General features: G+C 43.5%; 3 protein-coding genes across 3 annotated transcripts; all 3 read right to left on the bottom strand.

The window, feature by feature from the left end:
- Positions 1–37790: 37790 nt before the first annotated feature.
- LOC122941989 (olfactory receptor 11L1-like) lies at positions 37791–38678 on the bottom strand (the record flags this gene model as incomplete). The annotated part of the gene is made up of 1 exon (XM_044299486.1): positions 37791–38678. A coding segment is annotated over one exon (888 nt), but the record flags the coding sequence as incomplete, so codon positions are not given.
- A 22406-nt stretch (positions 38679–61084) lies between these two features.
- LOC122941988 (olfactory receptor 6-like) lies at positions 61085–62008 on the bottom strand. Its single transcript, XM_044299484.1, has one exon. The coding sequence runs from the start codon at positions 62006–62008 to the stop codon at positions 61085–61087; it is 924 nt and encodes a 307-aa protein (XP_044155419.1).
- Positions 62009–62241: 233 nt separating this feature from the next.
- Positions 62242–134705, bottom strand: LOC122941987 (olfactory receptor 11L1-like). The gene is made up of 2 exons (XM_044299483.1): positions 133790–134705; positions 62242–62258 (listed from the first exon to the last, which is right to left on the bottom strand). Exons 1-2 carry the CDS (start codon positions 134703–134705, stop codon positions 62242–62244), a joined length of 933 nt encoding a protein of 310 aa, XP_044155418.1.
- Positions 134706–144179: the final 9474 nt, after the last annotated feature.

Here is a 144179-nt window from a genome sequence, read left to right as displayed (position 1 = left end):
AAAATGGATGCTGTCCAGAATGTGGGAGGGTCTGGGAGGGAGGGTCTGCTGCTGATTGGCTGGAATGTGTCTGCTGACTGTGAGGTACAGGGTCAAAGTTTACTCAATGATGATGTATAGGGGGCGGACCGAACATCGCATATGTTCGCCCGCAGCGGCGAACGCGAACAAGCTATGTTCGCCGGGAACTATTCGCCGGCGAATAGTTCGGGACATCACTATTTCTCATGTGTTTTTTAGTCAAGTTGCGTTTTTTGTGTCAAGGCTGCCTAAATTGAATATACAACATAGTGGATAAAAAATTAATTTTAAATAAGTTTTAAAAAATATATAAATTTTATAAAAACATTCAAAACATCATTTTTCAATATAGGTACTAATAAATTCCCTGATAGATGTCCTCTCTGAAATGTTTACACAAGGGGATAGGAGACATATTCACAGGAACCCAAATAATTCCCAATCTGCATTTAACCCATTGGGTGCCAGTGAACCAAAATCGAATATCAATTTCGATTCCAGTCTAGACATCTTTTTTACCAGATCTCCTCCACTCCAATCTGTTTCTACTTTGGCTAATGCTGTATATATCAAGCCAGTTGGATCTTTATTGTGGCATATTTTAAAATGTCTAGACACGGTGTGGTTCTCATAGCCTCGACGTATGTTCGCTACATGTTCAGAGATCCTTTTTTTTAGGAGTCTCTTAGTGCGGCCAACATATTATTACAAAGACATGTTAACAAATAGATGACACTTCTACTGTTGCAAGTCAAAAAAGTTTTTATCTCGTGTGAGTAGCCATTATTGTTAGAAATGGCCTTCACCGTTTTTTTAGGAAAATTTGTTATCTTGCAATTAGGGCAGGAGTTACATCTAAAAAAAAACTTAAAGCAAAGCCAATGTTTGTTTTCCGTTTGGTAAAATTTTTTAACCGTAGGAGCTATTTTTACACCAAAATTCTCAGCACGTGTGTATTCTATTTCAGGTTTAGGTGGTAACACAGGTTCTATAGTCTTATCTTTTAACAAGAAGGGCCAATGTTTAATAATACTGACTTCCACCTTCCTGTATTAGGGTGTTGAAGGGTAATACTATTTGAAGTCCTTCATGTGGCATCAGACTAGTTTGGGATTCTATCCTTTTCTCCACAAAAAACTTTTTACGGTCTAGGTTTTTAACCTTATTAAGGGCTTCTTCAATGCATTGATTTGGGTCATTTTTATCCATGAACTGCTTTTTCAATGTCTCAGCTTCTTTTATAATTGTGTCATCCACTGTACAATTCTCTTGAGGCGTCTGAATTGACTAATTGGGACATTCAGCAGCCACCTAGGAAGGTGGCAGCTAGAATGTAATTTAAAATTATTTTTTGCTGTTGGCTTATAGTATGTGCTGCAAATCAACTTATTCATAGTGATATCAATGTTTACATCTAGAAATTCAATATGAGTTCAACTAATATTTGATGTAAAATGGAGGTTCAAATTATTAAAATTAATCTCAAATATAAAGAGCCTTACAACTGACTGGAAAAAAAAAATACATCTATACACATGACAGCTGCCCAAACACACCTAGCACTGCTATATCTGTATATGACAGCTGTCCCTGCACACTCAGCTCTGCTATATCTCTATATATGACAGCTGCCCCAGCAAACCCAGCTCTACTACATCTATACACATGACAGCTGCCAAAACACAGCCAGCTCTGCTACATCTATACACATGACAGCTGCCAAAACACAGCCAGCTCTGCTACATCTATACACATGACAGCTGCCAAAACACAGCCAGCTCTGCTACATCTATACACATGACAGCTGCCAAAACACAGCCAGCTCTGCTACATCTATACACATGACAGCTGCCAAAACACAGCCAGCTCTGCTACATCTATACACATGACAGCTGCCAAAACACAGCCAGCTCTGCTACATCTATACACATGACAGCTGCCCCCAACACACCAGGCACTGCTATATCTCTATATGACAGCTGTCCCAGCACACTCAGCTCTGCTATATCTCTATATATGACAGCTGCCCCAGCAAACCCAGCTCTACTACATCTATACACATGACAGATGCCTAAACACACCCAGCTCTGCTACATCTATACACATGACAGCTGCACCAGCACACTCAGCTCTGCTATATCTCTATATATGACAGCTGCCCCAGCAAACCCAGCTCTACTACATCTATACATGACAGATGCCCAAACACACCCAGCTCTGCTACATCTATACACATGACAGCTGCACCAGCACACTCAGCTCTACTATATCTCTATATATGACAACAGCCCCAGCAAACCCAGCTCTACTACATCTATACACATGACAGCTGCCGAAACACAGCCACCTCTGCTACATCTATACACATGACAGCTGCCCCAGCACACTCAGCTCTGCTATATCTCTATATATCTATCTACTGTATAGCGATACTTAGAGATATATAGATGTAGCAGGGCTGGTTGTGCTGGAGCAGCTATCATATATAGAGATATAGCAGGGCTGAGTGTGCTGGGGCAGCTGTCATATAGAGATATAGCAGTGCTGGGTGTGTTTGGGCAGCTGTCATGTGTATAGATGTAGCAGAGCTGGGTTTGCTGGGGCAGCTGTCATATATAGAGATATAGCAGGGCTGAGTGTGCTGGGACAGCTGTCATATAGAGATATAGCAGTGCTGGGTGTGTTTGGGCAGCTGTCATATGCATAGATGTAGCAGAGCTGGGTTTACTGGGGCAGCTATCATATATAGATATATAGCAGAGCTGAGTGTGCTGGAACAACTGTCATATAGAGATATATCTGAGATACTGCTATATCTGTATATGACAGCTGTCTCAGCACATTCAGCTCTGCTACATCTCTATATATGAGCAGCTGCCATTTGTATAGATGTACACTTAGCCAGCTATAACAGTAGAAGTCTCATATTTTTTCAGTCAGCATCAAGGCAGCTCATATGGTCTAGTGGTTAGCTGCTCTGCCTCTGAAGCAGAAGGTCGTGGGTTCGAATCCCAGCAGACTCTTTTCTGAAATACAAGCACTGAGTCCATATAAGGACATACAGGAAGAGGCTGCATCGCATCGCTGACATGGTGGTAAGTAGAAGTGTTTATTATTATTTTTTTTATACCCGACTGTTACTGCCATGGGGGAGCGGAAGGCACCTGATACTGGCACATGGGGGGAGGGGGGTTGGCACCTAAAACTGGCACCTGGGGGGGGGGAGGGGGGTTGGCACCTGATACTGGCACATGGGGGGGGGAAGAGGCACCTGATACTGGCACATGGGGGGGAGTGGGGTTGGCACCTGATACTGGCATGGGGGGGGGAGGGAGAGAGGCACCTGATACTGGCATTGGGGGGGGGAGGGAGAGAGGCACTTGATACTGGCACTTTTTTTGTGGTGGTGGGGGGGGGGGAGATGGCACTATGATACTGGGACATAGGGGGAGAGAGGCACCTGATACTGGCACCTGGAGGGGAGAGGGGGGGTTGGCACTTGATACTGGCACATGGGGGGGGGCACCTGATACTGGCACATGGGGAGGGGGGAGGGAGAGAGGCACTTGATATTGGCACTTTTTAGTGGGGGGGGGGAGATGGCACTATGATACTGGGACATGGGGGGAGGAGAGAGGCACTTGATACTGGCATGTGGGGGGGGGGTTGGCACTATGATACTGGCACATGGGGGGGAGAGGCACTTAATACTGGCACTTTTTTGCGGGGGAGATGGCACTATGATACTGGCACATGGGGGGAAGAGAGAGGCACTTGATACTGGCACATGGGGGGTGGGAAGGAGAGAGGCACTTGATACTGGCACATGGGGGGAGATGGCACTATGATACTGGGACATGTGGGGGGGGGGAGAGGCACTTGATACTGGCACATGATGGGGGGCACTTACTGGCACATTATTGGGGGGCATTATGGGGGACACTAGGCCGGCAGCCTATCAGAGGCCGGACACTGAGGGGCATCTACTGGGGCACTATATATGGGGCATTTTATACTGGTACATTTTGGGGGGCACTAGCAGGAAGGAGGGAGAGGAGCACTATGGGGGAATTTACTGGGGGCACTATAGAGGGGTATTTTATACTGGCACATTATGGGGGCACTATGGGGACATTAGCTCAACTGGGGGCATTACAAGGGGGTATTTTTTGCACTGTCACATTATAAGGAGAATTATTACTACGGCGGGGGGGGGGCATTATGGTGGGTTTTATTACTGCCCCATGGTATGACCCCCTAGTAGCAGCACCAGCCTCTCCCTGCTCTGCTATCCCTCTGCCCCTTCTCCAAATCCTTATTATAAAATCTTTCTCATTAGGATAAAACACAACATCAGCTCCGCCGAGCCCCCGGCCAAAGTCTGGAAGTGGCGTCCGAGATCCCCAAGGGCCAAGTAACTGTAAGTGTTCATGTGGAGTATGTTTATGTTATGCACATATAGCCTACACTGTGCCCCACAATATACAGTATACCGCTACACTGTGCCCCGCAATATACAGTATACCTCTATACTGTGCCTCACAATGTACAGTATACCTCTATACTGTGCCCCACAATGTACAGTATACCTCTATACTGTGCCCCACAATGTACAGTATACCTCTATACTGTGCCCCACAATGTACAGTATAATGCTACACTGTGCCCCACAATATACAGTATACCTCTACACTGTGCCTCACAATATACAGTATACTGCTACTGTGCCACACAATATACAGTATACCGCTACACTGTGCCCCACAATATACAGTACACCTCTACACTGTGCCCCACAATATACAGTATACCTCTACACTGTGCCTCACAATATACAGTGTACTGCTACTGTGCCACACAATATACAGTATACCTCTACACTGTGCCCCACAATATACAGTATACCGCTACACTGTGCCACACAATATACAGTATGCCTCTACACTGTGCCTCACAATATACCGCTACACTGTGCCACACAATATACAGTATACCGCTACACTGTGCCTCACAATATACCTCAACACTGTGCCACACAATATACAGTATACCGCTACACTGTGCCTCACAATATACCTCTACACTGTGCCACACAATATACAGTATACCGCTACACTGTGCCACACAATATACAGTATACCTCTATACTGTGCCACACAATATACAGTATACCGCTACACTGTGCCAAAGGAGTGGGGTTTACACAGGAGGAGGGAGGTGCGAAGCGCGCTGAGGGGGGCCCTTACAAATATTTGCTGTGGGGCCCAGTCACTTCTAGTTACGCCCCTGGTTCCCTTCCTTCTGTGCCCTGCCGTTTGGCCATACAGCAGTTCACGACCACATATAGGGTGTTTCTGTAAACTACAGAATTGGCTGTTAACCCTTGCTTTGTTACTGGAAAAATTGATTAAAATCGTTTTAGTTTTTTTTTTAAAAGCTGTTTTGGGAAGTTTTTTTATTTTTTGTTATTTACATTGTTGATCTGACAGGTTAGATCGTGTGATATCTCTATAGAGCAGGTTGTTATGGATGGGACAATACCAAATATGACTACTGTTTTAGGGGTTTTATTTCAGTTTTACATAATAAAGCATTTTTGAGAATTTTTTTTTTTAGTGTCTCCACATTCTGAAAGCCATATTTTTATTTAATTTTTTGGGTGACTGTCTTATGTAGGGGCTTATTTTTTGCAGGATGAGATGTTGGTATGATTGGCGCTATCTTGGGGTGCATATGACATTTTGGTCGCTTGCTATTACAATTTGTGATGTAAGGTGCCAAAAATGGCTTTTGACACCGTATTTATATTATTTTTAGGGGTTAGCTCATGTGTTATTTTTATAGACCAGGTTTTTACAGACGTGGCAATACCTAATATGTATACTTTCTTTTATTTATTTAAGTTTTACACAATAATATCATTTTTGAAACAAAAAAAAATCATGTTATAATGTCTCCATAGCCTGAGAGCCATATTTTTTTTATTTTTTTGGGCGATTGTCCTATGTAGGGGCTCATTTTTTGTGGGATGAGATGGCTATTTGACTGATACTATTTTGGAAGGCATATAACTTTTTTATCGCGTGCTATCACACGTTTTGTGATGTGAGGTGACAAAAATGGCTTTTTTGACACTGTTTTTATTTTTTACGGTATTTACCTCAGGGGTTAGGTCATGTGATATTTTTATAGAGAAGGTTCTTACGGACGCGGCGATACCTAATATGTATAGTTTTTTTATATTTATTTTACTTTTACACAATAACAGCATTTTAGAAAAATAAATAAATCATGTTTTAGTGTCTCCATAGTCTGAGAGCCATATTTTTTTTACTTTTTGGGCGATTGTCTCATGTAGGGCTCATTTTTTGCGGGATGAGGCGCCGATTTGATTGCTACCATTTTGGCGTACATATGAATTTTTAAATCACTTTTATTAACTTTTTGAGGAAGTAAGGTGGGCAAAATTTAAATTTCATCATAGTTTTATTTATTAATTTTTTGTGGCGTTCACCGTGCGGGGAAAGTAACATGACCGTTTCATAGATCAGGTCATTATGGACACGGCGATATCAAACATGTGTAGTGCATTTAATTTTTTCATTTTTAATCAGTGCTAAATGTTTTTTTATTATTTTTTTTTTACCCAGACCCACTTGGTTCTTGAATATCCAGTGGGTCTGATGTCTGTATAATACAATGCAGAACACTATATTTGCCTTTAGCAGAAGTCTGATCAGACTTAGCCTTACCATGGCAAGCTGGAAGACTGTGAAGGCGTCCGGTTGCCATGGTAACCATCACCCGCTGCCACAACAGAGCAGCGGGTGATGTGGAGGGAAGGGGGCCTCCTCCCTCTGTGATTCCGTCAAGAATCGGGGGCTGAAACGGCACAGCAGCCCCCGATGGCAGAGGGAGGAAGCTCCCTCCCTGTTAACCCCTTCCATACAGTGGTCCCTACGGGCCGCGGCATTGAAGGGCTTAAACGGCTGACATCTGTGCCAGCACAGATGTCAGTTGTTTCAAGCAGAGTGTCAGCAATGTGCTGATACTCTGCTAACTGCTCAGCCATCCTGGAAATCGCCAATACGGGGGCTCACAGGACACCCCTCGGCATTGTCACAGAGTACCTGCTGAATAATTTCAGCAGGCACTTCGTTCCGGCAGTGATTGAGAATACACAGGGCGTACCTGTACGCCCTGTGTCCCTAAGTACCAGGACATCAGGGTGTACCTGTACACCCTGTGTCCCCAAGAGGTTAACAATACTCTATACACAAACTTATGAGCCAACCTATCATATGCTTTTTCAAAATCCAAACTTAAGAAAAACACCTTCTTCTTCCTCTCCATACAGTCCCACAAACAATCTCTTAACATACACATATTTTCATGAATCCTGATATCGCACAACACTGTCCTTTCCCTATCACTCTATCAATCACTTTTTTCATTCAGTTTGCAAACATCTTCGCGGAAATCTTCTAATCGCAATTAGGTACCGCTATCGGTCGCCAATTCCTTAAATCCTTACAGTCGCCTTTTTTCAGAATCAAGGTAATCACTCCCGACTGCATACTATCAGCCAGTTTTCCATTCATCCACATAAACTTATACAATGCTACCACATCAGTTCCTACCACATCCAACATCTTTCTATACAATTCAACCGGAAGACCATCCTCCCCTGGCGTCTTATTTGCTGCCATACTACTAACCACCCTCCATATTTCATTACTTGTTATATCCCTCATAATTCCCACTCTTTCTTTCTTATATCACACTTAACACATCCCCTTCCAACCTTTCATCCCTCCATTTCTCAGCATACAATTCTTCATAAAATTTTGCAACTTCTTCCTTCACTTCTTCTCCACTCACCTCATTACCACTCTGATTATAACATACATTTATTCACTGCCTCTTTCCAAACACCTTTTTAAAAAACAACTGTGTGCATTTTTCATTCTTCTCCAAATTTTCTAATTTTGCCCTATAAATTATACTTCTTCCTTTTTCGATCAAAAATTCTTTAATTTCACTTTTCACTCCCACAATATCCTCACTTACATGAGCACCCCCCTCTCTTAATTTATACAAACACCTTAACCTAGCATTCAATCTCACATACTGCTCGATTTTTGCTGCCACGATTTAAAAAAAAAGACCTTGCTTTCATTTTCACCCAATCATACCACATAGACATATCACTAAACTAAATCTTTGCCCTACGCCAACTTTCATACAATCTTCTATATTCCATTTTAACATCCTCAATTGCCAACAAACTCACATTTAATTTCCCCAACCCACGTCCATACACTCCTCTTCATTCTATATCCAACTCACATATCACATATTCATGATCCGAAAAAACAACTTATTTCTGTTTCTAACTTAAAGGACACACATTTTGTGATACAAAACAAGTCTAACCTGCTAAGAAATCTGCCACTATCCGCATGAAAGGTCTTCAATTTAGGTTCAACTTTACATAAATTTTTCATATCAAATAATTTTAAATCCAAAAGTAAGTCTATTAACCCTTTTCCAGACTCATCAATATGACTCTTATCTAAATCACTAATAAAATATCCTGCAAGAATTACTGGCATTCTCCCAGGGATAAATAATCTCACCTTCTCAAACAAACATTTCCGTTCATTCTTATTTATAGGTGCGTAAATATTAATCACACAAAATGTCAAATTTGTATACTCTAAAATTGCTAATATACACCTCCCTTCTTCTATTACCATGTAACTTACTAAAGATACATCTCTCCCTTTAACTAACAAACCAACACCATCATTTTTATTTTAAACACTCCCAGACCACACAGACTTTACATACATCCACTCTTCTTCTTTTACTACTTCACACAGATCACATTCCTGTAAACAAAAAATTGCTGCATTTTCTTGTGCTAGAAATTCGAGAATCGCTGCTCTTGTAATCTTACTTTTAAATACTCTTACATTCTGTAAGGAGATCTTGAAACCTATATATATATATATATATATATATATATATTTATTTATTAACAGAAAAATAAAAATAAAAACATTTTAAATTTATCCATATTTTCCAGGTAGCTTATGCTCAAAGTCATACAGTTTCGCCACCTCCACCAGAAACAATGCTCTCCTCTTGCTGGCTCTCGTAGTGGTTGCTGATTTCTGGTCCACTCGTATAACCCCTTTTCTTTTTGACACTTTTACTCTTCCGTACGACTGAAGAGCTCTCTTCTTCTTCTGTGTTGGACTCCCCACCACCCTCCCTTTGAGTCTTTCCAGACCGCCCTCCTCCAGACGCCTCTCCAAACATAAATTCTTCAATATTTATTGGGTCAGACGCACTTGGAAGATCATCTATAACTTCCTCCAAGCTTCTTACAGGAAGTGGTTTAGGGAGGGTTGCACAATCAAGTCTTGTAGCAGGGCGCAACACAGTCTCTTCTCTTCTTTCCCTCCTCACGCCCTCACTCGCAACAGCTGCATAGGTTAGCCATCTCCTTTCCAGCTCCTCTTGAACTATCTTCTGCTGCCTCATGTTGTTGTCTCTTTGGGCTTTAGCACTTGGACAATTCCTATACATGTGATCTGTTTTCCCACACATATCACATGCTTTAGGAGTTAGGCACTCCCCAGCAGTATGTCCCTCCTGCTTACAGTTACTACAACATACACCTTTCTGACAACTCTCCTAAGTGTGTCCAAAAGAATAGCATTTTCTGCAATATGACGGCTGCCCACGGTACATTAAGTAGCCTCTATTCCTCGCCATCGAAAAATTAGCTGGCGGGTGACTAAAACCTCCCACACGCTGCGGGTCCTTTTTCAACTTAGCTTTGAAACGGTATTTACAATTAAAGATACCAAGATGATTCTTCTGAGGCACAGGTTTCCCCACATATTCACAATATTTCAACAAAAAGTCCATAATCAAATTAACTTCAGTAAAAGGATTATAAACATGTACTACATGTGAAATTTCACAAAGACCAAATAACGTAGTTATCTGCACTCCCATTAATTCAGGATCTTCTGAATTGTTTCTGAACCATTCATATGCCTCCAAACAAAGGTTCTCATTAAGAAAAATTACATCGTACACATCTGTTTTAGGGAAGTTTTGGACACTATAAATTAGATGTCTCCCAGTTTCCAGCCTTCTTTTCCAAGAGCTCAATCACAATAAACTCTAAAGTATTTTTTCTTGTATCCTTCGGGTCCACTTCCAAACGAATGGTGTGCAGGATTCCAGCCATCTTTAGGAACTGTCAGCCGAAGCCACAGAAAAAAAAGTCTCCCTTAAGAAAGGAAACCAGATCACTTCAAACCTCGCACGCTCCGACCACGTCCAGGCATGCATTGATCTTAATCAGAAGATCAAGATGAAGGAACCCGAGACTCATCTGACTCATCTGACTGTTCATGAGTTATGAACAACGCCATCTCTTGGTTTCATAGTCTTATGACAAGACTATATGCAGTAATATAAGTTTGCTAGGGTGTATCTGAGGACTATTGCCCTGCTTGTAGGTAAGGCACCCCACACTGGCACATTCATACACCTCTTAGCGATTGCTAAAGTCCTTGCTCTCTCACTCGAAGTGTATACTTGTGCCCAAATCTAGGTGCTAGCAGGCTACCTAACTATTCTGTTTCCTATACTTCCAAATCACGTCTTACTCAACTCGTTTCTATAGCTGGACACTGCCAGCAACTTCCTCAGGTGTGGACGCATAAAAGCAATTGTAACCAGGTAGCGAAATGTATTGAACATGAGAACGCTCTCCGCTACTGATAATGAGCTGTAGCATGTATACAACTGAGGTAGCGATGTGTAACAAGCATCAGAACGCTGACCACTACTGATGATGAGCTGCAGTGAATATACAATCAGGTCCATAATTGGGACATCGCCACAATTCTAACATTTTTGGTTCTATACACCACCACAATGAACTTGAAATAAAAAGAACAAGATGTGCTTTAACCGCAGACTGTCAGCTTTAATTTGAGGGTATTTGCATCCAAATCAGGTGAACGGTGTAGGAATTACAACAGTTTGCATATGTACCTCCCACTTGTTAAGGGACCAAAAGTATTGGGACAATTGGCTTCTCAGCTGTTCCATGGCCAGGTGTGTGTTATTCCCTCATTATCCCAATTACAATGAGCATATAAAAGGTCCAGAGTTAATTTCAAGTGTGCTATTTGCATTTGGAATCTGTTGCTGTCAACTGTCAAGATGAGATCCAAAGAGCTGTCACTATCAGTGAAGCAAGCCATCATTAGGCTTAAAAAGAAAACAAAGCAAACCCATCAGAGAGATAGCAAAAACATTAGGCGTGGCCAAAACAACTATTTGGAACATTCTTAAAAAGAAGGAAAGCATCGGTGAGCTCAGCAACACCAAAAGACCCTGAAGAGCATGGAAAACAATTGTGGTGGATGACCGAAGAATTCTTTCCCTGGTGAAAAAAACACCCTTCACAACAGTTGGCCAGATCAAGAACACTCTCCAGGAGGTAGATGTATGTGTGTCAAAGTAAACAATCAAGAGAAGACTTCATCAGAGTGAATACAAATGGTTCACCACAAGATGTAAACAATTGGTGAGCCTCAGAAACAGGAAGGCCAGATTAGAGTTTGCCAAATGACATCTAAAAAAGCCTTCACAGTTCTGGAGCAACATCCTATGGACTGATGAGGCCAAGATCAACTTGTACCAGAGTGATGGGAAGAGAAGAGTATGGAGAAGGAAAGGAACTGCTCATGGTCCTAAGCATACCACCTCATCAGTGAAGCATGGTGGTGGTAGTGTCATGGCGTGGGCATGTATGGCTGCCAATGGAACTGGTTCTCTTGTATTTATTGATGATGTGACTGCTGACAAAAGCAGCAGGATGAATTCTGAAGTGTTCGGGCAATATTATCTGCTCATATTCATATTCATACGCCCCCTGAAGAAGCAAGGCGAAACGCGCGTCGGGCTAGGAACCATCACTTCATCCTTTCCTGGTTAGTATAGGCCACTCCACTGTCAATTGTATTTTATATTGCTTGTTGCAGGCAGGTCAGCATCTGGTCACAGCTTGGTGATCACATGTCTTGCTGACCTCCCTGCAATATCATTGCAACCCATGTATATTTCTTGTGACATGTGGTGGCGTAACTGAGACTGTGTGTCTTTCTGTGTGGTTATTTATAGGCATTTATTACCATTTATCACATCAGTATAGACAACATTGTGTCTCATTTAACCCTATGCAGTTTTTGACTTACCAGTTCAGGATTATTGGTGGCTCGGTGTACTTGTCACTTTATCCTCCTGCATTTTTTACCACTAATTGTACCGCTGTATATGTATTACTCATGATTTGTGTCTTTCTATTAATAAAGATTTATCAATTATATATGTGTGAGACTTTCTAGGTTTTCTTCTGCTCATATTTAGCCAAATGCTTCAGAACTCATTGGATGGCACTTCACAGTGCAGATGGACAATGACCCAAAGCATACTGCAAAATCAACCAAAGAGTTTTTTAAGGGAAAGAAGGGAATGTTATGCAATGGCCAAGTCAATCACCTGAACTGAATCTGATTGAGCATGCATTTCACTTGCTGAAGACAAAACTGAAGGGAAAATGCCCCAAGAACAAGCAGGAACTGAAGACAGTTGCAGTAGAGGCCCGGCAGAGCATCACCAGGGATGAAACCCAGCGTCTGGTGATGTCTATGCGTTCCAGACTTCAGGTTGTAATTGACTACAAAGGATTTGCAACCAAGTATTAAAAAGTGAAAGTTTGATTTATAATTATTATTCTGTCCCATTACTTTTGGTCCCTTAACAAGTGGAAGGCACACATGCAAACTGTTGTAATTCCTACACTGTTCACCTGATTTGGATGTAAATACCCTCAAATTAAAGCTGACAGTCTGCAGTTAAAGCACATCTTGTTCATTTCACTTCAAATCCATTGTTGTGGTGTATAGAACCAAACATGTTAGAATTGTGGTGATGTCCCAATATTTATGGACCTGACTGTAGATGCAGAGTAACATGTTGTAACAAACATCAGTCCGCTGAATCAGTACAAGCAGGACAATAGTCCTCAGATACACTCTAGCAAGCTTATATTACCACAGATAAAGTGCTAGAAGATGTGTGAATGATAGCAGCAATCCGATATACACCTCAGTGTTAGCGCAGGCTATTGTAGGCTGAGTGCTACATGGTGTGTGGACTCTGTTAAGCAGGGTGCTCCACTTACTAGCACCCCAACAAGAGGAACACCGCCATCTATTGGTTCCATAGTCTTATGACTAGATTAATAGTCTTGTCATAAGACTATGAAACCAATAGATGGCGCTGTTCATGACTCATGTAATGGGAATCCAAGATACATCCAGAAATTCTCCCAATGCTGTTTCCAAACTATTTTGGTGGGGTTTCCATCAATTTTTTATTTATTTTTTTGTTTCTTCTGAGCAGGGGGTGCCTGGGGTTCTCCTATTGATTTCCATTGTGCTTGAGTGCTTGGTAAAGCACACGAGCACGATCAACACAAATTTTTAATAGTTATTTTGATTTAAGAAAAATACTATACTGTATATAAAGAAAAGTTGTGGACTGGTATATTTAGACATGAAAGGAACAATCCATTTTAGAGTTTCCAATTGTTGCTCCTGAGTGACCTCACTTATGGAGAGAAAGTTTAAAAGGACTTTACAGATTTACAGATGACTTTTCATGCCACTGATGAAGGAGCATGCAATCTCCGAAACGCGTATGTGAATGAATTAAATTCAATCTAGGAAGATCTTCTGAAAAATTTATACCAAGACATATAGCCACAGAAGTAATTAAAACAAAAGAGGAGACTGCTACACTAATGACAAAGGAAGGAAACATCGATAACACTCGATTGGAGTGAAATATCATTGACTTAAGAAACAGCAGCGACTAAGCAATCCAAAAGACAGGAGAAGCCAGCAACACATTGGATGCCACGTGGGACGCCAAGTACGGAGAAGAACCTTTCGTGGATACAGCGCTCGGTATCACTTATTTTATTTTTTTCTATTGTTTATCACAAACACAATTTTTTCTGGGTATGATAAATATATCTCTGGATTAATCACGTTAAATATGAACTTTTGCTCAGACAAAATCATGGAACAACAGAAAGGACATTAATTAGCAATTTAGGGAACTGAACTATCTCAGATTATACATGTTTATATTTCTTCCCTTTTATATATTTTATCAGTTTTTTTATATGAAATTATGTATTATATGCATTAGGATTGATGTAATCTTTGATAAATTATTAGGCGTGATGAATTATTCTATTAATAGTACCTATATTTTCTGGTTTTATTTGCTTTGAAGTTTACATTTAATTAAAAATGTTTAGTTTTTTTAATGCGGCTCCGAATTGTACAGCGCGTGTTAACTATTTACAAATTATAAACTACCATTATAATTGATTATGGAAGTTTTAAAGCAGCAAAAAAAGGTTTAATGATGCACTTACCGTGTAGAAAATGTTTTTACAGGCTTTCTGCTGATATCTAAAATACATTAATGAGATTGCTTTTTATAGACTTTCTGTACGGAGTGTAATATCAAGGGATTATTATTATGTGTGCCTGTGTGCTGTACAATTATCAAAAATTACCAGGACACTGGAGACTAGTAATTTCCTCTAATAATGCAAATATGATGGTTGTTTATGAAAAAATATTTTATTGGGAGCATACACTATATGGAATTCCCATTGAGCAAGACAAGATAATTTAACATACTATATCGGGGATGTAGATGCTACTGCTTGAAGCTCTTTAATAAGTACAGCTATCTATATAGGCTGGAGTTGAGAACATATAGTCACATAAATTCAGGGTCAAACTGGCCCACTAGAGTACCAGAGGATCCTCCTGTGGGCTCAGACTATGAAGCCATAATGGGCCCCAAAGGTCCAAGAGAAAATTTGCGTTTGGCGCTAATCAATGACCACTAGGGTCTATGCAGAGTTGGGACGATAGTACGCAATTGTAAGCGTACCCGTAAGGTTAGAGGGGGCCAAATCAGGGTCGCATCTGTGGCCTTTCATCCTCAAAGGCCTCATGCCGTTAGGCCTGAAGGCTTAGAACCAATAGAAAACCACAAAAGCGGTGCAGGATAGGTGATGCTTTCAGGACTGCCTGCGCTGGGATGCGGCAACTCAGGTTACAGTTCAGGTTTTTTCTTTTTTACTATTAAACATTGGCACTACTGGGGGCACCATGTAAGGATGAGGGAGTGAAGCTTTATATTCCTGGCATTACAGAGGGGGGCATTATACACCTGGCACTAGAGAGGGGGACATTAAATACCTGGCACTAGAGATGAGTGAATCGAAGCTGACGAAGTGGAATTCGATCCGAATTTCAGGAACAATTTGATTCTCAACGAATGCGAATTTCCTCACGCTTTGTGGTAACGAATCACAATTTTCCTAAAATGGCTGCTGCACGTGTGAGGACATGGAGAAAGGAAGTATGGGAAGGTGGGATCACGCAGACTGACATGCATGATGCAGCCAATCAACACCCAGCCCTGTGATGTCACAGCCCTATAAATACGGCGGCCATCTTAGAGTCAGACATTTTTCAGCGTTCTGAGTGCAGGGACAGACGTAAGAAGGCGCTAGGGGCAGCAATTGGAAAAACCTCAATGTCAAAAAAAAAAATAAAGAATTATAAGTGCAGGGAAAGGAGAGGGAGGAATCATTTCACAGCATCTTAGTGAGGGAGAGACGTCAGAAGGCACTAGGGACAGTGCTAGAAAAGTGATTTACAAGTGCAGGTAAAGATTAAATGGGGATCCAAATAGCCATTATACAGCTCTGTCATTCCAGCTATTTGTTCTTGTTTTCGGGGTGCAAGTGCTATGTTGAAAAGTCTTTAGTGGCCTATTTCAGTACAGAAAGAAAAATATATATGCACTTCACTGTTGCAGTTATTTGTGGTGAAAACGTTTAGTGGCCTATTTCAGTACAAAAAGAAAAACCTGTCTGTCCAAAAAATAAGTCACCACCTGGATTTAACTAAGCAAATAGTTATGAGCCTCCTATTAGATAATTACTACATGGGTGATTATCTTTCAGCTGGCAACAAGTTATTTAACCCCAACTGGTGCAATGAGTTGCTTCTTATTTCTTAAACAACCATGTCAAAAGACACATCTCATGGTTGTGGAAAAGATGTTAGTCTGTTTGAGAAGGGTCAAATCATTGGCATGCATGAAGCAGAGAAAACATCTAAGGAGATTGCAGAAACTACTAAAATTGGGTTAAGAACTATCCAATGCATTATTAAAAACTGGAAGGATAGTGGGAATCCATCATATTCGAGGAAGAAATGTGGCGGGAAAAAAATCCTGAATGATCGTGATCGGCGATCACTTAAACATTTGGTGAAATCAAATCGAAGAAAAACAACAGTAGAACTCAGGGCTATGTTTAATAGTGAAAATAAGAGCATTTCCCCACGCACAATGCGAAGGGAACTCAAGGGATTGGGACTGAACAGCTGTGTAGCCGTAAGAAAACCACTAATCAGTGAGGCAAACCAGAAAAAAGGCTTCAATTTGCTAGGGAGCATGAAGATTGGACTCTGGAGTAATGGAAGAAGGTCATGTGGTCTGATGAGTCCAGATTTACCCTGTTCCAGAGTGATTGACGCATCAGGGTAAGAAGAGAGACAGATGAAGTGATGCACCCATCATGCCTAGTGCCTACTGTACAAGCCTGTGGGGGCAGTGCTATGATCTGGGGATGCTGCAGTTGGTCAGGTCTAGGTTCAGCAACAGTATGTGCTGCAAGAAAGAGGTCAGCTTAACATACTGAATGACCAGGTTATTCCATCAATGGATTTTTTTCTTCCATGATGGCACGGGTATATTCCAAGATGACAATGCCAGGATTCATTGGGCTCAAATTGTGAAAGAGTGGTTCAGGGAGCATGAAACATAATTTTCATACATGGATTAAGTCCAGACCTTAACCCCATTGATAATCTTTGGGATGTGCTGGAGAAGGCTCAGACTCTACCATCAGACTCTACCATCATCAATCTTGGTGAAAAATTAATGCAACACTGGATGGAAATAAATCTTGTGACATTGCTTATCGAAACAATGCCACAGCAAATGCGTCCCGTAATCAAAGCTATAGGCGGTCCAAGGAAATATGTGTGTGTCCTTTTTTTTGTGGCAACTCTTTTTTTGGACAGGCAGTGTATATTCTCAGTTCACTTCTGCAGTTATATGTGTTGAAGGGGTTCAAAGACAAATATATACATAGTATATCTATATATATATATATATAGTACAGACCAAAAGTTTGGACACACCTTCTCATTCAAAGAGTTTTCTTTATTTTCATGACTATGAAAATTGTAGATTCACACTGAAGGCATCAAAACTATGAATTAACACATGTGGAATTATATACATAACAAACAAGTGTGAAACAACTGAAAATATGTCATATTCTAGGTTCTTCAAAGTAGCCACCTTTTGCTTTGATTACTGCTTTGCACACTCTTGGCATTCTCTTGATGAGCTTCAAGAGGTAGTCACCTGAAATGGTTTTTACTTCACAGGTGTGCCCTGTCCGGTTTAATAAGTGGGATTTCTTGCCTTATAAATGGGGTTGGGACCATCAGTTGCGTTGTGGAGAAGTCAGGTGCATACGCAGCTGATAGTCCTACTGAATAGACTGTTAGAATTTGTATTATGGCAAGAAAAAAGCAGCTAAGTAAAGAAAAATGAGTGGCCATTATTACTTTAAGAAATGAAGGTCAGTCAGCCGAAAAATTGGGAAAACTTTGAAAGTAAGGGCTATTTGACCATGAAGGAGAGTGATGGGGTGCTGCGCCAGATGACCTGGCCTCCACAGTCACCGGACCTGAACCCAATCGAGATGGTTTAGGGTGAGCTGGACCGCAGAGTGAAGGTAAAAGGGTCAACAAGTGCTAAGCATCTCTGGGAACTCCTTCAAGACTGTTGGAAGACCATTTCAGGTGACTACTAGAGTTGAGCGAACACCTGGATGTTCGGGTTCGAGAAGTTCGGCCGAACTTCCCGAAAATGTTCGGGTTCGGGATCCGAACCCGATCCGAACTTCGTCCCGAACCCGAACCCCATTGAAGTCAATGGGGACCCGAACTTTTCGGCACTAAAACGGCTGTAAAACAGCCCAGGAAAGGGCTAGAGGGCTGCAAAAGGCAGCAACATGTAGGTAAATCCCCTGCAAACAAATGTAGATAGGGAAATGAATAAAATAAAAATTAAATAAATAAAAATTAACCAAAATCAATTGGAGAGAGGTCCCATAGCAGAGAATCTGGCTTTCCGTCACCCACCACTGGAACAGTCCATTCTCAGATATTTAGACCCAGGCATAGGAGAGAGGTCCCGTAACAGACAATCTGGCTTCATGTCAGCAGAGAATCAGTCTTCATGTCATAGCAGAGAATCAGGCTTCACGTCACCCACCACTGCAACAGTCCATTTTCATAAATTTAGGCCCAGCACCCAGGCAGAGGAGAGAGGTCCCGTAACAGACAATCTGGCTTCATGTCAGCAGAGAATTAGTCTGCATGTCATAGCAGAGAATCAGGCTTCACGTCAGCCACCAATGCAACAGTCCATTGTCAGATATTTAGGCCCAGCACCCAGGCAGAGGAGAGAGGTACCGTAACAGAGGATCTGGCTTCATGTCAGCAGAGAATCAGTCTTCATATCATAGCAGAGAATCAGGCTTCACGTCACCCACCACTGCAACAGTCCATTTTCATAAATTTAGGCCCAGCACCCAGGCAGAGGAGAGAGGTCCCGTAACAGACAATCTGGCTTCATGTCAGCAGAGAATCAGTCTTCATGTCAAGGCAGAGAATCAGGCTTCATGTCACCCACCACTGCAACAGTCCATTTTCATAAATTTAGGCCCAGCACCCAGGCAGAGGAGAGAGGTCCCGTAACAGACAATCTGGCTTCATGTCAGCAGAGAATTAGTCTGCATGTCATAGCAGAGAATCAGGCTTCACGTCAGCCACCACTGCAACAGTCCATTGTCAGATATTTAGGCCCAGCACCCAGGCAGAGGAGAGAGGTCCCGTAACAGAGGATCTGGCTTCATGTCAGCAGAGAATCAGTCTTCATATCATAGCAGAGAATCAGGCTTCACGTCACCCACCACTGCAACAGTCCATTTTCATAAATTTAGGCCCAGCACCCAGGCAGAGGAGAGAGGTCCTGTAACAGAGGATCTGGCTACATGTCAGCAGAGAATCAGTCTGCATGTCATAGCAGAGAATCAGGCTTCACGTCAGCCACCACTGCAACAGTCCATTGTCATAAATTTAGGCCCAGCACCCAGGCAGAGGAGAGAGGTCCCGTAACAGACAATCTGGTTTCATGTCAGCAGAGAATCAGTCTTCATGTCATAGCAGAGAATCAGGCTTCACGTCACCCACCACTGCAACAGTCCATTTTCATAAATTTAGGCCCAGCACCCAGGCAGAGGAGAGAGGTCCCGTAACAGACAATCTGGCTTCATGTCAGCAGAGAATTAGTCTGCATGTCATAGCAGAGAATCAGGCTTCACGTCAGCCACCAATGCAACAGTCCATTGTGAGATATTTAGGCCCAGCACCCAGGCAGAGGAGAGAGGTCCCGTAACAGAGGATCTGGCTTCATGTCAGCAGAGAATCAGTCTTCATATCATAGCAGAGAATCAGGCTTCACGTCACCCACCACTGCAACAGTCCATTTTCATAAATTTAGGCCCAGCACCCAGGCAGAGGAGAGAGGTCCCGTAACAGAGGATCTGGCTACATGTCAGCAGAGAATCAGTCTGCATGTCATGGCAGAGAATCAGGCTTTACGTCAGCCACCACTGCAACAGTCCATTGTCATAAATTTAGGCCCAGCACCCAGGCAGAGGAGAGAGGTCCCGTAACAGACAATCTGGCTTCATGTCAGCAGAGAATCAGTCTTCATGTCATAGCAGAGAATCAGTCTTCATGTCATAGCAGAGAATCAGGCTTCACGTCACCCACCACTGTAAGAGTCTATTTTCATAAATTTAGGCCCAGCACCCAGGCAGAGGAGAGAGGTCCCGTAACAGACAATCTGGCTTTATGTCAGCAGAGAATCAGTCTTCATGTCATAGCAGAGAATCAGGCTTCACGTCACCCACCACTGTAAGAGTCCATTTTCATAAATTTAGGCCCAGCACCCAGGCAGGGGAGAGAGGTCCCGTAACAGACAATCTGGCTTCATGTCAGCAGAGAATTAGTCTGCATGTCATAGCAGAGAATCAGGCTTCACGTCACCCACCACTGCAACAGTCCATTTTCATAAATTTAGGCCCAGCACCCAGGCAGAGGAGAGAGGTCCCGTAACAGACAATCTGGCTTCATGTCAGCAGAGAATCAGTCTTCATGTCATAGCAGAGAATCAGGCTTCATGTCACCCACCACTGCAACAGTCCATTTTCATAAATTTAGGCCCAGCACCCAGGCAAAGGAGAGAGGTCCCGTAACAGAGGATCTGGCTTCATGTCAGCAGAGAATCAGTCTTCACATCATAGCAGAGAATCAGACTTCACGTCACCCACCACTGCAACAGTCCATTTTCATAAATTTAGGCCCAGCACCCAGGCAGAGGAGAGAGGTCCCGTAACAGACAATCTGGCTTCATGTCAGCAGAGAATCAGTCTTTATGTCATAGCAGAGAATCAGTCTTCATGTCATAGCAGAGAATCAGGCTTCACGTCACCCACCACTGTAAGAGTCCATTTTCATAAATTTAGGTCCAGCACCCAGGCAGAGGAGAGAGGTCCCGTAACAGACAATCTGGCTTCATGTCAGCAGAGAATTAGTCTGCATGTCATAGCAGAGAATGAGGCTTCACGTCAGCCACCACTGCAACAGTCCATTGGCATATATTTAGGCCTAGCACACAGGCAGAGGAGAGAGGTCCCGTAACAGAGGATCTGGCTTCATGTCAGCAGAGAATCAGTCTGCATGTCATAGCAGAAAATCAGGCTTCACGTCAGCCACCACTGCAACAGTCCATTGTCAGATATTTAGGCCCAGCACCCAGGCAGAGGAGAGAGGTCCCGTAACAGAGAATCTGTCTTCATGTCAGCAGAGAATTAGTCTGCATGTCATAGCAGAGAATCAGGCTTCACGTCAACCCACATTGGAACAGTCCATTGGCATATATTTAGGCCCCGGCACCCAGACAGAGGAGAGGTTCATTCAACTTTGGGTAGCCTCGCAATATAATGGTAAAATGAAAATAAAAATAGGATTGAATGAGGAAGTGCCCTGGAGTCCAAAAATATATGGTTAAGGGGAGGTAGTTAATGTCTAATCTGCACAAGGGATGGACAGGTCCTGTGGGATCCATGCCTGGTTCATTTTTATGAACGTCAGCTTGTCCACATTGGCTGTAGACAGGCGGCTGCGTTTGTCTGTAATGACGCCCCCTGCCGTGCTGAATACACGTTCAGACAAAACGCTGGCCGCCGGGCAGGCCAGCACCTCCAAGGCATAAAAGGCTAGCTCTGGCCACGTGGACAATTTAGAGACCCAGAAGTTGAATGGGGCCGAACCATCAGTCAGTACGTGGAGGGGTGTGCACACGTACTGTTCCACCATGTTAGTGAAATGTTGCCTCCTGCTAACACGTTGCGTATCAGGTGGTGGTGCAGTTAGCTGTGGCGTGTTGACAAAAGTTTTCCACATCTCTGCCATGCTAACCCTGCCCTCAGAGGAGCTGGCCGTGACACAGCTGCCTTGGCGACCTCTTGCTCCTCCTCTGCCTTGGCCTTGGGCTTCCACTTGTTCCCCTGTGACATTTGGGAATGCTCTCAGTAGCGCGTCTACCAAAGTGCGCTTGTACTCGCGCATCTTCCTATCACGCTCCAGTGCAGGAAGTAAGGTGGGCACATTGTCTTTGTAGCGTGGATCCAGCAGGGTGGCAACCCAGTAGTCCGCACAGGTTAAAATGTGGGCAACTCTGCTGTCGTTGCGCAGGCACTGCAGCATGTAGTCGCTCATGTGTGCCAGGCTGCCCAGGGGTAAGGACAAGCTGTCCTCTGTGGGAGGCGTATCGTCATTGTCCTGCCTTTCCCCCAGCCACGCACCAGTGATGGACCCGAGCTGGGTTGGGTGCCACCCCGCTGTGACCATGCTTCATCCTCATCCTCCTCCACCTCCTCCTCATCCTCGTCCTCCTCGTCCTCCAGTAGTGGGCTCTGTCTGGCCACATTTGTACCTGGCCTCTGCTGTTGCCAAAAACCTCCCTCTGAGTCACTTCGAAGAGACTGGCCTGAAAGTGCTAAAAATGACCCCTCTTCCTCCTCCTCCTCTTGCATCATCGCCCTAAGTATTTTCTCAAGGAGACATAGAAGTGGTATTGTAACGCTGATAACGGCGTCATCGCCACTGGCCATGTTGGTGGAGTACTCGAAACAGAGCAACAGGGCACACAGGTCTCGCATGGAGGCCCAGTCATTGGTGGTGAAGTGGTGCTGTTCTGTAGTGCGACTGACCCGTGCGTGCTGCAGCTGAAACTCCACTATGGCCTGCTGCTGCTCGCACCGTCTGTCCAGCATAGTGCAAGGTGGAGTTCCACCTGGTGGGCACGTCGCATATGAGGCGGTGAGCGGGAAGGCCGAAGTTACGCTGTAGCGCAGACAGGCGAGCAGCAGCAGGATGTGAACGCCGGAAGCGCGAACAGACGGCCCGCACTTTATGCAGCAGCTCTGACATGTCGGGGTAGTTGTGAATGAACTTCTGCACCACCAAATTCAGCACATGCGCCAAGCAAGGGATGTGCGTCAAATTGGCTAGTCCCAGAGCTGCAACGAGATTTCGCCCATTATCACACACCACCAGGCCGGGCTTGAGGCTCACCGGCAGCAACCACTCATCGGTCTGTTGTTCTATACCCTGCCACAACTCCTGTGCGGTGTGGGGCCTGTCCCCCAAACATATGAGTTTCAGAATGGCCTGCTGACGTTTACCCCGGGCTGTGCTGAAGTTGGTGGTGAAGGTGTGTGGCTGACTGGATGAGCAGGTGGAAGAAGAGGAGGAGGAAGCCGAGAAGGAGAAGGTGGCAACAGGAGGCAAAGAATGTTGCCCTGCGATCCTTGGCGGCGGAAGGACGTGCGCTAAACAGCTCTCCGCCTGGGGCCCAGCTGCCACTACATTTACCCAGTGTGCAGTTAGGGAGATATAGCGTCCCTGGCTGTGCTTACTGGTCCACGTATCTGTGGTTAGGTGGACCTTGCTACAGATGGCTTTGCGCAGTGCACACTTGATTTTATCGGATACTTGGTTGTGCAGGGAAGGCACGGCTCTCTTGGAGAAGTAGTGGCGGCTGGGAACAACATACTGTGGGACAGCAAGCGACATGAGCTGTTTGAAGCTGTCTGTGTCCACCAGCCTAAATGACAGCATTTCATAGGCCAGTAGTTTAGAAATGCTGGCATTCAGGGCCAGGGATCGAGGGTGGCTAGGTGGGAATTTACGCTTTCTCTCAAATGTTTGTGAGATGGAGAGCTGAACGCTGCCGTGTGACATGGTTGAGACGCTTGGTGACGGAGGTGGTGGTGGTGTTGGTGGTACATCCCCTGTTTGCTGGGCGGCAGGTGCCAACGTTCCTCCAGAGGCAGAGGAAGAGGCCGAGGCGGCAGCAGCAGAAGAGGTAGCAGGGGGAGCCTGAGTGACTTCCTTGGTTTTAAGGTGTTTACTCCACTGCAGTTCATGCTTTGCATGCAGGTGCCTGGTCATGCAGGTTGTGCTCAGGTTCAGAACGTTAATGCCTCGCTTCAGGCTCTGATGGCACAGCGTGCAAACCACTCGGGTCTTGTCGTCAGCACATTGTTTGAAGAAGTGCCATGCCAGGGAACTCCTTGAAGCTGCCTTTGGGGTGCTCGGTCCCAGATGGCGGCGGTCAGTAGCAGGCGGAGTCTCTTGGCGGCGGGTGTTCTGCTTTTGCCCACTGCTCCCTCTTTTGCTACGCTGTTGGCTCGGTCTCACCACTGCCTCTTCCTCCGAACTGTGAAAGTCAGTGGCACGACCTTCATTCCATGTGGGGTCTAGGACCTCATTGTCCCCTGCATCGTCTTCCACCCAGTCTTGATCCCTGACCTCCTGTTCAGTCTGCACACTGCAGAAAGACGCAGCAGTTGGCACCTGTGTTTCGTCATCATCAGAGACATGCTGAGGTGGTATTCCCATGTCCTCATCATCAGGAAACATAAGTGGTTGTGCGTCAGTGCATTCTATGTCTTTCACCGCTGGGGAAGGGCTAGGTGGATGCCCTTGGGAAACCCTGCCAGCGGAGTCTTCAAACAGCATAAGAGACTGCTGCATAACTTGAGGCTGAGACAGTTTCCCTGGTATGCATGGGGGTGATGTGACAGACTGATGGGGTTGGTTTTCAGGCGCAATCTGTGCGCTTTCTGCAGAAGACTGGGTGGGAGATAATGTGAACGTGCTGGATCCACTGTCGGCCACCCAATTGACTAATGCCTGTACCTGCTCAGGCCTTACCATCCTTAGAACGGCATTGGGCCCCACCATATATCGCTGTAAATTCTGGCGGCTACTGGGACCTGAGGTAGTTGGTACACTAGGACGTGTGGATGTGGCAGAACGGCCACGTCCTCTCCCAGCACCAGAGAGTCCACTAACACCACCACGACCATGTCCACGTCCGCGTCCCTTACTAGATGTTTTCCTCATTGTTATGGTTCACCACAACAACAAAAATATTATTTGGCCCAATGTATTGTATTCAAATTCAGCGGGATATAAATTTGAGGCCTAGTATTTAGGCGCTGGGTGACCGGTATGGATTTAGTGACAGAATTAGACTTGGAAATGCACAGTAGCGTGTGTGTGAAGTTATTCTGAATGACCCTATGTGCACCTTGAATATTATATACCCTTTTAGGGATAGATTTCAAATAGCTCTGATATAGCAGAAACCACTAAATTATGAAATTGCTAAATTGGGAATTGTATTTCAACCCAGAACAAAAATTGTGCTTTGACGGACACTAAATAACTTGCCCAGCCACAACAGTACAGCGGTAACGACAGATGTAGCGGGATATAAATTTGAGGCCTAGTATTTAGGCGCTGGGTGACCGGTATGGATTTACTAACAGAATTAGACTTGGAAATGCACAGTAGCGTGTGTGTGAAGTTATTCTGAATGACCCTATGTGCACCTTGAATATTATATACCCTTTTAGGGATAGATTTCAAATAGCTCTGATATAGCAGAAACTACTAAATTATGAAATTGCTAAATTGGGAATTGTATTTCAACCCAGAACAAAAAATGTGCTTTGGCGGACACTAAATAACTTGCCCATCCACAACAGGACAGCGGTAACGACAGATTTAGCGGGATATAAATTTGAGGCCTAGTATTTAGGCGCTGGGTGACCGGTATGGATTTACTAACAGAATTAGACTTGGAAATGCACAGTAGCTTGTGTGTGAAGTTATTCTGAATGACCCTATGTGCACCTTGAATATTATATACCCTTTTAGGGATAGATTTCAAATAGCTCTGATATAGCAGAAACCACTAAATTATGAAATTGCTAAATTGGGAATTGTATTTCAACCCTGAACAAAAAATGTGCTTTAACGGACACTAAATAACTTGCCCATCCACAACAGGACAGCGGTAACGACAGATTTAGCGGGATATAAATTTGAGGCCTAGTATTTAGGCGCTGGGTGACCGGTATGGATTTACTAACAGAATTAGACTTGGAAATGCACAGTAGCGTGTGTGTGAAGTTATTCTGAATGACCCTATGTGCACCTTGAATATTATATACCCTTTTAGGGATAGATTTCAAATAGCTCTGATATAGCAGAAACCACTAAATTATGAAATTGCTAAATTGGGAATTGTATTTCAACCCAGAACAAAAAATGTGCTTTGGCGGACACTAAATAACTTGCCCATCCACAACAGGACAGCGGTAACGACAGATTTAGCGGGATATAAATTTGAGGCCTAGTATTTAGGCGCTGGGTGACCGGTATGGATTTAGTGACAGAATTAGACTTGGAAATGCACAGTAGCGTGTGTGTGAAGTTATTCTGAATGACCCTATGTGCACCTTGAATATTATATACCCTTTTAGGGATAGATTTCAAATAGCTCTGATATAGCAGAAACCACTAAATTATTAAATTGCTAAATTGGGAATTGTATTTCAACCCAGAACAAAAAATGTGCTTTGACGGACACTAAATAACTTGCCCATCCACAACAGTACAGCGGTAACGAGAGATTTAGCGGGATATAAATTTGAGGCCTAGTATTTAGGCGCTGGGTGACCGGTATGGATTTACTAACAGAATTAGACTTGGAAATGCACAGTAGCGTGTGTGTGAAGTTATTCTGAATGACCCTATGTGCACCTTGAATATTACATACCCTTTTAGGGATAGATTTCAAATAGCTCTGATATAGCAGAAACTACTAAATTATGAAATTGCTAAATTGGGAATTGTATTTCAACCCAGAACAAAAAATGTGCTTTGACGGACACTAAATAACTTTCCCAGCCACAACAGTACAGCGGTAACGAGAGATTTAGTGGGATATAAATTTGAGGCCTAGTATTTAGGCGCTGGGTGACCGGTATGGATTTAGTGACAGAATTAGACTTGGAAATGCACAGTAGCGTGTGTGTGAAGTTATTCTGAATGACCCTATATGCACCTTGAATATTATATACCCTTTTAGGGATAGATTTCAAATAGCTCTGATATAGCAGAAACCACTAAATTATGAAATTGCTAAATTGGGAATTGTATTTCAACCCTGAACAAAAAATGTGCTTTGACGGACACTAAATAACTTTCCCAGCCACTACAGTACAGCGGTAACGAGAGATTTAGTGGGATATAAATTTGAGGCCTAGTATTTAGGCGCTGGGTGACCGGTATGGATTTAGTGACAGAATTAGACTTGGAAATGCACAGTAGCGTGTGTGTGAAGTTATTCTGAATGACCCTATGTGCACCTTGAATATTATATACCCTTTTAGGGATAGATTTCAAATAGCTCTGATATAGCAGAAACCACAAAATTATGAAATTGCTAAATTGGGAATTGTATTTCAACCCTGAACAAAAAATGTGCTTTGACGGACACTAAATACCTTTCCCAGCCACTACAGTACAGCGGTAACGAGAGATTTAGTGGGATATAAATTTGAGGCCTAGTATTTAGGTGCTGGGTGACCGGTATGGATTTACTAACAGAATTAGACTTGGAAATGCACAGTAGCGTGTGTGTGAAGTTATTCTGAATGACCCTATGTGCACCTTGAATATTATATACCCTTTTAGGGATAGATTTCAAATAGCTCTGATATAACAGAAACCACTAAATTATGAAATTGCTAAATTGGGAATTGTATTTCAACCCTGAACAAAAAATGTGCTTTGACGGACACTAAATACCTTTCCCAGCCACTACAGTACAGCGGTAACGAGAGATTTAGTGGGATATAAATTTGAGGCCTAGTATTTAGGCGCTGGGTGACCGGTATGGATTTAGTGACAGAATTAGACTTGGAAATGCACAGTAGCGTGTGTGTGAAGTTATTCTGAATGACCCTATGTGCACCTTGAATATTATATACCCTTTTAGGGATAGATTTCAAATAGCTCTGATATAGCAGAAACCACTAAATTATGAAATTGCTAAATTGGGAATTGTATTTCAACCCTGAACAAAAAATGTGCTTTGACGGACACTAAATAACTTTCCCAGCCACAACAGTACAGCGGTAACGAGAGATTTAGTGGGATATAAATTTGAGGCCTAGTATTTAGGCGCTGGGTGACCGGTATGGATTTAGTGACAGAATTAGACTTGGAAATGCACAGTAGCGTGTGTGTGAAGTTATTCTGAATGACCCTATGTGCACCTTGAATATTATATACCCTTTTAGGGATAGATTTCAAATAGCTCTGATATAGCAGAAACCACAAAATTATGAAATTGCTAAATTGGGAATTGTATTTCAACCCAGAACAAAAATTGTGCTTTGACGGACACTAAATAACTTGCCCAGCCACAACAGTACAGCGGTAACGACAGATGTAGCGGGATATAAATTTGAGGCCTAGTATTTAGGTGCTGGGTGACCGGTATGGATTTACTAACAGAATTAGACTTGGAAATGCACAGTAGCGTGTGTGTGAAGTTATTCTGAATGACCCTATGTGCACCTTGAATATTATATACCCTTTTAGGGATAGATTTCAAATAGCTCTGATATAGCAGAAACTACTAAATTATGAAATTGCTAAATTGGGAATTGTATTTCAACCCAGAACAAAAAATGTGCTTTGGCGGACACTAAATAACTTGCCCATTCCACAACAGGACAGCGGTAACGACAGATTTAGCGGGATATAAATTTGAGGCCTAGTATTTAGGCGCTGGGTGACCGGTATGGATTTACTAACAGAATTAGACTTGGAAATGCACAGTAGCGTGTGTGTGAAGTTATTCTGAATGACCCTATGTGCACCTTGAATATTATATACCCTTTTAGGGATAGATTTCAAATAGCTCTGATATAGCAGAAACTACTAAATTATGAAATTGCTAAATTGGGAATTGTATTTCAACCCAGAACAAAAAATGTGCTTTGACGGACACTAAATAACTTTCCCAGCCACAACAGTACAGCGGTAACGAGAGATTTAGTGGGATATAAATTTGAGGCCTAGTATTTAGGCGCTGGGTGACCAGTATGGATTTACTAACAGAATTAGACTTGGAAATGCACAGTAGCGTGTGTGTGAAGTTATTCTGAATGACCCTATGTGCACCTTGAATATTATATACCCTTTTAGGGATAGATTTCAAATAGCTCTGATATAGCAGAAACCACTAAATTATGAAATTGCTAAATTGGGAATTGTATTTCAACCCTGAACAAAAAATGTGCTTTGACGGACACTAAATAACTTTCCCAGCCACTACAGTACAGCGGTAACGAGAGATTTAGTGGGATATAAATTTGAGGCCTAGTATTTAGGCGCTGGGTGACCGGTATGGATTTAGTGACAGAATTAGACTTGGAAATGCACAGTAGCGTGTGTGTGAAGTTATTCTGAATGACCCTATGTGCACCTTGAATATTATATACCCTTTTAGGGATAGATTTCAAATTGCTCTGATATAGCAGAAACCACAAAATTATGAAATTGCTAAATTGGGAATTGTATTTCAACCCAGAACAAAAATTGTGCTTTGACGGACACTAAATAACTTGCCCAGCCACAACAGTACAGCGGTAACGACAGATGTAGCGGGATATAAATTTGAGGCCTAGTATTTAGGTGCTGGGTGACCGGTATGGATTTACTAACAGAATTAGACTTGGAAATGCACAGTAGCGTGTGTGTGAAGTTATTCTGAATGACCCTATGTGCACCTTGAATATTATATACCCTTTTAGGGATAGATTTCAAATAGCTCTGATATAGCAGAAACTACTAAATTATGAAATTGCTAAATTGGGAATTGTATTTCAACCCAGAACAAAAAATGTGCTTTGGCGGACACTAAATAACTTGCCCATCCACAACAGGACAGCGGTAACGACAGATTTAGCGGGATATAAATTTGAGGCCTAGTATTTAGGCGCTGGGTGACCGGTATGGATTTACTAACAGAATTAGACTTGGAAATGCACAGTAGCGTGTGTGTGAAGTTATTCTGAATGACCCTATGTGCACCTTGAATATTATATACCCTTTTAGGGATAGATTTCAAATAGCTCTGATATAGCAGAAACTACTAAATGATGAAATTGCTAAATTGGGAATTGTATTTCAACCCAGAACAAAAAATGTGCTTTGGCGGACACTAAATAACTTGCCCATCCACAACAGGACAGCGGTAACGACAGATTTAGCGGGATATAAATTTGAGGCCTAGTATTTAGGCGCTGGGTGACCGGTATGGATTTACTAACAGAATTAGACTTGGAAATGCACAGTAGCGTGTGTGTGAAGTTATTCTGAATGACCCTATGTGCACCTTGAATATTATATACCCTTTTAGGGATAGTTTTCAAATAGCTCTGATATAGCAGAAACCACTAAATTATGAAATTGCTAAATTGGGAATTGTATTTCAACCCTGAACAAAAAATGTGCTTTGGCGGACACTAAATAACTTGCCCATCCACAACAGGACAGCGGTAACGACAGATTTAGCGGGATATAAATTTGAGGCCTAGTATTTAGGCGCTGGGTGACCGGTATGGATTTAGTGACAGAATTAGACTTGGAAATGCACAGTAGCGTGTGTGTGAAGTTATTCTGAATGACCCTATGTGCACCTTGAATATTATATACCCTTTTAGGGATAGATTTCAAATAGCTCTGATATAGCAGAAACCACTAAATTATGAAATTGCTAAATTGGGAATTGTATTTCAACCCTGAACAAAAAATGTGCTTTAATGGACACTAAATAACTTGCCCAGCCACAACAGTACAGCGGTAACGACAGATGTAGCGGGATATAAATTTGAGGCCTAGTATTTAGGCGCTGGGTGACCGGTATGGATTTAGTGACAGAATTAGACTTGGAAATGCACAGTAGCGTGTGTGTGAAGTTATTCTGAATGACCCTATGTGCACCTTGAATATTATATACCCTTTTAGGGATAGATTTCAAATAGCTCTGATATAGCAGAAACCACTAAATTATGAAATTGCTAAATTGGGAATTGTATTTCAACCCAGAACAAAAAATGTGCTTTGACGGACACTAAATAACTTGCCCATCCAAAACAGTACAGCGGTAACGACAGATTTAGCGGGATATAAATTTGAGGCCTAGTATTTAGGCGCTGGGTGACCGGTATGGATTTAGTGACAGAATTAGACTTGGAAATGCACAGTAGCGTGTGTGTGAAGTTATTCTGAATGACCCTATGTGCACCTTGAATATTATATACCCTTTTAGGGATAGATTTCAAATAGCTCTGATATAGCAGAAACCACTAAATTATGAAATTGCTAAATTGGGAATTGTATTTTAACCCAGAACAAAAAATGTGCTTTGGCGGACACTAAATAACTTGCCCATCCACAACAGTACAGCGGTAACGACAGATTTAGCGGGATATAAATTTGAGGCCTAGTATTTAGGCGCTGGGTGACCGGTATGGATTTAGTGACAGAATTAGACTTGGAAATGCACAGTAGCGTGTGTGTGAAGTTATTCTGAATGACCCTATGTGCACCTTGAATATTATATACCCTTTTAGGGATAGATTTCAAATAGCTCTGATATAGCAGAAACCACTAAATTATGAAATTGCTAAATTGGGAATTGTATTTCAACCCAGAACAAAAAATGTGCTTTGACAGACACTAAATAACTTTCCCAGCCACAACAGGACAGCGGTAACGAGAGATTTAGTGGGATATAAATTTGAGGCCTAGTATTTAGGCGCTGGGTGACCGGTATGGATTTAGTGACAGAATTAGACTTGGAAATGCACAGTAGTGTGTGTGTGAAGTTATTCTGAATGACCCTATGTGCACCTTGAATATTATATACCCTTTTAGGGATAGATTTCAAATAGCTCTGATATAGCAGAAACCACTAAATTATGAAATTGCTAAATTGGGAATTGTATTTCAACCCTGAACAAAAAATGTGCTTTAACGGACACTAAATAACTTGCCCAGCCACAACAGTACAGCGGTAACGACAGATTTAGCGGGATATAAATTTGAGGCCTAGTATTTAGGCGCTGGGTGACCGGTATGGATTTAGTGACAGAATTAGACTGGGATATGGCCAAAAAATAACCACACTATTGCTGGTTAAATGCACTTGGTGTGACAGCTTGACCAACCACACTACTGAGGGTTAAATGCACTTGGTGACGGGAGCAGCTTGCCCCTGATGTAGTATATACAGGTCCTTCTAAAAAAATTAGCATATTGTGATAAAGTTCATTATTTTCTGTAATGTACTGATAAACATTAGACTTTCATATATTTTAGATTCATTACACACCAACTGAAGTAGTTTAAGCCTTTTATTGTTTTAATATTGATGATTTTGGCATACAGCTCATGAAAACCCAAAATTCCTATCTAAAAAAATTAGCATATCATGAAAAGGTTCTCTAAACGAGCTATTAACCTAATCATCTGAATCAACTAATTAACTCTAAACACCTGCAAAAGATTCCTGAGGCTTTTAAAAACTCCCAGCCTGGTTCATTACTCAAAACCGCAATCATGGGTAAGACTGCCGACCTGACTGCTGTCCAGAAGGCCATCATTGACACCCTCAAGCAAGAGGGTAAGACACAAAGAAATTTCTGAACGAATAGGCTGTTCCCAGAGTGCTGTATCAAGGCACCTCAGTGGGAAGTCTGTGGGAAGGAAAAAGTGTGGCAGAAAATGCTGCACAACGAGAAGAAGTGACCGGACCCTGAGGAAGATTGTGGAGAAGCACCGATTCCAGATCTTGGGGGACCTGCGGAAGCAGTGGACTGAGTCTGGAGTAGAAACATCCAGAGCCACCGTGTACAGGCGTGTGCAGGAAATGGGCTGCAGGTGCCGCATTCCCCAGGTCAAGCCACTTTTGAGCCAGAAACAGCGGCAGAAGCGCCTGACCTGGGCTACAGAGAAGCAGCACTGGACTGTTGCATGTCATTCGGAAATCAAGGTGCCAGAGTCTGGAGGAAGACTGGGGAGAAATGCCAAAATGCCTGAAGTCCAGTGTCAAGTACCCACAGTCAGTGATGGTCTGGGGTGCCATGTCAGCTGCTGGTGTTGGTCCACTGTGTTTTATCAAGGGCAGGGTGAATGCAGCTAGCTATCAGGAGATTTTGGAGCACTTCATGCTTCCATCTGCTGAAAAGCTTTATGGAGATGAAGATTTCATTTTTCAGCATGACCTGGCACCTGCTCACAGTGCCAAAACCACTGGTAAATGGTTTACTGACCATGGTATTACTGTGCTCAATTGGCCTGCCAACTCTCCTGACCTGAACCCCATAGAGAATCTGTGAGATATTGGGAAGAGAAAGTTGAGAGACGCAAGACCCAACACTCTGGATGAGCTTAAGGCCGCTATCGAAGCATCCTGGGCCTCCATAACACCTCAGCAGTGCCAGAGGCTGATGCCTCCATGCCACGCCGCATTGAAGCGGTCATTTCTGCAAAAGGATTCCCGACCAAGTATTGAGTGCATAACTGAACATAATTATTTGAAGGTTGACTTTTTTTGTATTAAAAACACTTTTCTTTTATTGGTCGGATGAAATATGCTAATTTTTTGAGATAGGAAATTTGGGTTTTCATGAGCTGTATGCCAAAATCATCAATATTAAAACAATAAAAGGCTTGAACTACTTCAGTTGGTGTGTAATGAATCTAAAATATATGAAAGTCTAATGTTTATCAGTACATTACAGAAAATAATGAACTTTATCACAATATGCTAATTTTTTTAGAAGGACCTGTATATGGCCAAAAAATGAACAGACAATTGCTGGTTAAATGCACTTGGTGTGACAGCTTCACCCTGATGTAGGCTTTAGCCAAAAAACAACCACACCATTGAGGGTTAAATGCACTTGGTGACAGACGCAGCTTGCCCCTGATGTAGTATATGGCCAAAAAATGAACAGACTATTGCTGGTTAAATGCACTTGGTGTGACAGCTTGACCAACCACACTACTGAGGGTTAAATGCACTTGGTGACGGGCGCAGCTTGCCCCTGATGTAGTATATGGCCAAAAAATGAACAGACTATTGCTGGTTAAATGCACTTGGTGTCACAGCTTGACCAACCACACTACTGAGGGTTAAATGCACTTGGTGACGGGCGCAGCTTGCCCCTGATGTAGTATATGGCCAAAAAATGAACAGACTATTGCTGGTTAAATGCACTTGGTGACGGGGGCAGCTTGCCCCTGATTTAGTATATGGCCAAAAAATGAACAGACTATTGCTGGTTAAATGCACTTGGTGTGATAGCTTGACCAACCACACTACTAAGGGTTAAATGCACTTGGTGACGGGCACAGCTTGCCCCTGATGTAGTATATGGCCAAAAAATAAACAGACTATTGCTGGTTAAATGCACTTGGTGTGACAGCTTCACCCTGATGTAGGCTTTAGCCAAAAAACAACCACACCATTGAGGGTTAAATGCACTTGGTGACAGGCGCAGCTTGCCCCTGATGTAGTATATGGCCAAAAAATAAACAGACTATTGCTGGTTAAATGCACTTGGTGTGACAGCTTCACCCTGATGTAGGCTTTAGCCAAAAAACAACCACACCATTGAGGGTTAAATGCACTTGGTCGCAGCTTGGATGCACTTGGTCGCAGCACCGCACAAGACACAAAATGGCCGCCGATCACCCCAGAAAAAAGTGACTGACAAACGGTCTGGGCAGCCTAAAAACAGTGAGCAATTGAGTATCAGCAGCTCAATGATCCACAGCTGCAGATCGATCAATTAATCAAGTGCTTTGGAGGAGTTAATCAGCCTTATCTCGCCCTACTGTCGCAGCCGCAACCTCTCCCTACGCTAATCAGAGCAGAGTGACGGGCGGCGCTATGTGACTCCAGCTTAAATAGAGGCTGGGTCACATGGTGCTCTGGCCAATCACAGCCATGCCAATAGTAGGCATGGCTGTGACGGCCTCTTGGGGCAAGTAGTATGACGCTTGTTGATTGGCTGCTTTGCAGCCTTTCAAAAAGCGCCAAGAAAGCGTCACAAAAGCGCCAAGAAAGCGACGAACACTGAACCTGAACCCGGACTTTTACAAAAATGTCCGGGTTCGGGTCCGTGTCACGGACACCCCAAAATTCGGTACGAACCCGAACTATACAGTTCGAGTTCGCTCATCCCTAGTGGTGATGTCTTCACGCTCGCCGCATCTCCTTTGATAGGTTTTCGTCAATCAAGACAGGAGTGGATGGCATTTCCATAATCAAGTGGATGAGTTGAGTATAATTTGTTTTATTTTCAGCCACCATTTTAGGACAAATTGATTAGTTACCATAAAGCCTAAGGAAATTCAAATTCATGGTGAATCAAATTTTTCCTAAACTTCTGATCAACATTAGTCTTTTTACACACTAGCATGGTTCTTGTTCCTGTTCCTGAGTGCTGTTTAATTTCTTTTGCTTTGACCTTGGCTTGTTTCCTGACCTTCCTTTGTCTCATGTTTTGGTACTGTGTAGCCGTCTAGTTCTAACCGATTTCGTACAGCTTTTGTGTTTGTCCGTATTGTGTGTTTTGTTTATCCTGTACTTATACTAGTATAGGGACTATCGTCCAGTTGCAGTCCTGCCATCTAGGGCTTATACTGTAAGTAGGTAGGGGAAGCGGGCTGGGTTCTAGTTCAGAGACTCACTTTCCTTGTCTGTCACTTCCTACAGCTGTTACAACCTGCTTAAGTTTTTTACCTTAAAGGGGTTCTCAGAGCTGAACCCGGACATATCCCCATTTTTACCCAGGCAAGCCCCCTGATATGAGCATCAAAGTATTTATATTTTTACACTGCTAGGCGGAGGCTTCCGCTTAGCAGTGTTACCGGTGAAATCACCTGCACTAATGGATAGGCTTTAGCGCTGCCCTAGCCGTTTTACAGGCTTTCTGAAGGCAGGCTATATAAACAGGCAGCTGCTGGCCTCAGTTGCCTGTGATTGGTATTTCTGCCTCACTATTTAACTTTGTGTTTATTACTCTGGATTGCTGACCTTTGGCCTGCTACTCTAACTTTGCCACTGTATTCTGTCTTTGCCTCTGATGTGACCTGATCTCCTGGTAATTAACTCTGATTGTTATTTGACCTGGCTTGGTAACTCACTTTTCCCTGCTGACTTTCTCTCTGATGTTATATCCTGGTTTCATTCTGCTATGTATTTGACTTAGCTTTTGAATTCTGATACAGTTCTGGCTTTGCCTGTCTGATTTTGACCTCTTTCTGACATACTACTCTTTCACTCCACTAGGTTTAGGCCCCTGCACTTAGTCAAGTCAGGAACCATTGCGAAGTTGTGGGCCACCATTCGGGATGGGCTGTGCAAGTAGGTAGGGGCAGTGGTGCTGGTGGAGTACAGGACTGCACTGTTCCCTACCATTCATGACAAACATGTCTGTGTTAAACTCTATAGAGATGAGATGTAGCTGAACAAATTAGTAACAACAAATTGGGAACTTAAGAAAACAATATCTATCTCCTTGGAGGGGTAACTGGATGTAATAGGTATTTAGTGCTGTATTCTCATGCATGTTTTGTAATTCTAAAAGACCAGGCAACATGCTGAGAAGGGCAAGTGTATAGAAATACTTGGCAGCCCGGTGTGGATTTTCTGCAGAGAAAAACCACAGCAAATTGTAAGGATTTGGCTGTGGATTTGGTTTGAAAATGCTGATGTGCAAAGGGTAAAATCTGTGGCATAAATCCCCAGCATCGCAATCTAAATTTAAAATCTGCACCTTATGTTAAGTTATTAACATATTTGATTAAGCAAATATTCTTCAGTGTGTATCTACAGCAATAGACCCACCTACTGAAAAGGCTCTGCATGATTACATTGTCCCCACTTAACAGTAATGTGACCTGACCTAATGGTTTTGGACCAAAAGTGTGCTGTCTTGTCCATGCTCACATGCACTGCTGTAGCCACTCACAGGCCTCAGTGGTGACCCTGAATGGCACATGACCACTGAACTTATGTAGTCACATGCTGCTTGGGGACTTGTCATCGCTGAAGCCATTGACTGGTTGCAGAGATTCATCTGGACAAAGACAGGGCATCACATTTCTAGTCCACAGGGGACCCTTAGCAGTGTAACAGGGCACCGGTGAACAGCTGAGTTGGTGTCCTTCTTTATTTTAGGTACATTCCGGACCTTCATTTATTTTTTTCTTGAGGTTTGAACCGCCACTTTAAAGGATTAAACAGGTTGTCTGCTTTTTTTATATTGATAATATTGATGATCAGGATAGGTCATCAATATCAGATCGGCGGGGGGCTGACTTCCAGCACCCCCAAAGCAGCACTATTGAAATGAATAGGAAGGAGCCATCCAATTGAAGTAAATGGGACGGCTCAGATGTAATTACAACTGCTCACCACTGTAGTTGTGACATCAGGTAAACAATCGGCAGGAGTTGGCCACCCCACCAATCTAATATTGATGACCTATCCTGAGGACTCAAGTGTTTGTAGAGAAGCACCCACGGACATAAATGGCCACATCGGTAATGCAACAGCCGAGCCACGACCGCAGATCCTCAGCAGTCGACCGTATAGCAAATAAAGAGAGGTAGCGGCAGCATTTCCGGTTAATCCTTTATTGGACGGACTTTACAGAAAGTGTGCCATAAAATCAAGCAGCAACGTTTCGGCTGTATCCCAGTCTTTGTCAAGCCTTGACAAAGGCTGGGATACACCCGAAACGTTGCTGCTTGATTTTATGGCACACTTTCTGTAAAGTCCGTCTAATAAAGGATTCACTGGAGATGCTGCTGCTATCTCTCTACATCTGCTATCCTGAGGAATGGTCATCAGTATAAAAAAAAAAAGCGGACAACCCTTTTAATGATGTACAGTATGAATTTTTTTTATTGACCAATCATATTTCTTAATGCTGCCTTTATGTCCTGGTTTCTGAGGCTATATATTACAGGGTTAAACAAGGGGGTAAATAAAGTATGTAATAGGGAAATAATTTCATTAATGAGTGAGGAATGTCCTACAGATGGGATCATGTATTTGGCTATTAGTGTCCCATAAAATGTGACCACAACAATAAGATGAGAACTGCAGGTAGAGAAGGTTTTTTGTTTGCCAGTTGTAGATGATATCTTGAGTATCGTGTGGAATATATACACATAGGTAACAATGATAAAGCCACAAGGAAATATAAATAGTGGCATAGAAAACAGAAAGGCTTCCAGTTCTACCAGAGAAGTGTCTGAACAAGAAAGCTTCTGAAGAGGAGAAATGTCACAGAAGAGATGGTCAATGATATTGTCATGACAAAAATTAAAATTTGATATAAGCAAGACTCCTTTAAGATTAAGAGTAAGACCCAACAACCATGGCCACATTGACAGACAGATCTGGAGCTTGAAGTCCATGATACTAGAGTATCGTAAGGGGTTGCAGATGGCCAAGTAACGATCATAGGACATTACAGAAAGAAGGAAACATTCTGTAAAGCTTGAACCGCTAAAGAAGTATAATTGGGTGATACAGGCGATGTAACTCATTTTTTCCCCTCCAAACAAAATGGCATCAAGCATGTTGGGAACAATGATGGATGAAATCAAGAGATCAGAAAAGGAAAGATGACAAAGCAAATAATACATGGGGGACTGGAGCTTGGTGTTGACTGAAAAAAGGACAATGAGCACAAGGTTTCCTATAACTGTAAAAATAAAAATGATCAAGAACAAAATAAATAACACAATATTAAAGCTGTGAAGGTTTCCGAAAGCTAAAAGAATGAATGAATTCCGTCACTCTTGTCTGGTTCATTGTAGACTTGATTTAGGACACTGATATGTCATGTATTCTAGGCAAAGGAAATGTTATGCAGTTCAGAGAAAACCAAAAAAGATGTTTGCAATTAGTAAAAAACTCCACACAATATATGGTTACTGAATAAGCATAATACAATCAATTAGCATAATACTATGGTAATAAAAATATAGGAGGACATTTATTAGGTGATTTACATCACAATATTGAAATAGTGGCATAATAAAACTGCAGATTTTTTCAATATGCCATTTGCAAATTTTCCCCATTCACGCCACTTTTCAGAAGTACCGATGGCTGAGAGGGGACGTCAGAGCACATGAATGTTTATTCACGACATTTGTTGCTCATCTCTAATTCAGACCATTTACTGAGCACTTTGTTGAAGCACCTTTGGCAATGATTACAGTCTCCAGTCTTTTTGGGTGAAATACTGCCTCACTGTGGCTATTTGGGGCTATAAAGTTAAATTATAATAAATAAGCCAGGGCTTATGGTCCCGCCCCCACCACCCCGTCCTTTCAGAAAAAGATGAGGACATTGTAGAAATGGCATTTGTACCCATATTTAGGCATAATGGTGTTTAAAATTTGCAAACTTGAGGTTTTATGCCCCATAATGTTGGGTTTAACCACTAATATGGAAAAAAATCGTGTTTATCATGATATAAAGCAGTGTTGCCCATCCAGAGGTTTGAGATCTACTTGACACTTGGTCTACCTGCATATGGACCTACAGCTTTCACTAGCTGTAGATAATGTAGTAGGAAGCGCACAACAGTATGGAGGTCATAGCATCGCTAGAACTTGGCATTAAGGTTAAAACTGTATCACTGGCAATTACTACTCGGGTAACAGTCTTATTAATTGCCCCCTAATTTATTATATATTATGAATATATTTAAACTTTAATAGTTAAAATAGTAGCCTAAGTAGCCTAATTCTGTTAAGGATGCATTAGTTTTTAATTGCATTTTTTTTACATTTTGGATAATGCAATATGCTTTTGCATTTAGAAAAGCGTCCTGGGTCAACTATGATAACTGCTTTGTAGATTATAGCTTAATAGCTTACAGCATAATTCTTTAAAAAGATATAATACAAAGTTTATTATAGTCACCTGTACTATTCATTTCGGAACGTGTTCATAACTGGAGGTAAACTTCAATAATTCTCAATTATATCTTAGGCTCCCATACACAATTTTTTTCATAAGACAGCTGCAGTCACAGTGAAGATTCTGGACCATCCCAGACCAGCCAAAGTGATCTCCAAGCATCTGGTCCCTGTGACCAGCAGAGGCGCACTCCATTAAAATAATTGAAGTGAGTGCAATTTCTGCTGGTTGTAAAGGTAGCTGTGATCCTGCTGTCTGTGTATTAACCCCTTCCTGTCCTGACTGTAAAAAAATTTAAATAAAAAAAATGAATAAAAAGTCAAAAAATAAAAAGTTATCGCTATTATACTATAGCGATAGAAATACTTTTTCCTTTTTTTCTCTCATAAAAATGTAAATAAAAAATATATCTTGATATTTTGGTATGTAAAATATACAAATGTGCACACATTTTCAAAAATTTTCTGTCACAATTTAAAAAAAAATATATAGTTATTCGTTTTAGCTAGATATAGTATCGTTTTTTTGCGCGGAAAATATCAAAAAAATTATGAAAAAACATTAATACCATTACCATATGTATGAACATACGGTAATGGGAGTAAAAATGCTTTGTCTTGAATACTTTTGTATAACAGAAATAAATGAAAATAAAGTAAACATACTTTTTTTGCAGTTTTTATTAATATTTTGATACTATTACATTTTTATATTATTTTTAATTATTATCTGTCATCTAATGGCACAAAAGAAAGGTAATATTTGTCCCGTGAAAAATAAATGCTCTGGTAATAAAGTAGTTAATACAAGTTATAGAAGATCTCAATTACAGAAAAATGTGGCCTTAGCTAAATAGTTGCCTGCAAAAACGGATTAAATGGAATAGGTAACTGCTCCTACACACAAAGGTTCACAGCACAGCACACATGTCTGACACTACGTCAGTAGCTGTCAAGACGCATTCACACACTGCACACATGCTGCTAAGCGCTCCACCTAGCTCAAAACCATTGCTATATTGAATGAAATGTTCTACACAAGGACTTCTAAGCTAATCAGCAACATTGGAGTGGACAACAATTGTTTAAAACAATCAACTGCCCCCCAACATGTTTCACCAGATCACTGGCTTCTTCAGGGGTTTGGGCAGAAAGGAAAACAATTGTTGTCCACTCCAATGTAGCACCTATTCCATTTAATCCGTTTTTGCAGGCAACTACAGGTAGTTTGCTTACATTAGTCTATCCACACATTGCCTCCCTATGTTCAAACTCTGCAGATATAGTTGTGGTGAATAGGAGATAGTGCACATCTCCCTCACCCTGGCAGCAACTAAGTCGTCAACTCTTTGGGGTCGAAACAAAGTGTTTTAATTGTTTATTATGGCGTTTTATCATTATGTTGAATTAAAAGTGAAGTTTGAATACACACTTTATACCTGGGTCAAGATAGGTCTAGGCCATTCTTGGCATTAAATTAAAAAATAATACTTTTCTTTTTGAACCATAGATGGCTCCCACAGGATTAGGTAATGGTTGTAAGAATATATGGAGTTTAGAAAACATTAGACATCTTCCTTTAAAAAAAAGTCACTCTACAGAGTTACTGTTATAAATGTAGACTGTTAATTAAAGGTGATGTTTCATTGTGAACTGAACTGAATTGGCTGTCAAATAACTGCAAGATAACATCAAGCTACTGCACCCATACAGGCAAATATAAAACCAACGTACAAAGCAATATAATTACTCAACGTGGACAGTGTGTTGCTGTACTTACATTACAGTCATGGTTTGGTTTTGGTAATGTTGGCATATGATGACTACAGGACATTCCTGTGATTGTATGTACTGTATTCTGCATTAATAAATACTGTGCTGAATATCTAGAGACCATTTATTAAAATTCCTTACTGAATGAAACATTTTAATGACAAATTTGATTAACCAATTAACAGTACACTGCAGACTACATTTTTGTCAGACTCCTCAAACATAGCAACTAAGAACACTAATGTGGCCATCTGATAATGACAGACATCTTATTAGTAGGGATGAGCGAACACCTGGAAGTTTGGGTTCGGCCGAACTTCGGCTCAAAGTTTGGGTTCAGGACCGGAACTTGACTCCGAACCCCATTGAAGTCAATAGGAACCCTAACTTTGGGACACTAAAATGCCTGTAAAATAGACATAGTAAGGGCTAGAGGGCTGCAAAAGGAAGCAAAATGGGGGTAAGAGCAGGACAATTGCCCTGCAAACAAATGTGGATAGGGAAATTACTTAAAATAACATAGAACAATTTTTTTTGAAATAATAAGAAATAGAAGGCGGAGGTCAAAGTGGAGTAGGAGGTTGAGGAGGCGGCGGATGTGGCAGTGTAGGTGGAATCGGCGGTGGAGGAGGAGGCAGTCAACACTTTTTTGTTTTTATTTTATTTTTTTATTTTTTTTATTTGGGAAGCCCCCAAAACATTGGGAAATAGAAAAGAGAATGCAAAGAGAAAGTGCACTGAAGTGCAAAAATCCCTGGGTGCGGCCAGTATACTTGTCTAATCAGCACAAGGTACGGACAAGTCTTGTGGGATCCATGCCTGGTTCTTTTTAATGAATGTGAGCTTGTCTACATTGGCTGTGGACAGGCGGCTGCACTTGTCTGTGATCACACTCCCTGCTGTGCTAAACAGACGTTCGGACTATACACTGGCCGCAGGGCAGGCCAGCAGCTCCAAGGCGTAAAGGGCAAGCTCAGGCAATGTGCCGAATTTGGAGACCCAGAAGTTGAATGGGGAAGACCCATCAGTACTGTTCCACCATGTTGCTGAAATGCTGCTATTCCGTATCAGCTGGTGGTGCTGGTTGTTGTGGCGTGCTGACAAAGCTTTTCCACATTTTGGCCATGCTAACCCTTCCTTCTGAGGTGCTGGTGGTGCCCCAGCTTCGTTGGCGACTTCTTCCTCCTCCTCTGCCTTCGCCTTGTGCTTCCACTGAGCCCCCGCTGTCAGGTGTAAATGCCATCAGCAGTGTGTTTGTCAGTGTGCACTTGTACTCGCGCATCTTCCTATCACGCTCCAGTGACGGAATTAAGGATGGAATGTTCTCCTTGTAGCGGTGATCCAGCAGGGTGGCCACCTAGTAATCAGCCCTGGTTAGAATGTGGGCAACTCGGCGGCCATTGCGCAGGCACTGCAGCATGTAGTCGCTCATGTGTGCAGGCTGCCCAGAGGCAACAACAAGCTATCCTCTGTGGGAGGCTGTGGGAGGTGTATCGTCTGTATATTCTGTATCCCCCCAGCCACGCTCCAGTGATGCCCATGAGCTGCCTTGGGTTCCACCCTGCAATGAACACGGTTCATCCTCATCCTTCTCCTCCTCCAGAACTGTGCCCTGGCTGGACAGATGTGTACCTGGCCTCTTTTGGTGCAGGAACCCACCCTCCGAGCCACTTGTGAAAGACTGGCCTGATAACTGTGTAAATGATCCCTCTTCCTCCTCCTCTTCCTCCTGTGCCACATCCTTTTACATCATCGCCAGAAGCAATTTTTCAAGGAGGCATAGAAGTGAGATAGTAACGCTAAAGACAGCGTCATCGGCACTGGCCATGTTGGTGGAATACTCGAAACAGCGCAACAAGGCACACACGTCCCGCATGGAAGCCCACTTGGTGGTGAAGTGTTGCTGTTCCGCAGAGCGACTCACCTGCACGTGCTGCAGCTGAAACTCCACAATTGCCTGCTGCTGCTCGCACGGTCTCTCCAGCATGTGCAAGGTGGAGGTCCACCTTGTGGGTACGTCGCATATGAGTCGTTGAGCAGAAAGGCCGCTGTTACGCTGCAGCGCAAACAGGCGAGCAGCAGCAGGATGAGAACGCCGAAAGCGCTCACAGATGGCCCGCATTTTCTGCAGCAGCTCTGACATATCAGGGTACTTTTTCAGGAACCTCTGCACCACCAAATTCAGCACATGCGCCAGGCAAGGGATGTGCGTCAAACCGGCTAGGCCCAGAGCTGCTACGAGATTTTGCCCGTTATCGCACCACACCAGGCCGGGCTTGAGGCTCATTGGCACCAACCACTCATTGGTCTGTTGTTCCATGCCCGTCCACAGCTCCGGCACGGTGTGGGTTTTTTCCCCCAAACAGATGAGTTTCAAAACAGCCTGCTGTTGTTTCCCCCAGGCTGTGCTGAAGTTGGTGGTGAAGATGTTACGCTGACCAGATGAGGAGGTGGTAGAGGAGGAAGCAGACTAGGAGGAGGAGGCAACAGGAGGCAAAGAGAAACGCCCTGCAATCCTCGGTGGCGGAAGGACATGTGCCAAACTGCTATCTGCCTCAGGCCCAGCCGACACTCCATTTACCCAGGGTGCAGTTAGGGAGATATATGGTCCCTGCCCGTGTTTACTGGTCCACGTATTGGTGGTTATGTGGACCCTGCCACAGATGGCGTTGCGCAGTGCACACCTAATTTTGTCCGTCACTTGGTTGTGCAGGGCAAGGATGGCTCGCCTGGAGCCAGGAGCCTGGAGCCTGGAGTGACGGCTGGGAACCACGTACTGTGGGACAGCCACCACCATAAGGTTTTTGAAAAGTCTCAATTTCCACCAGATGGAATGACAGCATTTCAAAGGCCAGGAATTTTGAAATGCTGGCATTCAGGGTCAGGGATCGTGGGTGGGTAGGGGGGTACTTCCTCTTTCTCTCCAGTGTTTGGGAGATGGACAGCTGAACACTTTCATGGGACAGTGTGGAGATGCTTGGTGATGGTGAAGGAGGTGGTGGCATTGCTGACACATCCTCTGTTTGCGGGGTGGCAGCAATGCCACTGTCACTCCAGAGGGGGAGGAAGAGGCCGAGACTGCAGCAGAAGAGGGAGCAGGAGGAGCCTGAGATCTTTTGTGGCTTTTGAGGTGTTTACTCCACTGCAGCTCGTGCTTTGCATTTAGATGCCTGGTCATGCAGGTGGTGCTCAGATTTAGAACATTTATGCCTCGATTCAGGCTCTGATTGCACAGCATGCAAACCACTCGCGTTTTGTTGTCAGCACCTTGTCTGAAGAACTGCCACGCCAGGGAACTCCTTGGAGCTGGCTTTGGTGTGCTCATTCCCTGGGTGCGGTGGACAGTAGAAGGCATACTGGCAGGAGATGGCCACTCTGCTTTTGAACCCTGCTCCCTCTTTTGCTGTGTGGCTGGCGCTGTGTGACCACCACCTCTTCCTCCGAACTGCACACGTCACTCGCATGACCTTGATTCCACGTGGGGTCTAGGATCTCATCATCCTCCACATCATCTTCACATCATCTTCCAGCCACTCTTCACCCCTGCCCACCTTGCCGGTCTGCACACTGCAGAAAGCCACAGCAGTTGGCATCCGTGTTTCGTCATCATCAGAGACATGCTGCGGTGGTCCTCCCATGTCCTCATCCTGAAACATAAGTTGTTAAGCATCGGTGCACTCAATCTCTTCCACTTTTGGGGCAGGGCTATGTGGACCGGGTGGGAGACAATGTAAAGGAACTGGAGGCACTGTCAGCCACCCAATCTACTAACGCCTCTACTTGTTCTGGCCTCATCATTCGCACCGGTATTCGGGCCTACAAAATAACGCTGAACGTTCTGTCGCCTCTGTGCACCTGAGGAACGCGTTTCATTTGGGCTTGTAGCTGGCACAGATCGACCACGTCCTCTCACTGTAACAGGAGCTCCACCAACACCAAAGGCAGCACGACCAGGGCCACGTCCCTTATTTGATGCGCTCCTCATTCTTTGAGGTCACCCACCGAACAAACCGACGGATTAACTATATTTATTTTCCTGTCAGGTATGCAGTGCAGTTGTACCTCACACAAAAATTATTTATATTTTTAACCCACCGAACTAACAGACGGATTCATTATATTTATTTCCCTGTCAGGTATGCAGTGCAGTTGTACCTCACAACAAGAATAGGAATATGTCACCCACCAATCTAACAGACGGATTAATTATATTAATTTCCCTGTCACATATGCAGTGCAGGTGTATCTCAGACACAAATTGGGTATATTTCACCCACCGAACTAAGGACCCTTTCACACTTGCGTTGTCCGGATCCGGCATAGAGTTCCGTCGTCGGGGCTCCTGATCAGGATTATCCTAATGCATTCTGAATGGAGAGAAATCCGTTCAGGATGCATCAGGATGTCTTCAGTTCCGGAACGGAAGGTTTTTTGGCCGGAGAAAATACCGCAGCATGCTGCGCTTTTTGCTCCGGCCAAAAATCCTGAAGACTTGCAGCAAGGCCGGTTTCGGAATTAATGCCCATTGAAAGGCATTGATCCGGATCCGGCCTTAAGCTAAACGTCGTTTCGGCGCATTGCCGGATCCGACGTTTAGCTTTTTTAGAGTGGTTACCATGGCTGCCGGGACGCTAAAGTCCTGGCAGCAATGGTAAAGTGTAGTGGGGAGCAGCATACTTACCGTTCGTGCGGCTCCCCGGGCGCTCCAGAGTGACGCTAGGGCGCCCCAAGCGCATGGATCACGTGATCACATGGAACACGTCATCCATGCTCACGGGGCGCTCTGACGTCATTCTGGAGCGCCCCGGGAGCCACACGGACTGTAAGTATACCGCTCCCCTGCTCCCCGCTCCTACTATGGCAACCAGGACATTAATAGTGTCCTGGGTGCCATAGTAACACTAAACGCATTTTGAAGACGGCTCCGTCTTCAAATGCTTTCAGTACACTTGCGTTTTTCCGGATCCGGCGTGTAATTCCGGCAAGTGGAGTACACGCCGGATCCGGACAACGCAAGTGTGAAAGGGCCCTAACAGACTGATTAATTATATTTATTTCCCCGTCAGGTATGTAGTGTAGGTGTACTTCACAACAAGAATGGGAATATGTCACACACCAATCTAAAAAACGGATTAACTATATTGACCTGTTGGGGACATATGACGTACCGGTATGGCATGATGTCCCGGTACTTAAGGACACATGACGTACCGGTACGTCATGTGTAGTTCTGATCACCGCCGCCCGGGCACCCTGGAACAATGCACGGGGGGTCCCGTGACCCCCCCGTGTCGGCGATCGCCGCAAACCGCAGGTCAATTCAGACCTGCGGTTTGAGGCTTTTAGGGGAGTTGCGGCGGGCGGGCGGCAGTGCCATCAGGTCCCCGTGCGGCTGTAATATCACATGACCTAACCCCTCAGGTGAACACCGTAAAAAAAAAAAAATGGTGTAAAAAAAGCAATTTTTTGTCACCTTACATCACAAAAATTGTAATAGCAAGCGATTAAAAAGTCATATGCACCCCAAACTAGTGCCATTGAAACCCTCATCCCGCAAAAAATGAGACCCTAACTAAGATAATCGCCCCAAAACTGAAAAAAAAAAAAAAAATGATATTATTGTGTAAAGCGATCAAAAAGTCATACGCACCCCAAAATAGTGCCAATCAACCCGTCATCTCATCCCGCAAAAATCAAACCCTACCCAAGATAATCGCCCAAAAACTGAAAAAACTATGGCAATGAAATCTGTGTAAAACTTACATAAATAAATAAAAAGTATACGCCGCCTCCGTGACAACCTGGTCTATAAAAATACCACAAGATCTAACCTGTCAGATGAATGTTGTAAATAACAAAAAATAAAAACGGTGCCAAAACAACTATTTCTTGTTACCTTGCCTCACAGAAAGTATAATATAGAGCAGCCAAAAATCATATGTACCCTAAACTAGTACCAACAAAACTGCCACCCTATCCCGTAGTTTCTAAAATGGGGTAACTTTTTTGGAGTTTCTACTAGGGGTGCATCGGGGGGCTTCAACTGGGACATGGTGTCAAAAAACCAGTCCAGCTAAATCTGCCTTCCAAAAACGGTTTTGGCATTCCTTTCCTTCTGCGCCCTTCCGTGTGCCCGTACAGCAGTTTACGACCACATATGGGGTGTTTCTGCAAACTCCAGAATCAGACCCATAAATATTGAGTTTTGTTAGGCTGTTAACCCTTGCTTTGTAACTGAAAAAAATGATTAAAATGGAAAATCTGCCAAAAATGTGAAATTTTGAAATTATATCTCTATTTTCCATGAATTCTTATGGAACACCTAAAGGGTTAACAAAGTTTGTAAAATCAGTTTTGAATACCTTGAGGGGTGTAGTTTCTAGAATGGGGTCACTTTTTTGGAGTTTCTACTCTAGGGGTGCATCAGGGGGGCTTCAAATGGGACATGGTGTCAAAAAACCAGTACAGCAAAATCTGCCTTCCAAAAACCGTATGGCATTCCTTTCCTTCTGCGCCCTGCCGTGTGCTCATACAGCGGTTTATGATCACATATGGGGTGTTTCTGTAAACTACATAATCAGAGCCATAAATATAGAGTTTTGTTTGGATGTTAACCCTTGCTTCGTAACTGGAAAAAAATTATTATAAATGGAAATCTGCCAAGAAAAGTGAAATTTTGAAATTGTATCTCTATTTTCCATTAATTCTTTTGGAACACCTAAAGGATTAACAAATTTAGCAAAATCAGTTTTGAATACCTTGAGGGGTGTAGTTTCTATAATGGGGTCATTTTTGGGTTTCTATTATGTAAGCCTCACAAAGTGACTTCAGACCTGAACTGGTCCTTAAAAAGTGGGTTTTGAAAGATTTGCTTCTAAACTTCTAAGCCTTGTAACGTCCCCAAAAAATAAAATGTCATTCCCAAAATGATCCAAACATGAAGTAAACATATGCTTAATGTAAATTAATATCTATTTTCGTAGGTATTCCTATGTATTATAGAAGTAAAGAAAGTGAAATTTATGGCAAATTTGGTATTTTTTTATAAATAAAAATGATTAGTTTTTTTACTCCATTTTACCAGTGTCATGAAGTACAATATGTGACAAAAAACAGTCTCAGAATGGCCTGGATAAGTCAAAGCGTTTTAAAGTTATCACCACATAAAGTGACACTGGTCAGATTTGCAAAAAATGGACTGGTCCTTAAGGTGAAAATGAGCCCGGTCCCTAAGAGGTTAATTTACCTGTCACATATCCAATGCAGGTGTACCTCACACAGAAAATGGGAATATGTCACCCTCCGAACTAATAGACAGATTAATTATTATAATTCTGTGTCAGGGTACAAAGATGGTGCATTGCACCCACAAAAAATCATTATTCTGTAGGTCACCTACAAAACAAATAGCCAGATTCCTGACACTCTCCCTCACTTCAGCTGCCTGCTTCCTGTCCCTGCAATACTCAGAGCTGATTGGCGGTGCTTCACGTGATCCTGCTTTTATAGAGACTGGGTCACATGATGCACCCGCCAAACACAGCCATGCCACTAGTAGGCCACTGATGGCTTCTAAGTGCCTACAGCTTAAAAGCTTGTTGCTTGTTGATTGTCTTGAACCCTTCAACAAGCTTTATTAAATGACCAAACTCGAAACACAAACTTTTCCGGGTACGCAAAATCGTAAAGTTCATTACTGACCCGAACTTTACAGTTCGGGTTCACTCAAGACTACTTATTAGAGGATATGGACTTCTTAGACCGGGTTCCTATTCTTCGAACCCTCGTCTATGAACCAGAACATAGAGCCCTGCACTGGTGGACTTGGCCGATTCATTTACTACATGGTTGGCCATTCATTTCAGTCTCCAGCATTTAATGTTACGTTTCTCCTGCAGTGAAGCCAGACTCACACCAATTAATTGATTACTGAGCTGGATCCCTATTTAATAAGGGCCTTGTTAGTTAACCCCTTAATGAGGACCAAGGGACGTATTTGTCCCATTTTTTTAATTGCCTGTATTGTCTGATTAAGAACTTAAATACTTTTTTTTTGTTTGAGTCAAAATAGTTGAACTTGAATAAAGTTCTTAACAAATGGATCTAGCTTTTTGCCAGTTATTTCATGAAATGGCTTAGTTACAGCAACTGAAGTGTACAAACTTCAGTTGCCGTAACAAAAAAATTTAGCTTCTTTTGGCCTTCCATTAAAAGTAACCTAAAATGTCACATTTGTCCCGTGTCATAACTCCTCCCCCAAAAATGACACAAGTGGGGAAATGGTTTTATTTATTGTTCAAATACATTCTTAAATGGAAAAAAATATATATTTTTTAATATTGATGACGGTAATCTTATGGTCCTCAAACGGTTAAGGCCTTGTTCACCTCACATGTAATTTTGTCCTTTGCTACATTTAATCTCTGAGGAAAGTGTAATGTAGTGACAAACAATGATTTTCATGATAAGTCAGTTATGAGTTTACGAGAAGTCGTTTTTGAGTACTTATGATGAGTACTTATGACTTAGGGTGCTGGATAATTTATTATCCAAGTCATGTCTCAAGGCTTATTTAAAGGGTCGAACATTGACTTATAGGATAGCTGCCTTACATCTGGTGGTATTAGAGACAGACCTTTCTAAGAACTTATTTGCATCCCTTTCTGCCCATATGACACGCACAAGTGTTATTTGTCACAAGAAAGAGTGGCTTGTTGGGACCAAGACACCAAAAACTATGCCTTAACGGAGACAGAATGCTCATCCATATTTCTACACGCACAAGTGATAATTGTCAGAAGAAAAACTGTCTCGTTCTGAACAAGCATTGCATAGAACATATAAGGCAGGAGATCAGCTGTTTATGAGTAGTTGTAGTAGTAGTAGTAGTAGAAGTGGCAGATGTGTAGTGTTAATAGTGGTGGTAGTAGAGGATTAGCAACGAGGAGTAGCAGCTGCGGCGGTGATGGCAGCAACATGGGACATGCTATGTGGTACATGTTGGCAGGCAGACAGCAGCAGTGTCATAATGTTGGCAGCGGCATAATGGCAGCAGCAGCCGTTCAGAACATGATGGTAGGAAGGCAAAGAGTGGCAAGATGGGGCACCATCAGAAATGTTAGATCTATTCATTAGCCTCAGTCTTAGGAGTGTGAAAATACTTCCAGATCCATGCCTGGTTCATTTTGACAAAAGTGCTGTTTTGGAAACTGGCAAAGGGCAGCTTGGTCTGTTTGGGTGTCACCACTCCCCCTGCCGCTCTGAAAACCCTCTCTGAGATGATACTGGAGGCTGGGCAAGAAAGAAGACACACTGGGCAAGCTCAATCCACTGTTCTAGTCTACCTGTCCCGGTGTCCATGGGGTCAGGGAACAGGGTATGCACTGGAGACGGGGCAGATTCCAGCTAGGACTAATCCAGGGCAGTAGGTCTCTGTTTGCTGATTTGCCTCAGCCTGGTTTGGCACGTGAAAAAACTTTTCCATTATATTGAGGACACTGAATCTGTTGCTGTAGCAGCAGAGAGGGTGGGTGATCCTGCAGAGAGGGGCCTCCCTTCCAGACACACTGGTGGCAGGTGTCTGCTTGCCAAAATCTGTAGCGGCAGAGAGGGTGGCTGACCCTGCAAGGCAGGGGCAGAGAGGGGCCTCTCTTTCAGACATGCTCGCAGCAGGTGTCTGCTTGCCAAAATCTGCAGTAAGCTGCGTACACACTGTTTCCTGGAAATAAAATAATTTGGTCTCCCTTGCGGCAGGTGGAAAACATTCCCTCATTTTGCTTTGATAGAGAGGGTCTAAAAGCATGGTTATCCAGTAATCATCATGTGAATGATACGCCTGTAAGTGTGTAAGCAAACAAACATACAGCTTTCCATTCTGGCCAGCGTGTCCGAGGAACCAGTTCCTTCTGGCTCTGACCCCTACTAAGACAATTGGGTATCATAGCTAGTGTCATCGCCATCATCATTCATTTCCTCCACCTCTGAATCCTCCTCAAGTGGCAACTCCTCATCCTCCTTCTCTTCCTTCATTTTGAGTTTCTACTTGTGGGTCCCCAACAGCTAAACGTCGGACTGCAAGATGTGTTAGCTTTTCTTCTTCTGCCTTTGTCTCCTGCTCCTTGACGGTCAGCATCTGTTCTAATATAAAAATGAGGGGGATCTACTGACAAATTTTATGGCCTCTACAAAGGGTTTCAGCATGTTTCTCTGAAGAGCTACCACTGCCTGGCCTCAAAAAAACTCATACTCCCTGCTGAGGTGGTCTGGCGCATGACAAAATCAATCACGGCTTTACGCTGCTCATACAGATACTCTCGCAAGCCAATGCAAAGTGGAATTGCTTTAAGTTGGAACATCGCATTAATGGTGTAATGGCAGACCATTTTGTCACTGCAAGTCCAGGTGAGCATTCCTTGCCACATAAGAATTACTGAAATGCTAGGACAGTCTCCTGGACATTGTCAGAAGCCAGTGTACAACCTGCAAGCCAGATTAATCTTGTGCATCATGCAGGGAGCATGTGTTATTTCCCACAGGTTCACCATGGCCACTATGTTGTGGCCATTGTTGCTGACAACCTTGCACAGTTGGAGTTGGTGTGGAGACAGCCAGCTGTATGTTTGTTGTTTAATGAACTTTAGCAACTGATCGACTGTGTGGCTACTTCCACCCATGCTCATTAGTGCCAACGTTGCATGGCAACGCTTGACTTGACACATGTGATAGGAGGGAGTAGGAGTAACTCTGTGCCCTGCTGCTGTTGGGGGACGGGAGGATGTCCATGGAGGAGGAGCCGAAGGAGGTGTAAAAGTGCCTGGTCCAAACATGGAGATGTCAAAAGTACCTGGCCTTGTTCCTTGGGTGCTGCTTCGCTGCTCCCGCAAAAAACATTGGCCCTGTGGGATGTGAAAGACTTGCACTGTCCCTACCTGTAACCACAGCTCCAGGTGTCCTCCATGACGTGCACCTTGCCAGACAGTTAAAATTGCAAGGAGTGGCCCACATTCTCCACCACATGAGAGTGCAAGACATGGATGGCTTTTTTTGGTTGTTGAGAAATAAGGCTGTATTGGTATGTGGCTGATGGCTGAGCACACACCATCAGCTCCTTGAATGCAGCAGACTACTAAATGGTATAGCAGCACCTTCACCTCCAGCAACTTGGCCAGGTGAGAATTAAGATTGCACACCATTGGATTGCTGGGCATGTAAAGTTGTTTCCTGGCCACACATTCCGTTATCTGTGGCTGACAATGGAATGGAGGAGGAGGAGAAGAAGAAGTCTAAACAGAAGAATTAGTAACTGATGATGACAATGACATGGACACCATACTGTATGTGGATGTGGCCTGGCTGCTGCAAAGGAGACAAGGAAAAGGAGGAAACTCATGTAGCACTTGCTGATTGCAATCTCTGTTTTCCCAATAGATCGAATGATTTAGTTTCATGTGGATCAGTCTAACAGCGGCTGCTGTACGCCGCTGTTCCCCTGCTTACCGCCGTGGACCTGGGCATCGTGCTCAGCAGTGATCCTTCCGTCCACCACTGCAGTCCTGGGCTCTGTCGCTATACGTGCTGTGGTGCTGAGGATTCCGCTCCACAGGTTCCACTTAGCCCTGGCCACAGCATGCTTGCTGCTTGTTTCTAGTTACATTGCCCTAGGGACGGTGCACATCATTCCCTGGACTGCATGAGTTGGGTCATGTGACCTCGCTAACCAACCTAGGCTCTCCTGCAGTTACTAAAGTGGCTCAGCCCTCTTTCCAGATGCCTCTTTGTCAAGGTCCCTGTGTTTGCTTAGTTCCTGATACCCATGTGTGCTCCTGATTTATACTTCGTTCATGGATTCTGCTACTTGTCTGATCCCTGCCGGTGTGCTTTGACTCTCCTGTTGCCGATCTGCCTCATCCTTCGGACCTGCACTGTTGCTCCTGGTAACGACCACGCCTGCCTGACTATGATTGTACTTCTGGTACCCACTCGGGTATCTCCTGGTCCGCGTGGACCAGCTGCCTCTTGTGCCTACCCTCCTCAAGAGGTAGCAATCTAGTGTTCCCCTCAGGAAAGTCTATCCCCACCATTAGGGGTACTGTAAAGAATCGTGGGGAACGCCCTCAATGCCCTTAGAGGAGGTGGGACACGTGGCACAGTGGGTTCACACCCGCTGGTTCGTGACAATCAGTACTGCTGCGGTGTGTATGTTTGTGTTTTACTGCCCACAGCTTATTTTATTCTTGCAGATCTTGCACAGGGCAATGCTGTTATTTTCCAGGAGCGTGGAGAAAAACTGCCGGATGAAAGATACTTGCACAGACCTTGGCATCCAAGCCTGGCTTAGCTCTGGCACGTTTTGGACCTGCTGCACCCACATTATCAGCGACATCACTTGTTCCCTAAGCATATCTGGCCCTGGCAATTTTTTGGGAGGTTCTGGTCCCCTATGCTCTTTATTGATGCCGTTGCGCTTGGCAGACACTCCCTCACTCAGCAGAGCAGGAGAATGCAGAGTTAAAGCAGCGCACAACAGGGAAGGGAGATCTGCCATCTGCTCAGTGTATAAATGAAAGCAACATGTGGTAAGAGGACCCCTTTGTGCTGCAGGAGATTAACCCTTTAGGGGGGAGGGCTCTGGTTACTGACACTTTTGGGGGGCTATTGTTACTGGCTAGTGAGGGCAGGCGGCATTAGCCTCAGGGTGAGGGCAGTGGCGGCCATCTTAACTGAATAGTGCAATTGCAGTTTTATGCAGACTGGTTGCTAAGGGCTGAATCTTATTAAATATGGGGTAAGTCAGTCTAATAGTAAATGATTCTGGAATATCATGGTATTAGTAACTACATATATGAAAATTGAAATTAGGGTCTAAATGTGACAGTTATCCTTTGACACAATACTCCCTGAATTGTAAAACACACCTTGCACACTAGCATTGCTATTTTTACACCCCACAACAACGCTTGAACTGTCTGGAGATGCCCTGTAAAAGAGTTAGGCCTACAGTTTGATGTGTGTTCACACAGAGATTTAAAACTGTACTCTCTGGATTGTATAACACATGTTGCACAAATATTGTGATTATCTCCTCTCACACACACCAGCACATTATCTGGAGATGATCTGTAATCTCTGAATTGTAAAACATGCATGGCGTTGTTGCTGTAAAATGCTTTTGCTGTAATACAACGCGTTTTCAGACAGTTATGATGTACTGTAAAAACAATTTACAATAATTGCTCTGCAGCAGAATTCTAGTGGGAGGTTGTACTGGCAATACACTGGCAAAAAGCCTATGCAGAAACGTCTGGTTTAAAAAAAAATAATAATATGTGTTTCAGTTCAAATGAGAAAAAAAAAAATGTTCTTGCAGGTGGCTGCTGTTGAGGTTCAGCAGCAGCTACAGCTGTATTATATGGCAGAAACTGCAGCTAGAAAGCACTAAAAGATTTCTCTGCTCAAATTTCCTATTATACACAATTCTTCTTTTTAGTCTTTCCCTTCACTGTACCTGACACTAGAATAGAAGCATGATTGTGACTGTGCACTGTCTCAAAGATCATTTTCTATCAGAGACTGCTACTCCCATGCATCCTCATTCACAGCCCAACACAGAATGACATTCCGCTAGTTTTGTTAGGGCACCTCCCTGCTTACTGTCCCACTAATTGGCTCATCCAGGCTGTCTGTCAGCCTGTGAGCCAATCAGTGCAAGCCCTCCCCCTACTTCCTTTCAGGTGTTGTTGAAAATAATGATGATGAATGACGGCAGACTTTGGTTCTTTTCCAGAGATGAAGCTTTATTTTGATTATCAGGCCTAGAGACAGCAAGTTTTAGATAGACAGAAAGAAGTGACTCAGGAGATCAGAACATTTCTAGATAACCTCATTTGGAGCAGGGACTTCTTAGAGGCTGATTTAAATATAACCTAATGAACTTTACTGATGATATGTCTGATGTGTTGGGGCTACTCTTAAGTGGCCCCTTGGTATTGATCCTTTCACCCATATACAGGGACTTCTCTGCAAGGGAAACACAAGGCTGCTACCTCTTGGATAAGTCTCTGTTCAAGTGACTGCTGGCCCATGGAGGTCAATAGATAATGGTGGGGAGCAGAGGGATGAAGCAAAACCATAGTCAAGGACAAGCCAAGTTCAGGATAGTCAGAGTATGTGCAATCCGATAAACAATCTGAGGTCAGGCAAGCAGCTTAGGGTCAGAACAGAGGTCAAGGGTCAGACAGAGGGCAGGTCAGGAAGCGAAGTGAAAAATACAGAAAACAGGCAAACATCAGTACATGAGTAGACAGACATAGAGCAGGAAACCTTTGCAGGACACTAATGGCCTTGCCAGCAAGAAGCAGGATGCAAACGGCAGCCAGGAAGGAGGAAAGGAAGACCAGCAGGCCGCCGGATTGCAAGTGCTGGGGAGTGGGTGAGTAGTGTGTTGGTCATGCCCGCCAGAGAGAGTGGGATGGTATTGAGCATTGTTCACCACTGTAACACAATGCCACTCTGATCTAGCATCGAGGATCTCATCCCATCCATGATCACATGCACCACTGCAGCCACTCACTGGCCTTAAGTGATATTTCTCCAATCAGCAAATAAACAGCAGTGATTGGGGGTGAACATTTGAATAAGTGCGTGAGCCTCCGATAATCGGCCTGTGTATATCGGTTTTAAAGAGGTTATTCCATGAATAATGTCAAAAATGAAAATCATACATAATCTTATACAGTACAGACCAAAAGTTTGGACACACCTTCTCATTCAAAGAGTTTTCTTTATTTTCATGACTATGAAAATTGTAGATTCACACTGAAGGCATCAAAACTATGAATTAACACATGTGGAATTATATACATAACAAAAAAGTGTGAAACATCTGAAAATATGTCATATTCTAGGTTCTTCAAAGTAGCCACCTTTTGCTTTGATTACTGCTTTGCACACTCTTGGCATTCTCTTGATGAGCTTCAAGAGGTAGTCACCTGAAGTGGTTTTCACTTCACAGGTGTGCCCTGTCAGGTTTAATAAGTGGGATTTCTTGCCTTATAAATGGGGTTGGGACCATCAGTTGCGTTGTGGAGACATCAGGTGGATACACAGCTGATATTCCTCCTGAATAGACTGTTAAAATTTGTATTATGGCAAGAAAAAAGCAGCTAAGTAAAGAAAAACGAGTGGGCATCATTACTTTAGGAAATGAAGGTCAGTCAGTCCGAAAAATTGGGAAAACTTTGAAAGTGTCCCCAAGTGCAGTCACAAAAACCATCAAGCGCTACAAAGAAACTGGCTCACATGCGGACCTCCCCAGGAAAGGAAGACCAAGAGTCACCTCTGCTGCGGAGGATAAGTTCATCCGAGTCACCAGCCTCAGAAATCGCAGGTTAACAGCAGCTCAGATTAGAGACCAGGTCAATGGCACACAGAGTTCTAGCAGCAGACACATCTCTAGAACAACTGTTAAGAGGAGACTGTGTTAATCAGGCCTTCATGCTAGAATATCTGCTAGGAAACCACTGCTAAGGACAGGCAACAAGCAGAAGAGACTTGTTTGGGCTAAAGAACACAAGGAATGGACATAAGACCAGTGGAAATCTGTGCTTTGGTCTGATGAGTCCAAATTTGAGATCTTTGGTTCTAACCACGTGTCTTTGTGCGACGCAGAAAAGGTGAACGGATGGACTCTACATGCCTGGTTCCCACCGTGAAGCATGGAGGAGGAGGTGTGATGGTGCTTTGCTGGTGACACTGTTGGGGATTTATTCAAAATTGAAGGCATACTTAACCAGCATGGCTACCACAGCATCTTGCAGCGGCATGTTATTCAATCCGGTTTGCGTTTAGTTGGACCATCATTTATTTTTCAACAGGACAATGACCCCAAACACACCTCCAGGCTGTGTAAGGGCTATTTGACAATGAAGGAGAGTGATTGGGTGCTGCGCCAGATGACCTGGCCTCCACAGTCACCGGACCTGAACCCAATCGAGATGGTTTGGGGTGAGCTGGACCGCAGAGTGAAGGCAAAAGGGCCAACAAGTGCTAAGCATCTCTGGGAACTCCTTAAAGACTGTTGGAAGGCCATTTCAGGTGACTACCTCTTGAAGCTCATCAAGAGAATGCCAAGAGTGTGCAACGCAGTAATCAAAGCAAAAGGTGGCTACTTTGAAGAACCTAGAATATGACATTTTCAGTTGTTTCACACTTTTTGTTATGTATATAATTCCACATGTGTTAATTCATAGTGTTGATGCCTTCAGTGTGAATCTACAATTTTCAGTCATGAAAATAAAGAAAACTCTTTGAATAAGAAGGTGTGTCCAAACTTTTGGTCTGTACTGTACATGACAACCTCTTTCTAACGAAGCTAGAACCAGCCCTGTACCTCACATGGATGCAGAAATCTCCCCATTAATTTGTCCAATTGTTCTGATCGAATTAATTCTAGCTTTCAGCTAATGGACGTGTCTTTTTTTGAGCAGGCACCTTGGCTAAATGCGCGTGGTCAGCGATCGCCGCAAACTGCAGGTCAATTCAGAACTGCAGTTTGCAGGCTTTTTATGGTGCGGCGGTGGCGGGTGTCGGTGTCATCGGGTCCCCGTGGGGCTGTAGGGGGGACCCGATCACATGAAAGGCAGCGCCATGCCTTCCTGAGGCATCGGCGCTGCATCCCTGTGCTGAGCCTGTGAGATCCAGGCCCCTGGATCTCACAGACCGGAAGCGGTATGAGTAATACACTGTATTACCAATGCATTCCAATCCAGAAGTATTGGAATGCATTGTAAAGGATTAGAACCCCAAGTGGGACAAAAAATAAAAGTGAAAAAATAAAGTTTTTTCCCCCCCAAAATTAAAAGTTTCAAGTAAAAATAAACAAAAACGTCATTTTCCCCAAATAAAGTAAAAAAATTGGTAAAAAAAAATAAAAAGAAAAGTTGACATGACCTAACCCCTCAGATGAACACCGTAAAAAATAAAAAATTAAAACTGTGCTAAATAGAACACTTTTTTTGTCACTTTACATCACAAAAAGTGTAATAGCAAGCGACAAAAAATTTATATGCACCCCAAAATAGTGCCAATCAAACTGTCATCTCATCCCCCAAAAACTGAAAAAACTATGGCTCTCAGACTATGGAAACACTAAAACATGATTTTTTTTGTTTCAAAAATGAAATCATTGTGTAAAACTTACATAAATAAATAAAATGTATACATATTAGGTATTGCCATGTCCGTGACAACCTGCTCTATAAAAATACCACATGATCTAACCTGTCAGATGAATGTTGTAAATAACAAAAAATAAAAAAATCTGTGCCAAAACAGCTATTTCTTGTTACCTTGCCTCACAAAAAGTGTAATGTAGAGCAACCAAAAATCATATATACCCTAAAATAGTACCAACAAAACTGCCACTCTATCCCGTAGTTTCTAAAATGGGGTTACTTTTTTGGAGTTTCTACTCTAGGGGTGCATCAGGGGGCTTCAAATGGGACATGGTGTAAAAAAAACAGTCCAGCAAAATCTGCCTTCCAAAAACCTTATGGCATTCCTTTCCTTCTGCGCCCTGCCGTGTGCCCGTACAGCGGTTTACGACCACATATGGGGTGTTTCTTTAAACTACAGAATCAGAGCCATAAATATAGAGTTTTGTTTGGCTGTTAACCCTTGCTTTGTAATTGAAAAAAAATTAAAATGGAAAATCTGCCAAAAAAGTGACATTTTCCATTATTTCTTGTGGAACACCTAAAGGGTTAACAAAGTTTGTAAAATCAGTTTTGAATACCTTGAGGGGTGTAGTTTCTAGAATGGGGTCACTTTTTTGGAGTTTCTACTCTAGGGGTACATCAGGGGGGCTTCAAATGGGACATGGTGTCAAAAAACCAGTCCAGCAAAATCTGCCTTCCAAAAACTGTATGGCATTTCTTTCCTTCTGCTCTTGCCGTGTGCCCGTACAGCAGTTCACACCCCACATATGGGGTGTTTCTGTAAACTAAAGAATCAGAGCCATAAATATAGAGTTTTGTTTGGCTGTTAACCCTTGCTTTGTTTCTGGAAAAAAAAAATATTAAAATGGAAAATCTGCCAAAAAAGTGAAATTTAGAAATTGTATCTATATTCCATTAATTATTGTGGAACACCTAAAGGGTTAACAAAGTTTGTAAAATCAGTTTTGAATACCTTGAGGGGTGTAGTTTCTAGAAAGGGGTCGTTTCTATTATGTAAGCCTCACAAAGTGACTTCAGAGCTGAACTGGTCCTTGAAAAGTGGGTTTTTGAAAATTTCGGAAAAATTTCAAGATTTGCTTCTAAACTTCTAAGCCTTGTAACATCCCCCAAAAATAAAATGTCATTCCCAAAATGATCCAAACATGAAGTAGACATATGGGGAATGTAAAGTAATAACTATTTTTTTTTAGGTATTACTATGTATTATAGAAGTAGAGAAATTGAATTTTTTTTTAACTCCATTTTACCAGTGTCAGAATAGCCTGGATAAGTCAAAGAGTTTTAAAGTTATTCACACATAAAGTGACACTGGTCAGATTTGCAAAAAATTGCCTGGTCCTTAAGTTGAAATTGAGCCCGGTCCCTAAGGGGTTAAGAAATACACGTTGAACTGAAAATCTGCTCAATTAAATGAATATGTTATGATACATGGAGTCCACCAGACAAGTAGCCACTCTTTCTAACAGCTCTGTGTCCTAATATAGCAGACAGCCCAGTACCAGCAGTAGTTTACTTGAATATACAGTTGGCTACTGGGTATACTGTTGTCTGATTTAGGAAATAGTGACATAAAGGGGTCATCCCTCAAAAAATATTGTTTAGAGTTAAATCTAGCCTATAATTAGAAGCATTTTCTGTATTTACATTTATTTAAAAAATGCTTCTTCCCCTAGCTAATCCTAGATTTACGTTAGAACAGCACCACCTACTGTTTCTATTAAACAGCCCTTCTGTGTCCACCTCAGCAATTACAGTAACAATATCATATCACTTGCTCAGTATCTCCTCTGAGAAGCAGAACAGATGGTGCAGTTTTACAGGCAGCTGGCTCACCACACCAGGGATCTGTCTGCATACACGAAGGAGCAGAGAGAGGCAAGAATGTCCACCTCTGGACATTTGCTGAAGTGGACACAGAGAAAGACTCTTTAATATAAACAACAGGTGGTGCTATACTAACATTATTCCTGGAATATCTGAAGATATAAGTATTTTTTCAATGCATGTAAATAAAATAAAATAAATCTTTAATTGTGGCCTATGAGCAACTATTTAACAATGAGCAATACGGTAGTCTTTATTGGAAAACAATCTGGAATCAGTTACATTGAAACTACAATCTGCATTATGTTATAGAGAAGAATGAACTGAGCAGATTGATATTTATGGGAAAAGTTTAAGTATAACTTCTTTTAATTCATAAATTGTAACGCAAGCAGATGAGGTTGTTAAAATCTGTATGTGGTTTTGTTATTGAGCAAACATTTTTATAAATGCCATCTTTATATCTTGGTTTCGGAGGCTATATATTATGGGATTAATCAAGGGGGTAAATAAAGCATGTAATAGGGAAACAATTTTATTAATGAGTGAGGAATGTCCTACAGATGGGATCATGTATTTTGCTATTAGTGTCCCATAAAATGTGACCACAACAATAAGATGAGAACTGCAGGTAGAGAAGGTTTTTTGTTTGCCAGTTGTAGATGGTATCCTAACTATGGTGAGGAAGATATACACATAGGTCACAATGTTATAACCACAAGGAAGGATAAATAGTGGAATAGAAAACAGAAAGATTTCCAGTTCTACTAGAGAAGTGTCTGAACAAGAAAGCTTCTGAAGAGGAGAAATGTCACAGTAGACATGGTCAATGATATTGTCATAACAAAAATCAAAGTTTGATATAGGAAAGACTCCTGAAAGATTAAGAGTAAGACCCAACAACCATGGCCATAGTGACAGACAGGTGTTGTGCCTAAAGTCCATGATAGTACAGTATCTTAGGGGGTTGCAGATGGCCAAGTATCGATCATAGGACATTGCAGAAAGAAGAAAACATTCAGTAATAGTTGTACCACTGTATAAGTATAATTGTGTGATACAGCCAACATAACTCATCTTCTTCCCTCCAAACAAAATGGCTACGAGCATGTTAGGAACAATGTTTGAGGAAATTGCAAGGTCAGAAAAGGAAAGATGACAAAGGAAGTAATACATGGGGCACTGAAGCTTGGTGTTGACTGAAACAAGCACAATAAGCATAAGGTTTTCTACAACTGTAAAAAGAAAGATGACCAAGAAAAGTATAAAGAATACAATATTGAATACATGGAGGTTTCCAAAACCCAACAGAATGAATTCTGTCACTCTTGTTTGGTTCATTGTAGACATGATGTTAAGTTCAAGCCATTGATTTGCAGTGTATCCTAGGTGGAGAGAGGTCATCAAAAGTTATACAGGTCATAGAAAACAAAAAAACTTTTGTGCAATTAGCGATAAACTAATTCTATACATTCAATAGAATACATTTATGGTTAATGATGTGTAATGCAATAGTAATAAACTATACAGAGAAGTCCAGATATGCACGATCTACCTGACAAATTTGCTGCTGTTGTTTGTCTCTATGGCATTGTAACATCTGTGTAAGGAAACAAAGGTGAGGAAGAATACAGAGTTATCGTTTAAGACCACTGCCAGCAAACTCTGCTACCTATTTTCCTACATCTAGGTGTTTATCAGAGCTGATTGGACTTGCCTGCTGGAGACCCCTATTACATCTGCAGAGTAAGGTGGCAGGTGCAAACTCATAGGTAGCAGACCCATCAAATGCCAAAGAGTAGCAGGAGTGTAAAACAAGCAAGAGTCTTAGCCAGTAGACACTATAGAAGCCAAAACAGCAGACAAGGGGTTAAATCAGACACAAACAGAGGACTTTAAGCAAAGATATACACTTAAAGCCTGACCATTAGTCAAGGGTTTAACAGAAATGTAGCAGGAGCCAACACAAAATCACAGGCAAAAGAAACAGAAGACTTAAATTGCTCGCCTATCTCTGGGACTGGCTGGCTCATACATAGGTTGACCAGCCAGAGCTTAGCTGGTCAGCATTGCAATCCTCCTTCAACAACCGTGGCTCGATATATTCCTGACAGTGTCCCCATTCTATGACCCTTACATTTAGGGTCAGGTTTAAGTTGAATTTTTTTATAAAAAGAACAAATCAAACAATCTCCATGTACAGAACAAGCTGGTAACTAAAAACAATATATTTATAAATAATAGTTACTAAAAAGTCATATGTAAGATATACATATTTGCTATCAATCTAATTGTACTAACATAGAATAAAGCCAACCTCTTTATATGTATTGTAAGTTTAAAGATTTTTTTTTTAGTTTTTTACCATTTACCCCAGAAAGATTTAAAGGGAACCTATCAGGTTTGTTATGCTGCCCTATCTGGATGCTGATTTCTGTGGTTTATCACTTATATGTTGAAGTACAACAGATTTGAAGGTACTTTCTCTGCCCCCCCCCCCCCCCTAGTCCTCCAGGCACTGACTAATTGATAGATGTTTCCCTTTGCATAGCAATAGGGAGTCATTTGTTAAACGGAAGCTGGAGGGTGGGGTAAGTATGTGCATCATGAATATCATAGGACTCCTTGCTGGATGTGCATAGCAAAGATTAAAATGTAAATTCTCAAAAACTATTGCACTTTAACAAACAAGGAACAGGCTGCTGAAATTAGTGTGCCACTTTTCCAGAGAGGGATACTTTTAACCTTGAATCCCAGGCCGATTTTTGCATTTTTGACGTGTCATTTTCTGTGCTAATAACTCTGGAATACTTTTACTTATCCAAGCCATTTTGAGATTGTTTTCTCATGATATATTGTACTTCATGTTAGTGATACATTTGAGTCAATATGTTTACCTTTATTTATTTTTAAAAAAAATTGCAACCACTGCTGATGGATTGCAGGGTGGTCGTAACCATGGAAACAATCATTGTGTAATGTGATGGAAAAATGAATTAAGCCAGCAGTGGTATCTGTTCACCATAGAGTTCCATTGTAAATAAAAACATACGTTGGTTAAGGTAAACGTTTTTTTTCTGGACTCTGCACGATACAAAAGCGTAGTGTGCTACACTTTTGTATCCTTTCCAACGTATAAGTTAAACGGATGGCAAAAATTTTATGTAAAACCACCCTAAGATGTGTTTGTACATGAAAATAACAGCATATATGACCATTGTATGACTTGTATCCTGAAGTTTTACTTTCCCCTCTTTGTAGGATCCATCTTTCTCAGTTGTCCCTGAGCTCAGTATGTGGATTAGCTGCTATGATGTCTCCTATACACTGCACATATACAGAAATAGGATTCTGCACAAAGCTTTCTCTGTATTACAGAGAATCAACATAAGGGACACCATGAGCCAGCACTGGGATGAGATAGAAGATTTACTAGAAGCAACTGCAGTATTTATATGTATCTCTCTCTCACTCTGCTCTCTCCTCCTTCTTCCCTTTCATTTATAAACTGCTCTCAGAGAGCATCTCGCAATCCATCTTCATCTCTGCCTCTCTGAAAGCAGATTTTGCCAGTAAATTGCGAGCAAGCGTTTCTGTAGGAAGCTGGGGGAGGAGGAGTGGAGTTTGATAGAAAGTAGAAAAAGAGGCTTTTTTTTTTTACAAAAAATATATATTACAGAGTATTTTTACCACTTATTCTTTTAATTTATGGGGATAAAAAGGAAATTATTGATCTACAGGATGGCGAAAGTGCTGTAGGGACCCACAAGAAGGAGTTGGTGGATAAAAGGGATATGTTAAGAGTTTCTTGGTAAACTCAAAGGGCAATTTCTGAAACAAAGAAAGCAGTATTACAGTGGATGCTTTGTAATAGTGTGAGAGTTTAGGATATCTAGCTCTCCATCTTACCTGTGAGCTGTCAAGGTGCCATGTGGAATATAGGGTTGTCCTACCTTTAAAATAAAAAACTATATTTTTTGGTGAAGGCACAGAGACTATAAGAGTCCATTGATAGGGAGAGTAAAAACCATATGGGGAAATTTATCAAATTGGTTAAAAGCAGAACTGGCTTAGTTGCCCATAGCAATCAGATTCCACCTTTCATTACTCACAGTTCCTTTGGAACCAGTTTGTAGACCAGTTTGATAAATCTCCCCCAAAGATGTTTAGGTTGGTCATTTTAGTAGCATAAGTTCTGCCTAGCCAGAAAATTGTTTTTGGGAACTACCAGGACATCAAACTAGTATCAGAGCATAACATACTGGGTACTTAGTAGTAAAAAGGTTCTTGTATAAGGGGTGGGGGGGTATGCAACCTCCTAGATGATCTAGGTGCTTTGTGGAACACTAAAACAGGTAAGAGGACTGTTGCGCACAAGTGGTATACCAGGTATGTAGATTTTGATTATTTCAATGTCTTTACTATTTATTTAAATCCACCACTAATGGTAAAGAATTTGAGATTAAAACCTATCTCAATTGCAACACAAAAAATGCCGTGTACCTGATTACATGCATGGATTGCAATATGTGGGATGTACATCCAATCAAATAAAAACGAGTCCACAAACACATCTCTGATATGCCCTACCATAAAAGCCGCAGTGTGTCTGCGGTCAGTTTGCACTTTTGCGGTTCATCATGGTGGGGATACGTCGGGTTTGAGGGTACAGGGCATTGAGAGGAGGAAATTGTTGAATCGGGAGGCGTACTGGATGTTCCAGTTAGCCACATGCTATCCTGAAGGGTGTTTTCAATTGCACCTTGAGTACCCGAACCACGTGATTTTCTGATTACTTGTCAGGTGTGGGAAGGGTATTTGAAGTGCAACCATTTGAGTTGTAATTTTATGTCATGATGAAGGACCTAAATTGATAAAAGTCTGAAACGCGTTACATATCTGTGTACCTCAAGTTTTTGATAGCCATTGGAATAATGTTTTCATCGTGTACACCTGAGCTGGACTTGACAAGCTTTTTTGAGCTTTACTATTTATAGTATGAAAGTATAAGGGATCACTCAAGGATATCACCTTAAAAATCTGGAGTGGATTATTACTTCCATATTTGAACATGTTAATACAGGTATATAACCATAGTATTTATCTTACACTTATAAATACTATGGTTATATATTGAAATGTTTAAATATGGAAGTAATAATCCACTCCAGATTTTTCGGGTAATATCCTTGAGTGATCCCATATATGAACATGAACTTTTTGATTTGGATGTATATTAATATGTTAAATAAGTGATAAAAATTCATTTGCCTTGTGACATCTATATATTTTTATTTTTAACAGTGTTGAGCGAGCATGCTCGGCTGAACTGCTATTCGGCTCGAGCATCGCTATGCTTGGCACATCGCAGTGTTCGGCCGAATACTGCGTGTGCTCGAGTACAATTGAACACAATGAAAGTCAATGGGAGACCTGAGCATCAAACCAGGCACCCCCTGCTCCGAAGAAAAGAGGGTGTCAGGTTCACAAAAAAAAAGGTTAGAAATTGATGAAAACCCCATCAAAATGTTTTGAAAACAGCATTAGGAGGATGGCTGGATGCATCTTGGACTCCCATTACCTCTGACATGCAATAGACAACCACACAAAGGCTATATGCCAGGTATGTGCAAGCTAACAATCTATCCATGAGACAGATACAGTCAGCATTATCTGGGACAATTATTTCTTATTTTCCAACATACAAATAATACAAAAAATACAAATCAAGAATTAAAAATCTAATACATTAATCCACTTCCTCACTTTCCATATCCCTTCTGCATCAACCTCCCCTTTCCTTTTTTATCCCACAGATAACACACACATATAACTTCCCTTATACCATTCATACACTATCTCTAACTGTTAATTCTTTCATTTTAAACACCTATATATTTCTTACATCCCACAATACTTCTTTTATACAAGCCAACAACCACAACACTCTCCTTCACCCCATAACTCATACCTAAACCAAACAAAGAATTCAAAGGACAACAAACTGATCCCAGTTATTTTTTTTCATAAGGGTCACAACTCTTCTAATCAACTCTCTTGCAAACTTACAATTCCAGAATAGATGTACAATACTCTCACTTCCACAACAACCCTCCCTAGGACATACATACATCACTTACTAATCCATGATTCCTCTGAAACTCTTTTACTGGTAACACCCCATGTAAACTCTGCCAAACCACTTCACTCTGTCTATTCATTAACCCATCCATCCTAACTTTCTTCCATACCTTCTCTATATCAGCACCTCCTACCATATTTATTCCACACTCCATCTCTTTGCACTCTATTATCCTGTATACCAAACTTAATACGCAACATTCTCACATCTACACCACATAATTCATACTTGTCCAAAAACTTATACCATACTGGCACCCCAAACGAAATTGGACATCTGAAATCCCTTCAACTGTATCAAGTAGGTTCCAAAAAAATATCTATATATACATGAGCATTTCATCTCTATCTTAACTATCTTTAGTAAAAACAAAATATTAAATCCAAAATATACCTCCATATTTGGAAACTCCAAACCTCATTTACTTATGCTTTTAACTAATACTTCCCTCTTGACTCTCTCCATTTTCGATCCGCATAGGGACACAAACAAAATTCTATTCAGATTTCTCAACATCATATAATCTAGTGGAAAAACGATTGCAGTATACAAAAAAATAGGCAAGATAGCACTTTTAATCACCATTATTTTACCAAAAAAGGACAAATCCCTCATCCGCCAAAAACTCAATTTTTTACTTTTACCTTCACCCCTTCCCAACTGTCCTTCCCTTCACATTTTTCATCAAATTTCACACCTAAAACCTTAATAGAACCTTCCACCACGCTAACTCCCACATCTCTCCCAAGCACTCCTCCAAAAGCTTTACATGCACTCCTATTCCAATTCACACGAAAAGCAGATGCTCCACAAATTATAGACACTAACAATTTCACCCGTCCTACTGAACACTCGGAATCACATAACACACACACACACACACATCATCCATATAATTACTCACCTTCCATTAACTCCCACCACCTCCTGGTATTTGCACTTCATGAATCATCTTATCTTTCCTTAACAAACACAACAATGGTTCAATAACACAATAGGTGACAATGGGCACCCTTGCCTCACCAATGAAAACACATTTACTCTTCTACCTATACAACGATTCAACAATACTCGACTAAAAAATTCCATCAAACATACTTCTCACTTTCCACACAAACTCAGTTGGAAATATCATTCTTAACCCCTTAAGGACCAGGCTCATTTTCACCTTAAGGACCAGGCCATTTTTTAGCAAATCTGACCAGTGTCACTTTATGTGTGAATAACTTTAAAATGCTTTTACTTATCCAGGCCATTCTGAGATTGTTTTCTTTTTCATCATATATATATTGTACTTCATGACACTGGTAAAATGGAGTAAAAAAATAATTTTTATTTATAAAAAAATACCAACTTTACCCAAAATTTTAAAAAATTAGCAAATTTGCAAGTTTCAATTTCTGTACTTTTATAATACATAGTAATACCTCCAAAAATAGTTATTAATTTACATTCCCCATATGTCTACTTCATGTTTGGATCATTTTGGAAATGCTATTCTATGTTTTGGAGACTTAACAAGGCTTAGAAGTTTAGAAGCAAATCTTGAAATTTTTCCGACATTTTCCAAAACCCACTTTTTATGGACCAGTTCAGGTCTGAAGTCACTTTGTGAGGTTTACATAATAGAAACCACCCAAAAATGAACCCATTCTAGAAACTACACCCCTTAAGGTATTCAAAACTGATTTTTACAAACTTTGTTAACCCTTTAGGTGTTCCACAAGAGTTAATGGCAAATGGAGATAACATTTCAGAATTTAAATTTTTGGGCAAATTTTCCATTTTAATCCATTTTTCCAGTAACAAAGCAAGGGTTAACAGCCAAACAAAACTCAATATTCATTACCCTGATTCTGTAGTTTGTAGAAACACCCCATATGTGGTTGTAAACTGCTGTACGGGCACATAGCAGTGCACAGAAGGAAGGGAACGCCATATGGTTTTTGGATTGCAGATTTTGCTGGACTGGTTTATTTACGCCATGTCCGATTTGAAGCCCCCCCGATGCACCCCTACAGTAGAAACTCCAAAAAAGTGACCCCATTTTGGAAACTAAGGGATAAGGTGACAGTTTTGTTGGTACTATTGTAGGGTAAATATTTTTGGTTGCTCTATATTACATTTTCTTTAAGGCAAGGTAACAAAAAATAGAAATTCTGAAATTTCATCTCCATTTGCTCAGTTTTGAATACCTTAAGGGGTGTAGTTTCTTAGATGGAGTAACTTTTTGGGAGTTTCTACTCATGGGGTCCATCAGGAGGGCTTCAAATGGGACATTGTGTCAAAACACCAGTCCAGAAAAATCTGCCTTCCAAAAACCATATGGCGTTCCCTTCCTTCTGTGCCCTGCTGTTTGGTCATACAGCAGTTTACGACCACATATGGGGTGTTTCTGCAAACTACAGAATCGGGGCAATAAATATTGAGTTTTGTTTGGCTGTTAACCCTTGCTTTGTTACTGGAAAAATGGATTAACATGGAAAATTAGCAAAATAAATTGCTGTTTTGGGACCGTTTTTATTTTTTGTTATTTACATCGTTGATCTGACAAGTTAGATCGTCTACTATTTCTAAAGATCAGGTTGTTACGGATGTGACAATACCAAATATGACAACTTAATATAGCATTTTTGAAAAAGAAAAAAAAATTTGTGTCTCCACATTCTGAAAGCCATATATATATATATTTTTTTGGGTGACTGTCTTATGTAGGGGCTCATTTGCGGGATGAGATGTCTGTTTGATTGGCACTATCTTGGGGTGCATATGACATTTTGGTTGCTTGCTATTACACTTTTTGTGATGTAAGGTGACAAAAATGGCTTTTGACACTATTTATATATTTTTTCTTTGCTGTGTTCAGCTGAGGGGTTAGGTCATGTGTTACTTTTATAGAGCAGGTTTTTATGGACTCGGCGATACCTAATATGTATACTTTTTTTTATTTATTTAAGTTTTACACAATAATATCATTTTTGAAATAAAAAAATCATGTTTTAATGTCTCCATAGTCTGAAAGCCATATATTTTTTTTTTTTTTTTTGGGCGATTGTCCTATGTAGGGGCTAATTTTTTGTGGGATGAGATAGCGGTTTGATTGGTACTATTTTGGGGGGAAAAATGGCTTCTTTGACACTGTTTTTATTCAATTTTTTTAGGGTATTTACCTGAGGGGTTAGTTCATGTTATATTTTTATAGAGCAGTTTCTTCTTTATTTATTTTACTTTAACACAATAACAGCATTTTAGAAAAAAATTATAAATCATGTTTTTGTCACCACCAGACATCTGAGAAGCTCTGACAGACGTCTAGAACCTCCTCCTTGCCATGGTCTTTCAGAGGGATTGAAAGATGCATTTGCCTTTCATGAGAGGCCTACCTCCTTGGACTCTGCCATGTCTCGGGCCGTTCGTATTGACAGGCATCTTAGAGAGAGAGGAGAGATCACTCCTTCCTGTCATACTCAATCCCAGGACAGTGTGGCGGTCTCATTCTGTGCACAGGGGTCTCAGTCGCTGTCAACACCTTCTGAGCAGGAGCCCATGCAGCTAGGTTTGATTGCCTATAACAATAGAAGATTCAGCTCTCATAGGAAGGTTTGTTTCTGTTGTGGAGGTATAAATCATTTGGCAAATGTTTGTCCCTCTAGGAGATTCAGGCAGTTTTTTGAGAGTAATAAAGAAACAAAAAGGAAAAAATCCTTTAAAAATGTTCCATCTGTTACCATTGGCAAGGTTGATGCGGAAATTTAAGGTTTTCCGTTTGCTTGTAGTTCCCGTTTTGTCCTACCTGCCAGGGTGGCGCTAGAGAGCAAGAACATTTTTTGTGAGATTTTTGTAGATAGTGGAGCAGCTGTCAATCTCATTGATAATCAATTTGCTATAACTCATGGTTTCCAGGTATGCACTTTGGGAAAGGATATACCTGTTTTTGCTATTGATTCCGCTCCACTTTCTCAGAAATCATTAAAGGGCATAGTTCACAATATCCGTTTGATTGTGAGTGATGCTCATGTTGAGGATGTGTCATGTTTCGTCCTTAGCGGGTTGCCTACTCCTCTAGTGTTGGGGCTACCCTGGCTCACTAAACATAACCCCACCATTGATTGGCAAGCGAGGCAAATAAATGGTTGGAGTGACTTTTGCAGAGAGAATTGCCTCACGACATCTGTTTCTGAGGTTTCTACTAAGACTGTACCATCTTTTCTCTCTGAATTTTCGGATATCTTCTTTGAGAGTGGAGTTCAGGACTTGCCCCCGTACAGGGAGTACGATTGCCCTATTAATCTCATCCCAGGCGCCAAGCTGCCTAAATCTCGTTTATACAATCTCTCCCAACCTGAAAGGGTCGCTATGCGTGCTTATATCTCTGAGAGTCTGAGAAAGGGACACATACGACCCTCGAAGTCACCTGTTGCCGCTGTTTTTTTCTTTGTTAAGAAAAAAGATGGTTCTTTAAGACCATGTCTGGATTTCAGGGAGCTGAACAGTATCACAATTCGTGACCCTTATCCGCTTCCTTTGATCCCGGACCTGTTTAACCAGATTGTTGGGGCTAAAGTTTTTTCCAAGTTGGATCTAAAAGGGGCATACAACCTGGTCAGGGTCAGGGAAGGAGACGAATGGAAGACGGCTTTCAATACCCCTGAGGGCAATTTTGAGAATTTGGTTATGCCTTTTGGTTTGATGAATGCTCCAGCCGTCTTTCAGCATTTTGTGAACAGCATTTTTTATCATTTAATGGGGAAATTTGTATTAGTGTATCTGGATGACATTTTGATTTTTTCTCCTGATTTCAAAACTCATAAGGAACACTTACGTCAGGTCTTGCTCATCCTGCGGGAGAATAAATTGTACGCTAAACTGGAGAAATGTGTGTTTGCGGTTCCAGAAATTCAATTTCTGGGGTTTCTTCTCTCCGCTTCTGGTTTTCGCATGAACCCCGAGAAGGTCTGCGCTGTGCTTGAGTGGGAGCTTCCTGAGAATCAGAAGGCGCTGATGCGTTTTTTGGGCTTTGCCATTTATTACAGGAAGTTTATTTTGAATTATTCCTCTGTTGTTAAACCACTCACTGATATGACTAGAAAGGGGGTAGATTTTTCCTCCTGGTCGGTAGAGGCGCGTAAGGCCTTTTCTAATATCAAGGAGAGTTTTGCTTCCGCTCCCATCTTGGTACAACCTGATATTTCTCTACCCTTCATAGTTGAGGTTGATGCTTCTGAGGTGGGTGTGGGTGCCGTCTAGTCTCAGGGTCCCTCTCCTGCCAAATGGCGACCGTGTGCCTTTTTCTCGAAGAAACTCTCCTCCGCAGAGAGAAATTACGATGTGGGAGATAGGGAGTTGTTGGCCATCAAATTGGCTTTTGAGGAATGGCGCCATTGGGTAGAGGGAGCCAGACACCCTATTACCGTGTTTACTGACCATAAGAATCTGGCCTACTTGGAGTCAGCCAAGCGTCTGAACCCGAGACAGGCCAGATGGTCTTTGTTCTTTTCCAGGTTTAATTTTGTTGTCACGTTCCGCCCTGGGGTTAAGAATGTGAAGGCGGATGCCCTGTCACGTTGTTTTCCGGGAGGTGGGAATTTTGAAGACCCGGGTCCCATTTTGGCTGAAGGTGTGGTGGTCTCTGCTCTTTATCCTGAATTAGAGGCAGAGGTTCAGGTAGCCCAGTCAGAGGCTCCTGATCTTTGTCCTCCTGGGAGGTTGTTTGTGCCTCTCGCTTTAAGACACAAGATTTTTAAGGAACACCACGATACTGTCCTTGCTGGGCACCCGGGGGCAAGAGCCACACTGGATCTCATCGCTCGGAGATTCTGGTGGCCGGCGCTTCGTAAGTCGGTTGAGGGTTTTGTGGCAGCCTGCGAGACCTGCGCTCGTGCCAAAGTCCCTCATTCACGGCCATCAGGTCCTCTCCTTCCCTTACCTATTCCTTCCCGTCCTTGGACACATCTGTCCATGGACTTCTTTACGGATCTACCTCGTTCCTCGGGGAAGACTGTGATTCTGGTGGTGGTGGACCGTTTTAGCAAAATGGTGCATTTCATCCCTTTTCCTGGCTTGCCCAATACTAAGACTCTGGCACAGGCATTTATTGATCACATTGTCAAATTGCATGGTATTCCTTCAGACATAGTCTCTGATAGGGGCACGCAGTTTGTTTCCAGATTCTGGAAGGCTTTCTGTTTTTGCTTGGGGGTTCGGTTGTCATTCTCTTCTGCTTTCCACCCGCAGTCGAATGGCCAGACAGAGCGCGTCAATCAGAATCTGGAGACATATCTGCGCTGTTTTGTGGTGGAGAATCAGGAGGATTGGTGTTCTTATTTTTTGGTGCATATGGGTTTCATCCGCAGTTTGGGACATTCTCGGGAGAGGGGTCTTCTAGTTTACCTGATGAGTACAGATTCTCCTCGTCTTTGTCATCTATTTGGCAAAAGTTTCAGGTTAATCTAAAGAGAATGAGTGAGAGATATCAGCGTGTGGCGGATAAGAGACGTGTGCCTGGTCCGGACCTGAATGTTGGTGATCTGGTGTGGTTGTCTATTAAGAATATCAAATTGAAGGTTCCCTCCTGGAAGTTGGGTCCTAAGTTTATTGGGCCTTACAAAATCTTGTCCGTCATCAATCCTGTTGCCTACCGTCTTGATCTTCCTCAGACTTGGAAGATCCATAAGTCCTTATTAAAACCTTATGTCCAACCCATTGTACCCTCGTCTTTGCCTCCTCCTCCGATTGTGGTTGATGGTAATCTTGAATTTCAGGTCTCTAGGATTGTGGATTCTCGTGTTGTCCGCGGTTCTCTCCAGTACCTCATTCATTGGGAGGGTTATGGTCCTGAGGAGAGGATGTGGGTCCCAGTGACGGACATTAAGGCTACTCGTCTCATCAGGGCTTTCCATAGGTCCCATCCTGAGAAGGTGGGCTCTGAGTGTCCGGAGTCCACTCGTAGAAGGAGGGGTACTGTCACCACCAGACATCTGAGAAGCTCTGACAGACGTCTAGAACCTCCTCCTTGAGGTTCCTTTGTTTTGCTTTCATTTTCTCATCTCGTTAGCCTCTCTCAGCTGTCATGTAGTTGCACCGATTGCATCCCTTTAAATCCTTTTCCCATAGTGCATGACTTTGTGGTTTATACAACTTCCTGGAGTGTGTGCATGCTGTTCCTACTTCTGAGTCTTCTACAAGATAAGTTTTGTTCATTTATTTGTGTTTTTCTGTTTGCTGGATCCCAGGTGACCCAGACTCCCGCCGTATCTAGTGTAGGGAGCCGGTGGTCGTGTCCCCTCGCTATTATAGGGTGTTCAGGTGTTATACAGTCGAGGTACGAGGATATGCGATCATCTACCATTGGGATTTTCGCATAGGCTGAGCAGTCAGGGAGAGAGCCAGGTCTGATGCAGGGCTCTCCCTTTTTGTTCCTTAGTTTTGGATCCAGTCAGTCGTATAATCATTTTGTGTTTTCTAGTTTCCTGCACACCTTCCGTGACAGTTTTAGTGTCTCCATAGTCTGAGAGCCATATTTTGTTTACTTTTTGGGCGATTGTCTCATGAAGGGGCTCAATTTTTGCGGGATGAAGGTGCCGAGTTGATTGGTACCATTTTGGCAAACATACGACTCTTTTGATCACTTTTATTACCTTTTTTGCGAAGTAAGGTGGGCAAAATTTCAATTTCATCATAGTTTAATTTATTTTTTATTTTTTGTGGCGTTCACCGTGCGGGGTAAGTAACATGACTGTTTCATAGATCAGGTCATTATGGACACTGTGATATGAAACATGTGTAGTGCATTTTTATTTTATTTTTTTAATCAGTGATAAGTGTTAAAATGTGATAAAAGTGATAAATGTCTTTATAATACAATACAGTATCCTATATAGTGTACTGTACTTTCACTTTACACTTAGTCTGATCAGACCTTTGCCTTTAGCAGAACTCTGATCAGTTTTAGCCTGTGAAGGCGTCCGGTTGCCATGGTAACCATCACCCGCTGCCACAATAGAGCAGCAGGTGATGGAGAGGGAGGGGGCCTCCTCTCACTGTGATCCCATCAAGAATCGGGGGCTAAAATGGCACAGCAGCTTCGGATGAGAGAGGGAGGGAGCTCCCTCCCTGTTATCCACTTCCATACAGCGGTCTCTACGGACCGCGGCATGGAAGAGGTTTAACGGCTGACATCTATGCCAGCACAGATGTCAGCTGTTTCAAGCAGAGTGTCTGATGCTCTGCTAACCGCTCAGCCATCCTGGAAATGAGAGGGGCCGGCACAGCCCGCCGGCACATAACAATGAGGGCTGCAGGGAGGGGGTTAAAAATTAAAAGATCTGTCATTTTGAAGTTTCTGATCAGAAACTTCCGAAAGCACTGCAAACTGCAGGTCTGAATTGACCTGCGGTTTGCAGAAATCGCCGATACAGGGGGGGTTCACAGGACTGATGATTTCAGCTGGCACTCTGTTTCGATCACCGCCCGCCACCCGGCGGTGATCAGAAATACACAGGGCATTCCTGTACGCCCTGTGTTCTTAAGTACGGGGACATCAGGGCGTACCTGTGTCCCCAAAAGGTTAACAACACTCTATACACAAACTTATGAGCCTACCTGTCATATGCTTTTTCAAAATCCAAACTTAACAAAAACACCTTCTTTCTCTCCATACAGTCCCACAAACAATCTCATAACATACACATATTTTCATGAATCCTCCTTCCTGGTATCGCACAACACTGTATCTCTAACAATCACTTCTTCCATTCAGTTTGCAAACATCTTTGCGTAAATCTTCTAATTGCAATTAAGTAACGTTATTAGTCGCCAATTCCTTAAAGTCACCTTTTTTCGGAATCAAGGTAATCATTCCCGACTACATACTATCAGCCATTTTTCCATTCATCCACATAAACTTATACAATGCTACCACATCAGTTCCTACCACATCCCACATCTTTCTATAGAATTCAACCGGAAGACCATCCTCCCCTGGCGTCTTATTTGCTACCATACTACTAACCACCCTACATATTTCGTTACTTGTTATAACACTCATAATTCCCACTCTCTTTTTCATTCAAGCACTTATCTATCACACTTAACACATCCCCTTCTGACCTTTCATCCCTCCATTTCTCAGCATACAATTCTTCATAAAATGTTGCAACTTCTTCCTTCACTTCTTCTCCACCTCATTACCACTCTGATTATAACATACATTTATGCACTGCCTCTTTCCAAATACCTTTTTAAAAAACAACTGTGCATTTTTCATTCTTCTCCAAATTTTAACATTTTTCCCCATTAATTATACTTCCTTTTTCGATCAAAAATTGGAGTTGAGCGTACACCTGGATGTTCGGGTTCGACGGGTTCAGCCGAACTTCACAAAAAAGTTCGAGTTCGGGACCCGAACCCCATTGAAGTCAATGGGGACCCGAACTTTTGAGCACTAAAGTGGCTGTAAAAATGTTATGGAAAGGGCTAAAGGGCTGCAAATGGCATCAAAATGTGGTTAAGAGCATGACATGACTTTAAATAACATAAAATACGTAGATAAATAATAATCTTGATCTAGGAGGACAAGGTCCATATGGAGTAGGAGGTTAAGGAGGCGGTGGATATGGTGGTGTAGGTGGAAGCAGCGGTGGAGGAGGAGGAGGTAGCCTACACTGCTTTTTGGTTTTAAATTTTTATTTTAATTTTTTTTAATTAGGGTACACCCCAAAACATTGGGAAATATAACCTGTGATAACCCCCTCCAGTCATGCTAAACACACGTTTAGACAATACACTGGCTGCAGGGCAAGCCAGCACCTCCAAGGGGTAAAGGGCAAGCTCAGGCCATGTGCCCAATTTGGAGACCCAGAAGTTGCAGGGGCTGACCCCTGTCAGTCAGTTCGTGTAGGCGTGTGCATACTTACTGCCCCACCATGTCACACATCCCCGTGATGTTCACGATCCAATTTGATGTCTGCTCTATCAACTTTCGATGTTCTTTTCTGCGCCTACCATGATGATCACGGGTGACGGGGAATCAGTGTTCCAGGGACCCTGAGAAAAGGATACCACATGCAAGGGAGGTCAATGGATGAAATTTAATTGTGATTGAGCGGAAATGTGGGAGAAGCTATTAAAATGGAATTTTGAGGAAATTAGGGGGCGCGCAGCAATTACCCACTCCTGACTCGGGGAGGTAGTGATGATAAATAACAATACAGGACTCTTAAGATGCCCTGTTATTGGAATGATCAATAAAAAATTATAGGGAATGTCACTGTGGTATATTTGATTTGGAAACGTTAGCCAGGAGAGGCCCTGCTGCCGCTTTGTTGACTCTAGATAACTTCTGCCTGATCGCACGTCCCTGTGACGTCTACCATCCATTTGCATATCTTCTCTATCAACTTTCGATGTTCTTTTCTGAGCCTACCAGGTTGATCACAGTTATCGGCGAATCAGGGTTCCACGCCGGAGAGGGAGCGTGAGAAAGAGAGACCACATCCAAGGGAGGATTAATTGTTTCAAATTTAAAAATAATAGAGCGGAGATATGGGACAAATGATTAAAGCGTAAAAGTAGGACAACTTTTTAAAGTTTAAGCATTGAATGAAAGGATGTGGCGTGCATCAATTAATGAAGAATTTCTTAAATCTTATTCCCTGTCAACAATGCAGAGCAGGTGTTTCTATCTGGCAAAATTAGAAAAATGTCGCCTGACAATGTAACAGACGATTTTTTTTAATTTATGTTCCTGTCACCTATGTAGAGGTGCCCCTGACATCCACCATCCATTTGGATATCTTCTCTATCAACTTTCGATGTTCTTTTCTGAGCCTACCATGTTGATCACGGTTATCGACGAATCAGGGTTCCACGCCAGAGAGGGAGCGTGAGAAAGGGAGACCTCATCCAATGGAGGTCAATGGCTGCAATGGGATGAAGCGGAAATGTGGGAGAAGCTATTGAGGCGCTAATGTGGGACAAATTATTGAAGCGCAGATGTGGGAGAAGTTATTGAAGCGCAAATGTGGTACAACTTGTTAAAGTTTAAGCATTAAATGAAAGGAGGTGGTGCGCATCAATTAAAGAAGAATTTCTGAAATTGTATTCCCCGTCACCTATGCAGAGCAGGGGTTTATTCCAAAGTCCAAAATTGTAAAATGTCAACCCAAGAATGTTACAGAAAAATTACAGAAATGTATTAACCTGCCTACTTGGTAGAGCAGGGGTCTATGACAGAAAATAATTGTTTATTGTCACCCGAAAATGTAAAATAAAAATTATTGAAATTTATTAAGCTGTCAACTAGGTAGAGGAGGGGTATATTACACACAAAAATTTGTGAATTTCACCTGAAAATATAACAGTCTTATTTTTTTTTTAACCTTTCTACTAGGTATAGCAGTGAAAAACTCTACAAACCAAATAGAGTACAAAAGTACCGTATTTTTCGCCCCATAAGACGCACTTTTCCCCCCCAAAAAAATCGGGGGGAAATGCCCCTGCGTCTTATGGGGCGAATGCTGACAATTTAACATCGCTGGATGCGATGTAGAGTGAGCTGGGGCCGGGGGAGGGACTGGGAGGAGGAGCTGGGGGCCGGGAATAGCGGCGGGGCGGTGCAGTCAATGTACTATAGCCCCGCCGGTATACTAATATTAAATGTCTTACTCAATTAAATTGTATTATATATGCCCCCTCACTCCTATATTGCTAATCGTACCTTAAATCCTATTCCTAGGTGCTGTAATGCAGGCCGGGCGGGCGGCAGCGTAACTCCTTGATGTCACGTGCCTGCGCCGCCTACTTTATGAATGAAGCAGGCGGCGCAGGCAAGTGACGTCAGCGAGTGACGCGCCGGCCGCCCGGCCTGCATTACAGCACCTAGGAATAGGATTTAAGGTACGATTAGCAATATAGGAGTGAGGGGGCATATATAATACAATTTAATTGAATAAGACATTTAATATTAGTATACTGGGGGCGGCGACGGCGGGGGGGGGAGGGCGATTGGGCGGGTGGTTGATCAAGCTGATCCGTGGATGGCACAGTTAGGGGGGGGGGTCTGTGGATGCCACTGTTATGGGCTGGGGGGCTGTGGATGGCACTGTTATGGGCTGGGGGGCTGTGGATGGCACTGTTATGGGCTGGGGGGCTGTGGATGGCACTGTTATGGGGTGGGGGGGTCTGTGGATGGCACATATATAACAGTGCCACCCACAGATCCGCCCGTAACAGTGCCACCCACAGATCCCCCCCTGTAACAGTGCCATCCACAGATCCCCCCCCCCTGTAACAGTGCCATCCACAGATCCCCCCCTGTAACAGTGTGTCAGTCATCCACAGATCCCCCCCATAACAGTGTTCGTCATCCACAGATCCCCCCATAACAGTGTCCGTCATCCACAGATCCCCCCCTGTAACAGTGTGTCAGTCATCCACAGATCCCCCCCGTAACAGTGTGTCAGTCATCCACAGATCCCCCCCATAACAGTGTGTCAGTCATCCACAGATCCCCCCATAACAGTGTCCATCATCCACAGATCCCCCCATAACAGTGTCCATCATCCACAGATCCCCCCATAACAGTGTCCGTCATCCACAGATCCCCCCATAACAGTGTCCGTCATCCACAGATCCCCCCATAACAGTGTCCGTCATCCACAGATCCCCCCATAAGTGTCCGTCATCCACAGATCCCCCCATAACAGTGTCCGTCATCCACAGATTCCCCCATAACAGTGTCCGTCATCCACAGATCCCCCCCATAACAGTGTCCGTCATCCACAGATTCCCCCATAACAGTGTCCGTCATCCACAGATCCCCCCCATAACAGTGTCCGTCATCCACAGATCCCCCCATAACAGTGTCCTTCACAGATCCCCAGTAATAGTGCCACCCACAGACCACCATTAGTTACAAACCCACCAAAAGCACACCTTTTGGTTAAAAATAATTTTTTTCTTATTTTCCTCCCCAAAAACCTAGGTGCGTCTTATGGGCCGGTGCGTCCTATAGGGCGAAAAATACGGTATATTACATTGCAAATGCTATGCTATGCTAATAACTTAGAGATGCTTAACAAATACATTTTGTACAAAATCCAAAATTGGTGAATTTTACCCGAAAATATAACTGACAAATTATTTTTTTAACCTGTCTACTAGGTACGATTAGCAATATAGGAGTGAGGGGGCATATATAATACAATTTAATTGAATAAGACATTTAATATTAGTATACTGGGGGCGGCGACGGCGGGGGGGGAGGGCGATTGGGCGGGTGGTTGATCGAGCTGATCCGTGGATGGCACAGTTAGGGGGGGGGGTCTGTGGATGCCACTGTTATGGGCTGGGGGGCTGTGGATGGCACTGTTATGGGCTGGGGGGCTGTGGATGGCACTGTTATGGGGTGGGGGGGTCTGTGGATGGCACATATATAACAGTGCCACCCACAGATCCGCCCGTAACAGTGCCACCCACAGATCCCCCCTGTAACAGTGCCATCCACAGATCCCCCCCCCCCTGTAACAGTGCCATCCACAGATCCCCCCCCCCCTGTAACAGTGCCATCCACAGATCCCCCCCTGTAACAGTGTGTCAGTCATCCACAGATCCCCCCCATAACAGTGTTCGTCATCCACAGATCCCCCCATAACAGTGTCCGTCATCCACAGATCCCCCCCTGTAACAGTGTGTCAGTCATCCACAGATCCCCCCCGTAACAGTGTGTCAGTCATCCACAGATCCCCCCCATAACAGTGTGTCAGTCATCCACAGATCCCCCCATAACAGTGTCCATCATCCACAGATCCCCCCATAACAGTGTCCATCATCCACAGATCCCCCCATAACAGTGTCCGTCATCCACAGATCCCCCCATAACAGTGTCCGTCATCCACAGATCCCCCCATAACAGTGTCCGTCATCCACAGATCCCCCCATAAGTGTCCGTCATCCACAGATCCCCCCATAACAGTGTCCGTCATCCACAGATTCCCCCATAACAGTGTCCGTCATCCACAGATCCCCCCCATAACAGTGTCCGTCATCCACAGATTCCCCCATAACAGTGTCCGTCATCCACAGATCCCCCCCATAACAGTGTCCGTCATCCACAGATCCCCCCATAACAGTGTCCTTCACAGATCCCTAGTAATAGTGCCACCCACAGACCACCATTAGTTCCAAACCCACCAAAAGCACACCTTTTGGTTAAAAATAATTTTTTTCTTATTTTCCTCCCCAAAAACCTAGGTGCGTCTTATGGGCCGGTGCGTCCTATAGGGCGAAAAATACGGTATATTACATTGCAAATGCTATGCTATGCTAATAACTTAGAGATGCTTAACAAATACATTTTGTACAAAATCCAAAATTGGTGAATTTTACCCGAAAATATAACTGACAAATTATTTTTTTAACCTGTCTACTAGGTATAGCAGTAGTACATCACACCCAGAAATTGGTGAATATCACCCGAAAATGTAACTGACTAAGTAGTGAAATGACAAAATAAAATACGTACAAATTAAAAAATAATTGATTTATGAGGTGGCGTTCCATATGGAGTAGGAGTTTGAGGAGGCGCTGGATGTAGCAGTGTAGGTGGAAGCGGCGGTGGAGGAGGACGAGGTAGTTTTTGGTTTTTGGTTTTAATTATTATTATTTTTTTTTTATTAGGGTACACTCCATAAGAGTGGGAAATATCCAAAAGACAAGAATGAGCAATTGTGTTGCAGTATAACAATGGCTGGTTAAGGCCAGTATACATGTCTATTCTGCACAAGGTACGGACAAGTCCTGTTGGATCTATGCCTGGTTCATTTTAATGAACGTGGGCTTGTCCACATTGGCTGTGGACAGGCGGCTGCGCTTGTCTGTAATGACGCCCCCTGCCGTGCTAAACACACGTTCAGATAATACACTGGCTGCAGGGCAGACCAGCACCTCCAAGGCGTAAAGGGAAAGCTCAGGCCATGTGCCCAATTTGGAGACCCAGAATTTAAATGGGGCAGACCCTGTCATTCATTACGTGTAGGCGTGTGCACACATACTGCTCCACCATGTTGGTGAAATGCTGCCTCCTGCTAAGACGTTCCATATCAGCTGGTGGTGCTGGTTGTTGTGGCATGCTGACAAAGCTTTTCCACATTTCGGCCATGCTAACCCTGCCTTTTGAGGTGCTGGTGGTGCCCCAGCTGCGTTGGCGACCTCTTCCTCTGCCTTCGCCTTGTGCTTCAACTGTGCTCCCGCTGTCAGATGGGAATGCCACCAGCAGCGCATCTACCAGCGTTCGCTTGTACTCGCACATCTTACAATCACACTCCAGTGAGGGAATTAAGGACGGTACGTTGTCCTTGTAACGGGATCCAGCAGTGTGGCCACCCAGTAATCAGCACAAGTTAGAATGTGGGCAACTCGGCGGTCATTGTGAAGACACTGCAGCATGTGTGCAGGCTGCCCAGAGGCAACGAAAAGCTGTCCTCTGTGGGAGGTGTATTGTCTGTGTCCTCTGTATCCCCATAGCCACGCACCAGTGATGGCCATGAGCTGGTCTGGGTGCCACCTTGCTTTGAACATGGTTCCTCCTCCCCCATCTCCTCCTCCTCATCCTCCACCTCATTATCCTCCAGAACTGCCCTGGCTGGACAATTGTGGACCTGGCGTTTGTGGGTGCAGGAACCCACCCTCTGAACCACTTGTGAATAACTCACCATAAACCCTACGAAATGATCCCTCTTTCTCCTCCTCCTCCTGTGCCACATCCTCTTCCATCATCGCCAGCAGCGTTTTTTCAAGGAGGCATAGAAATGGGATAGTTACACTGAGAACGGCGTTATCGGCACTGGCCATGTTGGTGGAGTACTCGAAACAGCGCAACAAGGAACACAGGTCTTGCATGGAGGCCCAGTCATTGGTGGTGAAATGGTGCTGTTTCGCAGAGCGACTCACCCGACCGTGCTGAAGCTGAAACTCCACTATCGCCTTCTGCTGCTTGCACACGCTGGCCAGCATGTGCAAGGTGGAGTTCCACCTTGTGATTACATTGCATATGAGGCGGTAAGCTGGAAGGCCGAAGTTACGCTGCAGGCGAGCAGCAGCAGGGTGAGTGTCACGGACGGTGTACAGGAAACAAGACAAAACAACATGCATATATGAGTCACTGGATCCAAAGCTAAGGAACCAAAAGGGAGACCCCTGCACAAGACCTGAGACTTTCCCTGGCTGCTCAGCCTATGCAAAGATCCCAGAGGTGGATGGTTGCATATCCACGTACCTCGACTATATAACCCCTGAACACCCTACAATAGTGAGGGGACACGACCACCGGCTCCCTACACCAGACACGGAGGGAGTCAGGGTCACCTGGGATCCAGCAAACAGAAAATAACAGATAAATGTTCAGCACTTAACTTTGTAGCAGACTGAAAAACAAGATCAGCATGCACACACACTCCAGGAAGTAGTATAAGCCGCCCAGTAATGCATTATGGGGAGGAATTTAAAGGGAAGCAATCAGTCCAACTACATGACAGCTGAGAGAGGCTAACGAGATGAGGAACTGAACATCACAACAATGAAACTCAAGGAGGAGGTTCTGAAAGGCTTCTGTCAGAGCTTCTCAGCTGTCTGGTTGTGACAGTACCCCTCCCTCTACGAGTGGACTCCGGACACTCAGAGCCCACCTTCTCAGGATGGGACCTATGGAAAGCCCTGATGAGACGAGAGGCCTTAATGTCCGTCACTGGGACCCACATCCTCTCCTCAGGACCATAACCCTCCCAATGAACAAGGTACTGAAGAGAACCGCGGACAAGACGAGAATCCACAATCCTAGAGACCTGAAATTCAAGATTACCATCAACCATAATCGGAGGAGGAGACAAAGGCGAGGGTACAATGGGTTGAACATAAGGTTTCAATAAGGACTTATGAAAAACATTATGGATCTTCCAAGTCTGAGGAAGATCAAGACGGTAGGCAACAGGATTGATGACAGACAGGATTTTGTAAACCTAGGACCCAACTTCCAGGAGGGAACCTTCAATTTGATATTCTTGGTAGACAACCACACCAGATCACCAACATTCAGGTCCGGACCAAGCACACGTCTCTTATCTGCCACACGCTTATATCTCTCACTCATGCTCTTTAGATTATCCTGAATCTTTTGCCAAATAGATGACAAAGACAAGGAGAATCTGTCCTCATCAGGTAAACCAGAAGACCCCTCTCCCGAGAAAGTCCCAAACTGCGGATGAAACCCATATGCACCAAAAAATGGTGACTTATCAGAGGACTCCTGACGATGGTTATTTAAAGCAAACTCAGCAAGGGACAAAAAAGAACACCAATCCTCTTGATTCTCCGCCACAAAACAGCGCAGATATGTCTCCAGATTCTGATTGACGCGCTCTGTCTGGCCATTCGACTGCGGGTGGAAAGCAGAAGAGAATGACAACCGAACCCCCAAGCGAGAACAGAAAGCCTTCCAGAATCTGGAAACAAACTGCGTGCCCCTATCAGAGACTATGTCTGAAGGAATACCGTGCTATTTGACAATGTGATCAATAAATGCCTGCGCCAGCGTCTTAGCATTGGGCAAACCAGGAAAAGGGATGAAATGCACCATTTTGCTGAAACGGTCCACCACCACCAGAATCACAGTCTTCCCCGAGGAACGAGGCAGGTCCGTTATAAAGTCCATGGACAGATGTGTCCAAGGACGGGAAGGAATGGGTAAGGGAAGGAGAGGACCTGATGGCCGTGAATGAGGGACTTTGGCACGAGCGCAAGTCTCGCAGGCTGCCACAAAACCCTCAACCGACTTACGAAGCGCAGGCCACCAGAATCTCCGAGCGATGAGATCCAGTGTGGCTCTTGCCCCCGGGTGCCCAGCAAGGACTGTATTGTGGTGTTCCTTAAAAATCTTGTGTCTTAAAGCGAGAGGCACAAACAACCTCCCAGGAGGACAAAGATCAGGAGCCTCTGACTGGGCTGCCTGCACCTCTGCCTCCAATTCAGAAAAAAAGCAAAGACCACCACACCTTCAGCCAAAATGGGACCCGGGTCTTCAAAATTCCCGCCTCCCGGAAAACAACGTGACAGGGTATCTGCCTTCACATTCTTAACTCCAGGGCGGAACGTGACAACAAAATTAAACCTAGAAAAGAACAAAGACCATCTGGCCTGTCTCGGGTCAATTCTATATCTCCCACATCGAAATTTCTCTCTGCGGAGGAGAGTTTTTTCGAGAAAAAGGCACACAGTCGCCATTTGGCAGGAGAGGAACCCTGAGACAAGACCGCCCCCACACCCACCTCAGAAGCATCAATCTCAACTATGAAGGGTAAAGAAATATGAGGTTGCACCAAGATGGGAGCAGAAGCAAAACTCTCCTTGATATTAGAAAAAGCCTTACGCGCCTCTACTGACAAAGAAGAAAAATCTACCCCCTTTCTGGTCATATCAGTGAGAGGTTTAACAATAGAGGAATAATTCAAAATAAACTTCCTGTAATAATTGGCAAAGCCCAAAAAACGCATCAGCGCCTTCTGATTCTCAGGAAGCTCCCACTCAAGCACAGCGCGGACCTTCTCGGGGTCCATGCGAAAACCAGAAGCAGAGAGAAGAAACCCCAGAAATTGAATTTCTGGAACCGCAAACACACATTTTTCCAGTTTCGCATATAATTTATTCTCCCGCAGGATGAGCAAGACCTGACGTAAATGTTCCTTATGAGTTTTGAAATCAGGAGAAAAAAATCAAAATGTCATCCAAATACACTAATACAAATTTTCCCATCAAATGATAAAAAATGCTGTTCACGAAATGCTGAAAAACGGCTGGGGCATTCATCAAACCAAAAGGCATAACCAAATTCTCAAAATGGCCCTCAGGGGTATTGAAAGCCGTCTTCCATTCGTCTCCTTCTCTGACCCTGACCAGGTTGTATGCCCCTCTTAGATCTAATTTGGAAAATACTTTAGCCCCAACAACCTGGTTAAACAGGTCCGGGATCAGAGGAAGCGGATAAGGGTCACGAATAGTGATACTGTTCAGCTCCCTGAAATCCAGACAAGGTCTTAAAGAACCATCTTTTTTCTTAACAAAGAAAAAACCAGCGGCAACAGGTGACTTCGAGGGTCGTATGTGTCCTTTTCTCAGACTCTCAGAGATATAAGCACGCATAGCGATCCTCTCAGGTTGGGAAAGATTGTATAAACGAGATTTAGGTAGTTTGGCGCCTGGGATGAGATTAATAGGGCAATCGTACTCCCTGTGCGGGGGCAAATCCTGAACTCCACTCTCAGAGAAGACATCCGAAAATTCAGAGAGAAAAGATGGTACAGTCTTAGTAGCAACCTCAGAAACAGATGTCGTGAGGCAATTCTCTCTGCAAAAGTCACTCCAACCATTTATTTGCCTCGCTTGCCAATCAATGGTGGGGTTATGTTTAGTGAGCCAGGGTAGCCCCAACACTAGGGGAGTAGGCAAACCGCTAAGGACGAAACATGACACATCCTCAACATGAGCATCACTCACAATTAAACGGATATTGTGAACTATGCCCTTTAATGATTTCTGAGAAAGTGTAGCGGAATCAATAGCAAAAACAGGAATATCCTTTCCCAAAGTGCGCACCTGGAAACCATGAGTTATTGCAAATTGATTATCAATGAGATTGACAGCTGCTCCACTATCCACAAAAATCTCACAAAATTTTTTCTTGCTCTCTAGGACAAAACGGGAACTACAAGCAAATGGAAAACCTTCAATTTCCGCCTCAACCCCGCCAATAGTAACAGACGGAACATTTTTAAAAGATTTTTTCCTGTTTGTTTCTTTATTACTCCCAGAAAACTGCCTGAATCTCCTAGAGGGACAAACGTTTGCCAAATGATTTATACCTCCACAACAAAAACAAACCCTCCCATGCTAGCTGAATCTTCTATTGTCAGAAGCAATCAACCCCAGCTGCATGGGCTCCTGCTCAGCAGGGGCTGACAGCGACCGAGACCCCTGCGCACAGAATGAGACCGCTGCACTGTCCTGGGACTAAGTATGACAGGAAGGGGACATCTCTCCTCTCTCTCTAAGACACCTGTCAATACGAACGGCCTGAGACATAGCAGAGTCCAAAGAAATAGGCCTCTCATGAAAGGCAAATGCATCTTTCAATCCTTCTGAAAGACAAGGGCAAAATTGACTTCGGAGTGCAGCATCATTCCAACCAGTATCAGCTGCCCATCTCCGAAATTCTGAGCAGTATATTTCTGCGGATTGTTTACCCTGGCATAATAGACGTAGTCTAGACTCAGCCAGAGCAATACGATCCGGATCATCATATATCTGACCCAGGGCTAAAAAGAATTCATCCACTGAACGGAGAGGCCGTGCCATCTCCGGCAGCGAAAAGGCCCAAGACTGCGCGTTACCCCTGAGCAGCGATATAATGATCCCCACGCTCCGTTCCTCATCACCAGAGGAATGGGGAAGAAGGCGAAAATGGAGTTTGCAAGCCTCTCTAAAACGCACAAAATTCTCACTACCCCCGGAGAACGTATCCGGGAGCGAGATCTTAGGCTCAGAACAAACTCCATGAACGCAAGCTGAACCGGTCACTTGAAGCTGAGAAAAAGTCTTACGGAGATCAGCTACCTCCAATGAAAGACCCTGGAAGCGTTCAGCCAAAAGTGAAACCGGATCCATGCTTGAGACGGTTTTGGCGGCTTATAATGTCACGGACGGTGTACAGGAAACAAGACAAAGCAACATGCATATATGAGTCACTGGATCCAAAGCTAAGGAACTAAAAGGGAGACCCCTGCACAAGACCTGAGACTTTCCCTGGCTGCTCAGCCTATGCAAAGATCCCAGAGGTGGATGGTTGCATATCCACGTACCTCGACTATATAACCCCTGAACACCCTACAATAGTGAGGGGACACGACCACCGGCTCCCTACACCAGACACAGAGGGAGTCAGGGTCACCTGGGATCCAGCAAACAGAAAATAACAGATAAATGTTCAGCACTTAACTTTGTAGCAGACTGGAAAACAAGATCAGCATGCACACACACTCCAGGAAGTAGTATAAGCCGCCCAGTAATGCATTATGGGGAGGAATTTAAAGGGAAGCAATCAGTCCAACTACATGACAGCTGAGAGAGGCTAACGAGATGAGGAACTGAACATCACAACAAAGAAACTGAAGGAGGAGGTTCTGAAAGGCTTCTGTCAGAGCTTCTCAGCTGTCTGGTTGTGACAGTGAGAACGCCGAAAGCGCGCACAGACGGCCCACATTTTATGCAGCAGCTCTGACATATCGGGGTAAGTTATAAGGAATCTCTGCACCACCAAATCCAGCACATGCGCCAGGCAAGGGATGTGCGTCAAACCGGCTAGTCCCAGAGCGGCTACGGGATTTTGCCCATTATCACACACCACAAGGCCGGGCTTGAGGATCACTGGCACCAACCACTCATCAGTCTGTTGTTCAAGGCCCGTCCACAGCTCCTGCGCGGTGTGGGGTTTGTCCCCCAAACAGATAAGTTTTAAAACTGCCTGCTGTCGTTTACCCCTGGCTGTGCTGAAGTTGGTGGTGAAGGTGTTACGCTGACTGGATGAGGAGTCGGTAGAGGAGGAGGAAGCGAAGTAGGAAGCAACAAGATGCAAACAGAAGCACCCTGCAATCCTCGGTGGTGGAAGGACATGCGCCAAACTGCTATCCGCCTCAGGCCCAGCCGCCACTGCATTTACCCAGTGTGCTGTTATGGAGATACAGTTGTGTTCAAAATTATTCAACCCCCAATGCTGTAAAGGGTTTTAGGGAATTTAGTGTACATTTGTAATTGTCTTCAGAATGAAATCTTACAAGGACTTTTTAAAGAACCAAATGCAACTAAAATGACATCAATTGTTTTTGTAATAAAGTATTAAATGTTTTTTTGTAATTTCTTCATTGACACAATTATTCAACCCCTTAAAGACTACCACTCTTAAGAACAGAGGTTCATTCAAGTGTTTTCGATCAGGTATTGAAAACACCTGTGGATGTCAAGGAGCAGTAATCAAGCATAATAAGCACCAATTAGGCAGATTTAAAAGGACTGTGATACTCAGCTCCTTTTAGACATTTACTGGTGTGTTTACAAACATGGTGAAGTCAAGAGAATGGTCCAGGAAGACAAGAGAAGAGGTGATTTCTCTTCACATGAAGGGCAATGGCTATAAGATGATTGCAAAGATGTTAAACATACCAATAAACACCATAGGAAGCATCATTCGCAAATTCAAGGCAAAGGGCACTGTTGAAACGCTACCTGGTCGTGGCAGAAAGAAGATGCTGACTTTAACTGCTGTGCGCTACCTGAAGCGCAAAGTGGAGGAGAAAAGTCCCCGTGTGACTGCTGAGGAACTGAAAAAAGATTTGTCAGATGTGGGTACTGAAGTTTCAGCTCAGACAATAAGGCACACACTGCGTAATGAAGGCCTCCATGCCAGAACTCCCAGGCGCACCCCCTTGCTGTCTCCAAAGAATAAGAAGAGTCGACTGCAGTATGCCAAAAGTCATGTGGACAACCCTCAAAAGTTTTGGGATAGTGTTCTGTGGACTGATGAAACAAAATTAGAACTGTTTGGGCCCATGGATCAACTCTATGTTTGGAGGAGGAAGAACAAGGCCTATGAAGAAAAGAACACCTTGCCTACTGTGAAGCATGGCGGGGGGTCAATCATGCTTTGGGGCTGTTTTGCTTCTACAGGTACAGGGAAGCTTTAGCGTGTGCAAGGTACCATAAATTCTCTTCAGTACCAGGAGATATTGGATGAAAATGTGATGCAGTCCGTCACAAACCTGAGGCTTGGGAGACGTTGGACCTTTCAACAGGACAATGATCCCAAGCATATTTCCAAGTCCACTAGAGCATGGTTGCAGATTAAAGGCTGGAACATTTTGAAGTGGCCATCGCAGTCACCAGACTTAAATCCGATTGAGAACCTCTGGTGGGACTTAAAGAGGACCTTTCACTCCTATACAAACTAAAAACTAACTCTATCTGTGGGCAGAGCGGCGCCCAGGGGTCCCCCTGCACTTACTAGTATGCCTGGGCAGCGCTCCGTTCGCCCGGTATAGGCTCCGGTGTCTCAGCTCCGTCTGTTGTATTGGACTGATTTTTTGTAGGAGGCGTGTCCCTTGCTGCAGCACTGGCCAATGACTGGCTATGAGCTGTGCGCTGCGATTGGCCAGTGCTGCAGCAAGGGACACGCCTCCCACAAAAAATCAGTCCAATACAACAGACGGAGCTGAGACACTGGAGCCTATACCGGGCAAACGGAGCGGTGCCCAGGCATACTAGTAAGTGCAGGGGGACCCCTGGGCGCCGCTCTGCCCACAGATAGTTAGTTTTTAGTTTGTATAGGAGTGAAAGGTTTTCTTTAAAGAAAGCAGTTGCAGCCTAAGAATGTGACTGAACTGGAGGCTTTTGCCCATGAAGAATGGGCGAAGATACCCGTAGATCCCTGCAAGACACTTGTGTCAAGCTATGCTTCACGTTTAAAAGCTGTTATAACTGGAAAAGGATGTTGTACTAAGTACTAAGATTAAATGTCACTTGGGGGTTGAATAAAACTGATAATGATGTGAGCACAGAAAATCCATTTGTGGTTATTTCATTATAAATGTTATGTGATATTTGTCTGACTTACAAGTGCCTCTTTGATTTAATTGTAAACAAGATGACTGAAATTATCAAAATCAATGTCAAACTGGCCAAAACACTCAATTTCAGTGGGGGTTGAATAATTTTGAACACAACTGTATAACTGCCCTGACCGTGCTTACTGGTCCACGTATCCGTAGTGAGGTGCACCTTGCCACAGATGGTGTTGCGCAGTGCACACCTGATTTTGTCCCCTACTTGGTTGTGAAGGGAAGGGATGGCTCGCCTTGAAAAGTAGTGGCGGCTGGGCACGGCATACTGTGGGACAGCCACTGCCATAAGGCCTTTAAAACTATCCGTCTCCACCAGACGGAATGACAGCATTTCAAAGGCCAGTAATTTAGAAATGCTGGCATTCAGGGCTAGGGATCGCAGGTGGGTAGGGGGGTACTTCCTCTCCAGCGTTTGGGATATGGAGAGCGGAACGCTTCCGTGTGACATTGTGGAGATGCTCGGTGACCCAGGTGTTGGTGTTGCGGGCAGATCCTCTGTTTGTGGGGTGCCAGGTGGCACTGTCACACCAGAGGTGGATGAAGAGGCCGCGACTGCAGCAGAAGAGGAAGTAGGAGGGGCCAGAGACCTTTCTTGGTTTTTGAGGTGTCTACTCCACTGCAGCTCGTGCTTTGCACTTAAATGCCTGGTCATGCAGGTTGTGTTCAGGTTGAGAACGTTTATGCCTCGCATCAGGCTCTGATTGCACAGCATACAAACCACTCGTGTCTTGTCGTCAGCACATTGTCTGAAGAACTGCCATGCCAGGGAACTCCTTGGAGCTGGCTTTGGTGTGCTCGTCCCTTGCTGCGGTGGGCAGTAGGAGGCGTACTGTCTATAGGACGGCCGCTCCGCTTTTGCACCCTGCTCCCTCTTCTGCTGTGCTGGTGGCTCTGTGTGACCACCGCCTCTTCCTCCGAACTACATCGGTCACTCGCATGACCTTGATTCCAGGTGGGGTCGAGGACCTCATAGTCATCCACATCATCTTCCACCCAGTCTTCACCCCTGCCTTCCTTGTTGGTCTGCACGCTTTCGAAAGCCCCAGCAGTTGGCACCTGTGTTTCGTCATCATCCGAGACTTGCTGCGATGGTGGTTGGGCATCGGTGCACTCAATCTCTTCCATTTCTGGGGCAGGGCTGGGTGGATGGCCCTGGGAAACCCTGCTAACAGAGTCATCAAAAACCAGAAGAGACTGTTGCATGACTTGGGGCTCAGACTGCTTGGCTGATTTGCAAAGGGGTGAGGTGAAAGACTGATGGACATCAGCTGCAGGTGCCAACTGTGGTCTTTCAGCAGGAGACTGGGTGGGAGACAATGTGAAGGAACTGGATCCACTGTCAGCAATGCAATCTACTATCGCCTGTACTTGTTCAGGCCTCACCATTCGTAGAGCAGCATTAGGCCCGACCAAATACCACTGCAGGTTTTGTTGCCTATTCGCATCTGAGTAAGGGGTTTCACTTGTGCGTGTAGCTGGTGCAGATCGACCACGTCCTCTCCCTGCAACAGGAGCTCCACCAGCAGCATCACGACCTGGGCCACGTCCCTTATTTGACGCTCTCATATTTTTTTGAATTTAGGATCTTGCCCTAAATGGGTGTTTAATAGTAAAAAAGAACAACAGTATGTAAAGGGTGTATCTCATATGGCCTGAACCAGACTAGGCCTCAATTAAAGATTTATTTGCACAAAATGGCTGTATTTCAAATGCTTGATTCAAAACCCTGTATGTATAGGGGGGATCACACACGCCCTGAATCAGTGAAGGCCTGAAGTAAATATATCTTTGCACAAAAAAGCTGTATTTCAAATGACTATATTTCAAATGCCTGATTCAAACCCCTGTATGTTGGGGGGTATCTCACCTGGTCTGAACCTGTGTAGGCCTGAAGTAAACATATCTTTGCACAAAAAGGCTGTATTTCAAATGGCTGTATTTCACATGCCTAATTCAAACCCCTGTATGTAGAGGTGGTATCTCACAGGGCCTGAACTAGTGTAGGCCTGAATTCAATATTGGTGCACCAAATGGCGGTATTTAAAATCTCTGAATGTAACCCAAATGTATTAAGGGTGTATCTCACAATGACATCTGCATCAAAGGCTGCCAACTAAGTTTTTGGAGCCCAAACGACTGTTTGTTTAACAACTGAATTTGACAGCAGTATATAAGCATGTAATTTCACACGTGCTGATGCTGCAAGGCCTAAAAATAGTACTTTTGGTCAAATAAGTGTTTTTCAAACCCCAGAAAATGATGGGTGTATTTCTAGCTTAAATAGCACACTGACTAATAAAAATGTTGTAGATTGCCCAAAAAGTGTTTTTTTTGCTAACAGAATATGAATGCTGTATATATTTAACTTGAATTTAACACTTGCATATCTGGCAAATACTGTTTTTTGAAGAAAAAAAAGTGTGTTTTTCAAACCCCCCAAAAAGATGGGTGTATTTCTAGCTTAAATTGCACACTGACTAAGGCCTCCTGCACACGACCGTATGGCTTTTTTAGTGTTTTGCGGTCCGTTTTTCATGGATCCGCTGTTCCGTTTTTTTGTTTCTGTTCCGTTTTTCCGTATCGTTTTTTCGTATGGCATATACAGTATACAGTAATTACATAGATAAAATTGGGCTGGGCATAACATTTTCAATAGATGGTTCCGCAAAAAACGGAACGGAAATGGAAGACATACGAATGCATTTCCGTATGTAATCAGTTTTTTTGTGGAACCATTGACTTGAATGGAGCCACGGAAGTTGATTTGCAGGCAATAATAGGGCATGTTCTATCTTTAAATGCAACGGAAATGCGGAAACGGAATGCATAAGGAGTACATTCAGTTTTTCTTTTTGCGGAACCATTGAAATGAATGGTTCTGTATACGGAACGCAAAAAACGGCCTGTAAACGGGGGGAAAAAACGGTTGTGTGCAGGAGGCCTAATACAGATGTTGTAGATTGCCCAAAAAGTCTTCTTTTGCTAACAGAATATGAATGCTGTATATATTAAACTTGAATTTAACACTTGCAGATCTGGCAAATACCGTTTTTTTTTAAAGAAAAATGTGTTTTTCAAACCCCAGAAAATTATGGGTGTATTTCTACCTTAAATTGCACACTGGCTAATCCAGATGTTGTAGTTTGCCCCCAAAAAATGGTGATTTGCAATGTCCCAAAAGCTCAGATGCAGTGCAGGTGCACTGAGCATGCATAAAATGGCCGCCGCGACCCACCTAATACTAAATTCTAAAAGTTAGTATTTTTGGTCAATGGCCTCAGGGCAGGGTAAAACGATTGTGCCCTGCACCCACACAACTATTTGTCTGTAGATCGCTGAGTTAGATTCTCTCCTATGCTCTCCCTGAAATCACAAGTCCAGCAGCATCCTCTCCCTACACTTGTAACAGCAGAGTGACGTGCAGCGCTACGTGACTCCAGCTTATATAGAGCCTGGGTCACATGCTGCTCTGGCCAATCACAGCCATGCCATTAGTAGACATGGCTGTGATGGCCTCTTGGGGCAAGTAGTATAATGCTTGTTGATTGGCTGCTGTGCAGCCTTTCAAAAAGCGCCGAAAACCGAACCCCAATTTTTACGAAAATGTTCGGGTTCGTGTCCGGGGTCCAAAAATCCTAAAGTTCGGTATGAACCCGAACTTTACAGTTCGGGTTCGCTCAACCCTATTAAAGATGATTTTTCTGAGGCACAGGTTTCTCCACATATTCACAATATTTCAGCAAAAAGTCCATAATCAAATTAACTTCAGTAAAAGGATTATAAACATGTACTACAATTGAAATTTCACGAAGACCAAATAATGGAGTTATCTTCACTCCCATTAATTCAGGATCTTCTGAATTGTTTCTGAACCATTCATATGCCTCCAAACAAAAGGTTCTCATTAAGAAAAATTACATCGTACACACCTGTTTTAAGGAATTTTTGGACACTATAAATTAGATGTCTCCCAGTTCCAGCCTTCTTTTCCAAGAGCTCAATCACAATAAACTCTAAAGTATTCTTTCTTGTATCCTTCGGGTTCACTTCCAAACGAATGGTGTGCAGGATTCCAGCCATCTTTAGGAACTGTCAGCCGAAGCCACAGAAAAAAAATTGTCTCCCTTAAGAAAGGAAACAGATCACTTCAAACCTCGCACCCTCCGACCACATCCAGGCATGCATTGATCGTAATCAGAAGATCAAGATGAAGGAACCCGAGAGTCATCTGACTGTTCATGAACAGCGCCATCTATTGGTTTCATAGTCTTATGACAAGACTACATGCAGTTTTTCATGCAACTGATGAAGGAGCATGTAAGCTCCAAATGCGTCTGTGAATGAATTAAATGCAATCTATGAAGATCTTCCAAATTCATACCAAGACATATAGCCACAGAAGGAATTAAAACAAAAGAGGAGACTGCTAAACTAATGGCAAAGGAAGAAAACATCGATAACACTATTGGAGTGAAAAATCATTGACTTAAGAAACAGCAGCGACTAAGCAATCCAAAAGACAGGAGAAACCAGCAACACATTGGACGCCACGTGGGATGCCAAGTACGGAGAAGAACCTTTCGCGGATACAGCTCTCGGTATAGGTCAATCGGTTCCCGTACAAGCTGCTCCTGCTGCAGCCATCAAGGCGGTAACGTAGCTATATAATAGCAAACATTAAATCAAATATGTTTCATTTTTAAAGTCTGAATGAACATTATATTCCAACAAGGGGCATAATTACTAAGCAAAAGACTAAAGAGACATTGTTTTTCTCATAAACAAGTGAGACTATACACCAATAAGACAAAGTAAAGGAAATTGAATGAAATAGATGAATTAAAATCACAATAAATTGAGTCTTATTCATTACTGTCACTTTTTATTTTATTTTTTTCTATTGTTTATCACAAACACTATTTTTCTGGGTATGATAAATATATTTCTGGACAAATTACGTGAAATATGAACTTTTGCTCAGACAAAATCATGGAACAGAAAGGACATTAATTAGCAATTTAGGGAACTGAACTATCTCAAATTATACATGTTTATATTTCTTCCCTTTTATATAGTTTATATTTTTTTTATATGAAATGATGTATTATTTGCATTAGGATTGATGTAATCTTTGATGAATTATTAGGGGTGATGGATTATTCTATTAATAGTACCTATATTTTCAGTTTATTTGCTTTGAAGTTTACATTTAGTTAAAAAATGTTTAGAGTGCGTGTTAACTATTTACAAATTATAAACTACCATTATAATTGATTAAGGAAGTTATAAAGCAGCAAAAAAAGGTTTAATGGTGTACTTACAGTGTAGAAAATATTCTTACAGGCTTTCTGCTGATATCTAAAATACATTAATGAGATTGCTTTTTATAGAATTTCTGTACTAAGTGTAATATCAAGGGATTATTATTATGTGTGCCTGTGTGCTGTACAATTATCAAAAATTACCAGGACACCGGAGACAAGTAATTTCCTCTAATAATGGAAATATAATGGTTGTTTATAAAAAAATATTTTATTGGGAGCATACACTATATGGAATTTCCATTGAGCAAGACAAGATAATTTAACATACTATATCAGGGATGTAGATGCTACTGCTTGAAGGTCTTTAATAAGTACAGCTATCTATGTAGGCTGGAGTTGAGAACATATGGTCACATAAATTCAGGGTCAAACTGGCCCACTAGAGGACCCTCCTGTGGGCTCAGACTATGAAGCCATAATGGGCCCCAAAGGTCGGCAAGATAGTATGCAATTGTAAGCGTACCCGTAAGGGGGAGGGGGGGCCAAGTCAGGGTCGCATCTGTGGCCTTTTTATCCTCATAGGCTTCATGCCGTTAGGCCTGAAGCCTTAGAAGCAATAGAAAACCACAAAAGCGGCGCAGGATAGGTGATGCTTTCAGGACTGCCTGCGCTGGGACGCAGCAACTCAGGCTACAGTTCAGAAGAGGTCTGTGACCTGCAGCACAGACAGCACCAGGGAACGGGAATACGTTTTTTTCTTTTTTACTATTAAACATTGGCACTACTGGGGGCACCATGGAAGAAGGAGGGAGTGGAGCTTTACACTCACCTAAAGAATTATTAGGAACACCTGTTCTATTTCTCATTAATGCGATTATCTAGTCAACCAATCACATGGCAGTTGCTTCAATGCATGTAGGGTTGTGGTCCTGGTCAAGACAATCTCCTGAACTCCAAACTGAATGTCAGAATGGGAAAGAAAGGTGATTTAAAGGAAACCTGTCACCATGATTTTGCGCATAGAGCTGGGGACATGGGCTGCTAGATGGCCACTAGCACATCTGCAGTACCCAGGTCCCATAGCTCTCTGCGCTTTTATGGTGTTAAAAAACAGTTTTGAGTAATATGCAAATTACCTGATATGAGTCCTGTAGCCGGAGATAAGTCAAGCGGAAAGGAGCCGGGCTCCTTTCCGCTTGACTCATCTCCGGCTACAGGACTCATATCAGGTAATTTGCATATTACTCAAAACAGTTTTTTAACACCATAAAAGCGCAGAGAGCTATGGGACCTGGGTACTGCAGATGTGCTAGTTCTCATTTCTTAAACAACCATGTCGAAAGACACATCTCGTGATTGTGAAAAAGATGTTACTCTGTTTGAAAAGGGTCAAATCATTGTCATGCATCAAGCAGAGAAAACATCTAAGGAGATTGAAGAAACTACTAAAATTGGGTTAGGAACTGTCCAAAGCATTATTAAAAACTGAAAGGATAGTGGGGATGCATCATATTGGAGGAAGAAATGTGGCGGGGAAAAAATCCTGAATGATAGTAATCGATGATCACTTAAACGTTTGGTGAAATTAAATTGAAGAAAAGATACAGTAGAACTGAGGGCTATGTTTAATAGTGAAAGTAAGAGCATTTCCACATGCACAATGGGAAGGGAACTAACGGGATTGGGACTGAACAGCTGTGTAGCCGTAAGAAAACCACTAATCAGTGAGGCAAACCAGAAAAAAAGGCTTCAATTTGCTAGGGAGCATAAAGATTGGACTCTGAATCAATCAAAGAAGGTCATGTGGTCTGATGAGTCAAGTTTTACCCTGTTTCAGAGTGATGGGCGCATCAGGTTAAGAAGAGAGGCAGATTAAGTGATGCACCTGCCACGACCAACCCAGTTTAAATCAGACTTATGACCGCCAGAACACCCCAGCGAGGAGAAAAGCCCAACCGAGGGTGGACTGTGACAGGGGGAGATACAGAATTACCCAAACAGTCAATCCTGGAACCCCCTTATTTTCTGCTGCCACCACGTTCGTGAGTGAACGACTCTGTAATTGTAGGGATAGGGGTTTGGACCACTCGCAGATCAGCCCCGGTACCATGCTACAAGCCAACACCAATCGAGTCATAAAACAGTTATGTCTCTAATACCAGTCGACTATAAAACAGGTAGGTCTCTTCAAGGCATAAGTACTTTGTTGCAGTGTGGCTTAGAGCGATAAGAGAGAGACAATTTAAAAGATACAGAAGTGAAACAAACAATGCATACAAAAATTTACAGAGAAAGATTACAATAGCAAGCTGGTAAGCAGGTGGAAAATAAACGGGGATAAAAGAGAAATTGTAATCTTGGACTTTGCCTATGCAAAATCCAGGCACAAAATTTACATTCCAACGGACAGCCTATCAGCGATGTGACCACAGGGCAAAAAGCACCCCTCTCCCATTGCGCACTCACTTTTATGCCCCATTTTGTGGGAGGGTAAGGGGGGTTGGCCCAACCAATCGCTGGCCAAGGGCTGCACAGTGGGTGTTCCTGAAGGAGGAGTTTTCCCTAATTTTACCAAAAATGGCTCATAACTTTGCCGGCGTAATAAATATGAAAAATCAGGCGCTTGTGCTGGGTCCCCCATGAATTTATGGATGATTCCATGGGCGACACCACACCTATCTCCCTTCTAGGTGACTAGTAACCCGTTTCCCAGTCTGGGAAGACCCCAGAGCTGCCAAGTTTGGACTCTCCCGGTCCTCTGGGTGAGAGGTGCATTTGGATTGTACCTACATTTCTGTGTCATAATTCCATATAGCCCAAATATGCTTTTTGGGGTTCTCAGAGCACGGTTCACATGTCTCTCCTTTTGCGCTCCCCCCTCCCAGCTATCTCTGCTTCTGATGTGTAAATTGACCAGGCTGCAAGGAAGGGGGCAACTAGAATGTGTTTAACTTTCGTGGTTTCAAAGTGGCTAGGAGACACATGGTCTGATATTTTGTCCTTTGAAGCTGTCCAGGGTGTGAGGTGATCTCAGCAGGAGGTGATTAGAGTCTGTGGTCTACAAAGGGCTTCAGGAACGGCCATATATGGACGTCCTGTTCCTTGGCTAGAAGCGGTTCATTTTTTTAAACTGACAGTCAACCGGATTCTACTCATAAAACATTTTTATGAATAAGATCAGGATGGGGAGGTGACATTGCGTCACACCTCACCCCTTAGATGGCAGCAAGGGCGGGATCAATTGATCCTGCCTGTCCTTGCCACGCCCACCATCTCTAAGGTGAGTGGTTCACCTCCCTGCCGAAACAGCCCATCCGCGTTCGTGTGCAAGGAGCCTTTCCGATGCTGTATGGTGAAATCGTGTTGCTGGAGAGCTAGACTCCAACACAGGAGTTTGCCATTCTCCCCGGAGACACGACTCAACCAGTGCAAGGGATTGTGATTAGAGTTGAGCAGACACACCTGGATGTTCGGGTTCGATGAGTTAGGCCGAACTTGACTCGGGACCCGAACTTTTGAGCACTAAAATGGCTGTAAAAATGTAATGGAAAGGGCTAGAGGGCTGCAAATGGCGTCAAAATGTGGTTAAGACCATGGCAAGTGCTCTGCAAACAAATGTGGATAGCGAAATTACTTTAAATAACATAAAATACGTAAAAATAAAAAATTATAATCTTGATCTAGGAGGACCAGGTCCATATACAGTAGGCGGTAGATGTGGCGGTGGAGGAGGTAGCCTACACTTCTTTTTGGTTTTAAATTTTATTTTTTAATTAGGGTACACCCCAAAACATTGGGAAATATAACCCTCCAGTCATGCTAAACACACGTTCAGACAATACACCGGCTGCAGGGGAGGCCAGCACCTCCAAGGCGTAAAGGGAAAGCTCAGACCATGTGCCCAATTTGGAGACTCAGAAGTTGCAGGGGCTGACCCCTGTCAGTCAGTTCGTGTAGGCGTGTGCACACTTACTGCCCCACCATGTCGCACGTCCCCGTGATGTTCACCATCCAATTTGATATCTGCTCTATCAACTTTTTATGTTCTTTTATGCGCCTACCATGGTGATCACGGGTGGCGGGGAATCAGGGTTCCAGGCCAGAGGGGGAGCGTGAGAAAGAGAGACCACATCAAAGGGAGGATTCATTTTTTCAAATTTAAAATTAGAGTTTAAGTATGGGAGAAATTATTAAAAGCATAAAAGTGTGACAACTTTTCAAAGTTTAAGCATTGAATGAAAGGATGTGATGCGCATTAATTACTGAATTATTGTAATGCAAGGCACCAACAAACAGACCAGTGATGAAAGCAAAAAGGTGTTTATTCACCAGAAACATAAACGTCCAGGACACTTGCTGGTAACAAGGAATAATAACAAAAAACCCAGGCAAGGAGATTCCAGGAATAGTCCCAACCAGTGCTGAATGATGCTGTGCACTTGGCAGTCGAGTCACTCCAGATCTTGGGTCCGCTGTAAAGGACAAAGTTCCTGGCAGTCTTCAGTCACTAGGAGTTGTGACCTATACCTGGCTGAGGGAAAATAACAGTGGGCACTGATCACCCTGAGAGACCTCCTTTTAAATGCCTGCTGACCAATCCCAGGGTGCCAAGTGTCCACTACCATAGGTGAACAAATTGCCCTGCACCTGAGTACAAGGCCTAAGGCAATCACAAGTTGATTAACCCATGGCTGGCTCCCTAATCCACTTTGCTCTTGTGAGTCAGTATAATATGCGCCACTGGTCGACGAAGTGCATAAGAAGCGCGTACTCGCGACCGTGTATCCCTTTGCGAACCTGCCCTCGTGCGTACGCACGGACGCATGATTGACTCAGCGCGAGTATGCGAGCGCGTGGACCCAGATGCGGAAACGGAAGTCGCAGGAGACACCGGAGACAACCCTGGCCGCGGCGTCTTGTCACTCGCCTGGCCACTCTGTCCCCGGGACTCCGACGGTCCTCCCCTCCGATGTCCACGCGAACGCATCTCCTCACTGGCTCGCAAAGGGGTCAGCGCTGGTGCATCAGAGACACGCATAACCTGTCCCGCAACTCCACGAGGACCCCTCTTGGTTCCCCTGGAGTGCAAAGCAGGTGAGGATCTTACATTACCCCCCCCCCCCTCGAGGAGGCGGCTCTGAAGACTCCAAGCAAGCTTTCCCTGGATTATCCCGGTGAAAGGCTGCCACCAACTCATCCGCAAGCACCTGGCGAGCAGGTATCCAACATCTCTCCTCTGGACCAAAACCCTTCCAGTCCACCAAGTATTGAAGAGATCTTTGGACAAAACGAGAGTCCAAAATTCTGTTCACTTCGAACTCCGGTACCCCTTGGACCTCCAGCGGGGATGGGGTCTGAATGAAGGGAGCGGAGTCGGCTGCCGACTTGAGAAGTGAAACATGAAAGGTGTTCACTCCTCGGATCGACGGTGGAAGAGCAACCTTGTACGTAACTCGGTTGATCTTTTGTGTCACTGGGTATGGGCCAATGAATCGAGGACCCAACTTGGAAGATGGCTGACGCAGCGGAATGTTCCGGGTGGAGACCCACACCTGATCTCCCACCTTAAACTTTTGCTCTACGGTGCGATGACGATCAGCAAATTTCTTCTGTTGCGCCACCGCACTGCGGAGATTCCGCTGGGCCGACGACCAAATGGGACGTCTATCCTTGAACCATTGATCCACCACCGGTGAGTCAGTGGAGGGTCCGGCCAAAGAAGAGAGTCTTGGATCCCTGCCCCCCACGCACCTGAACGGAGACATCTTAGTGGAAGCATGCTCAGAGTTATTATAAGCCACCTCCGCAAAGGGTAGATACGCTGCCCATTCCTCCTGGCAGTCTGACACGAAGCACCGGAGATATTGCTCCAGGGTCTGGTTAGTCCTTTCCGTCTGACCGTTGGTCTCTGGGTGAAAACCGGAAGAAAAAGACAAATTAATACCCAATCGGGAGCAGAAAGAACGCCAGAAGCGAGAGATGAATTGCACTCCTCTGTCTGAAACAATGTCATCCGGCGCTCCGTGTAATCGAAAGACATGATTCAAGAACAGATCTGCCAATTCTCTGGCCGAGGGCAATCCAGGGAGTGGGATAAAATGGGCCATTTTACTAAAACGGTCCACCACTACCCAGATTACCGTACTTCCAGAGGACCTTGGCAAATCTGTGATGAAATCCATGGAAATGTGAGTCCATGGAGCCTGGGGAATAGGCAGTGGGAGTAAAGTCCCAGAAGGGGCAGACCGGGACGGTTTACATCTGGCGCAAACAGTACATGCCTGGATATAGGCCTTAACATCCACGGACATGTTGGGCCACCACACGTGACGTTTAACAAGGGCAAGTGTTTTTTTAACACCCAAATGCCCGGCAGACTTTGAGTCATGAAGCTGTCGGATGACCTCCAATCGAAGGTTAATGGGTACGAACCATCGACCCTCGGGTTTGTCAGGTGGACTCTCTACCTGTGAGGGCTCAAGAAGAGAGGACAAGTCCTCCATTACTTCTGCGGCCCCCAGGGCAGCAAGAAAACATTTAGTTGGGAGAATGGTTTCTGGCTCAGAGTCCAGGACGGAAGCAGCCTCAGGGAAGCAGCGGGACAGGGCATCTGCCTTCACGTTCTTGGAACCTGGTTTATAAGTGAGGCAGAAATTGAAGCGGGTGAAAAACAATGCCCACCTGGCTTGTCGGGAGTTGAGTCTTTTGGCACTCTCTAGATACTCCAAATTTTTGTGGTCAGTGTAAACCGTGATGGGATGTTCTGCACCCTCTAGCCAATGTCTCCACTCTTGAAAAGCCAATCTTACTCCCAGAAGCTCTCTATTGCCGATATCATAATTACACTCGGCTGGAGAGTGCTTCCGAGAGAAGAAGGCACAGGGATGTAACCTCTCGGGGTCCCCAGAATACTGTGAGAGAACTGCCCCTACACCGACCTCTGAGGCATCGACCTCGAGAACAAAAGGTCTGGAGGTGTCTGGATGAGTAAGAATTGGTGCCGTGCAAAAGGCCTGTTTCAGCGTCTCAAAGGCTCTGACTGCCTCTCTCGTCCACTTAGAAGGATTAGCTCCCTTCTTAGTGAGGTTGGTGAGAGGTACTACTATCGCAGAAAAATTCTTAATAAACTTGCGGTAGAAGTTGGCAAAGCCTAAGAAACGCTGCAACCCCTTAAGATCCTTAGGCTGAGGCCAATCCAAGACAGCAGAAAGTTTGGATGGGTCCATAGCTAATCCCTTTTCTGAGATAATGTACCCCAGGAAAGGCAACTCCTTCACCTCAAACAGACACTTCTCAAGTTTGGCATAGAGGCGGTTCTCCCTCAGCTTCTGGAAAACCTGACACACGTGTCTCCGATGAGAGACCAGATCCGAAGAGTAGATTAGTATGTCATCTAGATAGACAACAACACATCTATCCAAGAAATCTCTGAGAACATCGTTGATGAACTCCTGGAAGACCGCGGGAGCGTTACAGAGACCGAAAGGCATCACGAGATACTCGTAATGCCCGTCTCTGGTATTAAATGCGGTCTTCCATTCGTCACCCTCTCTAATGCAAACTAAATTATAAGCACCCCTTAAATCGAGTTTGGTGAAGACTCGGGCCCCTGCCACCTGAGAAAACAGATCATCAATCAGAGGCAGTGGATACCGATTCTTCACCGTAATCCGATTAAGGGCACGATAATCGATGCAAGGTCTCAAGCCTCCATCCTTCTTCTCCACAAAGAAGAATCCAGCTCCAGCAGGGGAAGTGGATGGACGAATGAAATTCTTCTCAAGGTTCTCTTTAATATACTCCCGCTGAGCCTGAACCTCAGGCCCAGTGAGATTATAAAGATGCCCTCGTGGTGGCATGGTGCCTGGCAACAGGTCTATAGGACAATCATATGACCTGTGGGGAGGTAATACATCAGCCCCCTGAGGACTGAACACATCTCGGAAATTATGATACTGCTGTGGTAAAGTACTTAATACTTCCATGGAGGCTAGTGACAGGTCGGGACGAATGCACTTAGTAAGGCATTCCGTACTCCACTGACAGATAAGACCCGAGCGCCAGTCCACTACTGGATTATGGAGCCTTAACCAAGGGAGACCCAAAATCACGGGAGTGGATGGCATGTCAAGGACAAAAAGGCTTAAGGTCTCCCGATGATCAGCCCCCACCGTTACCTGTATTCCCGGAGTCATCCACACTGCACGACCATCTTGAAGAGGGGAACCATCAATCGCGGTCACTGACATGGTGGTTTTCGGCTGGATCAACGGGATGCCAAGTCGACGAACCAAGGTTGAGTCCACAAAATTCCCAGCGGCCCCAGAATCGATTAGTGCTGAAAACTCATGGACCTTGTCTTGCCACCGTAAGGATATGGATACCATCACCCGGCTTGGAGGAGGGATAATAGCACCTAGGGGGTTCTCCTCTATGCCCCCTAGGTTCATTCGTTTCCCGCCGGCAGGAGGGGACAGGTTTTAACGAGGTGTCCAGACTTTCCGCAAAATAGGCACAGGCCTTTCTGTTGGCGACGAGCTTGTTCTGCCTGTGTGAGATGGGAGGATCCAACCTCCATTGGCTCTTCGGCCGATTTTAGAGGTCCTGGATGTGGTCGAGAGGATGAAAACCGAGACGACCGTTCCACTCGCCTCTCACGGATTCGCCTGTCGGCATCGATTGCCTGAGAGATAGCCATTTCCAACGAGAAGGGGGTAGGCAAGGCCAAAAGAAGATCCCGGACCGCATCCGAAAGTCCCAAACGGAAGCGATGGCGTAGGGCTGCGTCGCCCCAGGTGGTGAAAGCTGCCCATCGCCTGAATTCTGCAGCGTATTCTTCAGCTGGGCGGCGGCCTTGTTGAATATGCTCAAGATTGGTCTCTGCGGTGCGAGTACGATCCGGGTCATCGTAAATCACAGCCATAGCCTCGAAGAAGGCATCCACTGACGAAAAAGCTGTATGGTCTTGAGGCAAGTTAAATGCCCAACGTTGGGGGTCTCCACGTAGCAGTGACATTACAATCCCAATTCTCTGCCTGAGAGTGCCAGAAGCCATCGGTCGTAACTGGAAATAAAGGAGACAGGAGTCCCTGAAGTTTAAGAACTCCTGTCGCTCTCCTGTGAAGGGGTCAGGCAGAGGGATCTTAGGTTCTGTTTGATGCCTTGCGATAGTGACGGGTAGTGCTGAGGCTCCCTGGATAAGCTGCTGAACCTCCTCCATCACAGTTGTCAGTTGCTCTTGGATTTGCGCTGCAGCGGCTGCTGGTATATTTGGGCGTCGTTGGAACAGCAGGTTAACGGCTCCCGTTAATTCATTCAGCTGCTGCTGGATCTTGTCCATGGCAACTGTTAGTTGGGCCCACTGTTCTGTAATGCAAGGCACCAACAAACAGACCAGTGATGAAAGCAAAAATGTGTTTATTCACCAGAAACATAAACAGTCCAGGACACTTGCTGGTAACAAGGAATAATAACAAAAAACCAGGCAAGGAGATTCCAGGAATAGTCCCAACCAGTGCTGAATGATGCTGTGCACTTGGCAGTCGAGTCACTCCAGATCTTGGGTCCGCTGTAAAGGACAAAGTTCCTGGCAGTCTTCAGTCACTAGGAGTTGTGACCTATACCTGGTTGATGGAAAATAACAGTGGGCACTGATCACCCTGAGAGACCTCCTTTTAAATGCCTGCTGACCAATCCCAGGGTGCCAAGTGTCCACTACCATAGGTGAACAAATTGCCCTGCACCTGAGTACAAGGCCTAAGGCAATCACAAGTTGATTAACCCATGGCTGGCTCCCTAATCCACTTTGCTCTTGTGAGTCAGTATAATATGCGCCACTGGTCGACGAAGTGCATAAGAAGCGCGTACTCGCGACCGTGTATCCCTTTGCGAACCTGCCCTCGTGCGTACGCACGGACGCATGATTGACTCAGCGCGAGTATGCGAGCGCGTGGACCCAGATGCGGAAACGGAAGTCGCAGGAGACACCGGAGACAACCCTGGCCGCGGCGTCTTGTCACTCGCCTGGCCACTCTGTCCCCGGGACTCCGACGGTCCTCCCCTCCGATGTCCACGCGAACGCATCTCCTCACTGGCTCGCAAAGGGGTCAGCGCTGGTGCATCAGAGACACGCATAACCTGTCCCGCAACTCCACGAGGATCCCTCTTGGTTCCCCTGGAGTGCAAAGCAGGTGAGGATCTTACAATTATTTATACAATTTTATTCCCTGTCACCTATGCATAGCAGGTGTTTATTCACATCTAAAATTGTATAATGTCAACCCAAGAATGTAACAGAAAAATTATTGAAATTTCTTAAGCTGTCAACCAGGTAGAGGAGGGGTATATTACACCCAAAAATTGGTGAATTCAGCAGAATATATAACTGACAATTTTATTTTTATTTTTTTACCGGTCTACTAGGTATAGCAGTGGTACTATACACACCAAAATTGGTGAATTTCACCCTAAAATGTAAATGACAATTTTTTAATTTTTTAACCGGCCTACTAGGTATAGCAGTGGTACTATACACCCAAAAATCGGTTAATTTCACCCGGAAAAAAAATGACAATTTATAAATTTTTTGTTTAACCTGTCTACTAGGTATAGCAGTGGTACTATACACCCAAATATTTGTTAATTTTACCATAAAATGTAACTGACAATTTTTAATTTTTTTTTTTACCGGTCTACTAGGAATAGCAGTGGTACTATACACCCAAAACTTGGTGAATTTCGCCCAAAAATGTAAATGACAAAGTAGTGAAATTATATAAAATAAAACACGTACAAAAAAAATAAAATGGATTTATGAGGTGGAGTTCCATATGGAGTAGGATTTTGAGGAAGCGGTGGACGTAGCGGAGTAGGTGGAAGTGGCGGTGGAGGAGGACGAGGTAGCCAACACAGGTTTTTGTTTTTAATTTAATTTTGTAAAATTAAAAGGTACACTCCAAGAGAGTGAAATATCCAAAATACAAACATGAGCAATTGCGCTGCAGTATAACAATGGCTGCTTAGTGCCGTTATACTGGTCTACTCTGCACACTGTACGGACAAGTCCTGAGGGATCCATGCCTGGTTAATTTTAATGAACGTGAGCTTGTCCACATTGGCTGTGGACAGGCGGCTGCGCTCGTCAGTGATGACGCCCCCTGCCGTGCTAAACACACGTTCAGATAATACACTGGCTGCAGGGCAGACGAGCACCTCCAAGGCGTAAAGGACAGGCTCAGGCCATGTGCCCAATTTGGAGACCAAGAAGTTGAAGGGGGCAGACCCGTCATTCAGTACGTGTAGGCGTGTGCACACATACTGCTCCACCATGTTGGTGAAATGCTGCCTCCTGCTATGACGTTCCATATCAGCTGGTTGTTGTGGCGTGCTGACAAAGCTTTTCCACATTTCAGCCATGCTAACCCTGCCTTCTGAGGTGCTGGCGGTGCCCCAGCTGCATTGGCGACCTCTTCCTCGTCCTCTGCCTTCGCCTTGTGCTTCCACTGTGCCCCCGCTGTCAGGCTTGTACTTGCACATCTTACGATCACGCTCCAGTGGCCAACGAAAAGGTGTCCTCTGTATCCCCCCCATCCACGCACCAGTGATAGCCATGAGCTGGTCTGGGTGCCACCCTGCTGTGAACATTGTTCCTCCTACTCCATCTCCTCATCCTCCACCTCCTTATCCTCCAGAACTCTGCCCTGGCTGGACAATTGTGTACCTTGGGTTTGTGGGTGCAGGAACCCACCCTCGGAGCCACTTGGGAATGACTGGCTGGAAACCCTACGAAATGATCCCTCTTCCTCCTCCTCCTGTGCCACATCCTCTTCCATCATTGCCAGAAGCGTTTTTTCAAGGAGGCATAGAAGTGGGATAGTAATGCTGAGAACGGCGTTATCGGCACTGGCAATGTTGGTGGAGTACTCAAAACAGCGCAACAAGGAACACAGGTCTCGCATGGAGGCCCAATCATTAGTGGTGAAGTGGTGCTGTTCTGCAGAGCGACTCACCCGTGCGTGCTGCAGCTGAAACTCCACTATCGCCTGCCGCTGCTCGCACAGTCTGGCCAGCATGTGCAAGGTGGAGTTCCACCTTGTGGGCACGTCACATATGAGGCGGTGAGCGGGAAGGCCGAAGTTACACTGCAGTGCTGACAGGCGAGCAGCAGCAGGGTGAGAACGCCGAAAGCGCGCACAGACGGCTTGCACTTTATGCAGCAGCTCTGACATATCGGGGTACGTTTTAAGGAATCTCTGCACCACCAAATTCAGCACATGCGCCAGTCAAGGGATGTGCGTCAAACCGGCTAGTCCCAGAGCTGCTACGAGATTTTGCCCATTATCGCACACCACCAGGCTGGGCTTAAGGCTGACTGGTACAAACCACTCATCGGTCTGTTGTTCAAGGCCCGTCCACAGTTCCTGCGCGGTGTGGGGTTTGTCCCCCAAACAGATAAGTTTTAAAACTGCCTGCTGTCGTTTACCCCTGGCTGTGCTGAAGTTGGTGGTGAAGGTGTTATGCTGACCGGATGAGGAGCTGGTAGAGGATGAGGAAGCAGAGTAGGAGGAGGAAGCAACAGGAGACAAACTGAAGCGCCCTGCAATCCTCGGTGGTGGAAGGACATGCGCCAAACTGCTATCCCCCTCAGGCCCAGCCGCCGCTGCATTTACCCAGTGTGCTGTTATGGAGATATAACAGCCCTGACCGTGCTTACTGGTCCACGTATCAGTAGTCAGGTGCACCTTGCCACAGATGGCGTTGCGCAGTGCACACCTGATTTTGTCCCCTACTTGGTTGTGAAGGGAAGGGATGGCTCGCCTTGAAAAGTAGTGGCGGCTGGGCACGACGTACTGTGGGACAGCCACCACAATAAGGCCTTTAAAACTATCCGTCTCCACCAGATGGAATGACAGCATTTCAAAGGCCAGTAGTTTAGAAATGCTGACATTCAGGGCTACGGATCACAGGTGGGTAGGGGGGGTACTTCCTCTTCTCCAGCGTTTGGGATATGGAGAGCTAAACACTTCCGTTTGACATTGTGGAGATGCTTGGTGACCCAGGTGTTGGTGTTGCTGGCAGATCCTCTGTTTGCAGGGTGGCAGGTGGCACTGTCACTCCAGAGGTGGATATAGAGGCCGCGACTGCAGCAGAAGAGGAAGCAGGAGGAGCCAGAGACCTTTCTTGGTTTTTGAGGTGTCTACTCCACTGCAGCTCGTGCTTTGCACTTAAATGCCTGGTCATGCAGGTTGTGCTCAGGTTGAGAACGTTTATGCCTCGCATCAGGCTCTGATTGCACAGCGTACAAACCACTCATGTCTTTTCGTCAGCACATTGTCTGAAGAACTGCCACGCCAGGGAACTCCTTGGAGCTGGCTTTGGTGTGCTTGGTCCCTTGCTGCGGTGGGCAGTAGAAGGTGTACTGTCTATAGGGCGGCTGCTCTGCTTTTGCACCCTGCTCCCACTGCTGCTGTGCTGGTGGCTCTGTGTGACCGCCGCCTCTTCCTCCGAACTACATCGGTCACTTGCATGACCTTGATTCCATGTGGGGTCGAAGACCTCATCGTCCTCCACATCATCTTCCACCCAGTCTTTACCCCTGCCTTCCTGGGCGGTCTGCATGCTTTCGAAAGCCCCAGCAGTTGGCTCCTGTGTTTCGTCTTCATCCGAGACGTGCTGTGATGGTCCTCCCATGTACTCATCTTGAAAAATAAGTGGTTGGGCATCGGTGCACTCAATCTCTTCCACTTCTGGGGCAGGGCTAGGTGGATGGCCCTGGGAAACCCTGCTAACAAAAGCATCAAAAAGCAGAAGAGACTGTTGCATGACTTGGGGCTCAGACTGCTTGGCTGATTTGCAAAGGGGTGAGGTGAAAGACTGATGGACATCGGCTGCAGGTGCCAACTGTGGTCTTTCAGCAGGAGACTGGGTGGGAGACAATGTGAAGGAACTGGATCCACTGTCAGCAACCCAATCTACTATCGCCTGTACTTGTTCAGTCCTTACCATTCGTAGAGCAGCATTAGGCCCGACCAAATACCACTGCAGGTTTTGTCGCCTACTCGACACTTGTGCGTGTAGCTGGCACAGATCGACCACATCCTCTCCCTGCAACAGGAGCTCCACCAGCAGAACCACGACCTGGGCCACATCCCTTATTTGACGCTCTCCTTATATTTTTAAAATTTAGGATCTTGCCCTAAAATTATAGAATAGAACGACAGTATGTAAAGGGTGTATCTCACACGGCCTGAACCAGTGTAGGCCTGAAGTAAATATATCTTTGCACAAAATGGCTGTATTTCAAATCCCTGAATCAAACCCCTGAATGTAGAGGGAGTATCTCACAAGGCGTGAACCAGTGTAAGCCTGAACTAAAAATTTCTTTGCCCCAAATGGCTGTATTTCAAATCCCTGAATCAAACCCCTGTATGTAGAGGGGGTATCTCACAGGGCCTGAACCAGTGTAGGCCTGAATTCAATATTGGTGCACTAAATGGCGGTATTTAAAATCTCAGAATGTAACCCAAATGTATTAAGGTTGTATCTCACAATGACATCTCTATCAAAGGCTGGCAAGTAAATTTTTGTGCCCAAACAAGTGTTTATTTAACAACTGAATTTGACAGCAGTATATAAGCCTGCAATTTCACACGTGCTGATGCTGCAAGGCCTGAAAATAGTGTTTTCTGTCAAAAAAGTGTGTTTTTCAAACCCCCAAAAAAGATGGGTGTATTTCTAGCTTAAATTGCACACTGACTAATCCAGATGTTGTAGTTTGCCAAAAAAAAAAAAGTTTATAATTCTGTTAGTTAGGTGGGCCGCCGCCCTGCACCCACACAACTATTTATCTGTAGATCGCTGAGTTAGATTCTCTCCTATGCTCTCCCTGAAATCACAAGTCCAGCAGCATCCTCTCCCTACACTTGTAACCGCAGAGTGACGTGCAGCGCTATGTGACTCAAGCTTATATAAAGCCTGGGTCACATGCTGCTCTGGCCAATCACAGCCATGCCATTAGTAGGCATGGCTGTGATGGCCTCTTGGAGCAAGTAGTATGACGCTTGTTGATTGGCTGCTGTGCAGCCTTTCAAAAAGCACCAAAAAGCGCTGAACACCGAAACCGAACTTTTACGGAAATGTTCGGGTCTGGGGTCCAAAAATCTAAAAGTTCGGTACGAACCCGAACTTTCAGTTTGGGTTCGCTCAACCCTACATAGGATGTCTCGATAGCGGTTGAGTTTATCCTCCCTCAGCAGGTGGAAAAAAGGCCCCCATTTTGGAGCAGTAGCAAGCGTCTAACATGGTGGAGAGCTAATAGTCATCCCTCTGCTGAATGGTGATAATACAACTGTCCCTACACAAGCAACGCAGCATGTATCTGACCATTTCTGCACGGAACTCTGAGGTATTCCCTGCCTCCAACTCCACTGCATACTGCCACAGTGTGTTGGGGTCATTTGCTTGGTCTTCCTCATTGCCCTCCATCTCCTTCTGCTTCTCTCCAGTCACTTGTTCAGAAAAAACACCAATTTCTGTATACATTGCTTGTGCGTGAATATCCTCCTCCGCCAGTTCAGTCCCCACAGGATTTAGGTGGCCTTCAGATGTAGGCGCAAAGTCTCCTGTCCCCTAGCTACCCAGATTTATCAGCATCTGCTCCAGGACATGAAGGAGTGAAATGACGTCGCTCATCCCATAGCCCTGGGGACTGACAAATAAAGTGGCCACCTCAAAGGGCCTGAGCAAACGGCAGGTGTCACACATGAGCTGCCACTGGCTAATGTCAAAGTTACAAAGGGGAGTACTCCTGTCTGCCTGCATCATCAAGAAATCATTTACAGCCTTCCACTGGTGGAGTTCCAAAGGGTGGAAACGTCACATATCAGGCGATGTTCGGGAACACTATTCTGCCTTTGCAGATCAAGGAGGGCATGCTTTGCAGTGTAAGAGTGGCTGAAGTGCATGCACAGTTTTCTAGCCATTTTCAGGATGTTTTTCATTTGGGTGGAAGACTTCAGGAACCTTTTTACAACCAGGGGCGTATGGGTCAGTCCTCCTTGATATAGCGCCAACACAATGTCCTTCCCACTGTCGGTGACCATGATTCCGATTTTAATTTGGCCAGGATACAGCCAGGATTCTATTTCCTCTTGAAGAACGCAGAGCAGTTCCTCCCCGTTGTGACTCCGCTTGCCCAGACAATCTAGGTGTAGAAGCGTGACACTGCCATGCTCCGCACAGGTAGTATGCTCGAGTAGCACTCAGATTTATGCCTGCAGTGGAGGCTGAGGACAAGGTGGAGAATGAGGAGGCAGAGACGGACATTGGCGCATGACTCACAGCTTGAGGTGGCAATGCCGTCACCGCCTGGAAGAATAATGCCCCCATTATGGCCCCCAGGAAGAATAATGCCCCAATTAGTGCCCCCAGTTAAAATAAAACCCTTCATTAGTGCCCCCAGTTGAAATACTGACCCCCATTAGGGCCCCCTTCTCTGCTTCTGCCCTCAAAAAAACAACAGCACTCACCTCCTCCATTTGCTCACGCTGTTGTGAATGCTTACTGAAAGCTCAGGACAGGACCTGCACTCCAGCGTGATGATGTCTAGCAGCGCAAGCAAATGGAGGTGGTAAAGGCTGCACTAATGAGCGCTCCACAATGGAAGCGCTTACTAGTAGCAGTCCTTGTAACAAAATACTGACAAAATACCACCAAAACAAAAATACCGGCCTTACCAGTGAGATACGGGCCGGGTGGCAACCCTAGTAATCACACCCCTCCATGATGTCAGGGTGCAGCACCTAATTAATGTGATCTGCATAGACCATGTCCAAAGCTTGTTATCACTGGGTTTTCTCAATATAAGCTGCCTGTTATTAGAGTTCTGGGTACCCTGCCGTCCAGACAGCCCTGTGCAGCATTAAAGTGTAACTGTCATTTTTATTTTATTTTTGTAATGTATAGTGGTAGTGATACAATTTTTGTAATATACTTTAACTACTGAAATTGTACATTTCCATTAGAAAAATAGCTCCAAAGTGACCCATTTCTGTTTACACAACACAGTCAGTGTTGAGCAAGTCTCCACAGTTATGTAAACAGAAGACAGAGGAGCGTTGCTAAGGCTCAAAATAGGCCACTTTAGAGCTATTTTTCTAATGGAAATGTACGATTTCAGTAATTAAAGTATATTTCAAAAACATTCAGTATCAGCATAAAAAAATAAAAATGACAGTTACACTTTAAGGTAGGCTGATGCTCTGCAAGAAAGTTCCTGTCTCGGCCTTAGATGTCTAAAGCATAGTTTTATCTTTCAGATGTCCAGTGTCACAGCACACTATTACCCTCACACATTGGCTATGCCTGTATGCTCGCTTCCCTGTGGGTTGATATAGAAGAATACCCCAGGCTACAGAAAGCCAGCCACAGTATTCTATCCTATGGGACCCCACCCGTATCTGCTGGGACTCCTATCTATGCTAGGACTATCCCACCCACTGCGCAGAAACTGCATCCAAGCAAATACACTGGTGTACACACAGTAGATTACAATACTACATATAACCAGGTTCCATAAACACAGCAGCTATTAAATAAATAGAGATCAGAGAATAGAAGTTGACAAAGTAGAATTCAATCTGAATTTCAGGAAAAATTTGATTTGTGGTTGGATCAGCTATTAGAACGGTGAATCTAACCTATCTAACTATATCTACAACAAGCAGTGGAGTTATGCCATAACTGCCGTGGTAGGGCAGCCTAAAGGGGCCAAGAAGAGCAGACCTTAGTTTAGAGTAAATATATACATACCGTTACCGATTTTGAACGGAAAAGACCTTTTACGATGAAGGTACGGAATATACCGTATATATCACAGTGACTTCCATCTATCTTACCTCTTTGTCATGTGCACCGCCACATCGTTCTTGGAGATGGTTAATGCTGATGCGATTGAAAGAGTGGCCGGTAACCAGAAATGATTTACTCCTATGTTGACTAACATATGACCATATTACGAGAAAGTCTGAACCCCGAGAGCTGCAAACTGAAACAAACAATGGTGAATCTGTTGGAAGGGCCTAGATAAATTCCAACCATCTGCCAAGGGCCCTGATCGGGCACCGATTGTTCCTTGGTGGCAAAATACTTCACCTCTACTTATTCCCCAGGCCACACTTTCTATTAAGGGCCCAAAAGTCAGAACATGGCGTATGCCGTCTTACTGTAGAAGTAAATTAAGTGAAATGTGTGAACTCACCAGGCCTGGGGAACCATCCACAGGAATACATGCCTATTTCGATTAACGAGCTAATGTTGCCTGTAATAAGGACAGAACGTACACATAATACCTGCAGTTGTGACAGAAAATAAGCTTAAAGGGAACCTGTCATGTAGATATTTGATTATAATCTAACTAATTATATACAATCATTAACTACTAAAAAGTACCTTAGATGTATTCTCTTACTGGTGTGACAGATGGTTACCTCATAATATACACACAAAGATACCACATGCCGCATGCTAATGAGCTGATTTGAGTCCAGGGTGATGTCATGGAGTCCAGCGTATATTTAATTCAGAGCTATAGCCACTCCCCTGCCCACCTGCTGCTGATTCATATGGAAAAAAACTGTCATTCAGCAGCAGGTAGGCAGAGAGAATCAAAAACTGGTGACAGGTTCCCTTTAAGGTCGTGATAAACTATGTATCCTGCGCCTGTAGTCGTGATAGGACTTGTCGTGTCTGAAGACATGACAGACTTCGTAAACTGCGCCTTATTACTGTACCTCCTACTGGAAGACGGACCGATACCCAGGACTTAGGCCAGACACCAACACCCTCGGCCCAAGTTTGTAGATGAAGTAAGCATGCCTAGGAGAAGATGATGTCCCAAAAGGCAGGCTTGGGTTGACTGCTTATAAAGAAAACAATGAAGACCCAACAACCTAGAAAATAAAAGTCAGGGAAAACAATAATGTAAGTGAGACACTAATGGCACAAGCCACGTGTGCGAGCCACCACAAGAAAATTGTATTGCGAGCCACAGATGACCGAGCCATGCGAGCGGGTCTGAAGGCAGAAAAAGACACGGAACCTACTTGTTGTGGGAACATGCAGCCAGGCCTTGAATGGCGGAGTTGTGTGTAAAATTTAAACGGAGATGCCATGCGTGAGAGACTAATGGCGGAGCCATATGTGTAAAACTAAAACGGAGAAGCCATGCGTGAGAGACTAATGGCAGAGTCAGATGTGTAAAACTAAAACAGAGAAGCCATGCGTGAGAGACTCTAATGGCGGAGCCATGCGTGAGAGACTCATGGCGGAGTCATATGTGTAAACCTAAAAACGGAGAAGCCATGCAAGAGAGACTCTAATGGCGGAGTAATGTGTGTAAAACTAAAGTGGAGAAGCTATGTGTGAGTGACTCTAATGGCGGAGTCATATGTGTAACACTAAACCAGAGAAGCATGCGTGAGAGACTCTAATGGCGGATTTTTTTTTTTTTGTATATATAAACCACTTATGCAGCACCAGTATGACTAGGGGACTCGCATAACCATGACCCTCTCCGACAATAAACGTAGGACGCTAACCAGCCTACAACCATATTGTACCCCTAACGAACAATATAAAGAATGGTCTTCAGGCCCCCAAAGCCATGAGGCCTTCCGAAGCCAAGAGACTGACCAGGATGACCTTAAAGTGACGATAAGTAATTAAAACGTGAGCCAGACCTAATGGAAAATGCATAGACATTAGTGATCCGAACCAGGTGCATAAACGAACCATTAAACCAACCGCGAAATTGAAACAGATGGGAGAAAAACAAGAGCCAGAGGCATTGCAGTTCGCAAAGAAAAGACCCTTGTCGTGATAAACGAATTGTGAAAACATAGTAGGAACTTACTCCTATTGGCCCACTGACCGCTAGGGAGCTATTTGGTTAACTGGGGAGGGAGATCAATCTGAGTGAATGTGAACCAGAAGTAAAGGAGACCAGTCTGAGTGAATGCAAACCAGGACTAAAGAACATCACAATTTTTATTTTATTTTTTATTCCCCCCCGCCCCCAAGTGAACAGAAAAAGGTAGGCCTAAGGAATGTAACAAACCACCGAGGAAAGAAACGTAAGCCTGAAAAGAAAGCAGCTATGTTTATTGGAAGAGCAGTATCAGAGCAGTGTGCTGATAGCCATAGTAAGAATACTGAATAACAATTATGTAGAAATGAAAAGAAATGCAGCTTTAAGTGGAAGAGTATACGGCCTCTTTCACTCGGGCTTTGCGGGAAAATGTGCGGGTGCGTTGCGGGAACACCTGTGATTTTTCTGCGCGAGTGCAAAACATTGTAATGCATTTTGCACTCGCATGAGAAAAATCACGCATGTTTGGTACCCAAACCCGAACTTCTTCATAGAAGTTCGGGTCTGGGATCGGTGTTCTGTATATAGTATTATTTTCCCTTATAACATGGTTATAAGGGAAAATAATAGCATTCTGAATACAGAATGCATAGTACAATAGGGCTGGATGGGTTAAAAAAAATAAAAAAAAATAATTTAACTCACCTTAGTCCACTTGATCGCGTAACCCGGCATCTCTTCTGTCTCCTTTGCTGAACAGGACCTGTGGTGAGCATTCATTTCAGGAACAGGACCTGTGGTGACGTCACTCCGGTCATCACATGATCCATCACCATGGTAAAAGATCATGTGATGGAACATGTGATGATCGGAGTGACGTCACCAAAGGTCCTGTTCAGCAAAGGAGACAGAAGAGACGCCGGGCAGCGAGATCAAGTGGACTAAGGTGAGTTAAAAATATTTTTTTTTTTTTTAACCCCTCCAGCGCTATTTTACTATGCATTCTGTATTCAGAATGCTATTATTTAACCAAACATGGTTATAAGGGAAAATAATAATGATCGGGTCTTCATCCCGATCGTCTCCTAGCAACTGTGCTTGAAAATCGCACTGCATCCACACTTGCTTGCGGATACTTGCGATTTTCACGCAACCCCATTAACTTCTATGGGGCCTGCGTTGCGTGAAAAACGCACAAAAAGGAGCATGCTGCGATTTTCACGCAACGCACAAGTGATGCGTGAAAATCACGGCTCATGTGAACAGCCCCATAGAAATAAATGGGTCGGTATTCAGTGCGGGTTTAATGCGTTCAACTCACGCATCGCATCCGCGCGGAATACTCGCCCGTCGTGAAAGGGGCCTTACACATGATGTAAGAACGAGTGGGTGAATGCAGCTCTGGATGTGAGTGGTGCCTAAAAACATGGTATGGGCACAGCTCTGAGTAGGAGTATGAGGAGCATGGTATAAAGCAGCCATATAAATGCAATCTGAAAGTGAGCAGAGTATAAATGTAATGCAACAGCGGACGCATGAACGCAGCTCTAGTAGTGAATGGCGTATAGGACAAAATGTAAATGCAGACACACGGACGTAGCTTTGAAGGTAAAAATCCTAACCATGATCATTTGACCATAAGCGCTATTCTATTATACCTTGCTGCACTAAGGCTACTTTCACACCTGCGCTTTCCCTTTCCGCTATTGAGATCCGTCATAAGATCTCAATAGCGGGGGAAAATGCATCAGTTTTCTCCCCATTCATTGTCAATGGGGACAAAGCTGAACTGAACGAAATGGAATGCACCAGAATGCATTCCGTTCCATTTGGCTGCGTCCCCATCGCTTGCAGCGTTTTTTTGCCCAGCATGGGATGCGGAGCAAGACAGATCCGTCATGAAACACAATGTAAGTCAATGGTGCCGGATCCATTTTCTCAGACACAAAATAAAACTGATCCGCACCCCACTGACTTACAATGGTTTTAGTGACGGATCCACCTTGGCTATTTTAGAGATAATACAACCGGACCCGTTCATAATGGATGCAGCCGGTTGTATTATCAAGACAGAAGCATTTTTTGCTGATCCATGACGGATCCAGCAAAAACGCAGATGTGAAAGTAGCCTAATTGGGGTAAAAAGTGTTCTAATACTACAGATTTTAGGTTGTTTGCATTCTGTGATACATAAATAATTCCATTAATCCTTGATTCTCTTATTAGGGTGAAACTGAGGTCCGATACTACAGATTTTAGGGGTTTGCATTCTTTTATATATGATTCAATCTGTTATTTCGTTGATTGTGTAATTGGGGTGAAGTTGCGGCTTGATACTACAAATTTTAGGGTGTTTACGTTGTTTTATATATAATTCAATCTGTTAATCCTTGATTGTCTAATTGGGGTGAAATTGCAGCCTGATACTACAGATTTTACGGTGCTCACGTTCTATTATACATAAATATGTCCATTAATCCCTAATTGTGTTATTGGGGTGAAATTGCGGCCTGAGACTACTTTTAGGGTACTTTCACACTAGCGTTTTTCTTTTCCGGCACTGAGTTCCGTCAAAAGGGCTCAATGCTGGAAAAGAACTGATCAGTTATATCCCCATGTATATAACTAGCATGCTACTGTTTTATCTCCGGCGGAAAAAAAATGAAGACATGCCTGAATTATTTTTTTCCATAGGAAGTATTAGTGCCGGATCCGGCATTCAAAATACCGGAATGCCGGATCCATTCTTCTGGTCTGCGCATGTGCAGACTGAAAAAAAGGCATAAAAAAATGTATGCCTGATCTGTTTTGCCGGATGACACCGGAAAGACGATCCGTCTTTCCGGTGTCATCCGGCAAAACAGATCAGGCATAAATTCTTTTAAATGCATTTTTCTGACTGATCAGGAATTTTTAAGACTGATCAGGACCCTGATCATTCTTGCAAATGCCATCAGTTGGCATACGTTTTGCCGGATCACTCTGCCGCAAGTGTGAAAGTAGCCTTCGGGATTAAGTATATCCCTAAATGTGTAATACAGATGAAATTGCAACCTGATACTACAGATTTTAGGGTGCTCACATTCCCTTATATATAAGTATATCCATTAATCCCTATATGTATAATTGGGGGGAAATTGCGGCCTGATAATACAGATTTTATGGTGCTTACATTCAGACCTCACACTCTGATGCCACCTTGATGACTCACAGTCACGCTGCATCCATTATGAATGGATCCGGTTGTATTACCTCTAAAATAGCCAAGGTGGATGGTCACTAAAACAATTGTAAGTCAGTGGGGTGCTGATCAGTTTTATTTTGTGTCTGACTTACATTGTGTGTCATGACTAGGGTTGAGCGAACCCGAACTGTAAAGCTAGGATTTTTGGACCCCGAACATTTCCGTAAAAGTTCGGGTTCGGTGTTCAGCGCTTTCTTGGCGCTTTTTGAAAGGCTGCAGAGTAGCCAATCAACAAGCGGTTAACTGTCTGACCTTAGAAGCCATCACAGCAATGCCTACTAATGTTACAGTTACAAGTGTAGGGAGAGGATGCTGCTGGACTAGTGGAAGGTGGAAACAATACAAAAAAAAAGGTAAGATTTAAATTGACAAATTTTGATTTATTTATTTTTTCTCCTCTTTAAAATGGCAGACTTGGTTCAGTGCAGGAATTGTTGTGCATTTATTTCATGTTCCACTCTTTGGAGATTCGGATGCTGTCAGATCTGTAGACAGTTCTCCTTACTGCAGCAGGAAATTGCATTTTTGAAATCTGAGATATTTAAATTATCTGTTAAACAAACTCCAGCTAGGACTGCTGCAACGCCACTGCCACAGAGGACCCCCAGAAATGGCAGATGGGTTACTGTAGGTTCTGGAAGACTTAGAGTGGTGGATAGAAGACATGTCCCACAGTCGGTGATTCTCCAAAATTCATTTGCAGCACTCTCAGAATGTAAGGACAGCATGGATATGGACTCAAGCACAGAGGGTGAGAAACCATTGACTCCTATGTCTAATGTATGCAAGACTGCAGCCAAGGACAAAAAAGATAAAGTGAAGTCTCAAAGGAAGCAGCTGTTGCTGGGTGATTCAATCATAAGAAGTGTGGAGCTTAAAGAAAATTTTTTTATTTGTTTTTTAACCCCTCCAGCGCTATTTTACTATGCATTCTGTATTCAGAATGCTATTATTTAACCAAACATGGTTATAAGGGAAAATAATAATGATCGGGTCTTCATCCCGATCGTCTCCTAGCAACTGTGCTTGAAAATCGCACTGCATCCACACTTGCTTGCGGATACTTGCGATTTTCACGCAACCCCATTAACTTCTATGGGGCCTGCGTTGCGTGAAAAACGCACAAAAAGGAGCATGCTGCGATTTTCACGCAACGCACAAGTGATGCGTGAAAATCACGGCTCATGTGAACAGCCCCATAGAAATAAATGGGTCGGTATTCAGTGCGGGTTTAATGCGTTCAACTCACGCATCGCATCCGCGCGGAATACTCGCCCGTCGTGAAAGGGGCCTTACACATGATGTAAGAACGAGTGGGTGAATGCAGCTCTGGATGTGAGTGGTGCCTAAAAACATGGTATGGGCACAGCTCTGAGTAGGAGTATGAGGAGCATGGTATAAAGCAGCCATATAAATGCAATCTGAAAGTGAGCAGAGTATAAATGTAATGCAACAGCGGACGCATGAACGCAGCTCTAGTAGTGAATGGCGTATAGGACAAAATGTAAATGCAGACACACGGACGTAGCTTTGAAGGTAAAAATCCTAACCATGATCATTTGACCATAAGCGCTATTCTATTATACCTTGCTGCACTAAGGCTACTTTCACACCTGCGCTTTCCCTTTCCGCTATTGAGATCCGTCATAAGATCTCAATAGCGGGGGAAAATGCATCAGTTTTCTCCCCATTCATTGTCAATGGGGACAAAGCTGAACTGAACGAAATGGAATGCACCAGAATGCATTCCGTTCCATTTGGCTGCGTCCCCATCGCTTGCAGCGTTTTTTTTGCCCAGCATGGGATGCGGAGCAAGACAGATCCGTCATGAAACACAATGTAAGTCAATGGTGCCGGATCCATTTTCTCAGACACAAAATAAAACTGATCCGCACCCCACTGACTTACAATGGTTTTAGTGACGGATCCACCTTGGCTATTTTAGAGATAATACAACCGGACCCGTTCATAATGGATGCAGCCGGTTGTATTATCAAGACAGAAGCATTTTTTGCTGATCCATGACGGATCCAGCAAAAACGCAGATGTGAAAGTAGCCTAATTGGGGTAAAAAGTGTTCTAATACTACAGATTTTAGGTTGTTTGCATTCTGTGATACATAAATAATTCCATTAATCCTTGATTCTCTTATTAGGGTGAAACTGAGGTCCGATACTACAGATTTTAGGGGTTTGCATTCTTTTATATATGATTCAATCTGTTATTTCGTTGATTGTGTAATTGGGGTGAAGTTGCGGCTTGATACTACAAATTTTAGGGTGTTTACGTTGTTTTATATATAATTCAATCTGTTAATCCTTGATTGTCTAATTGGGGTGAAATTGCAGCCTGATACTACAGATTTTACGGTGCTCACGTTCTATTATACATAAATATGTCCATTAATCCCTAATTGTGTTATTGGGGTGAAATTGCGGCCTGAGACTACTTTTAGGGTACTTTCACACTAGCGTTTTTCTTTTCCGGCACTGAGTTCCGTCAAAAGGGCTCAATGCTGGAAAAGAACTGATCAGTTATATCCCCATGTATATAACTAGCATGCTACTGTTTTATCTCCGGCGGAAAAAAAATGAAGACATGCCTGAATTATTTTTTTCCATAGGAAGTATTAGTGCCGGATCCGGCATTCAAAATACCGGAATGCCGGATCCATTCTTCTGGTCTGCGCATGTGCAGACTGAAAAAAAGGCATAAAAAAATGTATGCCTGATCTGTTTTGCCGGATGACACCGGAAAGACGATCCGTCTTTCCGGTGTCATCCGGCAAAACAGATCAGGCATAAATTCTTTTAAATGCATTTTTCTGACTGATCAGGAATTTTTAAGACTGATCAGGACCCTGATCATTCTTGCAAATGCCATCAGTTGGCATACGTTTTGCCGGATCACTCTGCCGCAAGTGTGAAAGTAGCCTTAGGGATTAAGTATATCCCTAAATGTGTAATACAGATGAAATTGCAACCTGATACTACAGATTTTAGGGTGCTCACATTCCCTTATATATAAGTATATCCATTAATCCCTATATGTATAATTGGGGGGAAATTGCGGCCTGATAATACAGATTTTATGGTGCTTACATTCAGACCTCACACTCTGATGCCACCTTGATGACTCACAGTCACGCTGCATCCATTATGAATGGATCCGGTTGTATTACCTCTAAAATAGCCAAGGTGGATGGTCACTAAAACAATTGTAAGTCAGTGGGGTGCTGATCAGTTTTATTTTGTGTCTGACTTACATTGTGTGTCATGACTAGGGTTGAGCGAACCCGAACTGTAAAGCTAGGATTTTTGGACCCCGAACATTTCCGTAAAAGTTCGGGTTCGGTGTTCAGCGCTTTCTTGGCGCTTTTTGAAAGGCTGCAGAGTAGCCAATCAACAAGCGGTTAACTGTCTGACCTTAGAAGCCATCACAGCAATGCCTACTAATGTTACAGTTACAAGTGTAGGGAGAGGATGCTGCTGGACTAGTGGAAGGTGGAAACAATACAAAAAAAAAGGTAAGATTTAAATTGACAAATTTTGATTTATTTATTTTTTCTCCTCTTTAAAATGGCAGACTTGGTTCAGTGCAGGAATTGTTGTGCATTTATTTCATGTTCCACTCTTTGGAGATTCGGATGCTGTCAGATCTGTAGACAGTTCTCCTTACTGCAGCAGGAAATTGCATTTTTGAAATCTGAGATATTTAAATTATCTGTTAAACAAACTCCAGCTAGGACTGCTGCAACGCCACTGCCACAGAGGACCCCCAGAAATGGCAGATGGGTTACTGTAGGTTCTGGAAGACTTAGAGTGGTGGATAGAAGACATGTCCCACAGTCGGTGATTCTCCAAAATTCATTTGCAGCACTCTCAGAATGTAAGGACAGCATGGATATGGACTCAAGCACAGAGGGTGAGAAACCATTGACTCCTATGTCTAATGTATGCAAGACTGCAGCCAAGGACAAAAAAGATAAAGTGAAGTCTCAAAGGAAGCTGCTGTTGCTGGGTGATTCAATCATAAGAAGTGTGGAGCTTAAAGAAAATGGTTTTGTGAGATGTCTCCCTGGGGCTACTGCTAGAAGAGATAGAAGACGTATTATTAATATTGTTAAGCAAGCAAAGCAGGAAGGGGACGTGGATGTTCTTGTCCATCTAGGGACAAATGACCTGGCTTGCAATGAAGTGTCAGAGGTGAAAAAATCTTTTATCACACTTGGTAATGACGTACAGGATTTTGCATCCACCATTTCATTTTCTGAAGTTCTGCCTGTGCATAATGTTCAGAATGATAGGCAGAGGCGCATAAAGGAGTTCAACATATGGCTTGGTAAATGGTGTCAAGAGCAAGGATTTGGCTTTGTTTCTCATAATAGCTCTACTTGGAATAGAAAGGAACTGTACAAAAAAGATGGTTTGCATCTTTCTCTCAAAGGAACAAATGTACTTAGTGAACAACTCCAAGAATTTGCGAAAGAGTATTTAAACTAGGAAGGGGGGGGCAAAAGAGTGAAAATAAAAGAGTCCAATTGCCCCCCGAAACAATGCCAGAACAGGTCAGAAGCACAGAGGGTAAGAAATGATAAGCTCCGAGTCCTCTCTACAAATGCTCGCAGTTTAGGTAAAAAAAATCTATGAACTTGGGTCAATAATGGCATCTGAGAATGTAGATTTAGTGGCTGTTACGGAGACATGGTTTAATGAAAGAAATGACTGGGACATAACCATACCAGGGTACTCTTTATACAGAAGAGACAGAGAAGGCAAGAAAGGAGGAGGAGCGGCCCTGTATGTGAAAGATAGCATTAAATCTAACCTAATACAAGTTGGTGAGGCCAACATAGAGTCAGTTTGGGTTACGTTGCAGTTTGCTAATCATGCAGTAACTCGTGTAGGTGTGATATATAGACCACCTGATCAAGTTAAAGAACTAGATGATCTACTAGTTGAAGAAATAGCTAAAATGACAATGAAAGGAGAAGTTATCATTTTGGGAGATTTCAATCTTCCAGATATAAACTGGAAAACCAAAATAGCAAGTTCTACCAGGAGTACAGATATTCTAAATTCCCTACTGGGGTTATCCCTACAACAAATGGTTGAGGAGCCAACCCGGAGGGAGGCCATTTTGGATTTGATATTCACAAATGGGGATTCGGTATATGATGTCATTGTAGGCGAAACCTTGGGATCTAGTGATCACCAGTCAGTGTGGTTTAATATAAGAACTGTGAAAGAGTCCCACCACACAAAAACAAAAGTTTTAGATTTTAGAAAAACAGACTTTTCAAAAATGAAATTAGTCATAAATGAGTCCTTATCAGACTGGAACGGATTACATGGAGTCCAGGAGAAATGGGACTACTTAAAAGGTGCATTATTGAAGGCAACAGAAAATTGCATTAGACTTGTCAGTAAAAGCAAAAAAAGGAAGAGACCACTGTGGTACTCAGCAGAAGTGGCCCAAATCATTAAAAATAAAAAGCTAGCATTTTGTAATTATAAAAAAACCCAGAGCAATGAAGATAAGGAAATCTACAAGATTAGGCAGAAAGAGGCCAAGCAAGTTATAAGAACTTCTAAAGCTCAGGCAGAAGAAAAACTAGCTCAGTCTATGAAAAAAGGGGATAAGACATTCTTCAGATATATAAATGAAAAAAGGAAATTAAAACAAGGAATAACTAAATTAAAAATAAAGGACGGAAGGTATGTAGAAGAGAATAAAGGGCTAGCCGACTGCCTTAATGAATACTTCTGTTCAGTTTTTACAAAAGAAAAAGAAGGAGAAGGACCTCCACTAGAAAGGATGACTATTAAATCGTTTGATGCATGTGTCTTTACAGAGGAAGATGTTCTAAGTTTGCTGTCTAAAGTGAAGACAAATAAGTCACAGGGGCCTGATGAGATACACCCAAAATTATTAAAAGAGCTTAGTGGTGAGCTGGCAAAACCGTTAACAGATTTATTTAACCAATCATTAGTAACAGGAGTCGTCCCGGAAGATTGGAAATTGGCAAATGTCGTGCCCATTCACAAGAAAGGTAGTAGGGAGGAATCGAGCAACTATAGACCAGTGAGTCTGACATCAATAGTAGGCAAATTAATGGAAACCCTATTAAAGGATAGGATTGTGGAACATCTAAAATCCCATGGATTGCAAGATGAAAAACAGCATGGGTTTACTTCAGGGAGATCATGTCAAACAAATCTTATAGATTTTTTTGACTGGGTGACTAAAATAATAGACGGTGGAGGTGCAGTAGACATCGCATATCTAGATTTTAGTAAGGCTTTTGACACTGTCCCACATAGAAGACTTATCAATAAACTGCAGTCATTGAGCATGGACTCCCATATTTATGAGTGGATTAGGCAGTGGCTGAGTGACAGACAACAGAGGGTTGTAGTCAATGGAGAACATTCAAAACAAGGTCATGTTACCAGTGGGATTCCAAAGGGATCTGTACTGGGACCAATTTTGTTTAATATCTTCATAAGTGATATTGCAAAAGGCCTCGATGGTAAGGTTTGTCTTTTTGCTGATGACACAAAGATATGTAACAGGGTTGATGTTCCTGGAGGGAAACGCCAAATGGAAAAGGATTTAGGAAAACTAGAAGAATGGTCAGAACTCTGGCAACTGAAATTTAATGTGGATAAGTGCAAGATAATGCACCTGGGGCGTAAAAACCCAAGGGCAGAATATAGAATATTTGACACAGTCCTGACCTCAGTATCTGAGGAAAGGGATTTAGGAGTAATTATTTCAGAAGACTTAAAGGTGGGAAGACAATGTAATAAAGCAGCACGAAATGCCAGCAGAATGCTTGGATGTATAGGGAGAGGTATAAGCAGTAGAAAGAGTGAAGTTCTTATGCCGCTGTACAGATCACTGGTGAGACCTCACTTGGAGTATTGTGCGCAGTACTGGAGGCCATATCTCCAGAAGGATAGTGATACTCTAGAGAGAGTTCAGAGAAGAGCTACTAAACTAGTACATGGATTGCAGGATAAAACTTACCAGGAAAGGTTAAAAGACCTTAATATGTATAGCTTGGAAGAAAGAAGAGACCGAGGGGATATGATAGAAACTTTTAAATACATAAAGGGAATCAACTCGGTAAAGGAGGAGAGCATATTTAAAAGAAGAAAAACTACCACAAGAGGACACCATTTTAAATTAGAGGGGCAAAGGTTTAAAAGTAATATAAGGAAGTATTACTTTACTGAGAGAGTAGTGGATGCATGGAATAGCCTTCCTGCAGAAGTGGTAGCTGCAAATACAGTGAAGGAGTTTAAGCATGCATGGGATAGGCATAAGGCTATCCTTCATATAAGATAGGGCCAGGGACTATTCATAGGATTCAGATATATTGGGCAGACTAGATGGGCCAAATGGTTCTTATCTGCTGACACATTCTATGTTTCTATGTTTCTATGATTTCAGGGAGAGAATAGGAGAGAATCTAATAGTTGTGTGGGTGCAGTTGTGTTCTGTTAGTCAGGTGGGTGGCGGCGGCAGCCATTTTATGCAAGCTCTGTGCACCAGCACTGCATCTGAGCTTTTGGGACATTGCAAATCACCTTCTTTTTTTTAAAACTACATCTTGATTAGTCAGTGTGCAATTTAAGCTAGAAATACACCCATCATTTTCTGGGGTTTGAAAAACACACTTTTTTTTTCTTCAAAAAACAGTATTTTCCAGATCTGCAAGTGTTAAATTCAAGTTTAATATATACAGCTTTCCTATTCTGTTACCAAAAAAACACTTTTTTGGCAATCTACAACATCTTGATTAGTCAGTGTGCAATTTAAGCTAGAAATACACCCATCATTTTCTGGGGTTTGAAAAACACACTTTTTTGACAAAAAACACTATTTTCAGGCCTTGCAGCATCATGCACGTGTGACATTACAGGCTTATATACTGCTGTCAAATTCAGTTGTTAAACAAACACTCGTTTGGGCACAAAAAATTTTGTTGGCAGCCTTTAATGCAGATGTCATTGTGAGATGCACCCTAAATACATTTGGGTTACATTCAGAGATTTTAAATACCACCATTAGGTGCACCAATATTGAATTCAGGCCTACACTGGTTCAGGCCCTGTGAGATACCCCCTCTGCATACAGGGGTTTGATTCAGGCATTTGAAATACAGCCATTTAATATACCTCCATTTTGTGCAAAGAAATATTTAATTTAGGCCTACACTGGTTCAGACCGTGTGAGATACACCCTCTACATACAGGGGTTTGATTCAGGCATTTGAAATACCGCCATTTGGTGCACCAATATTGAATTCAGGCCTACACTGGTTCAGTCCCTGTGAGATACCCCCTCTACATACAGGGGTTTGATTCAGGCATTAGAAATACCGCCATTCGAAATACAGCCATTTTGGGCAAAGAAATATTTCATTCAGGCCTACATTGGTTCAGACCGTGTGAGATACCCCCTCTACATACAGGGGTTTGAATAAGGCATTTGAAATACCGCCATTTGGTGCACCAATATTGAATTCAGGCCTACACTGGTTCAGGCCCTGTGAGATACCCCCTCTACATACAGAGGTTTGATTCAGGCATTTGAAATACAGCCATTTGAAATACCTCCATTTTGTGCAAAGAAATATTAAATTTAGGCCTACACTGGTTCAGGCCCTGTGAGATACCCCCTCTACATACAGAGGTTTGATTCAGCCATTCGAAATACAGCCATTTTGGGCAAAGAAATATTTAATTTAAGGAGAAATGTAGACAAGTGAGGGGCACTCCGTATGGGAATGGAGACAGCAAATAGATAATGGCTAAATATTATTTAATCGGATATATCATAAAAAGTCACATCAAACAGTAAAAACATCCATACAATACAATAAAATAAATACCCAATGGATAGGGGCCCTGCTCTCCTGGTATTCTGACCCCGGCTTCTCCTGACTATTCTCTGCTTGCTCCATTTGTACTTTGTAGCTTTCCTGGTATTGACTCGCTCCGTTCACGTTCTGTTGTTTGTCTGTCTGTCATCCCTGCACTTAGTTCAAGCTAGGGATTGCCGTCCAGTTGTCCCCTGTCATTAGGACTCGTGAGGCAAGTAGGCAGTGCCAGGGGTAAGGGTGGAGCGCAGTGGTCACTTCCCTCCCCCCTGTGTGTGTGTGTATGCGACCGTTACATTTATATATATCTGTATATTTTTAAATATATCTGTATATGTGTGTGTGCAATTGTATATATCATTGGCCCCTATCAGGACTGCCCACTATGCAAATTATGTATACATATACGCTCGTTCTGTTTTTGTTTTTATTTGTGTAAATTCACACACCTGTCCGTCACTATATTTGATATACAACTTTATACATTCAATCCATATCCCTTCCTTCACTATTTTAAATTATTTATTTTAAATTATTCATTACATTGTATATGTGTTCTATGGGGGATAAACACCACCCACCATGTCTATTAACTGTATCTCAGGGATCTTTCTCATGTCACCCGGTTTATATATATGTATTTATATTTATTTATATACAAACCGGATTCCAAAAAAGTTGGGACACTATACAAATCGTGAATAAAAACTGAATGCAATGATGTGGAGATGCCAACTTCTAATATTTTATTCAGAATAGAACATAAATCACGGAACAAAAGTTTAAACTGAGAAAATGTACCATTTTAAGGGAAAAATATGTTGAATCAGAATTTCATGGTGTCAACAAATCCCCAAAAAGTTGGGACAAGGCCATTTTCACCACTGTGTGGCATCTCCCCTTCTTCTTACAACACACAACAGACGTCTGGGGACCGAGGAGACCAGTTTCTCAAGTTTAGAAATAGGAATGCTCTCCCATTCTTGTCTAATACAGGCCTCTAACTGTTCAATCGTCTTGGGCCTTCTTTGTTGCACCTTCCTCTTTATGATGCGCCAAATGTTCTCTATAGGTGAAAGATCTGGACTGCAGACTGGCCATTTCAGTACCCGGATCCTTCTCCTACGCAGCCATGATGTTGTGATTGATGCAGAATGTGGTCTGGCATTATCTTGTTGAAAAATGCAGGGTCTTCCCTGAAGGAGATGACGTCTGGGTGGGAGCATATGTTGTTCTAGAACCTGAATATATTTTTCTGCATTGATGGTGCCTTTCCAGACATGCAAGCTGCCATGCCACACGCACTCATGCAACCCCATACCATCAGAGATGCAGGCTTCTGAACTGAGCGTTGATAACAACTTGGGTTGTCCTTGTCCTCTTTGGTCCGGATGACATGGCGTCCCAGATTTCCAAAAAGAACTTTGAATCGTGGCTCGTCTGACCACAGAACAGTCTTCCATTTTGCCACACTCCACTTTAAATGATCCCTGGCCCAGTGAAAACGCCTGATCTTGGATCTTGCTTAGAAATGGCTTCTTCTTTGCACTGTAGAGTTTCAGCTGGCAACGGCGGATGGCACGGTGGTTTGTGTTCACTGACAATGGTTTCTGGAAGTATTCCTGAGCCCATTCTGTGATTTCCTTTACAGTAGCATTCCTGTTTGTGGTGCAGTGTCGTTTAAGGGCCCGGAGATCACGGGCATCCAGTATAGTTTTACGGCCTTGACCCTTACGCACAGAGATTGTTCTAGATTCTCTGAATCTTCGGATGATGTTATGCACAGTTGATGATGATAGATGCAAAGTCTTTGCAATTTTTCGCTGGGTAACACCTTTCTGATATTGCTCCACTATCTTTCTGCGCAACATTGTGGGAATTGGTGATCCTCTACCCATCTTGGCTTCTGAGAGACACTGCCACTCTGAGAAGCTCTTTTTATACCCAATCATGTTGCCAATTGACCTAATTAGTGTTAACTGGTCTTCCAGCTCTTCGTTTTGTTTTTTCAGCCTCTTATTGCTACTTGTCCCAACTTTTTGGGGATTTGTTGACACCGTGAAAATTTGAATCAACGTATTTTTCCTTTAAAATGATACATTAACTCGGATTAAACGTTTGATCTGTCATCTATGTTCTATTACAAATAAAATATTGACATTTGCCATCTCCACATCATTGCATTCAGTTTTTATTCACAATTTGTTTAGTGTCCCAACTTTTTTGGAATCCGGCTTTGTGTATATATATATATATATTTATATCCTTTTTCGTCCCATATGTCTTCCCTTCATCCCATATGTCTTCTATTACCCCTAATATTTATTATCCCATATTAGCCATCCCGTATATACTTTTACTATCCCTCAATTTTATGCCCTTTTATCCTTTGCTAATACATTCTTTTCTCCTTCCAGCAGCACACATACCCTTGTCATGTGACTACACAGTACCACCCCTCCGTGCTGCCGGCCAGTCATTTTAAGTGCACAACTACTGATAACCCCGCCCCCCGAACGTGCGCTCCATTATGCGTTCCACAGGACGCCACTGCATCTTCACCCTGTAGTAATACCTCCCCCAGCCACGTCCGCTCGGCCTCAGCCGCCTGCACCGAGTCCGCCCCCTTATCCATGCGTTCCACCAAGCGTTCCACCCATCTAAGCGCCCCATTTCCCCACCTGCCCTCGGCCACCACTAAGTATTCAAGGCTCCACTCCACCCCTCTACACACTTCACTACTATGACCATTACTTACATTTATTTTATTTTCATTGTATTCATCATCATTTGAACTGTCATTTTAATTGACCACTTCCGCCCTTTGGAACGCAATTTGCGTTCCACCGACCGGAAGTGACACCACACCACTTCCGTTTTCGGTATTTTTGGCACCAATTTGTCAATTAAACCACCAATTGGACTGTGTATTTATAGACCTGACTTGCTACAGAGATAACTATAGCCACTTGCTCCTGATGAAGGGGGAATCTTGATCCCCGAAACGTGTTGAGCCACATATCTTCTAATAAAGGTGATTTGATCAGAAGCACACTGCCTTGCTGCCATCATTCACTGAGACTCTACAGACGATCCTGGCCAGGGGGGAATCGTCACAGGTGTTTTATGCTTATCCTGCTGACGACCCCCCAGTGAAGTAAGTGCCTCACTGGATGTTTTCTCAACCATTTTATTCCTTGTTTTTAAACTTTTTTTTTTAACCTTTGCCTTCAACCTTCTGCGTAAACCGCAAGCAGGGAGCTCATTTTACTTTACCTGCCTATCGGTCTCAAACTAACTTTGTACACTATTTTATTTAAAGTTTTTTACCTATCTGTATAATATGCTAGTACTATAGCACCAGGATACCATATTCTTGACCTATTTTGAGTTCATTTTTTCATTCGGTTTGGCACCTTTTGTACCTTCCCCCATTACCCTTGTTTTTTGTTTTTCGAAATTTACATCACCAGGGATGAAACCCAGCGTCTGATGATGTCTATGAGTTCTAGACTTCAGGCTGTAATTGACTGCAAAGGATTTGCAACCAAGTATTAAAAAGTGAAAGTTTGATTTATGATTATTATTATGTCCTATTACTTTTGGTCCCTTAACAAGTGGGGGGCACATATGCAAACTGTTGTAATTCCTACACCGTTCACCTGATTTGGATGTAAATACCCTCAAATTAAAGCTGACAGTCTGCAGTTAAAGCACATTCTTGTTTGTTTCATTTCAAATCCATTGTGGTGGTGGTGTATAGAGCCAAAAATGTTAAAATTGTGTTGATATCCCAATATTTATGGACCTGACTGTACTTTAGTTCATGTACTTCAACCTTTCTGCCATCTTAATGTTTATATAATTTCTCAAAGGTTCAATTGTTTTCCAGAAGTTGGTTTAGTTTGCAGTGAGCGTTGGCAATATGCACTCATATGGAGGAGGTTTAATAATAGTCCGTTGCCAACAATCTCCACACTTATTATATGATTCCAATATCTGACATCCACTTATAACATGTGGGAATAGTATTAGACATCCACCTTGCTGCGTCTTATTTATATCCAGGACACGCTCTCCATTCCATCATATAAGCTATAACACCACGCAACAACAAAAAACTTTGTCTGCTACTGGGGGCTTTTTTACTATGGGGAGGCATTATGGGGCCCCTTGTTATTACTGTGGTACTATGAGAAACATTATTACTATTGGGGGCACTATGGGGGAATTATTATTATTGGGCACACACTACAGGGAGTGCAGAATTATTAGGCAAATTAGTATTTTGACCACATCATCCTCTTTATCCATGTTGTCTTACTCCAAGCTGTATAGGCTCAAAAGCCTACTACCAATTAAGCATATTAGGTGATGTGCATCTCTGTAATGAGAAGGGGTGTGGTCTAATGACATCAACACCCTATATCAGGTGTGCATAATTATTAGGCAACTTCCTTTCCTTTGGCAAAATGGGTCAAAAGAAGGACTTGACAGGCTCAGAAAAGTCAAAAATAGTGAGATATCTTGCAGAGGGATGCAGCACTCTTAAAATTGCAAAGCTTCTGAAGCGTGATCATCGAACAATCAAGCCTTTCATTCAAAATAGTCAACAGGGTCGCAAGAAGCGTGTGGAAAAACCAAGGCGCAAAATAACTGCCCATGAACTGAGAAAAGTCAAGCGTGCAGCTGCCAAGATGCCACTTGCCACCAGTTTGGCCATATTTCAGAGCTGCAACATCACTGGAGTGCCCAAAAGCACAAGGTGTGCAATACTCAGAGACATGGCCAAGGTAAGAAAGGCTGAAAGACGACCACCACTGAACAAGACACACAAGCTGAAACGTCAAGACTGGGCCAAGAAATATCTCAAGACTGGTTTTTCAAAGGTTTTATGGACTGATGAAATGAGAGTGAGTCTTGATGGGCCAGATGGATGGGCCCGTGGCTGGATTGGTAAAGGGCAGAGAGCTCCAGTCCGACTCAGACGCCAGCAAGGTGGAGGTGGAGTACTGGTTTGGGCTGGTATCATCAAAGATGAGCTTGTGGGGCCTTTTCGGGTTGAGGATGGAGTCAAGCTCAACTCCCAGTCCTACTGCCAGTTTCTGGAAGACACCTTCTTCAAGCAGTGGTACAGGAAGAAGTCTGCATCCTTCAAGAAAAACATGATTTTCATGCAGGACAATGCTCCATCACACGCGTCCAAGTACTCCACAGCGTGGCTGGCAAGAAAGGGTATAAAAGAAGAAAATCTAATAACATGGCCTCCTTGTTCACCTGATCTGAACCCCATTGAGAACCTGTGGTCCATCATCAAATGTGAGATTTACAAGGAGGGAAAACAGTACACCTCTCTGAACAGTGTCTGGGAGGCTGTGGTTGCTGCTGCACGCAATGTTGATGGTGAACAGATCAAAACACTGACAGAATCCATGGATGGCAGGCTTTTGAGTGTCCTTGCAAAGAAAGGTGGCTATATTGGTCACTGATTTGTTTTTGTTTTGTTTTTGAATGTCAGAAATGTATATTTGTGAATGTTGAGATGTTATATTGGTTTCACTGGTAAAAATAAATAATTGAAATGGGTATATATTAGTTTTTTGTTAAGTTGCCTAATAATTATGCACAGTAATAGTCACCTGCACACACAGATATCCCCCTAAAATAGCTAAAACTAAAAACAAACTAAAAACTACTTCCAAAAATATTCAGCTTTGATATTAATGAGTTTTTTGGGTTCATTGAGAACATGGTTGTTGTTCAATAATAAAATTAATCCTCAAAAATACAACTTGCCTAATAATTCTGCACTCCCTGTACTAACAGGTGTACTTTGGGTGATCATTATTATTTGTCACTAATAATAATGAGGGTATTTTGGAAGAGAATCATTGCTATCGTCATCACTGAGGCCATTGAATGGCTGCAGATGTGCATGTGGACAAAGACAGGACATCACAATTCTGGACAGCCCCTTTAAGGAATTAGTGATTTATAAAAAAATGTTTTTGACCCACCATTTTTTTGACCGCCACCTTTATGTCCTGGTTTCTGAGGCTATATATTATGGGGTTTAGCAAGGGGGTAAATAAAGTATGTAATAGGGAAACAATTTTATTAATGAGTGAGGAATGTCCTACAGATGGGATCATGTATTTTGCTATTAGTGTCCCATAAAATGTGACCACAACAATAAGATGAGAACTGCAGGTAGAGAAGGCTTTTTGTTTGCCAGTTGTAGATGGTATCTTGAGTATGTTGAGGAAGATATAAACATAGGTCACAATGATAAAGCCACAAGGAAGGATAAATAGTGGCATAGAAAACAGAAAGACTTCCAGTTCTACCATAGAAGTGTCTGAACAGGAAAGTTTCAGAACAGGAGAAATGTCGCAGAAGAAATGGTCAATGATGTTGTCATAACAAAAAATAAAATTCAATATAGGCATGACTCCTGAAAGATTAACAGTCAGACCTAACAGCCATGGCCACAGTGACAGACAGATCTGGAGCTTGAAGTCCATGATACTAGAGTATCGTAAGGGGTTGCAGATGGCCAAGTAACGATCATAGGACATTACAGAGAGAAGGAAACATTCTGTAAAGGTTGAACCGCTAAAGAAGTATAATTGGGTGATACAGGCGATGTAACTAATTTTTTTCCCTCCAAACAAAATGGCATCAAGCATGTTAGGAACAATGTTTGATGAAATCACAAGATCAGAAAAGGAAAGATGACAAAGCAAATAATACATGGGGGAGTGGAGCTTGCTGTTGACTGAAAAAAGGACAATGAGCACAAGGTTTCCTATAACTGTAAAAATAAAAATGATCAAGAACAAAATAAATAACACAATATTAAAGCTGTGAAGGTTTCCGAAAGCTAAAAGAATGAATTCCGTCACTCTTGTCTGGTTCATTGTAGACATGGTGTTTGGTTAAGGCACTAGTATATCATGTATTCCAGGCAAAGTTGGAGATGTTATGCAGTTCAGAGAAAACCAAAAAAGTTGCAATTAGTAAAGAACTCTATGCATTCAGTTAGCATAAAACAATGTTAAAAAAAATATAGGGAGACATTTATTAGTGGCATACGAAATTATTTTCATAAAAATGTTTTATAACAAATTGCCGCTTTCCCACCCACATTTCAAAACTGAAGCGAGTGGGATAAAAATGCTAAAATTTGCACAAATTAGCCCAAAAAGTCCCAAATGCTTCAGTTTGTGACTTTTTGAAGCCAGAATTCTGGAGTAAAGACATTGTAAATCAGGGCCTTTGTCTTTATTCACACCAGAAAACAGATACAGTAAATCTAAAATCAAATCATGAGAAAGAATGACGTCAGTAAGGATGCAAGCACTTTTACATTAGTTATTTTTGGAAATTGTCCTGTGTCAACTGTAAGCGCAGCTTTGCAGATTATAGCTATATAAGTGGATAACTGTAGCCTCTCTCTTCTATTCATTTTTCAATGACAGCTGGGTTGTGGAATTGCCTTCTAATATACGTACCTCAAAATTAAGTTGGGCCTAATAAAGATATAAATTAATAGATTCTGGTGGAACATAATTTCATTTATTATTAAAGCAAGCTATATACAGACTATGGGGCACATTAGACGCCAGTCTTAATAAAGCCCCATAGCTGGCGGGGGATCCGCCGAAGTTAAGAAGAGGCGCTGGCCTCTCCATATCTTTGGCACATCCAGCGCTAGTTCTAAATGTAAGACAGCTTCTTAGCTGTCTGACATTTAGACCATTTTCTACAACTAAAACAGGTGTAGAAAATGGTGAAAGAGACGGGCCTGGCGGCCAGTCCCCTTCCCTGCACACAATTTTAGACCTGGCATAAGCGGGTATATAGTAGATGACCCCTTACATTATTTTATTTCGATTAATAGAAGTCCTTGTCTAAGTACTGTCCCAATGATTAATGTGATTTCACCCAGTATCTAGTAAGATAAGGCTCTACCACTGTTTAGATTGAGGTAATAAATCACTTGCAAGATGTTAGCAGCCTCCTCATCTTCTCTCCATAAACTTTTGTTTGTGAAGCAGGAGACAGAGATAGATTGCTAGTGAAGGCTGAGTGAAGGGAAAGAGGAGGAAAGCAGTCTGGGAAGCATTATTCTTTAATAAGCTATACTACAAAGTTTATTAAAGTCAACTGTACTATTCATTTCTACAAATGTGTTCATAACTATAGGTACACTTCAACAATTCTGTTATATCTTAGGCTGCCCATACGCAATTAGAAAACTAATTAAAACTAGGTGTGCATTTTAAAAAGAAGATATGTAGAATCTGTCCTTTATATTATCTCTCCCTTTACAATCCACTCCTGGTTTTAGCTTCAAAACTGCATCTCAGAACCTCAATAAAACCAGATTGTGTACAGGCAGCCTTATGATTATTGTATTCCTTATTTTGCAATGCTCATTTTTGCAGATTTACTGTATAAGGTTATATAAATTTTGAGACCCAAAAATATGTAATTTATAACCTGAATGAATCACTACTTGCGTGTCATTATGGATAGTAAACTAAATTATGGCATGCAGCACTAGCCTGCTTCATGCAAAGCTGACATGATATAGTAATGTATTAGTCAATGCATGGTTTTAAAAAATGTGAAAACTACATTAATATGTTAATACAAATTATAGAAGATCTCAGTTAACAGAAAAAGATTTCTTTAGCTACAGTAAATATATTTCACCTATAGTAGAGAATGCATAGTGGTGATATTTTTATTAATATGTAAATGGTATCTATAAAATCAATACAATAATTTATTTCAGATAGAAGCCACATAAAGAACACAGGGTCATTGCTTGAGTTTAGGAAAAAGTTGGGCACAGACAGGGTTGGTTGACGGGAATAGCAACAGAGGAGCAACAAATGATTTAACAGTTATGTAATCTTAATTTGTTATTTTTCACCATTCCAATCCTGTACCCTGCTTTTTTCTCATTTCAGACAACCCCTATAGGCCTCATGCAGGTATATCTGGTTTTTAGTATGTATAATGCATATGATGTATATGGATTCATTGTATAATATTTTTATGGTGGCAATTCATTGGTAGGAATTTGGTCACTATCAGTGATCTGTATGGTGCTTGATACCTTTTCTGCCCTTCTTAATCCCAGGAGAAGACAGTCTACCAGTATTTCTTCTTTTTTTTTTTTATCTTTATTTTTAATTCAATATTTTTAGTATTATTACGCTTTTAAGGTATATGTATGTCCTATACTTGGCCACAAAATGTGGACCACAGACCCATTGATGTTAATCGGTCTGCAAAGAATCCAAATCCGCAATTTGTGGACCACATGTTTTATTAAGGCTGAATTTAATGTGACTGGAGTAGACTATTCCTTGGTAATACAGCATACATTTCAGATATGTAATTGAGAAATTAAACTGCACTCGAACAAGCAATTAGACACAACCTTGAGTCAGTAGTCTACATTAATACCAGTAACCCTGAATATTAACTTTTAGTATGTCAAATGTTTTCGTAACTTTATTTACACTTACAGCCACTGCTGTGGGAGCAAGCTCATTAACGTGATAGTACATGATACCTTAAAGGCTATGAACACCTTCAGAGGCAATTTTTGTTTATGATTGGCCTTTACAAAAAAATATTGAGCCATTCTGTCACAAAGAGTTTAGTGTTTTTCTAGCTGTGTGACTGGTACTTTCACTTTGTGTTGGTCATCTAATAAACCTTATCTCTAAACTACTAAGATGTCATAAACACTTATTTAAGCAACATTCTTATCAGTAAGATAAGAACTGAGCTATAATGGAGTGTTTATACTGTAAAGAGATCAGAGCCTGTTAGCTTCTCAAATGATGGAAAATCCACAGGATGCAACTACAGCATCTCAGCTCTGTACACAAAAAAGGATTCCATATTTTGAATAAAGACCAAATGAAAAAATGAATTTTTGCTCAAAATAAGTACAATGCTATAATTTAAAAAAATTGCCCCCAAAGGTGTACATAGCCTTTAAGGGATATCTTATGTCTAAATTCAGAAGCAATACTTTTCTTTTTGAACTATCACGTTAATGAGCTTGCTCCCACAGCAGTGGCTGTAAGTATAAATAAAGTAACGAAAACATTTGGCATCCTAAAAGTTAATATTCAGGGTTACTGGTATTAATGTAGACTACTGACTCAAGGTTGTGTCTAATTGCTTGTTCGAGTCAGTTTGATTTCTCAATGACATACCTGAAATGTATGCTGCATAAAATCAACTAGTATTACCAAGGAAGGAACAGGAAGCACAAGCCCTTGGCAGATGCCGATGCAAAACTGGACTGACCTGACCCTCCCGGTTCCCCCCAAACGGACTGCCCACGCCTTACCAGCGCCATTACCCTCATCCACAACCCAATGTCCTTGTGGTCCCACAGAATGCTAGGGCGTACCGCCTTCCTCTGTCTAAATTGCTTGTCATACCTGAGCCAACCAGAACCCCCATAGACCCTATAAGCCTCCCCTATTGCATCCAAATAGCAGAAAAGTGCCGAACAACATTCCAGCGACTTTTCCCCAATCACGCTTGCTAAAATGCTGAATGCCTGCAGCCAATTCGCGAAAGTGTCCGGGATCAAACGATACCAACGCTTTTCCTCATCCTCTTTTTTTACCCTCGTCCTTCTTACTCCTATCTAAATTAAAACGCTCTAAGGGAAGAAGAGAAAAAATATCCACATACTCTGATTTCCAAATCCTCTCCCGTACCTCCTGCTTTAAAGGCACACCTAATGGGCCTTCAAAGCAGACATACACTTCCCCTCTCGCCACCTAGGCCTGTGAACCCCGCAGCTGATGATCCTGATTCCTGCCGCTCATCACTGGACCCCATAGATGCATTTCTTCTGGACGTCGTCACACCGCTGACTAACCGAATCCCAGCCTCCGCCATGCTGGATGCGCTCCTCGCTGACCCGAATCCTTCTTCTTCCTTCACGTGGGCGAGACAAACACCAAGCTGTCTGTCAAACTGGGCCTCTCCTGGCCTCACTGTGCACAGCCTCATCTTCCCTGCTGCTTTTGCCTCTCCCACACCGAACAGGCCTCCCAGCCACCCCAGATGGGGGTAGGGAGCCTGCAGTTCCTGCTCCTGCAAACACGACACTCACCGCTGGGGACGGGAGACTGGCCCCCCTGCCCTGAACTGGGTTTCACCGAACAGTTGGATCCCTCCCACGCCTAGAGGACCTTGAAGATGCCTGCCTGCTGTCCCCCCATTGTGGAGGGTTCACAGAGGGGCTCCTGACCCGGTGCTGAACCCTGGGGGTCTCTTCCGGACTAAGGCGCGCTGGCGGGCATACCCGCCGCGGCCGTCTTGCGCATGGCTGTGGGCTCACAATACCTGCCACCTCCCCCTGCAACAGGCCTGCTACCTGCTCCTGTAGCCATCCCGGACCGCGGGCTTCCGCTGCCGCCTGCAGTTGTTGCAAAACCTCCTCCACTGCCTGGGACATCCTCAAGAGCCGGTAAGCCTGCAGTTCCTGCTCCTGGTCAAATTAAAATGGCGCCTTATAAAACCTAAATCCCACCCCCCGCAGACCCACCCCCTTTAACTGCTCCTTTAACCCTTTGCTGGACGGCCCTTCACCCCAAAACCCATCATGTCGGCCTCCCCTTACTAAAGTCTGAGTCCGGCCTCACTAAAGACAGTGTAGTACTGAGCTACAGTACATAGAGAGGAGGCTGTGGGGATAAATGCAGAAACATCAATCTCCGTTGCTGCAACTCTGAAGAGAATAGAGAAAGAGAATTGACACTCAGGTTGTTGGGTGCAATACAAGCCACAGGGAGAATTGTTGGTTGTTTCTTTAAGGGACAGTGTCATATTTATCTGTTGCCACTTGAAGAGCATCTGTTACCATGATTAACCCTACTAAACCAGACAGCTGGTTTAGCTGCTGTCTAGTAAGGTTGATCATGATGACTAAAATGAGCCCTTTTTCTCTGTAATCGGTATTAACATTGCAAATAAAATTTTATTTTTGTTATATGCAAATTAGGTGCTCTTAGCACTAAGGGTCTAGCCTAGCCATTTGGAGCATCACTTCACCTCCGCCTCTCCCCATTGCCACCCCCCCTCCCAGCATTGACAAGGCCAGGCATCCTCACTGCTCTGTTGCCTGCCCCAGAAATCTCACACATGCAACAACATGTGTCCCTGCTCTGAGATCTTCACTGCACATGTGCCGATTGTACTGCTGCTAGTGCATGCATGGCATCTGCACCCCAGTTCCTATGTTTTCGTACATAGTTGAGAGGAAGCAAGGCCAAGTGACTCAACTAGTAATGAAAACATAGAAACTGGGGTGTAGTAGAATAACAACAGTTGCTGCTCTGGACTGATGAGTCAAAATGTTAAATATTTGACTGTAATAGAAGTCAGTTTGTTCACAAAGAGCTGGAGAGTTATACAAAAATGTGTGTCTGCAGGCAACAGTGAAACATGGTGGAGGTTCCTAGCAAGTCTGGGGCTGCATTTCAGCAAATGTGGTTGGGAATTTAGTCAGGATTAATGGTGTCTTCAATGCTGAAAAAAACCTGACAGATACTTTTCCTGATTGGCTCTAAATTCATTCTGCAACAAACTCAAACATACAGCTAATGTCATCAAGAACTATCTTCAGCGTAAAGAAGAACAAGGAGTGCTGAAAGTGATGATATGGCCTCCACAGATCTCAACACCATCAAGTCTGTCTGGGATTACATGAAGAGACAGAAGGATTTGAGCAAGCCTACATCCACAGAAGATCTGCGATTAGCTCTCCCAGATGTTTGGAAAACCTTGCTGCTGAGTTCCTTCAAAAATGGTTTACAAATGTACCTACATGAATTGATGGTGTTCACACCAAATATTGATTTGATTTAGTTTTCTTTTATGTTCAGTCACTATCCATTTTATTATTTGATAAATATAAACTATTAACACTTCTATTTTTGAAAACATTCTTACTTAGCAAAATTTTTTAACACCTGCCTCAAACTTCTGCACATGTGACTATACTAATGGTATCTGTATTGGGCATTTTTGAGCCATTACTGTACTGTGCTTGGTTCTGGTGTAGTATATACATTATGAGAAAAGAAAAAAAGAACACCTATTTTACAATATGGCAACACTATAGGGTGTTATATATAGAGATCAAAGTTTCAAGATCCTTACTTTACATACAGATGCGCCACAGTCTTTTTTCCCTCAGCATCCCTGTTGTTGCTTTTTGTCTAGCACAGCACTGTTTTCATCTTCTCTCTTACAGGACTGTTAATTGGGTGTTGTTGAAGTGTACTATGTGCCGGCATACATACATAATTCCTCTGGGTAGCCATCTTATATGCTTCTGGCCTATGTAAAAAAAACTGTGAACTCTCATCTTCCTGAAGCCTGGGTCACCTATGATATAGATGGACACTTTTATTACCACTACTCTTTGAGGCCAGCTATAAAAGGTCATAAAGGCTATACCAGGCCCAGCTCATCCTGTCCTATAAGATAAGATCAGCTCGCTGTCAAGCCTGGCTGGAGCGTGACGTCATTAATTTCCAGGTCTGGTTTGAGGTAATAGCTAATAGCCCTTAATTAGCTCTGGGCATAAAACCAGTCCACTTTTATTTTTCATTTATGAATCAACTTATGCCCTTTCTGACACCAGATCCAGTCTCTACAGAGTATTGTAGTTAATTTGGTATCAAATATGACTAGAGGATGTGATTCTGTAGCTGACCTATGGGTGGTAGAAGAACTACAGGTCCCAGCATTACCGTGTGTGGTCTCATTCTGTATGTAAATAAATAAGGATCGCAAATATGTATTCTGTATAAAAATATGCCGATGTATCAGGGAGATACGGGCTTAAGTATAATCCGCATTGTAGGAACTGAACTTTGATGGGGTCATAAAACACTTGGAGGCCAATCCCTAGGATTGACAGTCACGCTGCTGCCATTGGCTGACAGGAGTAAGTCTCCTGCCCATGGGAGAGTTCATAAAAATCCATGCACAAGGACAGAGGAGAGAGACCCATGGAACATCACCAGACACTTAATTGGACATTGATGGCATATCCCTGTATCAGAAGAACTTTGAGGGTCTCCCCTGATACATACTGAAAAGGGGTTTGCAAGGATTCAAAAAGGACATATGAACGACCATCTGAAACCCTCCAGAGAAACTAAGTATTCTTTCATCTTTTTCCCTTTCATTTGAACTGTCGTGATTATTTATATTGTTATTATTATTCTGTAGATTTATAGTCATTTTCATTAGACTTGTATGCACTGCTTTTTACCTCTTATTAAAGATTATAAAATCTAAATGGCTAAGTCTTCCATATTCTAAGCTGCTGAACAACGTACCTTGCCTTTGAAGAGACGTTACCAGGTAGTTAGTTAAATTGCATTTAGGAATTGTAGCTGGGGGTGATTGACTGCGGTTGGTCAGTAAGTGATATCCGGTTCATCCACTGATCTGTGTGATAGTGAATGACCCGGATAGTCGGCTCGTGGACCGGGAACCCACGTGGTGGCAGTTACCGAAGTGTAGTGGGGGGTGTTAGCCGAATGGTAATACCCCGGTCACGTGAGGTCTCTGTGTGTGCGCAGACTCCGTCACAGACCACTACGTCACAGCTGTGGGATCCGAAGCGATCGGATCCATAGTTCGTGACATTTTCTGGTGGCAGCTTACGGGATTCTGTATGCTTAGAATATTAGTGCATGAAGTTATGTCCATAACTCTGTACTAAAGGATTGAAAAATTCTGGAAGACGAAGCACAGTGCATTAGTTTTGATAGAATAATAATTCACGACAGTACCCTCCCCTCTCTCTTGTTTTCTGTCTTATCTTTTATTTGGCAATAATGTCCGAATCCGTGAATTATGACGTCCTGAGCGTGGCTGATATCACAGCTCTGTGTGAGCACAAAGGCATCCAAGTATATGGGAAAAATAAGACTGTCCTCATCCAGGAGTTATGTGCACGGAGGAGTCAAGAGTCATCCCTGCAGGATTCAGAGAATGGAGGAGACTCTGGGGCCCCTGAGCCAGGTGACCCCTTCCAGAATGAGGATGATGAACTGGGAGGAGGACAGCCTGCTGGGGCTTGCAGTCCTCTAGCTGGACATAACTCTGTCTCTATGCCATCCCAAAATGGTCTGGACCAACTAATGCTCAGTAACCCGGACTTATATTTTCGGCTGCTGGAGGCACGTCGGGCAGAGCGCAAGGCTGAGCTCGAGGCTGCAGAGCGCAAGGCTGAGCGTGAGGCTGCAGAACGGGAAGCTGTCCGCAGGCATGAACTGGACCTGGCCCGAGTACAGCTTCAGGGGTCCGACCGGCATGCCACATCCACAGGCCCATCCCTGATGGTCAAGCCAAAACTGCCTGTAATGGAGTCTGAGAACTGTGACATTGATCTTTTCCTGCATGCTTTTGAAACCTCATGCCAGCAGTACCAGGTACCAGAGCCACAGTGGGCGGGACATCTAATGTCCGCACTGAAGGGCAAAGCTATGGAGGCCCTGGTCGGACTACCATTAGCAGAGCGTACCAGTTACGCGGTCATCAAAAAAGCTATTCTGGTCAAGTACCACCTGACTCCAGAGACTTACCGTTTACGGTTCCGGTCCCTGCGGAGAGGGCCCGGAGATACTTTTATGGACCATCTGGGCAAGTTGCAGACCACCTTCCAACAGTGGTCTGATCCCCTCACAGAGGACACCAAGCAGTCCCTGGCGGATCTGATGGTCCGAGAACAGTTTGTCTCCAATTGCCCCACAGATGTGCAAAAATATGTATGTGAGCACAAGCCGAAGAGTGCGCGAGAGGCGGCCGAGCTAGCCGATGAATATGTCGCCATGCCCAGCACTCGGTCATTCAAAGACACTCTGTCCCGTCTGGGAGGAACCTCTTCATCTGCTTCTTCCTCCCGGCCAGCTTTGTCGATTCCTGTCCAGCGACCCTTTCACAGGCCTGCACAAAGACCTGAAGGAGTAAAGCCAGCACCGACAGACGTGCGCAAGTGATATGCGTGCGGCAAGCCAGGACACCTCAGCCACTCGTGCCCGGAGAAGAAGACAGCACCCACTGGCAAGCTTGCCCTCAACCCATCATCTGTGCTGTTAGTGAATGGAGCTGCAAGACACACCGCAGACAACCTACAGTCGGTTACTGTAGGCAACCGGTGCACCACAGGCTTCCGCGATACAGGAACCGAAGTCACACTAGTTCGGCTTGAACTAGTGGATGACGCAGACCTTATTCCCGGCAAAAGCCTCACCATCACGGGAGTTGGGGGGGTGAGCCCTAATGTTCCCCTAGCTCGTGTTTTCCTTGATTGGGGGGCTGGGAGTGGA

The sequence above is a fragment of the Bufo gargarizans genome, chromosome 6, assembly GCF_014858855.1.
Source record: "Bufo gargarizans isolate SCDJY-AF-19 chromosome 6, ASM1485885v1, whole genome shotgun sequence".
Classification (NCBI taxonomy): domain Eukaryota; kingdom Metazoa; phylum Chordata; class Amphibia; order Anura; family Bufonidae; genus Bufo; species Bufo gargarizans.
This window is presented reverse-complemented; position numbering and strand designations above follow the sequence as displayed.

Bases quoted from the DNA above. Each gene is read 5' to 3' on its own strand.
- LOC122941988 (XM_044299484.1), bottom strand. From the start codon at position 62,008: ATGTCTACAATGAACCAAACAAGAGTGACAGAATTCATTCTGTTGGGT.
- LOC122941987 (XM_044299483.1), bottom strand. From the start codon at position 134,705: ATGTCTACAATGAACCAGACAAGAGTGACGGAATTCATTCTTTTAGCT.